This window comes from Panthera pardus, unplaced genomic scaffold, assembly GCF_024362965.1.
Source record: "Panthera pardus isolate Hobbes unplaced genomic scaffold, ASM2436296v1 HiC_scaffold_333, whole genome shotgun sequence".
NCBI classification, from domain to species: Eukaryota; Metazoa; Chordata; class Mammalia; order Carnivora; family Felidae; genus Panthera; species Panthera pardus.
In genome coordinates, this window is record NW_026526914.1 from 6,543 (window position 1) to 143,454 (window position 136,912).

Genomic DNA, 136,912 nt, shown 5'->3' on the forward strand with positions numbered 1-136,912 from the left:
AGGAGCCTTCTGACTTCCATGTCTCTGAACCACACGTGTCTCATTGGCCTGTCGGGATCGTCACGTTGTTCTCTGTTCACAGGAAATGTCTCGCATTGCCTGTGCTCCTCTGTCTCCCTGAGTGAGCCCTGGCGTGTTTGTGTCTTTTCCTGGCTTTGCCTGTGCCGACACCTCTCTGGTGATGCCTCCTTGCCTGGCCTAAGTGGGCACAGCTGTACCCGTGTAACCGCCTTCGTCTCTGCACACCTGTGTGTTGGGTCAGCTGTGGCTCTGGTGGCCTGTCTTGTCTTTGGTGTATGCTTCTGCGCTTGAGTGTGCTTCCCTCTGCATTCAACCCCTTTCTTCCACTGACAGATCCAGTTGCTGTCCTGCTGTCAGGTGGAGGGGCTTCTGCGTGTTCTGTTCTATGTTCCAGGAGCCAGAAATCCTTCCGTGCCTGTAGGACCTTCGTCAGAGGATTGGCCATGCACTCACTGCCAGCCAGTTAATGTCCCCAAATGCAGCTGGCTTGCTGTGAGCATTCCGTCACACCTCTATTTTCTGTCCTTCTGTTTTCAAACCCTTTGCGCCCGAGGGGCTCAAACGTCACTGGCCGGCACATTGCAGATGCAGGCGTAAATTGTGAAAAGCGGACCGGCAACGTTTTCCCACTTACTCTTTTGCCACGTGGCATGTTCCTGGCTGGGAGAGACTTCCCCCTGCCAGTGTGTGTCTCGTTTCCGTGTGCCTCCTGTGTGTTCTGGTCCCTAATTTGTCCATTACGTCCTACCTGGGAGTCTGATCCATGTTTGCAGGAACGAGGCTGACACCTTTGACTGCTGGGTTCTGAGCTCAGCTTAGTCCACCAGGACTAGTGCGTGCCTGAGGGACACAACGGGCAGTGACGGATGTGCCCGTATCCTTCACGTGCAAGCGCTCCGTCCAGCCACCTTCACCGGGACATTTCTCAGCGACCCCTCTTTGTGTGTGGTGAGAGCACTTGCCTCTGAGAAATCTGACGAGGCGGTGAAGCATTGCTTACGGCTGCCCTGTGCAAGTTAGATCTCCAGAACTCATGCACATGGCATGACTGCATCTTCACACCCGAGCCCCGACACCTCCTCATCGCACCCTCCCCTGATTAGCACCACTCTACTCTCTGGTGGACTGCATGCCTTTAACTCCTTTAGTCTCCTCAGGAATCCATCAGGCAGGGCTCACCACCACTGTGCTTCTGTCAGGGGCTGGCTTCTTTCAGTGAGCCCAGTGCTTTCTGCACTGATGCTCAATGCACCCGCAGAAGGGTGAGCCACACTAAGCCCGGCGGCAAACCCTTTGGCCCTACGTTTCCCACACGTGTGCCTGGTGGCAGAGGTGCACAAGGAGCCTGCCTGCATGCGTCTCCCAGGTCCTCCACAGGGTACAAAGTACCGCCTCAGGAGGCTGATCCGCATCACATGGGCATAGCTCTGCTTGCACGTGTTAGCCTTTCGTATCATACAGGCAGCCCAGACTTAGAAATCCTGCTACCTGCTTACAACTATCCAGCCCTCGTGCTTCTGCAGACGCTCTGTGTCTGTACAGACATTTGAGTCACGGTCTCGTGACCTTCCAATACAGCTTGATGGTCTGTCCTTAGCTTACAGCCTGGGATGCGGTTCTCACTCATTGTCCTCCCCTCGGGTGCGAGTTTCCTCCATCACTGTGGTGGAAGGTAACCTTTATCACCATACGTTGGCTTGAAATTACTGGGCGGATCACCTGTCTGCGTCCGGGGATCCGAAGGAGACCTTGGCTCTTTTGCTCACGGTCCACCCTTTCTCTGTGATGAGTCGCTTTGGATGAGAAGCTTGCCAGAGGCGAGGGGGCCTCAGAGTTGAGCACATTTCCTGGGCATCTGTGAGAACTTCGTTGGTTCCACTCGGAAAGCATTGACATTCATGGATGTGCAGCCTCTGCTTTTGCTTGAATTTGCCGAGCTTTGGGACGTGATTTCTTCCCGCATGTGCTGTGCCTAAATCTCTGCTGTGTCTTTACGGCAGTCCCGTTTCCTGTCTCCTGCTGGTAAGTACAGGACTTCCAGCAGCCCTGTGGGGAACGGGTCCTTGTTTTCTTCCCTGCGGTGCCCTCTTCCTCACCCCGAATGACCTCACTGCAGCTTCCTTCTAGTTCAGCGATCGTTTCAGACTGCCCTTAAGGTCCAGGTGGGAGCGGTGCCTTTTGTGCTGAGGGCTGACCACTGTAGAGCATTCGTCTCTGTGCAAATTGCACAGGTGAATTTCACCAGGTGAAAGAGAGTGCACACTGCAGTTGCCCTGTCTTCAGAGTCAGCCCACCTGTCTCCGCCTCGGCTGCCCCTGCTCTCCTTCCTCCTACCCTCTCCTTGCCTCCCCCTCCCTTGTCTTCTTCCTGTCCCTCCCTCCCACTTTCCTTCCAGCTCTCTTTGTCTTCGTCTCCCTCCTCTCCATCACTAATGCCTCCCCCTGTCTCCGCCTGTCTTCCTTGTAATAGGTGCCCCTCTGTCTCTTCTTGTCTTGCTCCTCCTCCCTGTCTCTCCCGCCAATCTCCCCGGACTCTCCCTCTCCAGGCTGGTCTTCCCCTCCACTCGTCCTTCCTTCATCTGCTCTGCTAGCACGTGTCTCTCTCTCTCCCTCTATAGCTCTGTCTCTCTGTGTGTCTCTTTTTCACTGTCTCTCTCAGTGGACCTTCTGTGTCTGGGTGCATGCTTCTTCAGAATTCTTGTTGGTGCCTGGGAAATGGGAAGGGAACTCGTCTGCTTTCGTGTGTACTAGTGAAAGCAGGCACGGGGCTTTCTCAGAGACAGACACAGACAAGTCTGCAATTCTCGGTGAAGGGCCCCTACGTGCCCTGCGTGGTTGGAGTCGTCCTCCTTTTAGTGGAAGGTTAGATTTCAGGACCGGAGCAAGCTGCTAAATCCTACTACCCCATCTCCCTGGCGCTCTGTACGGAGATCAGTAGGGCACCAGTGGCAGATGGTGCTCTGGGGGTTGTTCTTTGCTCTGCATTGCAGTGCAGTGAGGTCTACTGAGCTGTGTTCTTGCAAGGACATGGCGGTGGGGTGGGTCTAGGGTGGGTGTCACTGGTTCTGGGTGGGCACCCACCTTACCGCCGCCCTCAGCCTGACGGCCAACGAGGAGATACCGTGGGGACGGCCATGTGGCCCCGGTAGGCGTGACACTAAGGACTTCTCCAGGCTTTGCCCCAGCTTCATGAAGAAGGGGCAAGGCACGGAGCAGGGAGTGGCTCACGGCGTGGACGATCCTGTGCTGAATGCTCTGGTGCCCGTAGTGAGGCCTCTGGGGAAAGGGTGTACAAGCGACCACAGACTGCGCGATACCGGGGACCTCGCAAGTGAAGGCTGGAAGGTGACAGCGCTGAAGAGGACATGCGGCAAACGGGGGCCACGCTGGCACCTTGGCACTCGCTCCAGAGCCTGGACCGGCCATTGGCGCGCGCTTGCTGGCGGCCAGCACCCTGTCTTGCTGTCTTGCAACTGATTGCTCCCCGAACCTGGCCAGCTGGCCTGACCTGCCCTGGAACCACTTCGCCCCCAGGCCGCATGCGCACACTCTTCACTGCCTCTGTCTCGGCCCCTCCTCCACAGCAGCCACAGCCAATGCGGAGTCCTCAAATCCCAGAGCCTGTGCGCCTGCGCTCAACTTTGGCGGGCTGCGGCGGGAGGCTTCAGGGAGCTAATGGTCTTGCGGCCAAGGCTCCCCCCACCTGCTGCCGTTTCCTGTCCTTGTCCTGAGGCTGCCCTAGCTACACTGGGGCCGGGGCCGAGCGTCATGGCCAGCGTGTCGCGGTCCGGACAAAGCGGAGATTCCCGCCGACCCTGGGCCCTGATCGTCCCGGATGCGAAAGGTGGAGAGTCCCGGCCCCGCGGGAATGCAGGGGCGCTGGAGGGCGTGGGCTGGCCGCAGTCCCCAGGTTCAGGGGCGGCAAGCGCCCATCCTGTGCAGGAAACCCAGGCCGGGTGTGAGATACAGGTGGCAAGCCCAGCGGAGGAATTGGTGCTGATATTGGATGACGGAATGGTGGCGGCTGAGGTGGTGATCGGGGAGGAGGAAGAGGACGGCGAGGCGACCAAGGATGAGGTGGCTGGAGAGGAGAATTCTGAGGAAGCCAAGCCAGAAGCAGAGGACATGCACGAGGAGGAGGAGGAGGTGGAAGTTGAGAGACAGCAGCAGGAGGAGTTTCAGGAGCAAGAGGAGAAGCGCGAGGCAGATGCAGAGGCGGAGGAGGGGCCCCAGCTCTCACAGCCGCTGCAGCAGCAAGAGCCAGCGCTGCGTCCTGCCTCAGCCCAGGACCCGCTGGCAGCACTGGAGCGTCTTCAGCTGGAGATCAGCGCTGGGAATGCCCAGGATTCCAGGGCCTTATGGCGGCTGAAGCGCAGGATTCTTCGGAGGCAGATTTCTTACCTGGATCACAGAAGGGCCATCATCAAGCACATCCCTGGCTTCTGGGCCCAGGCGGTATCCTTCCTTGTGCTGGTGGGTGATGGCGGGGGCTGTTGTGCAGGAGGGCTGGGCACTGAGAGCAGGGTGCCTCAGGGCGATGGCCCCCAGAGAGGAGAGCTGGGGAATGGTCCCTGGCCCTGGGTTGGTGTGGTCTGGGATCCAGTGTAAGGCCTTGGACAGGGGCGGTTGTTGGGGATGGGGGGACTTGGTGACTGGGTCTGTTTCCTCTAGGTCTCCGCCAACGTTGGCCTGCAGGCTGGTCTCAAATATTACTTGCAGACACGAGCCATGTGTCCCCATGCTACCAGAGCTAGGGTAGCACAAAGCAGCCTTCACTCAGAGCAGATAAGGCAAGGAAACATTTCGCTGCAAAATGGGAGAGTTACGCAGGCCGCACACCCACCTTCACATTCACAGGCTGTGCACGTTTCCTAGCAGTTCCTTCAAAAGAGAGCATTTCAGACACACACTCATGACCTTTAGTGGAACCACGCCACGCCCCTTTGCCAGACAGTAGGACGACTGAGACCCACTCCGAATGGGGTACAAGCTGCCTCCCCAGACCCTGACACATGACACACACACACACACACACACACACACACACACACACACACACACAGAGGATTCTCTCCTGGTATCTCCACCCCTGCTTCCCTCTCTGTCCTCAGGCTCCGGCTCGGTCCCACCCATGTCTTTCTCTCCGGACTGGCTGTGTCACTGTGTCTAATCCTTTTCCCTCCTCGGCCCTCCTCGGCCGTGCTTCTCGATCTCTTTCTCCCTCCCACACCCTCTGCTTGCAGCGTAAGTGTGCAGTCGGGTTCCTGTAAGCCATGTTATTCCATCTGGACTCAGGAGGCTGGTGACAACATAGGTCTTCACGGGAATATGCCAAGAAACCCAGCCGTGAGGAGGGGTCAGAGCACATGCCGACATCACAAGCTATGATGGGCTGCTGGCAGCCCACACAGGTCAGATATAGGAAGGAACTGTGAGGCGTGCAGGCAGTGGAGTCTCTCCCTGCTGTGTGCAGACAGCGTGGGAGGTACAGGAAGCCAACGGACTGCCCAGTGTCGATGGGGTCTGATGCATCTGCAGAGGCTGAGGAGTGTGGGGACTAGTGTTTCCTGGTCTTTCTGCACATGCCGTGATCTAGTCCCTTGCTCTTAGCCTGGGAGGGTTGGAGGGGGGCTGTGTCTGTTTCCACAGCATCTGAAGGCACAGCTCCTTGACACAGCACAGATTCTGAATCACCCCCGGTTGTCGGCCATGATCGGTGCCCAGGACAAAGACGTGCTCAGCTACGTGGTCGACTTGGAGGTGAGACCGGGGAGGCTGTGGCTGGGGGCCGTCCCGTCGGGTGTGGGATTTGGGCAGGAGAAGGTGAGGCAAAGGTGCTCACCCTCACAGCCAGGCAAGTAGCTCAGGACCCCGAGGGAGGACACTTGCCCCCTCCTGTCCCATTGCTCACGGCAGGTGGAAGAAGTGGGCCATCCCAAGTACCGCTGCAGAGTGATGTTTTTCTTTGGGGCCAACCCGTACTTCCGGAACCCAGTGATCATTAAGGAGTTTCAGCTGAGCTTTGCTGGTAGGGTGTGGGTCCCATGATGGTGCGGGGCAGGGGGATGAGGAGCATGAATCAGGGGCAGGAGGGAGGGAGAGGGGGAGGGGCAGGTGGGTGGGGAGGAGGCCATCAGCTTGCTCCTCAAATCCTCTCTTCCTGCAGGCTACAGGGTATCGCGTTCCACTCCAGTCCAGTGGTTCTGGGATTATGAACGTGGAGCTCCCAGTCGCAGGCATGACCCCACCAGCCTTAACTTGTTCAACTGGCTGTGTGAGCACAGCTGCCCAGGGGCCAACAGGATTGCCGAGGTGGGGCCCCTGAGGCCTTCGTCAGCAGTGGGGATGTGGGTGGCCCCCGGCCAGAGAGGAGAGTGGGCTATGCCCAATGTGGCGCCGGCCTGTGTCCTCTTCCAGATCATCATCGAGGACCTGTGGCCCAATCCCCTGCAGTACTACCTGAGGGAGGAAGGGACCAGCAGACAGTGATCTGACGTGCTCACGTGTCGGTGAGGACCCCAGTATGCGGTGTGTTGACCTGCGTGTTGTATGGGCAAGGGAACGTGGGCCACACATTGGCTTGGAAATGGAAGGTCCGCCAAGACAGGGACACAGGTAGCATGGGGAGAGGGTGGGAGGATGACAGGGGACCTGCAGAGACTCAGCTGCAAACACACAGAGGGTCGAAGCCTGCAAACCAAATGCAGTTGTGCTGTGGGCTGGGGCTTTGGAGAGCAACTGGGGAGGAGCAGTGCTTCACCACAAATGCTCCCCGTGGATGTCCGCCCTGTCCCGGGCTTCCCCCTGCTCCTTCAGTCTGGATTTGCCTGCCAGTCTTTGGGTCAGGAGCTGCCGTGTCCCCAGGCGCCACTGTGGTGAGAATCTCGCACTTCCTTCCATGTGCCCCACCACGCCATGTCCTCCCGCAACCCGACAGCCATTCTTAGAACTGGTCCAAGGCCATTGGGGGCTGGAAATGAATCCCTGGGTGAGAAAGCAAGGGGGATCGCAAAAGGGCGAGGCACAAGAGTGACACCATCTGGGATGTATCTGCAAATATCCCGTATCATTCTTGGTGTCTGTTGCGTGGGGGTGCGTGTGTGCGCGTGTACGCAAATGTGTCTGCGTGTGCCCACATGTGTCAGGGGCTCTGCATCTGTGTGGGCGTGAATGGCGCAGAGCTTCTATCTTTGCCCATGCAGAAACAATGGAGGACGCCACCAGTGCTGGAAGAGATGGGTGGATGAGTCTCCTGTCTTCTACGTGCCCCGGAGAGAATTGAGGAAGAGATAACGTGTGGCAGCCTTGAAGAGGTTCCACGATGTTTATGTGGACACATACAGGAAGCTAAAAACCCTTCTGTTTTTGTGTATGTGTTTGTGTGTGTTTATGGGGGACGCAAGGAGGCTCGACGAGAACGGGACCTGAGTGTGACTGTCCTAGCCGCTGCCCGGGTGATTCTGTGTGTGCAGGAGAGGTGCAGTACTGGGGTGGGGCCGGTGTTGCCATGTGCACAGAGGCCTGCCTTCTTGGGCAGGAAGAGCCTGGAAGGAGGAGGAGGAAGAGACAGACCTGTTATTTGGAGATTTATTGTATAGGCCAGAGCCGAAAGGCAGGGAAGGGGATTGCACAGTGGGACCAAATTGGTCCATTGGGTCGTGGTACAGTGTGGCCAGGACTCGGGGGGTTTTCATCCAGGACCCTTGCTCCCAGAGGGGTGTTGTGTCCTTGGTGAGATAGAATCCAGTCAGCAAAGCCTCCAGTCAGGATCAGAGCTAAGACCACATGTCCCCGGACAACTCAGGAGCAGGCAGCCTTCTCATAGTCGATGGCAGTATACCTTGCTGCTGCCTCCCACACCCGGGGCTCCTTTGACCCCGAGCCCTGTCCTCAGACAGTGGCTCAGGATGGGAGATGTGTGAGGGGGAGGGGCAGGTGTGGGTTGTGGGCAGCAGCGAGGCTTATGAGTGGGAATTCATGGAGAGAGTACGCACGAGGGCAGAGATCCAGCGTGAGTTCGTGCGAGTGTGTGTGGGCGTCTGTGGCAAACTGGGCCTGAGATCCGTGGTGGTGCCGGCAGTGTGAGCGTGCATATGTTCGTGCGATTGCGTAGCCGTGTGTCTCTGTGTGTGCAGGAGTGGGTGGTTAGGCCACTGGAGAGACAAGGAGAGACACAGCGGTCTGTGTGAATGAGGTGCTTATGTGGGACGGTCAGGTGCCAGAATACAAGAGTGCAGTCCCTTCCCTCCTGAGTCCTGATGGTAATCGCTGGGATGGGTGCAATCGTTGCTGTGCCAGGGGGCTCAAGTCAGGATGCAAAAGGGAGATTGGTGCAAGGTCAAGAGGGGGGCCGAGGGGAGGACAGCCTGTGTCCAGTGGCCAGTGGACCACTTGTGAGTAAGTGTGCTTGTGTGTGTGTTAGTGTGTGTCTAGGTGGGAGTGAGTGTGTGTGTGTGTGTGTGTGTGTGTGTGTGTGTGTGTGTGTGAGTGGCTCTGGTGGGCCGACAGTAGCAAATACGTAGGGGCTACATGGTGTGCCCAGGCTTTGTGCACAGGGTAGCTAGGGAACCCAACCTGTCAGGCTACGTGGTGTGCAGAGGGCGTAGGTATTTCCCTGGAGGGAGCCGTCTAGCAAAAATCTCTGCTCTTGGCAGACGAGCCATGTTTTGTCGCCAGTCAGCTCTTCCTTGGGGCTCTCCTCTCTGCTTCCTGTGCACCAGGCCCAGGGAAAGGGAGGAGCTGGGACCCTAGACCTCAGGTGACTTGAGTCCCCCAGGGGTGCCATAGCAGGGTGGTGTGCGTGATCCATGTGTGGATGGGCAGGTGAGCAGCCTGCCAGCTGCTCTCTGAGGGGACAGTTCCTTGCCAGCAACAGCTCTCCCCGCAGCACAAGATCACCACTGTCGCTGCAGCTGGGCTGGGGACATGTCAAGGTGTGTCCCAGAACTGTGTTCCCCTTGCATGTAAGTGGTGCCAGAATGCGCCTCTCAGTCCCTGTGCGGGTGACCCTGATTAGCCTCAGGCTTTGTCGACTCCTGGCCTCATGTAAATGGGGAACTGGGTTCCTTTCTCAGTGTCTCAGCGGTTGCATGTCGACAGAGGATGCTGTGGACATTGTGGTCAGGATTCTGACCGGGCTCCCCCCGCCCTGCCCCAAACCACAGTGGGCAGCACATGGCCCACTGTGTGTGCGCTTTGGGGAGGCTAAAGCCGTACAGCCCCTCCAGTATTCTTCTCAGGTGGTGGACGGTCAAAGGGGCCTAGGGAGGAACACTGGTCCCAGTCTGCTGCCGGCTGTGCCCACAGGTGTGTGTGCCCAGCTCCTTGACGCTGAAGCTGCAAGGCTTCCGCACTGCCCCCAAAGCCCCATCCCTAGAATTTGCGTGTGGGCCAGATGGAAGTGAAGTCCCAGTGACCCTGCGGGATCACAGCGGGTGGTCTCGTCTGTGCCTGGCCACCCACCTACCTGCCTTCCCCGCAGCCCGTGGCCCCCATACAGGGCTTTCGGTAAACACACGGCCACCGTCCAGCATGAGAGGAAAGGCTTGACGGTGTCCCAGTACCGCTGGTCATGTGTTGGCTGCTGCCAGCTGACAGCATGGAGACCCCATGGCCCAGTGGAGGATGTCCGACCTGTCCTACAAGGAACTGGGGACGACTGTACGGATGCATCAGGTCCCATGCAGTAACCTAGGCCTGACCTTATCCGCCTAGGGGGTGATCGAAGCGCCTTGGGGTCCCAGGCCTGGCATACGTGTCGGTGAGCTTCCTCCTGGATGGCGCTGCCGACACAAGGCTGGCTGGTCAGGGGTCGCGTGGGAGGCCCGTTGGGTCCCGGCCTCTAGGTCCGATACTGCTGTAGGTGTTGTTGAAAAGACAGAGCACGATATGACCATCCCTTGGGTGTCGCTGCACCGGGGATCCCGTCGCTGCTCCCAGGTTCCCACTACCGAGTCTCCCCGGGAGGCCTGGGAGGTTGCCAGGCTCCTTTTGCAGGGACACAAAGGCCTGTGAGAGCCCATCCGCAGGGTCCGGTGCTCATTGCGGATGACTTGGGGGCAGTGCGAGATCTATTGCTCCCGTCCTTAGAGGAGATTGTGGTAGTCTTAAGGGACAAAGATGTGCCTGGAGAATAGAAGGATGTCCAGAGGAAGCATTGGAGGAGGAAGAGGACGAGGAGGAGTAGGAGGATGAGGAGGAGTTGGAGGAAGAGGATTGGGAGGAGTTAGAGCTGGAAGAGAAGGGTGAATGATTGGGTGCAGGAGAGGGAACAAGTGGAGGAGGAGGATGTCCAGGATGAGGAGGAGCACGAGCCAAAGGAGCAGGAGCAGCTGGGGGAGGATGTTGAGGAGGACGAGAGCAGAGGGAAGAGGGTGGGGAGAAAAGATAGAGCCAGGGTTCCAGAGCATGAGTAGAAGTGTAGGAGCAGAAGGAGGAAGAGCCCGAGGAGGAAGAGGTGGAGGGAGAGGAGGAGCAGGAGGAGTTGGAGGAAGAGGATTGGGTGGGGTTAGAAGAAGAGGAGGAGGAGAAGGAGCAGTGAATGACTGGGTGCAGGAGAAGGACAAATGGAAGAGGATGATGTCCAGCACCAGGAAGAGGAGGATTACGGGCCAGAGGAGCAGGAGCAGCTGGAGGACGGAGTCGACTAGGACGAGAGCAGAGGGAAGAAGAGGTGAAAGGTCAGAGGTAGGGCAGGAAGGGCAGTAGCAGGAGAGGACCTGGAGAAGGAGGAAGAGTCCTAGGAGGAAGAGTTGGAGGAGGAGGAAGAGGTGAAGGACGAGGAGGATCAGATGGAGGAAGAGGACTGGGAGGAGTTACAGGAGGAGGAAGACGAGTGAATGATCGGGTGCAGGCGAGGGAAGAAGTGGAGGAGGAGGAAGTCCAGGACGAGCAAGAGGAGGAGCACGAGTCGAAGAGCAGTAGTAGCTGGGGAGGAAATTGAGGAGGACGTGAGCAGAGGGAAGAAGAGGAGGAGGAGGAAAGGTAGAGCCAGGGCTGGAAGAGCAGTAGCTGCAGAGGGGGAGCAGAAGGATGAAGAGGCCCGAGGCTAAGACTTCCAATACTGTGTTGAATAACAGTGGAGGCGGTGGACATTCCTGTCTCGTTCGTGACTTGAGCTGAGAGCTTTTGCTCCTTGAGATGATATTCACGTTGGGTCGTTCATACATGGCTTTATGATCTCGATGTGTGCTCCTTCTATCCCTACTTTCTTGAGGGGTTTTACCAGGAAAGGATGCTGTATTTTGTCCATCACTCTGTCTGCATCGATTGAGAGGATCCTGTGGTTCTCGTCCTTTCTTTTATTGATGTGAGGAATCACGTTAATTGTTTTGCAGATGTTGAACCAGCCCTGCGTCCCAGGTACAAATCCCACTGGGTCGTGGTGAATAACATTTTCATGTATTGTTGGATCCGAGTGTCTAATACCTTGTTGAGGAGTTTTGCATCCATGTGCATCAGGGAAATTGGCCTATAGTTCTCCTTTTCAGTGGGGTCTCTTTCCGGTTTTGGAATCAAGGTAACGCTGGCTTCATAGAAAGAGTTTGGAAGTTTTCCTTCCATTTCTATTGTGAGAACAGCTTCAAGAGAATAAGTGTTAACTCTTCCTTAAATGTTTGCTGGCACTCCCCTGGAAAGCCATCTGGCCCTGCAGTCTTCTTCCTCCGGCAGGTTTTTGATTACTAATTTGATTTCTTTACTGGCGATGGGTCTGTTCAAATTTTCCTTTTCTTCCTCTTTCAGCTTTGGTAGTGTATACATTTCTAGGAATTTGTCCATTTCTTCCAGATTGCCCATTGTATTGGCAAATAATGGCTCCTAATATTCTCTTCTTATTGTTTGCCTTTCTGCTGTGTTGGTTGTGATGTCTCCTCTTTCATTCTTGCGTTTCTTTATTTGGGCCCTTTCCTTTTTCCTTTTCATCAAACTGATGACTGGCTTATCAATTTTGGTAATTCCTTCAAAGAAGCAGCTTCTGGGCTCATTGATCTGTTCTCCTATTTTGGTTTGTTTCTTTGTTTGTTTGTTTGAGGTTGTTTTTGTTTTTGTTTTGTTTGATTTTTGGTTTCAATAGCATTAATTTCCGTTAATCATTGTTATTTTCTGTCTCCTGAATGTTTTGGGTTTCGTATGGTGTTCTTTTTACAGCCTCTTAAGGCGTAAGGTGAGGTTGTGTCTCTGAGATCTTTCTTTCTTCTTTAGCAAGACCTGACTTGCTAGATAGGTCCTCTTATAACCGACCCTGGTGCGTCCCAGAGGTTTTGGGTTGTGGTGTTATCACTGACTTCCATATACATTTTCATTGACTTCCGTATACTTTTTATATTCTCTTTCAACCCTTGCTTAGCCCGTTCAATCTTTAGTAGGATGTTCTTCAGTCTCCCAGTATTTGTTACCTTTCCAAATTGTTTCTTGTAGTTGATTTCGAGTCTCTTAGTGTTGTGGTCTGAAAATATGCACGGTGTGACCTCGATCTCTTTGAACTTCCTTAGGGATGACTGTTTTCCCCAGCATATGATCTATAGAGGAGAATATTCCGTGAGCACCGGAGAAGAATGTATATTCTGCTGCTTTATTATGAAATGTTCTGAACATATCTGTGAAGCCCATCTTGTCCAGTGTGTCATTCAAAGCCCCCGTTTGCTTGTTGATTTTTCGTTTACATGATCTGTCTATTGCAGTGAGTGAGTGCATAGAAGTCTCCTCCTATGATGGCATTACTAAGAATGAGGTTCCTTATGTTTGCGTTTAATTGGTTTGTATATTTGGTTGCTCTCAAATACGCCACATAAATGTATCCATTTGCTAGGTCTTCTTGGTGGATAGACCCCTGAATTATGACATCATGCCCTTGTGTACCACTTGACACAGTCTTAAATTAAAGTCTAGATTGTCTGATAGAAGTATGGCTACTTTGGCTTTGTTTTGTTGACGGGTAGCATGACAGATGATTCTCCATCCCCTTCTTTTCACTCTGAAGTTGTTTTCACATCTAAAGTGGGTCTCTGGTAAACAGCATATCGATGGAACTTGTTTTCTCATCCATTCTGTTCCCCTATGTTTTTTGATTGGAGCATTCAGTCCACTGACGTTTAAAGTAGTACTGAAAGACACGATTTTATGGCCATTATCTTGTTTGAAGAGTTGGAGGAAAACATATCTATATATCTTTATATCTGTATCTACGTCTCCATCTCCATCTATATGTATATGTGTATGTGTATGTATATGTGTATGTGTATGTGTATGTATGTATATGTATATGTATTGTATTAACTGTATCTATATATCTATATCTATATCGATATGTATATGTCTATATACATCTATATATATAATTCTATATCTATTTGTATATATAAATATAATTATAAAGATAGATAGATAGATAGATAGTTAGATAGATAGATAGATAGATATCAATTTCCCTCTGAGTGTCCCCCCTTAAAATTGCATGCAGGTGTGATTTAGCGGTCACAAACTCCTTTAAATTTTGTGTATCTGGGAACCTTTTTCCTCTGTTTCTATTTTGAATGATGGCCTTGCTGCATAAAGAATTCTTCACTGTGGATGTTTCTAATTCAGCACTTTGAACGTATCCTACCACTCCTTTCAGGCCTGCCAAGTTTCTCTGGATAGGTCTGCTGCAAACCTGATCTGTCTTCTCTTGTAGTTTAGGGACTTGTTTCCCTTGCTGCCTTGATGATTCTCTTTGCCTGAGTACTTTGTGAGTTTGAATATGATATGCCTTGCTGAGGGTCAGTTTTTGTTGAATCTGATGGGGTCCTCGGTGCTTCCTGGATTTTGATGGTGTGTCTTTCCCCAGGTTAGCAAAATTTCCCACTATGATTTGCTCACATAACCTTTCTACCCCTTTTTCTCTCTCTTCCTCTTCGGGACCCCTATGATTCTGATGTTGGTTTTCGTTCTGCATGAGTCACTGATTTCTCCAATTCTTCAATCGTGCTCTTTTCCTTAATCTCCCTCGATTTTGCTGCTTCCATAGTCTCCATAAGTTGGTCCTCTGAATCGCTGATTCTCTGTTCTGTCTCATCCATCCTTGACACCGCTGCATCCATCCGTCATTGCAGCTCAGTTATATCATTTTTAATTTCATTCTGGCCAGTTTTTACTGCATTTTTTCTCTGCACAAAGGGACTCTAATCTACATTGGACTGCAGCTAGTATTCTCATAATCGTGCTTCTAAATGCTGCTTCAGACATCTTGCTTGTGTCTGTGTTGGTTGAATCCCTGGCTCTCGTTTCTTCAGGCTCTTTCTTTCTGGGTGAATTCCTTCCCTTTGTCATTTTGAATGGAGAAAAGGAACTCATGAGGTAGAAAATTCAATGAAATATTCAAATTATAAAATGTTAAAAGTAAAAACTTAAAAACACACATGTGAATAATGGAATGAATGATGCTAGATTCTAGGCATGTTTCACCTGGGTGTTGAAAGTGGTTTTGACACAGGAGAGAAAAAAACGTGGGAGTGGAGAAAAATTTAGAAAATACTAATAAAAAATATTAAAAAGGGAAATGTTGTGAGAATTTGAAAAACCAATACACTGAAGTAGACTAAAAGGAGAAGATGGGAGTAAAATAGAATCTGTGAATATAGACACAAAAGGAAAGAATCATGTAGAAGAGTATTAAAGAAAGTTAGTAAAATTTCCACCTGCCCAGTCTCCTTCGCCTCTCCGCGCACAAAAGCACCTCCCTTCCCATGCCTCCTCGCTCTCCAAGTTCACTTCTGCATGCCACGTACCTGCTGAATTCGGTGGTTCAGGATATGCAGATTGCTGTGCTAATCCTCCAGTCAGTTTCCTGGGTGGGTAGGATGGTTTAGCGTTGGTCTGGCTGTATCTCATGCACGCGAGACACTTAAGAAGCTTCCATGCTGTCTGCCATCCGGGCTCCTCCCCAAAGAGGTGAGATCTGTAGCACCAGTTCTCCGATATGAGACATCCCACAGGAAAGTTGTGGTCGGTGACAAAGCGGAAAAGGGCATGTACCAAACAGGGAGGTCACCCTGGAGGGGGAGGCAGAGAACCTGCTCCAGACCTGGGAGGGGAGGCAGGGGCTCAAATGCTGGAGCCACGCCCACTGCCCTCCAGCTGATTGTTCCTGAACAGCAGCCAACTGTCTGGGTCTGGCCTGGAGCGCCTTCACCCCAAGGACCCATGGTCAAAAAGTTCACTGCCTCTGCCTCTGCCTCTCCCCCACCTCCACCGCAGCCACAGCCACAGCCACAGCCACAGCCACAGCCACAGCCACTTCAGTGTCCGAAGGGCCACGGGGCCGTGGGCGTGCTTCCCAAATGCTGGTGGGCTCCAGAAGGAGGCAGCAGGCATTTAAAAACCTTGGGCCTTGACACTCCACCTGCTGGGCCTAGTCTGGAGCCTCATGCCTCAAGTTCCCACTCCTTCTGCTCTATGGCCCTAGCCTGAGGATGGGCTAGGGCCCCAAAGCAAGGGAGTCCTGTTCCGGAAAACGCTGAGATTGCTGACAATACCGGGCCTCCATTCTGCTGGAAGAGGGCGTTCGAGAGTCCAGGAATCGTGGCAACACCCCTGTCTCAGTCCCAGACAATTTCACTCATTCATACGCACTCACACGCACACGCACGGGCACGGGCACACACACACACACTCCCCCTCTGTGGCTGTCTCTAGTGGCGACTTACTCTCCTTCTTCGGCCTCCTTCCATGTCCCTCTGGCCTCTGTCTGTCTCTGAGTCCCTGTGATCATTTTCTTGAGGGAACGCTTCCTCCCTCCCGCACCTCCATCTCTCTTTCTCTGTCTCTGTGCTGTCCTTGCACAGTATCAGTGCATCTGGGTTTCCGTGAGCTGTGCGTGTCCATATGGACGGAGTAGGCTGCTGATGGCACAGGGCTGCAGGGGAACACACAAAGGAACGCACAAGTACCAGGGGTCAGAGCACATCCAGACCTCCTAAGCCGTGACTGCCTCCAGGCAGCCCACACAAGCTGGGTATACATGTGAACTGAGAAAGGTCAGTCCCTTGGCCCTTGCCCTGTAGGTTGCAGCCAGCTGGGAGGTACTGAAACCCAAGGGACTGCCCAGTGTTGAGAGGGTCTGAAGAAAGGGCAGGAGCCGAGGAGCCAGGGAACCTAGTCGTAGCTGGTGTTTCTCCACATGCCATGTTCCGGTGCCATTGGTACTGGAAGGTTGGTATCAGTTGTGGCTCTCTTTCCTTGGCATCTCAATGCAAGCTTCCGTGACCCAATGGAGGTCCTGAATCTGCCCTAGTTGTCAGCCAGGTTGGGCCCCAGGACAAATGCACGTGCTGTGTGAAGGGGGAAAGCAAGTGTGAGTCGTGAGGAGGAGCTAGCCTCGTGAGTGGGATGTGGCAGAGGGCATGAGTGAGTGCACAGGTCCACTAGAGTGTGTCTGTGAATGTATTGTGGCTGGCGCCTGTGAGTACTTTTGCCTGAGACCTAGCGTTTGTGCTGGCAGCGTGCACGTGTCTGTGTCCACGTGCCGCGTGGCCGTGCATCTTTGTGCCTGAGTGAGTGTGTGTAGGCCGTTGGCAAGCGAAGGAAAGAGACTGGGGGCTTTCCTGACTTGGTGAGTAAGGGGGGGCTCCCGTGCCAAAGTGCAGCGAGTGCAATCCCTTCGCGCCTGGGATCGACACGGAGCTAGCTGATCACCTTTCATGACGGGAGGAAAGCCCGGACTTTGCCTGGGTCCGCTCGTCCTGTGTTGCCTTGGCCAGGGGCAAGTTGGGGTTGGGCCACCCATGGCGCAGTGGAGGAGGACCAAAGTTCCCTGCAAGGAAGTGGGCGTTAGTGGAGGGAGGCAGCAGAGAGCATGAGTAAGCCTGGCCCTGCTCCTGGAGCGGCCTAGGGGATCATCGCAAGGCCTTGTGGTCCCAGCCAGGGTATGTGTCTCGGTGAACATCCTCCTGGATGACCCTGCAGAGACAGGCCTGGCTGGTCTAGAGTCCCTTGCGAAGTTGGGGCCCGGCCCCGGGACCCCAATACTGTGGTAGGTGTTGTTCAAACTGAAAGGCATTGCCTGCTTGTCCCAGACAGTCCCTGCACCTGGGACCCAGATTTGTTCCCACGTTCCTGCCACGGGGTCTCCCGGCGATGCGTGGGAGTTTGACAGGCCCCATTTCTCTGGAGGGAGTGAGTTGCATAGGTCAGGTGCACCAGGGTCTGGGCCTGCTTTCCTGTCTTGCCCACCCGCTACGTCCTCTGCTGAGGGCAGCTTGAGGGCTCACCACTGGACCTGTTCCTCTCCCTTTCTGGGTAAGAGTTTGCCTCTCTGTCGGTCACACTGGCCACCCCCTCTCAGCCCCCTACCACCTGTTCAGCCTCCCCCCATCCACCTGCGTTTCTATGCATTGCTGTCACCTGAAGCGGTGGTGTGCTGCCTCATATATCACAGCCACCCTGGAGCATTTCTGTACCCCGTTCGTATCCTGACATAGCCCAGCGAGTCTGGAGGAACCTCTTCTGTGTCACGGAAGCAACATGTTGGCCAGAGGGCCCGGCACACGAATTTGGAAATCCTAGAATCCCCCGCCTGCCTGGCAGCCTCCTGGTCCCATAAAGAGGTAGGGGAACACTGCATTCCACCAAAGGGAAAAGGCAATGCATGAGTGTGGTGCCTGGCCAGGCAATGCATCTCGAGCCTCCAATCCTGCAGTGGCTCTGTGTGGTGTGTGTGTGTGTAGCTTATGCTGTCTGACATAGACCGGCAGGGAGTCCACATCACCACTGCCCTGACAGGGAGGGAGACCACATCATCGCCCTCACTGCACACCGTCTGCAGCTTATTGCTTCCCCAAAGTGGTCATGTGGCTTCATGTAGACCCTGGGGCGTGTCCCTCACTTGGGTCCCAACACTGCATCCCCCAACCCCCCGATACCTCTCGGAGACCCTTGAAATCACGCTGCCTGTGGCACAGGGGGACAGTGTTTTGAGCCAGCGCCCACGCTCATGGCAGCCTGCCGCCTAAGTGAGTGGTAAAGGAAATGGGACCAGGATGAACAGACATACGGCCAACGAAGGCCTGGGGAGGGTCCCTGTGAGAAGATGGCCAAGCATTGTGGGAGGAAGGGGACCGCTGTCTGTGGGACAGACACAAGCTCCAGGAATCCCAGGGCCCACGGTCACGGGTCTTTCCTGTGCACTGCCACACACGGGAGCAATGGGCAGCCCATCATGAGAGGGGGGTGTGTGCTTGCCAGTGTGTCACTTTCCAGGCAACGGGGACAAACGGCAAGAGCGGCGCGCATGATACGCAGCCTCCCCTAGTGTGGCGTCCTCTCCACGTCACACACCTCTGGTCACCGACCTTCCCTAGCCGGTGCACTGCTAGACTGCTGTCATGACATACATGTCTTCTGGGAGCAAGGATGGACGTAGAGAGTATGCAAAGGAGGCTGAGCAGATGGAAAACCGGGGTGCACAGACAGCAGGCGCACAGCTGACATGCGTCTCCCGGACAGCCAAGGTGATCCGCTGAGTGGATTTGTCGGACTAGGGGCACAATGAACAAAGGTGGCGGTGTAAATGGGCAAAGCGGGGAGGTCCCCCTTTACCCGTGTGTGTAGATAGCCGCGTGCCCAGCGCAGCGTGGAATGCAAAGGTCGCTTTCGCATGGCCAGAAGCCAAACAGGGCACCCAGAGCGCACAGAGGGCCGGCTGCAAGCCCCCCGGAGGAGTTGCACTGCACGGGGCCCAGAGCCTTCCTGCCTATGCAACAGACGCGCCCCAGTTTCCGGGTGACCTAGGGGCGGGACCGCCGAAGCCACGCACGCCACCGTCCCTATGATTGGTCCTGAAGGCAGTGAAGCGGCCTGGGCGTGGCTTGGAGCTCCCTCAGCCTCAAAGCCGCAGGCGCACACCTCTCACCACAAAGGCCTCCGAGGCAGCATCGGCATAGCGATAGCCACCGCCGAGGCATCCTGGGTACAGCACCATGCGCATGCGCATGCGCATGCGCCCCCTCGACCTTTGGGCTCTGGGAGGAAGGGGGAGCGAGTTGCCAGCCATTGCCCTCAGGGCTCCACTCACTGGGTCTGGGGAGGGGGGCCGTGCTTTCACCTCCCGCTTCGTCGTCGGTAGGAGCCACAGTTGGTGTCTCGGGCCGGGGCCGCATGTTGCGCGACTCGTGTTTCCGAAACACTGGGGATGCCCGGAGCCCCCATGCCGCCTTCGACCGGGAACGGGGCGGTCGAGAGACGAGGGCCCGTGGGGACACTGGGTCTCCGGCAGGGCCGGAGGTGCCGCAGGCCGAAGGCTCGCAGGCCACAAGCGAACAGCCTGTGCAGGAAGGCCAGGCCCGACCCGAGAGGCAGGTGGGCGGCCCCAGCGAGATATCGGTGCCGCTGGTGCATGACATAGTGGCGGTGGAGGCGCTGTGGGGCCTGGCGGAGGAGGAGGTTGAGGTGGCGGCCGCGGAAGAGGACGCGCCTGGGGCAGAGGGGCATGAGCAGAGGAAGAAGGGGGAGGAGGACGAGGAGCAGGAGCCGGGGAAGGAGAAGGTCCAAGTTCACGAGGAGGAGGACCTGAAGGGCGAGGGGGAGCAGCAGGACCAGAAGAGCAGAAGGAGGAGGAGGAGGAGGAGGAAGAGGGGGAGAGGCAGCAGGAGTAAAAGATTAGAAGGAGGAGGAGCAGCAGAAGCCCAAGCAGAAGGAGGAAGAGCGGAAGGAGGAGGAGTTGGCGGAAATGAAAGGGGAGGAGCAGGAGCAGCAGGGTATACAAGCGGGCGCGGCGGCGGCCACGGCGCCGGCCGCGGCGGTGGCGGTGGAGGCATTGGCGGCGGCAGTGGCAGGGGAAGGGGACCAGGAGGAGGAGCAGGAGGAGGAAGGGAAGGCGTGCGAGCCATTAAAGGGAGAGCAGAATTGCAAACCGAGGAGGAAGAGGAGCAGGAGAAGGAAGCGCTGGAGGAGCAGCAGCAGGGCGAGGAGGAGGTGGAGGGCAAGGAGGACAAGGAGGAGCGGGTGGAGGAGGAACAGAAGCCGAGTGAGCAGGAAGGCCGATGGGTGGAAGAAGCCCAGGAGCTGCAGGTGAAGCAGGCTAAGAAGGAGCAGGTAGAGTCAGGCCTCCGTCCTTGCCCTTCCCCACTGGAGGCTCTGGAGGCTCTGGAGGCCCTTCAGATAGAGCTACAGCCGGTGAATAAACAAGCCAGCCGGGAGCACGCTCGACTCAAACTCAGGATGTGGCAGAGGCGGCAGCGACATCTGCAGCAGAGAGGTGCCCTTATCCAGGGCATCCGTGGTTTCTGGGCCAAGGCTGTATCCTTCCTGCTGCTGGTGGAGGGTCCACAGGGGGCTGGGCTTGCGCAAGAGGAAGGAAAGGGAGGTGCCATTTAGAGGAACCCAGGACAGGGACTGGAGCTAAGCCACGCTCCAGTGGCCGGGAACGTGCAAACGTGATCCCATCCGGTGGTCCTGGCTCTGCAATGAGTGTGGGAGGAGGGCAGTGCCGGGGTGGGGGAGGCATGTGTGCTTTACGTCGCACCTGGCACGGAAACAGCGCTGGGAGAGTGGGGAGTGGCGGTGGAGGTCCAGGCCAGGTCGGGGAAATGACCGAGGGCTTCTTCCCACACAAAGCCGCGTGGGGGCACGTTTCTGGGTCCCGCTAAGCATCTTGCTGCGGGGAAGGCGATGTGAATGCCCACTGGTCGGCGCGAGACCGGATGTGTGCTGTCTGGCTGTGTGGAAGTAAGCGTCCTCAGTGTCCTCACGAGCACACAAAGCTAGGCGTGGTTGCGGGCGTCTGGGCATGCACAGCCTCCTGTGCGTGTCTAGCAGAGCCCTGCGCGATCCTGAGACCCCGTGGGCCTGGACGCAGCCTGTGGGGAGGGCTTGAGACCCTGGGGGAGGACGCCAGTCCCGGGGGGAGGACGCCTGGATGCTGTCCACACTGGTTCTCTGGTTCGAGCTCTCTCACGCCCAGCACCTGAAGGCTCTTTGACCTGCGGCAGTTTGTGAACCACCCTCAGATGTCAGCCCTGATTAGTAAGCCCGATGAAAGCATGCTTCGCCACATGACCAATTTGAAGGTCGGCCTGGGAGTGGGAGGTGGTGTGGGTGGCTGGCTGTGTGGGGAGGGGAGGTGGTGGGGAGAAGTGATGTGTTCCTTCCTCAGGGGAGGGCGGGTCTCCTGGAACAAGATTTCACATTTCTGCCCCACTGTACCACGGCAGGTGGAGGAACACAAGTTTCCCAGGGAATGCCGGAAGATCCTGCTGTTTTTTGGCAAGAACTCCTACTTCCAGAATGAAGTCGTTACGAAGGAGTATGTCCTAGGCCTTGATGGTAAGTGTCCACTGACTGCATGGGCGGCAGTGGGTGCAGGGTTGAATGTGATTAGTTCTCTGGCGCCTTCTCACATACTCGTCTTCCTGCAGGGTATAGGGCGTCTCATTCCAGTCCCATCCAGTGGTACCCAAGGTACAGACAGGAGGCCTACAGACGCAGGCATGACAACAGCAGCCTCAACTTCTTCAACTGGTTCTCTGACCACAGCTTTGCCGGCTCTAGCAGGATTGCTGAGGTGGGGCCCTGTAACAAGGAAGGGAGGTGATTTTCATGGGTTCCCCCACTGCGTGGGATAGCTACCTGAGGCCTGGCCTGTCTCCCCTACCAGATAATCATAGAGGATCTTTGGCCCAACCCCCTGCCGTATTTCAAGATGAAGGAGGCCCCAGGAGAGAGAACTGAGAGGGAAAGAGGTGAGCAGCCAAGGGTGTGGGCACGGAAATGTGTGTCATGGGGTCCAGGGCACAATTCTCTTCTGCATGGAGGCACCGAGACTCACAGCGGCACAGGAGGTGACCCCAGGTCAAAAGGGCATCAGCCTGAGACAGGGAGTCTTAAGAAGTAACGTGTCAAAGAGGCTTTGCCCCTTTGGGGAGCCTGAAGGTGGGAAGGGGGCTAGACAAAAAGAATGAGCAAAGCGGGACAACCAAAGCTGGCTCATCACATAGCACGGTGACAACTGTCATTCCCGGACCATGAACCCCACCCTCAGGCCTCCTACCACCATCCCACATGTTGTCTGGCTTCTGGATCCCCTTGTCAGCTTTGGCACAGCTTATCACACCCTCCCATCCTACTTTCCGTTTGGAAACATTCAAGCAACCTTACTCAGGGCCAAGATAAGACTCTCACCTGTCCTGTGTGTGTGTGTGTGTGTGTGTGTGCGTGTGTGTGTGTGTGTGTGTGTGTGTGTGTATGTGTGTGTGTCTGTCTGTCTGTCTGTCTGTGTGTACCCATATATCCCAGGGATATGCACGATCTTGAGAAGAGTATGAAGGAGCGTCGCACTTCATCGACCCCAGTGGAAACCCTTCCGATGCTCACCGATGGTCCACAAGATTCTCCTGGCCATGAAATAAGGACAAGGGTGGTGGTGACACGTGGCGCAGGGCGGGGGTCCAATACATTTGAAGAAATATAGAATGGGAGATAAACAGCATGAAGTGTTTGTGTGTGTCTTCCTCTCAGGTTCGCTCTGGGGCGTGTCCATGTATACATGCGGCTGTCCAGAGGTGTAAGTGTTCTGTGCCTGCACATTGGAGTTCCAAGGAAGGGCGGGACGTAGGACATTGTCCGTAGGGATGGGTCACACATTGGGATTGCATGTGAGGTCAGTAAGATTGAAGCAATGGGGACTTGAGTGAGGGAGGCCAGGGCACAAACCTGAGAGAAAGGCCAGTGCCCAGGTTCATAGCTTTCCTGTGAAAATGAGGAAATTCAAGGAAACGGAGAGGCCAGCACAGGCCAGGGATGTCCAATATTCAGGGATTGGGCATGTCCATGATGGTGCCCCCAGAATCCTGCATGGGGACACCCTCAGTGATGTTGACTGAACCGCCACACAGGGAGGAATTCCCAGGGTTGATTACCCTCTGGTTTTCAGACGTCTACCAATGCAGACTGTCTTGTGGACAAGGTCAGGATCTCAGGACCAGCCACACATATTTGAGGGATTGTGAGCAGGTTGTAAGATTGGCGTCCAGGGGAAGGAACTGAGGGACCAGAGGCAGAGTGGGTGGGTAAGACCGATGAAGTTCTGCTTCAGGCAGAGTTGACAGGGACAACATACACACTGCAGAGAAAACAGCCCACTACAGTCTCACGCAACTCCAAAATCACAGCGAACTTTTCTGGTTCCACTTCCTGAAGCTGAGCCTCCCAAACACCGCTTCACTTATTCCCACACACACACACACACACACACACACACACACACACACACACACAAGACTCCTGAAGGAGTCCTAGTGCTGATGCCCTTGTGTGAACTTTGCTGTTTCTGAAAAGACCTCTGGTTACGAATGGGTGGCCCAGATTGCAAGCCAACAGAGGGGAGGGTCGCGGGGAGGTGGGGCTCTTCAAGGGCACGAACACGCCAACCTCTCCCGTGTGCCCTCTGCCCTCTCATCATCAGCCGTGATGAGTCGGGTGATGCTCTTCCTCTGTGTCCACAGGCTTAAGCCGTGTGTCCAACACGCCATGTGAGACTTGTGAGAAGACTCCCAAGTGCAATCACCAGCAGGCGCTCAGGGAGGTCGCCTCGTCCCAGGCAGCCTGTGTTCCTTTGCCTGAGTGCCAGGACAAAGGCTGCCTCAGCCACATAGGGAACGATGGACTTGTGAGGCCTTAGCATTCTGTGCAGAGGTCCCCGGCAGGCCTGGAGCTTAGAAAGGACTGGGACGAGCCTCACCTGCGAAGACGTGAGTGCTGGGATACTCCTTACACAGCAGATGGCTGCTTGCCAGAGATGTCTGTGCTAAACAAAAGCTCCACCGTGCGAGCAGTGCAGTAGACAGAGTTCAGCCTTGTCCATCGCAGGCTCTTCTGTATCCCCATGTAACACGGCCCCCAGCACAGCGTGCCTGACACTGACCTCCCGACACTAATATTCCTGTCTCCCAAGCTGCCCAAGCTCCCCAGGATCCCCACTGCACAGCTCTGCAGTACAAGAGCCTTCTCTGCAGTGGCTCTATTCCAGAGAAGGCGTGGGCAGTCCCAATGCATGGAGGCCTCTTGCCCCTATCATATGCAGACAACACGGTCAGCGGGGTGTCAGCACGCTGTGGAGTTGAGGATCTGTGCGACCAAGCCTTACCTCTTCCAGGGCAGAGGCTGTCGCACTCTCTAGAAGGGAAGGCAGGCCTTTCTCTCGCTGCTGTCTGCACACTGGCTGGACAGGCACGTCTTCTCAGCTGCTTGATGGGTAAATGTCAGGGTACCCTGGAAAAGCTCCCAGTGCTGACCCGAGTCTTTGGGTGTGAACATCCAAAGAAAGTATGGCCAGTGATTGTGCAGTGGGAATACGGCCTCAGTGGTCATGAGGCTGGGCCCTTTGGGGCATCTTCCTGCACAAGCAGGCCGTTACTTGATAGGTCTTGCCGAGCAGGAACACTTTAGGGGACAGGTGAACACAGGGTCCCCCACATGTTAATATCTCCAGCCAATACCTCCTTAGGGGCCAGGGTGACGTTTCCGCCCGGCCTGTCCCAAAGACAAGGTACGGACAAGGTGTGGGTGTGGAATGCACTCACGGCACCCAGAGCCAAACCCTCGAGTGTGGACACTTGAGGTCCGTGGGCAGAGGCCTCGGTGCTCTGTGTCCGAGGGATTACAGCCCTCATGCTGCACACCCGGCATCCCCGGGTGTCCTCCCGTATCCGCAGCTCTCCCCGGGGAGCCCTAGGGTCCAGGAGCTGCTAAACCCCCTGCACAACTGTATCTGCTGCCCAGCGGCCTCTTCCACCCCAACATCAGCGTGTGTGGGCTCCAGAGTGCTGTCCCTCGAGAGAGGACACCCTCAGCAATTCAGGAGCCTTCTGACTTCCATGTCTCTGGACCACACGTGTCTCATTGGCCTGTCGGGATCGTCACGTTGTTCTCTGTTCACAGGAAATGTCTCGCATTGCCTGTGCTCCTCTGTCTCCCTGAGTGAGCCCTGGCGTGTTTGTGTCTTTTCCTGGCTTTGCCTGTGCCGACACCTCTCTGGTGATGCCTCCTTGCCTGGCCTAAGTGGGCACAGCTGTACCCGTGTAACCGCCTTCGTCTCTGCACACCTGTGTGTTGGGTCAGCTGTGGCTCTGGTGGCCTGTCTTGTCTTTGGTGTATGCTTCTGCGCTTGAGTGTGCTTCCCTCTGCATTCAACCCCTTTCTTCCACTGACAGATCCAGTTGCTGTCCTGCTGTCAGGTGGAGGGGCTTCTGCGTGTTCTGTTCTATGTTCCAGGAGCCAGAAATCCTTCCGTGCCTGTAGGACCTTCGTCAGAGGATTGGCCATGCACTCACTGCCAGCCAGTTAATGTCCCCAAATGCAGCTGGCTTGCTGTGAGCATTCCGTCACACCTCTATTTTCTGTCCTTCTGTTTTCAAACCCTTTGCGCCCGAGGGGCTCAAACGTCACTGGCCGGCACATTGCAGATGCAGGCGTAAATTGTGAAAAGCGGACCGGCAACGTTTTCCCACTTACTCTTTTGCCACGTGGCATGTTCCTGGCTGGGAGAGACTTCCCCCTGCCAGTGTGTGTCTCGTTTCCGTGTGCCTCCTGTGTGTTCTGGTCCCTAATTTGTCCATTACGTCCTACCTGGGAGTCTGATCCATGTTTGCAGGAACGAGGCTGACACCTTTGACTGCTGGGTTCTGAGCTCAGCTTAGTCCACCAGGACTAGTGCGTGCCTGAGGGACACAACGGGCAGTGACGGATGTGCCCGTATCCTTCACGTGCAAGCGCTCCGTCCAGCCACCTTCACCGGGACATTTCTCAGCGACCCCTCTTTGTGTGTGGTGTGAGCACTTGCCTCTGAGAAATCTGACGAGGCGGTGAAGCATTGCTTACGGCTGCCCTGTGCAAGTTAAATCTCCAGAACTCATGCACATGGCATGACTGCATCTTCACACCCGAGCCCCGACACCTCCTCATCGCACCCTCCCCTGATTAGCACCACTCTACTCTCTGGTGGACTGCATGCCTTTAACTCCTTTAGTCTCCTCAGGAATCCATCAGGCAGGGCTCACCACCACTGTGCTTCTGTCAGGGGCTGGCTTCTTTCAGTGAGCCCAGTGCTTTCTGCACTGATGCTCAATGCACCCGCAGAAGGGTGAGCCACACTAAGCCCGGCGGCAAACCCTTTGGCCCTACGTTTCCCACACGTGTGCCTGGTGGCAGAGGTGCACAAGGAGCCTGCCTGCATGCGTCTCCCAGGTCCTCCACAGGGTACAAAGTACCGCCTCAGGAGGCTGATCCGCATCACATGGGCATAGCTCTGCTTGCACGTGTTAGCCTTTCGTATCATACAGGCAGCCCAGACTTAGAAATCCTGCTACCTGCTTACAACTATCCAGCCCTCGTGCTTCTGCAGACGCTCTGTGTCTGTACAGACATTTGAGTCACGGTCTCGTGACCTTCCAATACAGCTTGATGGTCTGTCCTTAGCTTACAGCCTGGGATGCGGTTCTCACTCATTGTCCTCCCCTCGGGTGCGAGTTTCCTCCATCACTGTGGTGGAAGGTAACCTTTATCACCATACGTTGGCTTGAAATTACTGGGCGGATCACCTGTCTGCGTCCGGGGATCCGAAGGAGACCTTGGCTCTTTTGCTCACGGTCCACCCTTTCTCTGTAATGAGTCGCTTTGGATGAGAAGCTTGCCAGAGGCGAGGGGGCCTCAGAGTTGAGCACATTTCCTGGGCATCTGTGAGAACTTCGTTGGTTCCACTCGGAAAGCATTGACATTCATGGATGTGCAGCCTCTGCTTTTGCTTGAATTTGCCGAGCTTTGGGACGTGATTTCTTCCCGCATGTGCTGTGCCTAAATCTCTGCTGTGTCTTTCCGGCAGTCCCGTTTGCTGTCTCCTGCTGGTAAGTACAGGACTTCCAGCAGCCCTGTGGGGAACGGGTCCTTGTTTTCTTCCCTGCGGTGCCCTCTTCCTCACCCCGAATGACCTCACTGCAGCTTCCTTCTAGTTCAGCGATCGTTTCAGACTGCCCTTAAGGTCCAGGTGGGAGCGGTGCCTTTTGTGCTGAGGGCTGACCACTGTAGAGCATTCGTCTCTGTGCAAATTGCACAGGTGAATTTCACCAGGTGAAAGAGAGTGCACACTGCAGTTGCCCTGTCTTCAGAGTCAGCCCACCTGTCTCCGCCTCGGCTGCCCCTGCTCTCCTTCCTCCTACCCTCTCCTTGCCTCCCCCTCCCTTGTCTTCTTCCTGTCCCTCCCTCCCACTTTCCTTCCAGCTCTCTTTGTCTTCGTCTCCCTCCTCTCCATCACTAATGCCTCCCCCTGTCTCCGCCTGTCTTCCTTGTAATAGGTGCCCCTCTGTCTCTTCTTGTCTTGCTCCTCCTCCCTGTCTCTCCCGCCAATCTCCCCGGACTCTCCCTCTCCAGGCTGGTCTTCCCCTCCACTCGTCCTTCCTTCATCTGCTCTGCTAGCACGTGTCTCTCTCTCTCCCTCTATAGCTCTGTCTCTCTGTGTGTCTCTTTTTCACTGTCTCTCTCAGTGGACCTTCTGTGTCTGGGTGCATGCTTCTTCAGAATTCTTGTTGGTGCCTGGGAAATGGGAAGGGAACTCGTCTGCTTTCGTGTGTACTAGTGAAAGCAGGCACGGGGCTTTCTCAGAGACAGACACAGACAAGTCTGCAATTCTCGGTGAAGGGCCCCTACGTGCCCTGCGTGGTTGGAGTCGTCCTCCTTTTAGTGGAAGGTTAGATTTCAGGACCGGAGCAAGCTGCTAAATCCTACTACCCCATCTCCCTGGCGCTCTGTACGGAGATCAGTAGGGCACCAGTGGCAGATGGTGCTCTGGGGGTTGTTCTTTGCTCTGCATTGCAGTGCAGTGAGGTCTACTGAGCTGTGTTCTTGCAAGGACATGGCGGTGGGGTGGGTCTAGGGTGGGTGTCACTGGTTCTGGGTGGGCACCCACCTTACCGCCGCCCTCAGCCTGACGGCCAACGAGGAGATACCGTGGGGACGGCCATGTGGCCCCGGTAGGCGTGACACTAAGGACTTCTCCAGGCTTTGCCCCAGCTTCATGAAGAAGGGGCAAGGCACGGAGCAGGGAGTGGCTCACGGCGTGGACGATCCTGTGCTGAATGCTCTGGTGCCCGTAGTGAGGCCTCTGGGGAAAGGGTGTACAAGCGACCACAGACTGCGCGATACCGGGGACCTCGCAAGTGAAGGCTGGAAGGTGACAGCGCTGAAGAGGACATGCGGCAAACGGGGGCCACGCTGGCACCTTGGCACTCGCTCCAGAGCCTGGACCGGCCATTGGCGCGCGCTTGCTGGCGGCCAGCACCCTGTCTTGCTGTCTTGCAACTGATTGCTCCCCGAACCTGGCCAGCTGGCCTGACCTGCCCTGGAACCACTTCGCCCCCAGGCCGCATGCGCACACTCTTCACTGCCTCTGTCTCGGCCCCTCCTCCACAGCAGCCACAGCCAATGCGGAGTCCTCAAATCCCAGAGCCTGTGCGCCTGCGCTCAACTTTGGCGGGCTGCGGCGGGAGGCTTCAGGGAGCTAATGGTCTTGCGGCCAAGGCTCCCCCCACCTGCTGCCGTTTCCTGTCCTTGTCCTGAGGCTGCCCTAGCTACACTGGGGCCGGGGCCGAGCGTCATGGCCAGCGTGTCGCGGTCCGGACAAAGCGGAGATTCCCGCCGACCCTGGGCCCTGATCGTCCCGGATGCGAAAGGTGGAGAGTCCCGGCCCCGCGGGAATGCAGGGGCGCTGGAGGGCGTGGGCTGGCCGCAGTCCCCAGGTTCAGGGGCGGCAAGCGCCCATCCTGTGCAGGAAACCCAGGCCGGGTGTGAGATACAGGTGGCAAGCCCAGCGGAGGAATTGGTGCTGATATTGGATGACGGAATGGTGGCGGCTGAGGTGGTGATCGGGGAGGAGGAAGAGGACGGCGAGGCGACCAAGGATGAGGTGGCTGGAGAGGAGAATTCTGAGGAAGCCAAGCCAGAAGCAGAGGACATGCACGAGGAGGAGGAGGAGGTGGAAGTTGAGAGACAGCAGCAGGAGGAGTTTCAGGAGCAAGAGGAGAAGCGCGAGGCAGATGCAGAGGCGGAGGAGGGGCCCCAGCTCTCACAGCCGCTGCAGCAGCAAGAGCCAGCGCTGCGTCCTGCCTCAGCCCAGGACCCGCTGGCAGCACTGGAGCGTCTTCAGCTGGAGATCAGCGCTGGGAATGCCCAGGATTCCAGGGCCTTATGGCGGCTGAAGCGCAGGATTCTTCGGAGGCAGATTTCTTACCTGGATCACAGAAGGGCCATCATCAAGCACATCCCTGGCTTCTGGGCCCAGGCGGTATCCTTCCTTGTGCTGGTGGGTGATGGCGGGGGCTGTTGTGCAGGAGGGCTGGGCACTGAGAGCAGGGTGCCTCAGGGCGATGGCCCCCAGAGAGGAGAGCTGGGGAATGGTCCCTGGCCCTGGGTTGGTGTGGTCTGGGATCCAGTGTAAGGCCTTGGACAGGGGCGGTTGTTGGGGATGGGGGGACTTGGTGACTGGGTCTGTTTCCTCTAGGTCTCCGCCAACGTTGGCCTGCAGGCTGGTCTCAAATATTACTTGCAGACACGAGCCATGTGTCCCCATGCTACCAGAGCTAGGGTAGCACAAAGCAGCCTTCACTCAGAGCAGATAAGGCAAGGAAACATTTCGCTGCAAAATGGGAGAGTTACGCAGGCCGCACACCCACCTTCACATTCACAGGCTGTGCACGTTTCCTAGCAGTTCCTTCAAAAGAGAGCATTTCAGACACACACTCATGACCTTTAGTGGAACCACGCCACGCCCCTTTGCCAGACAGTAGGACGACTGAGACCCACTCCGAATGGGGTACAAGCTGCCTCCTCAGACCCTGACACACACACACACACACACACACACACACACACACACACACACACAGAGGATTCTCTTCTGGTATCTCCACCCCTGCTTCCCTCTCTGTCCTCAGGCTCCGGCTCGGTCCCACCCATGTCTTTCTCTCCGGACTGGCTGTGTCACTGTGTCTAATCCTTTTCCCTCCTCGGCCCTCCTCGTCCGTGCTTCTCGATCTCTTTCTCCCTCCCACACCCTCTGCTTGCAGCGTAAGTGTGCAGTCGGGTTCCTGTAAGCCATGTTATTCCATCTGGACTCAGGAGGCTGGTGACAACATAGGTCTTCACGGGAATATGCCAAGAAACCCAGCCGTGAGGAGGGGTCAGAGCACATGCCGACATCACAAGCTATGATGGGCTGCTGGCAGCCCACACAGGTCAGATATAGGAAGGAACTGTGAGGCGTGCAGGCAGTGGAGTCTCTCCCTGCTGTGTGCAGACAGCGTGGCAGGTACAGGAAGCCAACGGACTGCCCAGTGTGGATGGGGTCTGATGCATCTGCAGAGGCTGAGGAGTGTGGGGACTAGTGTTTCCTGGTCTTTCTGCACATGCCGTGATCTAGTCCCTTGCTCTTAGCCTGGGAGGGTTGGAGGGGGGCTGTGTCTGTTTCCACAGCATCTGAAGGCACAGCTCCTTGACACAGCACAGATTCTGAATCACCCCCAGTTGTCGGCCATGATCGGTGCCCAGGACAAAGACGTGCTCAGCTACGTGGTCGACTTGGAGGTGAGACCGGGGAGGCTGTGGCTGGGGGCCGTCCCGTCGGGTGTGGGATTTGGGCAGGAGAAGGTGAGGCAAAGGTGCTCACCCTCACAGCCAGGCAAGTAGCTCAGGACCCCGAGGGAGGACACTTGCCCCCTCCTGTCCCATTGCTCACGGCAGGTGGAAGAAGTGGGCCATCCCAAGTACCGCTGCAGAGTGATGTTTTTCTTTGGGGCCAACCCGTACTTCCGGAACCCAGTGATCATTAAGGAGTATCAGCTGAGCTTTGCTGGTAGGGTGTGGGTCCCATGATGGTGCGGGGCAGGGGGATGAGGAGCATGAATCAGGGGCAGGAGGGAGGGGGAGGGGGAGGGGCAGGTGGGTGGGGAGGAGGCCATCAGCTTTCTCCTCAAATCCTCTCTTCCTGCAGGCTACAGGATATCGCGTTCCACTCCAGTCCAGTGGTTCTGGGATTATGAACGTGGAGCTCCCAGTCGCAGGCATGACCCCACCAGCCTTAACTTGTTCAACTGGCTGTGTGAGCACAGCTGCCCAGGGGCGAACAGGATTGCCGAGGTGGGGCCCCTGAGGCCTTCGTCAGCAGTGGGGATGTGGGTGGCCCCCGGTCAGAGAGGAGAGTGGGCTATGCCCAATGTGGCGCCGGCCTGTGTCCTCTTCCAGATCATCATCGAGGACCTGTGGCCCAATCCCCTGCAGTACTACCTGAGGGAGGAAGGGACCAGAAGACAGTGATCTGACGTGCTCACGTGTCGGTGAGGACCCCAGTATGCGGTGTGTTGACCTGCGTGTTGTATGGGCAAGGGAACGTGGGCCACACATTGGCTTGGAAATGGAAGGTCCGCCGACACAGGGACACAGGTAGCATGGGGAGAGGGTGGGAGGATGACAGGGGACCTGCAGAGACTCAGCTGCAAACACACAGAGGGTCGAAGCCTGCAAACCAAATGCAGTTGTGCTGTGGGCTGGGGCTTTGGAGAGCAACTGGGGAGGAGCAGTGCTTCACCACAAATGCTCCCCGTGGATGTCCGCCCTGTCCCGGGCTTCCCCCTGCTCCTTCAGTCTGGATTTGCCTGCCAGTCTTTGGGTCAGGAGCTGCCGTGTCCCCAGGCGCCACTGTGGTGAGAATCTCGCACTTCCTTCCATGTGCCCCACCACGCCATGTCCTCCCGCAACCCGACAGCCATTCTTAGAACTGGTCCAAGGCCATTGGGGGCTGGAAATGAATCCCTGGGTGAGAAAGCAAGGGGGATCGCAAAAGGGCGAGGCACAAGAGTGACACCATCTGGGATGTATCTGCAAATATCCCGTATCATTCTTGGTGTCTGTTGCGTGGGGGTGCGTGTGTGCGCGTGTACGCAAATGTGTCTGCGTGTGCCCACATGCGTCAGGGGCTCTGCATCTGTGTGGGCGTGAATGGCGCAGAGCTTCTATCTTTGCCCATGCAGAAACAAAGGAGGACGCTACCAGTGCTGGAAGAGATGGGTGGATGAGTCTCCTGTCTTCTACGTGCCCCGGAGAGAATTGAGGAAGAGATAACGTGTGGCAGCCTTGAAGAGGTTCCACGATGTTTATGTGGACACATACAGGAAGCTAAAAACCCTTCTGTTTTTGTGTATGTGTTTGTGTGTGTTTATGGGGGACGCAAGGAGGCTCGACGAGAACGGGACCTGAGTGTGACTGTCCTAGCCGCTGCCCGGGTGATTCTGTGTGTGCAGGAGAGGTGCAGTACTGGGGTGGGGCCGGTGTTGCCATGTGCACAGAGGCCTGCCTTCTTGGGCAGGAAGAGCCTGGAAGGAGGAGGAGGAAGAGACAGACCTGTTATTTGGAGATTTATTGTATAGGCCAGAGCCGAAAGGCAGGGAAGGGGATTGCACAGTGGGACCAAATTGGTCCATTGGGTCGTGGTACAGTGTGGCCAGGACTCGGGGGGGTTTCATCCAGGACCCTTGCTCCCAGAGGGGTGTTGTGTCCTTGGTGAGATAGAATCCAGTCAGCAAAGCCTCCAGTCAGGATCAGAGCTAAGACCACATGTCCCCGGACAACTCAGGAGCAGGCAGCCTTCTCATAGTCGATGGCAGTATACCTTGCTGCTGCCTCCCACACCCGGGGCTCCTTTGACCCCGAGCCCTGTCCTCAGACAGTGGCTCAGGATGGGAGATGTGTGAGGGGGAGGGGCAGGTGTGGGTTGTGGGCAGCAGCGAGGCTTATGAGTGGGAATTCATGGAGAGAGTACGCACGAGGGCAGAGATCCAGCGTGAGTTCGTGCGAGTGTGTGTGGGCGTCTGTGGCAAACTGGGCCTGAGATCCGTGGTGGTGCCGGCAGTGTGAGCGTGCATATGTTCGTGCGATTGCGTAGCCGTGTGTCTCTGTGTGTGCAGGAGTGGGTGGTTAGGCCACTGGAGAGACAAGGAGAGACACAGCGGTCTGTGTGAATGAGGTGCTTATGTGGGACGGTCAGGTGCCAGAATACAAGAGTGCAGTCCCTTCCCTCCTGAGTCCTGATGGTAATCGCTGGGATGGGTGCAATCGTTGCTGTGCCAGGGGGCTCAAGTCAGGATGCAAAAGGGAGATTGGTGCAAGGTCAAGAGGGGGGCCGAGGGGAGGACAGCCTGTGTCCAGTGGCCAGTGGACCACTAGTGAGTAAGTGTGCTTGTGTGTGTGTTAGTGTGTGTCTATGTGGGAGTGAGTGTGTGTGTGTGTGTGTGTGTGTGTGTGTGTGTGTGTGTGAGTGGCTCTGGTGGGCCGACAGTAGCAAATACGTAGGGGCTACATGGTGTGCCCAGGCTTTGTGCACAGGGTAGCTAGGGAACCCAACCTGTCAGGCTACGTGGTGTGCAGAGGGCGTAGGTATTTCCCTGGAGGGAGCCGTCTAGCAAAAATCTCTGCTCTTGGCAGACGAGCCATGTTTTGTCGCCAGTCAGCTCTTCCTTGGGGCTCTCCTCTCTGCTTCCTGTGCACCAGGCCCAGGGAAAGGGAGGAGCTGGGACCCTAGACCTCAGGTGACTTGAGTCCCCCAGGGGTGCCATAGCAGGGTGGTGTGCGTGATCCATGTGTGGATGGGCAGGTGAGCAGCCTGCCAGCTCCTCTCTGAGGGGACAGTTCCTTGCCAGCAACACCTCTCCCCGCAGCACAAGATCACCACTGTCGCTGCAGCTGGGCTGGGGACATGTCAAGGTGTGTCCCAGAACTGTGTTCCCCTTGCATGTAAGTGGTGCCAGAATGCGCCTCTCAGTCCCTGTGCGGGTGACCCTGATTAGCCTCAGGCTTTGTCGACTCCTGGCCTCATGTAAATGGGGAACTGGGTTCCTTTCTCAGTGTCTCAGCGGTTGCATGTCGACAGAGGATGCTGTGGACATTGTGGTCAGGATTCTGACCGGGCTCCCCCCGCCCTGCCCCAAACCACAGTGGGCAGCACATGGCCCACTGTGTGTGCGCTTTGGGGAGGCTAAAGCCGTACAGCCCCTCCAGTATTCTTCTCAGGTGGTGGACGGTCAAAGGGGCCTAGGGAGGAACACTGGTCCCAGTCTGCTGCCGGCTGTGCCCACAGGTGTGTGTGCCCAGCTCCTTGACGCTGAAGCTGCAAGGCTTCCGCACTGCCCCCAAAGCCCCATCCCTAGAATTTGCGTGTGGGCCAGATGGAAGTGAAGTCCCAGTGACCCTGCGGGATCACAGCGGGTGGTCTCGTCTGTGCCTGGCCACCCACCTACCTGCCTTCCCCGCAGCCCGTGGCCCCCATACAGGGCTTTCGGTAAACACACGGCCACCGTCCAGCATGAGAGGAAAGGCTTGACGGTGTCCCAGTACCGCTGGTCATGTGTTGGCTGCTGCCAGCTGACAGCATGGAGACCCCATGGCCCAGTGGAGGATGTCCGACCTGTCCTACAAGGAACTGGGGACGACTGTACGGATGCATCAGGTCCCATGCAGTAACCTAGGCCTGACCTTATCCGCCTAGGGGGTGATCGAAGCGCCTTGGGGTCCCAGGCCTGGCATACGTGTCGGTGAGCTTCCTCCTGGATGGCGCTGCCGACACAAGGCTGGCTGGTCAGGGGTCGCGTGGGAGGCCCGTTGGGTCCCGGCCTCTAGGTCCGATACTGCTGTAGGTGTTGTTGAAAAGACAGAGCACGATATGACCATCCCTTGGGTGTCGCTGCACCGGGGATCCCGTCGCTGCTCCCAGGTTCCCACTACCGAGTCTCCCCGGGAGGCCTGGGAGGTTGCCAGGCTCCTTTTGCAGGGACACAAAGGCCTGTGAGAGCCCATCCGCAGGGTCCGGTGCTCATTGCGGATGACTTGGGGGCAGTGCGAGATCTATTGCTCCCGTCCTTAGAGGAGATTGTGGTAGTCTTAAGGGACAAAGATGTGCCTGGAGAATAGAAGGATGTCCAGAGGAAGCATTGGAGGAGGAAGAGGACGAGGAGGAGTAGGAGGATGAGGAGGAGTTGGAGGAAGAGGATTGGGAGGAGTTAGAGCTGGAAGAGAAGGGTGAATGATTGGGTGCAGGAGAGGGAACAAGTGGAGGAGGAGGATGTCCAGGATGAGGAGGAGCACGAGCCAAAGGAGCAGGAGCAGCTGGGGGAGGATGTTGAGGAGGACGAGAGCAGAGGGAAGAGGGTGGGGAGAAAAGATAGAGCCAGGGTTCCAGAGCATGAGTAGAAGTGTAGGAGCAGAAGGAGGAAGAGCCCGAGGAGGAAGAGGTGGAGGGAGAGGAGGAGCAGGAGGAGTTGGAGGAAGAGGATTGGGTGGGGTTAGAAGAAGAGGAGGAGGAGAAGGAGCAGTGAATGACTGGGTGCAGGAGAAGGACAAATGGAAGAGGATGATGTCCAGCACCAGGAAGAGGAGGATTACGGGCCAGAGGAGCAGGAGCAGCTGGAGGACGGAGTCGACTAGGACGAGAGCAGAGGGAAGAAGAGGTGAAAGGTCAGAGGTAGGGCAGGAAGGGCAGTAGCAGGAGAGGACCTGGAGAAGGAGGAAGAGTCCTAGGAGGAAGAGTTGGAGGAGGAGGAGGAAGAGGTGAAGGACGAGGAGGATCAGATGGAGGAAGAGGACTGGGAGGAGTTACAGGAGGAGGAAGACGAGTGAATGATCGGGTGCAGGCGAGGGAAGAAGTGGAGGAGGAGGAAGTCCAGGACGAGCAAGAGGAGGAGCACGAGTCGAAGAGCAGTAGTAGCTGGGGAGGAAATTGAGGAGGACGTGAGCAGAGGGAAGAAGAGGAGGAGGAGGAAAGGTAGAGCCAGGGCTGGAAGAGCAGTAGCTGCAGAGGGGGAGCAGAAGGATGAAGAGGCCCGAGGCTAAGACTTCCAATACTGTGTTGAATAACAGTGGAGGCGGTGGACATTCCTGTCTCGTTCGTGACTTGAGCTGAGAGCTTTTGCTCCTTGAGATGATATTCACGTTGGGTCGTTCATACATGGCTTTATGATCTCGATGTGTGCTCCTTCTATCCCTACTTTCTTGAGGGGTTTTACCAGGAAAGGATGCTGTATTTTGTCCATCACTCTGTCTGCATCGATTGAGAGGATCCTGTGGTTCTCGTCCTTTCTTTTATTGATGTGAGGAATCACGTTAATTGTTTTGCAGATGTTGAACCAGCCCTGCGTCCCAGGTACAAATCCCACTGGGTCGTGGTGAATAACATTTTCATGTATTGTTGGATCCGAGTGTCTAATACCTTGTTGAGGAGTTTTGCATCCATGTGCATCAGGGAAATTGGCCTATAGTTCTCCTTTTCAGTGGGGTCTCTTTCCGGTTTTGGAATCAAGGTAACGCTGGCTTCATAGAAAGAGTTTGGAAGTTTTCCTTCCATTTCTATTGTGAGAACAGCTTCAAGAGAATAAGTGTTAACTCTTCCTTAAATGTTTGCTGGCACTCCCCTGGAAAGCCATCTGGCCCTGCAGTCTTCTTCCTCCGGCAGGTTTTTGATTACTAATTTGATTTCTTTACTGGCGATGGGTCTGTTCAAATTTTCCTTTTCTTCCTCTTTCAGCTTTGGTAGTGTATACATTTCTAGGAATTTGTCCATTTCTTCCAGATTGCCCATTGTATTGGCAAATAATGGCTCCTAATATTCTCTTCTTATTGTTTGCCTTTCTGCTGTGTTGGTTGTGATGTCTCCTCTTTCATTCTTGCGTTTCTTTATTTGGGCCCTTTCCTTTTTCCTTTTCATCAAACTGATGACTGGCTTATCAATTTTGGTAATTCCTTCAAAGAAGCAGCTTCTGGGCTCATTGATCTGTTCTCCTATTTTGGTTTGTTTCTTTGTTTGTTTGTTTGAGGTTGTTTTTGTTTTTGTTTTGTTTGATTTTTGGTTTCAATAGCATTAATTTCCGTTAATCATTGTTATTTTCTGTCTCCTGAATGTTTTGGGTTTCGTATGGTGTTCTTTTTACAGCCTCTTAAGGCGTAAGGTGAGGTTGTGTCTCTGAGATCTTTCTTTCTTCTTTAGCAAGACCTGACTTGCTAGATAGGTCCTCTTATAACCGACCCTGGTGCGTCCCAGAGGTTTTGGGTTGTGGTGTTATCACTGACTTCCATATACATTTTCATTGACTTCCGTATACTTTTTATATTCTCTTTCAACCCTTGCTTAGCCCGTTCAATCTTTAGTAGGATGTTCTTCAGTCTCCCAGTATTTGTTACCTTTCCAAATTGTTTCTTGTAGTTGATTTCGAGTCTCTTAGTGTTGTGGTCTGAAAATATGCACGGTGTGACCTCGATCTCTTTGAACTTCCTTAGGGATGACTGTTTTCCCCAGCATATGATCTATAGAGGAGAATATTCCGTGAGCACCGGAGAAGAATGTATATTCTGCTGCTTTATTATGAAATGTTCTGAACATATCTGTGAAGCCCATCTTGTCCAGTGTGTCATTCAAAGCCCCCGTTTGCTTGTTGATTTTTCGTTTACATGATCTGTCTATTGCAGTGAGTGAGTGCATAGAAGTCTCCTCCTATGATGGCATTACTAAGAATGAGGTTCCTTATGTTTGCGTTTAATTGGTTTGTATATTTGGTTGCTCTCAAATACGCCACATAAATGTATCCATTTGCTAGGTCTTCTTGGTGGATAGACCCCTGAATTATGACATCATGGCCTTGTGTACCACTTGACACAGTCTTAAATTAAAGTCTAGATTGTCTGATAGAAGTATGGCTACTTTGGCTTTGTTTTGTTGACGGGTAGCATGACAGATGATTCTCCATCCCCTTCTTTTCACTCTGAAGTTGTTTTCACATCTAAAGTGGGTCTCTGGTAAACAGCATATCGATGGAACTTGTTTTCTCATCCATTCTGTTCCCCTATGTTTTTTGATTGGAGCATTCAGTCCACTGACGTTTAAAGTAGTACTGAAAGACACGATTTTATGGCCATTATCTTGTTTGAAGAGTTGGAGGAAAACATATCTATATATCTTTATATCTGTATCTACGTCTCCATCTCCATCTATATGTATATGTGTATGTGTATGTATATGTGTATGTGTATGTGTATGTATGTATATGTATATGTATTGTATTAACTGTATCTATATATCTATATCTATATCGATATGTATATGTCTATATACATCTATATATATAATTCTATATCTATTTGTATATATAAATATAATTATAAAGATAGATAGATAGATAGATAGATAGTTAGATAGATAGATAGATAGATAGATATCAATTTCCCTCTGAGTGTCCCCCCTTAAAATTGCATGCAGGTGTGATTTAGCGGTCACAAACTCCTTTAAATTTTGTGTATCTGGGAACCTTTTTCCTCTGTTTCTATTTTGAATGATGGCCTTGCTGCATAAAGAATTCTTCACTGTGGATGTTTCTAATTCAGCACTTTGAACGTATCCTACCACTCCTTTCAGGCCTGCCAAGTTTCTCTGGATAGGTCTGCTGCAAACCTGATCTGTCTTCTCTTGTAGTTTAGGGACTTGTTTCCCTTGCTGCCTTGATGATTCTCTTTGCCTGAGTACTTTGTGAGTTTGAATATGATATGCCTTGCTGAGGGTCAGTTTTTGTTGAATCTGATGGGGTCCTCGGTGCTTCCTGGATTTTGATGGTGTGTCTTTCCCCAGGTTAGCAAAATTTCCCACTATGATTTGCTCACATAACCTTTCTACCCCTTTTTCTCTCTCTTCCTCTTCGGGACCCCTATGATTCTGATGTTGTTTTTCGTTCTGCATGAGTCACTGATTTCTCCAATTCTTCAATCGTGCTCTTTTCCTTAATCTCCCTCGATTTTGCTGCTTCCATAGTCTCCATAAGTTGGTCCTCTGAATCGCTGATTCTCTGTTCTGTCTCATCCATCCTTGACACCGCTGCATCCATCCGTCATTGCAGCTCAGTTATATCATTTTTAATTTCATTCTGGCCAGTTTTTACTGCATTTTTTCTCTGCACAAAGGGACTCTAATCTACATTGGACTGCAGCTAGTATTCTCATAATCGTGCTTCTAAATGCTGCTTCAGACATCTTGCTTGTGTCTGTGTTGGTTGAATCCCTGGCTCTCGTTTCTTCAGGCTCTTTCTTTCTGGGTGAATTCCTTCCCTTTGTCATTTTGAATGGAGAAAAGGAACTCATGAGGTAGAAAATTCAATGAAATATTCAAATTATAAAATGTTAAAAGTAAAAACTTAAAAACACACATGTGAATAATGGAATGAATGATGCTAGATTCTAGGCATGTTTCACCTGGGTGTTGAAAGTGGTTTTGACACAGGAGAGAAAAAAACGTGGGAGTGGAGAAAAATTTAGAAAATACTAATAAAAAATATTAAAAAGGGAAATGTTGTGAGAATTTGAAAAACCAATACACTGAAGTAGACTAAAAGGAGAAGATGGGAGTAAAATAGAATCTGTGAATATAGACACAAAAGGAAAGAATCATGTAGAAGAGTATTAAAGAAAGTTAGTAAAATTTCCACCTGCCCAGTCTCCTTCGCCTCTCCGCGCACAAAAGCACCTCCCTTCCCATGCCTCCTCGCTCTCCAAGTTCACTTCTGCATGCCACGTACCTGCTGAATTCGGTGGTTCAGGATATGCAGATTGCTGTGCTAATCCTCCAGTCAGTTTCCTGGGTGGGTAGGATGGTTTAGTGTTGGTCTGGCTGTATCTCATGCACGCGAGACACTTAAGAAGCTTCCATGCTGTCTGCCATCCGGGCTCCTCCCCAAAGAGGTGAGATCTGTAGCACCAGTTCTCCGATATGAGACATCCCACAGGAAAGTTGTGGTCGGTGACAAAGCGGAAAAGGGCATGTACCAAACAGGGAGGTCACCCTGGAGGGGGAGGCAGAGAACCTGCTCCAGACCTGGGAGGGGAGGCAGGGGCTCAAATGCTGGAGCCACGCCCACTGCCCTCCAGCTGATTGTTCCTGAACAGCAGCCAACTGTCTGGGTCTGGCCTGGAGCGCCTTCACCCCAAGGACCCATGGTCAAAAAGTTCACTGCCTCTGCCTCTGCCTCTCCCCCACCTCCACCGCAGCCACAGCCACAGCCACAGCCACAGCCACAGCCACTTCAGTGTCCGAAGGGCCACGGGGCCGTGGGCGTGCTTCCCAAATGCTGGTGGGCTCCAGAAGGAGGCAGCAGGCATTTAAAAACCTTGGGCCTTGACACTCCACCTGCTGGGCCTAGTCTGGAGCCTCATGCCTCAAGTTCCCACTCCTTCTGCTCTATGGCCCTAGCCTGAGGATGGGCTAGGGCCCCAAAGCAAGGGAGTCCTGTTCCGGAAAACGCTGAGATTCCTGACAATACCGGGCCTCCATTCTGCTGGAAGAGGGCGTTCGAGAGTCCAGGAATCGTGGCAACACCCCTGTCTCAGTCCCAGACAATTTCACTCATTCATACGCACTCACACGCACACGCACGGGCACGGGCACACACACACACACTCCCCCTCTGTGGCTGTCTCTAGTGGTGACTTACTCTCCTTCTTCGGCCTCCTTCCATGTCCCTCTGGCCTCTGTCTGTCTCTGAGTCCCTGTGATCATTTTCTTGAGGGAACGCTTCCTCCCTCCCGCACCTCCATCTCTCTTTCTCTGTCTCTGTGCTGTCCTTGCACAGTATCAGTGCATCTGGGTTTCCGTGAGCTGTGCGTGTCCATATGGACGGAGTAGGCTGCTGATGGCACAGGGCTGCAGGGGAACACACAAAGGAACGCACAAGTACCAGGGGTCAGAGCACATCCAGACCTCCTAAGCCGTGACTGCCTCCAGGCAGCCCACACAAGCTGGGTATACATGTGAACTGAGAAAGGTCAGTCCCTTGGCCCTTGCCCTGTAGGTTGCAGCCAGCTGGGAGGTACTGAAACCCAAGGGACTGCCCAGTGTTGAGAGGGTCTGAAGAAAGGGCAGGAGCCGAGGAGCCAGGGAACCTAGTCGTAGCTGGTGTTTCTCCACATGCCATGTTCCGGTGCCATTGGTACTGGAAGGTTGGTATCAGTTGTGGCTCTCTTTCCTTGGCATCTCAATGCAAGCTTCCGTGACCCAATGGAGGTCCTGAATCTGCCCTAGTTTTCAGCCAGGTTGGGCCCCAGGACAAATGCACGTGCTGTGTGAGGGGGGAAAGCAAGTGTGAGTCGTGAGGAGGAGCTAGCCTCGTGAGTGGGATGTGGCAGAGGGCATGAGTGAGTGCACAGGTCCACTAGAGTGTGTCTGTGAATGTATTGTGGCTGGCGCCTGTGAGTACTTTTGCCTGAGACCTAGCGTTTGTGCTGGCAGCGTGCACGTGTCTGTGTCCACGTGCCGCGTGGCCGTGCATCTTTGTGCCTGAGTGAGTGTGTGTAGGCCGTTGGCAAGCGAAGGAAAGAGACTGGGGGCTTTCCTGACTTGGTGAGTAAGGGGGGGCTCCCGTGCCAAAGTGCAGCGAGTGCAATCCCTTCGCGCCTGGGATCGACACGGAGCTAGCTGATCACCTTTCATGACGGGAGGAAAGCCCGGACTTTGCCTGGGTCCGCTCGTCCTGTGTTGCCTTGGCCAGGGGCAAGTTGGGGTTGGGCCACCCATGGCGCAGTGGAGGAGGACCAAAGTTCCCTGCAAGGAAGTGGGCGTTAGTGGAGGGAGGCAGCAGAGAGCATGAGTAAGCCTGGCCCTGCTCCTGGAGCGGCCTTGGGGATCATCGCAAGGCCTTGTGGTCCCAGCCAGGGTATGTGTCTCGGTGAACATCCTCCTGGATGACCCTGCAGAGACAGGCCTGGCTGGTCTAGAGTCCCTTGCGAAGTTGGGGCCCGGCCCCAGGACCCCAATACTGTGGTAGGTGTTGTTCAAACTGAAAGGCATTGCCTGCTTGTCCCAGACAGTCCCTGCACCTGGGACCCAGATTTGTTCCCACGTTCCTGCCACGGGGTCTCCCGGCGATGCGTGGGAGTTTGACAGGCCCCATTTCTCTGGAGGGAGTGAGTTGCATAGGTCAGGTGCACCAGGGTCTGGGCCTGCTTTCCTGTCTTGCCCACCCGCTACGTCCTCTGCTGAGGGCAGCTTGAGGGCTCACCACTGGACCTGTTCCTCTCCCTTTCTGGGTAAGAGTTTGCCTCTCTGTCGGTCACACTGGCCACCCCCTCTCAGCCCCCTACCACCTGTTCAGCCTCCCCCCATCCACCTGCGTTTCTATGCATTGCTGTCACCTGAAGCGGTGGTGTGCTGCCTCATATATCACAGCCACCCTGGAGCATTTCTGTACCCCGTTCGTATCCTGACATAGCCCAGCGAGTCTGGAGGAACCTCTTCTGTGTCACGGAAGCAACATGTTGGCCAGAGGGCCCGGCACACGAATTTGGAAATCCTAGAATCCCCCGCCTGCCTGGCAGCCTCCTGGTCCCATAAAGAGGTAGGGGAACACTGCATTCCACCAAAGGGAAAAGGCAATGCATGAGTGTGGTGCCTGGCCAGGCAATGCATCTCGAGCCTCCAATCCTGCAGTGGCTCTGTGTGGTGTGTGTGTGTGTAGCTTATGCTGTCTGACATAGACCGGCAGGGAGTCCACATCACCACTGCCCTGACAGGGAGGGAGACCACATCATCGCCCTCACTGCACACCGTCTGCAGCTTATTGCTTCCCCAAAGTGGTCATGTGGCTTCATGTAGACCCTGGGGCGTGTCCCTCACTTGGGTCCCAACACTGCATCCCCCAACCCCCCGATACCTCTCGGAGACCCTTGAAATCACGCTGCCTGTGGCACAGGGGGACAGTGTTTTGAGCCAGCGCCCACGCTCATGGCAGCCTGCCGCCTAAGTGAGTGGTAAAGGAAATGGGACCAGGATGAACAGACATACGGCCAACGAAGGCCTGGGGAGGGTCCCTGTGAGAAGATGGCCAAGCATTGTGGGAGGAAGGGGACCGCTGTCTGTGGGACAGACACAAGCTCCAGGAATCCCAGGGCCCACGGTCACGGGTCTTTCCTGTGCACTGCCACACACGGGAGCAATGGGCAGCCCATCATGAGAGGGGGGTGTGTGCTTGCCAGTGTGTCACTTTCCAGGCAACGGGGACAAACGGCAAGAGCGGCGCGCATGATACGCAGCCTCCCCTAGTGTGGCGTCCTCTCCACGTCACACACCTCTGGTCACCGACCTTCCCTAGCCGGTGCACTGCTAGACTGCTGTCATGACATACATGTCTTCTGGGAGCAAGGATGGACGTAGAGAGTATGCAAAGGAGGCTGAGCAGATGGAAAACCGGGGTGCACAGACAGCAGGCGCACAGCTGACATGCGTCTCCCGGACAGCCAAGGTGATCCGCTGAGTGGATTTGTCGGACTAGGGGCACAATGAACAAAGGTGGCGGTGTAAATGGGCAAAGCGGGGAGGTCCCCCTTTACCCGTGTGTGTAGATAGCCGCGTGCCCAGCGCAGCGTGGAATGCAAAGGTCGCTTTCGCATGGCCAGAAGCCAAACAGGGCACCCAGAGCGCACAGAGGGCCGGCTGCAAGCCCCCCGGAGGAGTTGCACTGCACGGGGCCCAGAGCCTTCCTGCCTATGCAACAGACGCGCCCCAGTTTCCGGGTGACCTAGGGGCGGGACCGCCGAAGCCACGCACGCCACCGTCCCTATGATTGGTCCTGAAGGCAGTGAAGCGGCCTGGGCGTGGCTTGGAGCTCCCTCAGCCTCAAAGCCGCAGGCGCACACCTCTCACCACAAAGGCCTCCGAGGCAGCATCGGCATAGCGATAGCCACCGCCGAGGCATCCTGGGTACAGCACCATGCGCATGCGCATGCGCATGCGCATGCGCCCCCTCGACCTTTGGGCTCTGGGAGGAAGGGGGAGCGAGTTGCCAGCCATTGCCCTCAGGGCTCCACTCACTGGGTCTGGGGAGGGGGGCCGTGCTTTCACCTCCCGCTTCGTCGTCGGTAGGAGCCACAGTTGGTGTCTCGGGCCGGGGCCGCATGTTGCACGACTCGTGTTTCCGAAACACTGGGGATGCCCGGAGCCCCCATGCCGCCTTCGACCGGGAACGGGGCGGTCGAGAGACGAGGGCCCGTGGGGACACTGGGTCTCCGGCAGGGCCGGAGGTGCCGCAGGCCGAAGGCTCGCAGGCCACAAGCGAACAGCCTGTGCAGGAAGGCCAGGCCCGACCCGAGAGGCAGGTGGGCGGCCCCAGCGAGATATCGGTGCCGCTGGTGCATGACATAGTGGCGGTGGAGGCGCTGTGGGGCCTGGCGGAGGAGGAGGTTGAGGTGGCGGCCGCGGAAGAGGACGCGCCTGGGGAAGAGGGGCATGAGCAGAGGAAGAAGGGGGAGGAGGACGAGGAGCAGGAGCCGGGGAAGGAGAAGGTCCAAGTTCACGAGGAGGAGGACCTGAAGGGCGAGGGGGAGCAGCAGGACCAGAAGAGCAGAAGGAGGAGGAGGAGGAGGAGGAAGAGGGGGAGAGGCAGCAGGAGTAAAAGATTAGAAGGAGGAGGAGCAGCAGAAGCCCAAGCAGAAGGAGGAAGAGCGGAAGGAGGAGGAGTTGGCGGAAATGAAAGGGGAGGAGCAGGAGCAGCAGGGTATACAAGCGGGCGCGGCGGCGGCCACGGCGCCGGCCGCGGCGGTGGCGGTGGAGGCATTGGCGGCGGCAGTGGCAGGGGAAGGGGACCAGGAGGAGGAGCAGGAGGAGGAAGGGAAGGCGTGCGAGCCATTAAAGGGAGAGCAGAATTGCAAACCGAGGAGGAAGAGGAGCAGGAGAAGGAAGCGCTGGAGGAGCAGCAGCAGGGCGAGGAGGAGGTGGAGGGCAAGGAGGACAAGGAGGAGCGGGTGGAGGAGGAACAGAAGCCGAGTGAGCAGGAAGGCCGATGGGTGGAAGAAGCCCAGGAGCTGCAGGTGAAGCAGGCTAAGAAGGAGCAGGTAGAGTCAGGCCTCCGTCCTTGCCCTTCCCCACTGGAGGCTCTGGAGGCTCTGGAGGCCCTTCAGATAGAGCTACAGCCGGTGAATAAACAAGCCAGCCGGGAGCACGCTCGACTCAAACTCAGGATGTGGCAGAGGCGGCAGCGACATCTGCAGCAGAGAGGTGCCCTTATCCAGGGCATCCGTGGTTTCTGGGCCAAGGCTGTATCCTTCCTGCTGCTGGTGGAGGGTCCACAGGGGGCTGGGCTTGCGCAAGAGGAAGGAAAGGGAGGTGCCATTTAGAGGAACCCAGGACAGGGACTGGAGCTAAGCCACGCTCCAGTGGCCGGGAACGTGCAAACGTGATCCCATCCGGTGGTCCTGGCTCTGCAATGAGTGTGGGAGGAGGGCAGTGCCGGGGTGGGGGAGGCATGTGTGCTTTACGTCGCACCTGGCACGGAAACAGCGCTGGGAGAGTGGGGAGTGGCGGTGGAGGTCCAGGCCAGGTCGGGGAAATGACCGAGGGCTTCTTCCCACACAAAGCCGCGTGGGGGCACGTTTCTGGGTCCCGCTAAGCATCTTGCTGCGGGGAAGGCGATGTGAATGCCCACTGGTCGGCGCGAGACCGGATGTGTGCTGTCTGGCTGTGTGGAAGTAAGCGTCCTCAGTGTCCTCACGAGCACACAAAGCTAGGCGTGGTTGTGGGCGTCTGGGCATGCACAGCCTCCTGTGCGTGTCTAGCAGAGCCCTGCGCGATCCTGAGACCCCGTGGGCCTGGACGCAGCCTGTGGGGAGGGCTTGAGACCCTGGGGGAGGACGCCAGTCCCGGGGGGAGGACGCCTGGATGCTGTCCACACTGGTTCTCTGGTTCGAGCTCTCTCACGCCCAGCACCTGAAGGCTCTTTGACCTGCGGCAGTTTGTGAACCACCCTCAGATGTCAGCCCTGATTAGTAAGCCCGATGAAAGCATGCTTCGCCACATGACCAATTTGAAGGTCGGCCTGGGAGTGGGAGGTGGTGTGGGTGGCTGGCTGTGTGGGGAGGGGAGGTGGTGGGGAGAAGTGATGTGTTCCTTCCTCAGGGGAGGGCGGGTCTCCTGGAACAAGATTTCACATTTCTGCCCCACTGTACCACGGCAGGTGGAGGAACACAAGTTTCCCAGGGAATGCCGGAAGATCCTGCTGTTTTTTGGCAAGAACTCCTACTTCCAGAATGAAGTCGTTACGAAGGAGTATGTCCTAGGCCTTGATGGTAAGTGTCCACTGACTGCATGGGCGGCAGTGGGTGCAGGGTTGAATGTGATTAGTTCTCTGGCGCCTTCTCACATACTCGTCTTCCTGCAGGGTATAGGGCGTCTCATTCCAGTCCCATCCAGTGGTACCCAAGGTACAGACAGGAGGCCTACAGACGCAGGCATGACAACAGCAGCCTCAACTTCTTCAACTGGTTCTCTGACCACAGCTTTGCCGGCTCTAGCAGGATTGCTGAGGTGGGGCCCTGTAACAAGGAAGGGAGGTGATTTTCATGGGTTCCCCCACTGCGTGGGATAGCTACCTGAGGCCTGGCCTGTCTCCCCTACCAGATAATCATAGAGGATCTTTGGCCCAACCCCCTGCCGTATTTCAAGATGAAGGAGGCCCCAGGAGAGAGAACTGAGAGGGAAAGAGGTGAGCAGCCAAGGGTGTGGGCACGGAAATGTGTGTCATGGGGTCCAGGGCACAATTCTCTTCTGCATGGAGGCACCGAGACTCACAGCGGCCCAGGAGGTGACCCCAGGTCAAAAGGGCATCAGCCTGAGACAGGGAGTCTTAAGAAGTAACGTGTCAAAGAGGCTTTGCCCCTTTGGGGAGCCTGAAGGTGGGAAGGGGGCTAGACAAAAAGAATGAGCAAAGCGGGACAACCAAAGCTGGCTCATCACATAGCACGGTGACAACTGTCATTCCCGGACCATGAACCCCACCCTCAGGCCTCCTACCACCATCCCACATGTTGTCTGGCTTCTGGATCCCCTTGTCAGCTTTGGCACAGCTTATCACACCCTCCCATCCTACTTTCCGTTTGGAAACATTCAAGCAACCTTACTCAGGGCCAAGATAAGACTCTCACCTGTCCTGTGTGTGTGTGTGTGTGTGCGTGTGCGTGTGTGTGTGTGTGTGTGTGTGTGTGTGTGTGTCTGTCTGTCTGTCTGTCTGTGTGTACCCATATATCCCAGGGATATGCACGATCTTGAGAAGAGTATGAAGGAGCGTCGCACTTCATCGACCCCAGTGGAAACCCTTCCGATGCTCACCGATGGTCCACAAGATTCTCCTGGCCATGAAATAAGGACAAGGGTGGTGGTGACACGTGGCGCAGGGCAGGGGTCCAATACATTTGAAGAAATATAGAATGGGAGATAAACAGCATGAAGTGTTTGTGTGTGTCTTCCTCTCAGGTTCGCTCTGGGGCGTGTCCATGTATACATGCGGCTGTCCAGAGGTGTAAGTGTTCTGTGCCTGCACATTGGAGTTCCAAGGAAGGGCGGGACGTAGGACATTGTCCGTAGGGATGGGTCACACATTGGGATTGCATGTGAGGTCAGTAAGATTGAAGCAATGGGGACTTGAGTGAGGGAGGCCAGGGCACAAACCTGAGAGAAAGGCCAGTGCCCAGGTTCATAGCTTTCCTGTGAAAATGAGGAAATTCAAGGAAACGGAGAGGCCAGCACAGGCCAGGGATGTCCAATATTCAGGGATTGGGCATGTCCATGATGGTGCCCCCAGAATCCCGCATGGGGACACCCTCAGTCATGTTGACTGAACCGCCACACAGGGAGGAATTCCCAGGGTTGATTACCCTCTGGTTTTCAGACGTCTACCAATGCAGACTGTCTTGTGGACAAGGTCAGGATCTCAGGACCAGCCACACATATTTGAGGGATTGTGAGCAGGTTGTAAGATTGGCGTCCAGGGGAAGGAACCGAGGGACCAGAGGCAGAGTGGGTGGGTAAGACCGATGAAGTTCTGCTTCAGGCAGAGTTGACAGGGACAACATACACACTGCAGAGAAAACAGCCCACTACAGTCTCACGCAACTCCAAAATCACAGCGAACTTTTCTGGTTCCACTTCCTGAAGCTGAGCCTCCCAAACACCGCTTCACTTATTCTCACACACACACACACACACACACACACACACACACACACACACACAAGACTCCTGAAGGAGTCCTAGTGCTGATGCCCTTGTGTGAACTTTGCTGTTTCTGAAAAGACCTCTGGTTACGAATGGGTGGCCCGGATTGCAAGCCAACAGAGGGGAGGGTCGCGGGGAGGTGGGGCTCTTCAAGGGCACGAACACGCCAACCTCTCCCGTGTGCCCTCTGCCCTCTCATCATCAGCCGTGATGAGTCGGGTGATGCTCTTCCTCTGTGTCCACAGGCTTAAGCCGTGTGTCCAACACGCCATGTGAGACTTGTGAGAAGACTCCCAAGTGCAAACACCAGCAGGCGCTCAGGGAGGTCGCCTCGTCCCAGGCAGCCTGTGTTCCTTTGCCTGAGTGCCAGGACAAAGGCTGCCTCAGCCACATAGGGAACGATGGACTTGTGAGGCCTTAGCATTCTGTGCAGAGGTCCCCGGCAGGCCTGGAGCTTAGAAAGGACTGGGACGAGCCTCACCTGCGAAGACGTGAGTGCTGGGATACTCCTTACACAGCAGATGGCTGCTTGCCAGAGATGTCTGTGCTAGGGATGGGGCAAAAGCTCCACCGTGCGAGCAGTGCAGTCGACAGAGTTCAGCCTTGTCCATCGCAGGCTCTTCTGTATCCCCATGTAACACGGCCCCCAGCACAGCGTGCCTGACACTGACCTCCCGACACTAATATTCCTGTCTCCCAAGCTGCCCAAGCTCCCCAGGATCCCCACTGCACAGCTCTGCAGTACAAGAGCCTTCTCTGCAGTGGCTCTATTCCAGAGAAGGCGTGGGCAGTCCCAATGCATGGAGGCCTCTTGCCCCTATCATATGCAGACAACACGGTCAGCGGGGTGTCAGCACGCTGTGGAGTTGAGGATCTGTGCGACCAAGCCTTACCTCTTCCAGGGCAGAGGCTGTCGCACTCTCTAGAAGGGAAGGCAGGCCTTTCTCTCGCTGCTGTCTGCACACTGGCTGGAGAGGCACGTCTTCTCAGCTGCTTGATGGGTAAATGTCAGGGTACCCTGGAAAAGCTCCCAGTGCTGACCCGAGTCTTTGGGTGTGAACATCCAAAGAAAGTATGGCCAGTATTGTGCAGTGGGAATACGGCCTCAGTGGTCATGAGGCTGGGCCCTTTGGGGCATCTTCCTGCACAAGCAGGCCGTTACTTGATAGGTCTTGCCGAGCAGGAACACTTTACGGGACAGGTGAACACAGGGTCCCCCACATGTTAATATCTCCAGCCAATACCTCCTTAGGGGCCAGGGTGACGTTTCCGCCCGGCCTGTCCCAAAGACAAGGTACGGACAAGGTGTGGGTGTGGAATGCACTCACGGCACCCAGAGCCAAACCCTCGAGTGTGGACACTTGAGGTCCGTGGGCAGAGGCCTCGGTGCTCTGTGTCTGAGGGATTACAGCCCTCATGCTGCACACCCGGCATCCCCGGGTGTCCTCCCGTATCCGCAGCTCTCCCCGGGGAGCCCTAGGGTCCAGGAGCTGCTAAAGCCCCTGCACAACTGTATCTGCTGCCCAGCGGCCTCTTCCACCCCAACATCAGCGTGTGTGGGCTCCAGAGTGCTGTCCCTCGAGAGAGGACACCCTCAGCAATTCAGGAGCCTTCTGACTTCCATGTCTCTGAACCACACGTGTCTCATTGGCCTGTCGGGATCGTCACGTTGTTCTCTGTTCACAGGAAATGTCTCGCATTGCCTGTGCTCCTCTGTCTCCCTGAGTGAGCCCTGGCGTGTTTGTGTCTTTTCCTGGCTTTGCCTGTGCCGACACCTCTCTGGTGATGCCTCCTTGCCTGGCCTAAGTGGGCACAGCTGTACCCGTGTAACCGCCTTCGTCTCTGCACACCTGTGTGTTGGGTCAGCTGTGGCTCTGGTGGCCTGTCTTGTCTTTGGTGTATGCTTCTGCGCTTGAGTGTGCTTCCCTCTGCATTCAACCCCTTTCTTCCACTGACAGATCCAGTTGCTGTCCTGCTGTCAGGTGGAGGGGCTTCTGCGTGTTCTGTTCTATGTTCCAGGAGCCAGAAATCCTTCCGTGCCTGTAGGACCTTCGTCAGAGGATTGGCCATGCACTCACTGCCAGCCAGTTAATGTCCCCAAATGCAGCTGGCTTGCTGTGAGCATTCCGTCACACCTCTATTTTCTGTCCTTCTGTTTTCAAACCCTTTGCGCCCGAGGGGCTCAAACGTCACTGGCCTGCACATTGCAGATGCAGGCGTAAATTGTGAAAAGCGGACCGGCAACGTTTTCCCACTTACTCTTTTGCCACGTGGCATGTTCCTGGCTGGGAGAGACTTCCCCCTGCCAGTGTGTGTCTCGTTTCCCTGTGCCTCCTGTGTGTTCTGGTCCCTAATTTGTCCATTACGTCCTACCTGGGAGTCTGATCCATGTTTGCAGGAACGAGGCTGACACCTTTGACTGCTGGGTTCTGAGCTCAGCTTAGTCCACCAGGACTAGTGCGTGCCTGAGGGACACAACGGGCAGTGACGGATGTGCCCGTATCCTTCACGTGCAAGCGCTCCGTCCAGCCACCTTCACCGGGACATTTCTCAGCGACCCCTCTTTGTGTGTGGTGAGAGCACTTGCCTCTGAGAAATCTGACGAGGCGGTGAAGCATTGCTTACGGCTGCCCTGTGCAAGTTAGATCTCCAGAACTCATGCACATGGCATGACTGCATCTTCACACCCGAGCCCCGACACCTCCTCATCGCACCCTCCCCTGATTAGCACCACTCTACTCTCTGGTGGACTGCATGCCTTTAACTCCTTTAGTCTCCTCAGGAATCCATCAGGCAGGGCTCACCACCACTGTGCTTCTGTCAGGGGCTGGCTTCTTTCAGTGAGCCCAGTGCTTTCTGCACTGATGCTCAATGCACCCGCAGAAGGGTGAGCCACACTAAGCCCGGCGGCAAACCCTTTGGCCCTACGTTTCCCACACGTGTGCCTGGTGGCAGAGGTGCACAAGGAGCCCGCCTGCATGCGTCTCCCAGGTCCTCCACAGGGTACAAAGTACCGCCTCAGGAGGCTGATCCGCATCAGATGGGCATAGCTCTGCTTGCACGTGTTAGCCTTTCGTATCATACAGGCAGCCCAGACTTAGAAATCCTGCTACCTGCTTACAACTATCCAGCCCTCGTGCTTCTGCAGACGCTCTGTGTCTGTACAGACATTTGAGTCACGGTCTCGTGACCTTCCAATACAGCTTGATGGTCTGTCCTTAGCTTACAGCCTGGGATGCGGTTCTCACTCATTGTCCTCCCCTCGGGTGCGAGTTTCCTCCATCACTGTGGTGGAAGGTAACCTTTATCACCATACGTTGGCTTGAAATTACTGGGCGGATCACCTGTCTGCGTCCGGGGATCCGAAGGAGACCTTGGCTCTTTTGCACACGGTCCACACTTTCTCTGTAATGAGTCGCTTTGGATGAGAAGCTTGCCAGAGGCGAGGGGGCCTCAGAGTTGAGCACATTTCCTGGGCATCTGTGAGAACTTCGTTGGTTCCACTCGGAAAGCATTGACATTCATGGATGTGCAGCCTCTGCTTTTGCTTGAATTTGCCGAGCTTTGGGACGTGATTTCTTCCCGCATGTGCTGTGCCTAAATCTCTGCTGTGTCTTTCCGGCAGTCCCGTTTGCTGTCTCCTGCTGGTAAGTACAGGACTTCCAGCAGCCCTGTGGGGAACGGGTCCTTGTTTTCTTCCCTGCGGTGCCCTCTTCCTCACCCCGAATGACCTCACTGCAGCTTCCTCCTAGTTCAGCGATCGTTTCAGACTGCCCTTAAGGTCCAGGTGGGAGCGGTGCCTTTTGTGCTGAGGGCTGACCACTGTAGAGCATTCGTCTCTGTGCAAATTGCACAGGTGAATTTCACCAGGTGAAAAGAGAGTGCACACTGCAGTTGCCCTGTCTTCAGAGTCAGCCCACCTGTCTCCGCCTCGGCTGCCCCTGCTCTCCTTCCTCCTACCCTCTCCTTGCCTCCCCCTCCCTTGTCTTCTTCCTGTCCCTCCCTCCCACTTTCCTTCCAGCTCTCTTTGTCTTCGTCTCCCTCCTCTCCATCACTAATGCCTCCCCCTGTCTCCGCCTGTCTTCCTTGTAATAGGTGCCCCTCTGTCTCTTCTTGTCTTGCTCCTCCTCCCTGTCTCTCCCGCCAATCTCCCCGGACTCTCCCTCTCCAGGCTGGTCTTCCCCTCCACTCGTCCTTCCTTCATCTGCTCTGCTAGCACGTGTCTCTCTCTCTCCCTCTATAGCTCTGTCTCTCTGTGTGTCTCTTTTTCACTGTCTCTCTCAGTGGACCTTCTGTGTCTGGGTGCATGCTTCTTCAGAATTCTTGTTGGTGCCTGGGAAATGGGAAGGGAACTCGTCTGCTTTCGTGTGTACTAGTGAAAGCAGGCACGGGGCTTTCTCAGAGACAGACACAGACAAGTCTGCAATTCTCGGTGAAGGGCCCCTACGTGCCCTGCGTGGTTGGAGTCGTCCTCCTTTTAGTGGAAGGTTAGATTTCAGGACCGGAGCAAGCTGCTAAATCCTACTACCCCATCTCCCTGGCGCTCTGTACGGAGATCAGTAGGGCACCAGTGGCAGATGGTGCTCTGGGGGTTGTTCTTTGCTCTGCATTGCAGTGCAGTGAGGTCTACTGAGCTGTGTTCTTGCAAGGACATGGCGGTGGGGTGGGTCTAGGGTGGGTGTCACTGGTTCTGGGTGGGCACCCACCTTACCGCCGCCCTCAGCCTGACGGCCAACGAGGAGATACCGTGGGGACGGCCATGTGGCCCCGGTAGGCGTGACACTAAGGACTTCTCCAGGCTTTGCCCCAGCTTCATGAAGAAGGGGCAAGGCACGGAGCAGGGAGTGGCTCACGGCGTGGACGATCCTGTGCTGAATGCTCTGGTGCCCGTAGTGAGGCCTCTGGGGAAAGGGTGTACAAGCGACCACAGACTGCGCGATACCGGGGACCTCGCAAGTGAAGGCTGGAAGGTGACAGCGCTGAAGAGGACATGCGGCAAACGGGGGCCACGCTGGCACCTTGGCACTCGCTCCAGAGCCTGGACCGGCCATTGGCGCGCGCTTGCTGGCGGCCAGCACCCTGTCTTGCTGTCTTGCAACTGATTGCTCCCCGAACCTGGCCAGCTGGCCTGACCTGCCCTGGAACCACTTCGCCCCCAGGCCGCATGCGCACACTCTTCACTGCCTCTGTCTCGGCCCCTCCTCCACAGCAGCCACAGCCAATGCGGAGTCCTCAAATCCCAGAGCCTGTGCGCCTGCGCTCAACTTTGGCGGGCTGCGGCGGGAGGCTTCAGGGAGCTAATGGTCTTGCGGCCAAGGCTCCCCCCACCTGCTGCCGTTTCCTGTCCTTGTCCTGAGGCTGCCCTAGCTACACTGGGGCCGGGGCCGAGCGTCATGGCCAGCGTGTCGCGGTCCGGACAAAGCGGAGATTCCCGCCGACCCTGGGCCCTGATCGTCCCGGATGCGAAAGGTGGAGAGTCCCGGCCCCGCGGGAATGCAGGGGCGCTGGAGGGCGTGGGCTGGCCGCAGTCCCCAGGTTCAGGGGCGGCAAGCGCCCATCCTGTGCAGGAAACCCAGGCCGGGTGTGAGATACAGGTGGCAAGCCCAGCGGAGGAATTGGTGCTGATATTGGATGACGGAATGGTGGCGGCTGAGGTGGTGATCGGGGAGGAGGAAGAGGACGGCGAGGCGACCAAGGATGAGGTGGCTGGAGAGGAGAATTCTGAGGAAGCCAAGCCAGAAGCAGAGGACATGCACGAGGAGGAGGAGGAGGTGGAAGTTGAGAGACAGCAGCAGGAGGAGTTTCAGGAGCAAGAGGAGAAGCGCGAGGCAGATGCAGAGGCGGAGGAGGGGCCCCAGCTCTCACAGCCGCTGCAGCAGCAAGAGCCAGCGCTGCGTCCTGCCTCAGCCCAGGACCCGCTGGCAGCACTGGAGCGTCTTCAGCTGGAGATCAGCGCTGGGAATGCCCAGGATTCCAGGGCCTTATGGCGGCTGAAGCGCAGGATTCTTCGGAGGCAGATTTCTTACCTGGATCACAGAAGGGCCATCATCAAGCACATCCCTGGCTTCTGGGCCCAGGCGGTATCCTTCCTTGTGCTGGTGGGTGATGGCGGGGGCTGTTGTGCAGGAGGGCTGGGCACTGAGAGCAGGGTGCCTCAGGGCGATGGCCCCCAGAGAGGAGAGCTGGGGAATGGTCCCTGGCCCTGGGTTGGTGTGGTCTGGGATCCAGTGTAAGGCCTTGGACAGGGGCGGTTGTTGGGGATGGGGGGACTTGGTGACTGGGTCTGTTTCCTCTAGGTCTCCGCCAACGTTGGCCTGCAGGCTGGTCTCAAATATTACTTGCAGACACGAGCCATGTGTCCCCATGCTACCAGAGCTAGGGTAGCACAAAGCAGCCTTCACTCAGAGCAGATAAGGCAAGGAAACATTTCGCTGCAAAATGGGAGAGTTACGCAGGCCGCACACCCACCTTCACATTCACAGGCTGTGCACGTTTCCTAGCAGTTCCTTCAAAAGAGAGCATTTCAGACACACACTCATGACCTTTAGTGGAACCACGCCACGCCCCTTTGCCAGACAGTAGGACGACTGAGACCCACTCCGAATGGGGTACAAGCTGCCTCCCCAGACCCTGACACATGACACACACACACACACACACACACACACACACACACACACAGAGGATTCTCTCCTGGTATCTCCACCCCTGCTTCCCTCTCTGTCCTCAGGCTCCGGCTCGGTCCCACCCATGTCTTTCTCTCCGGACTGGCTGTGTCACTGTGTCTAATCCTTTTCCCTCCTCGGCCCTCCTCGGCCGTGCTTCTCGATCTCTTTCTCCCTCCCACACCCTCTGCTTGCAGCGTAAGTGTGCAGTCGGGTTCCTGTAAGCCATGTTATTCCATCTGGACTCAGGAGGCTGGTGACAACATAGGTCTTCACGGGAATATGCCAAGAAACCCAGCCGTGAGGAGGGGTCAGAGCACATGCCGACATCACAAGCTATGATGGGCTGCTGGCAGCCCACACAGGTCAGATATAGGAAGGAACTGTGAGGCGTGCAGGCAGTGGAGTCTCTCCCTGCTGTGTGCAGACAGCGTGGGAGGTACAGGAAGCCAACGGACTGCCCAGTGTCGATGGGGTCTGATGCATCTGCAGAGGCTGAGGAGTGTGGGGACTAGTGTTTCCTGGTCTTTCTGCACATGCCGTGATCTAGTCCCTTGCTCTTAGCCTGGGAGGGTTGGAGGGGGGCTGTGTCTGTTTCCACAGCATCTGAAGGCACAGCTCCTTGACACAGCACAGATTCTGAATCACCCCCAGTTGTCGGCCATGATCGGTGCCCAGGACAAAGACGTGCTCAGCTACGTGGTCGACTTGGAGGTGAGACCGGGGAGGCTGTGGCTGGGGGCTGTCCCGTCGGGTGTGGGATTTGGGCAGGAGAAGGTGAGGCAAAGGTGCTCACCCTCACAGCCAGGCAAGTAGCTCAGGACCCCGAGGGAGGACACTTGCCCCCTCCTGTCCCATTGCTCACGGCAGGTGGAAGAAGTGGGCCATCCCAAGTACCGCTGCAGAGTGATGTTTTTCTTTGGGGCCAACCCGTACTTCCGGAACCCAGAGATCATTAAGGAGTATCAGCTGAGCTTTGCTGGTAGGGTGTGGGTCCCATGATGGTGCGGGGCAGGGGGATGAGGAGCATGAATCAGGGGCAGGAGGGAGGGGGAGGGGGAGGGGCAGGTGGGTGGGGAGGAGGCCATCAGCTTGCTCCTCAAATCCTCTCTTCCTGCAGGCTACAGGACATCGCGTTCCACTCCAGTCCAGTGGTTCTGGGATTATGAACGTGGAGCTCCCAGTCGCAGGCATGACCCCACCAGCCTTAACTTGTTCAACTGGCTGTGTGAGCACAGCTGCCCAGGGGCCAACAGGATTGCCGAGGTGGGGCCCCTGAGGCCTTCGTCAGCAGTGGGGATGTGGGTGGCCCCCGGCCAGAGAGGAGAGTGGGCTATGCCCAATGTGGCGCCGGCCTGTGTCCTCTTCCAGATCATCATCGAGGACCTGTGGCCCAATCCCCTGCAGTACTACCTGAGGGAGGAAGGGACCAGAAGACAGTGATCTGACGTGCTCACGTGTCGGTGAGGACCCCAGTATGCGGTGTGTTGACCTGCGTGTTGTATGGGCAAGGGAACGTGGGCCACACATTGGCTTGGAAATGGAAGGTCCGCCGACACAGGGACACAGGTAGCATGGGGAGAGGGTGGGAGGATGACAGGGGACCTGCAGAGACTCAGCTGCAAACACACAGAGGGTCGAAGCCTGCAAACCAAATGCAGTTGTGCTGTGGGCTGGGGCTTTGGAGAGCAACTGGGGAGGAGCAGTGCTTCACCACAAATGCTCCCCGTGGATGTCCGCCCTGTCCCGGGCTTCCCCCTGCTCCTTCAGTCTGGATTTGCCTGCCAGTCTTTGGGTCAGGAGCTGCCGTGTCCCCAGGCGCCACTGTGGTGAGAATCTCGCACTTCCTTCCATGTGCCCCACCACGCCATGTCCTCCCGCAACCCGACAGCCATTCTTAGAACTGGTCCAAGGCCATTGGGGGCTGGAAATGAATCCCTGGGTGAGAAAGCAAGGGGGATCGCAAAAGGGCGAGGCACAAGAGTGACACCATCTGGGATGTATCTGCAAATATCCCGTATCATTCTTGGTGTCTGTTGCGTGGGGGTGCGTGTGTGCGCGTGTACGCAAATGTGTCTGCGTGTGCCCACATGCGTCAGGGGCTCTGCATCTGTGTGGGCGTGAATGGCGCAGAGCTTCTATCTTTGCCCATGCAGAAACAATGGAGGACGCCACCAGTGCTGGAAGAGATGGGTGGATGAGTCTCCTGTCTTCTACGTGCCCCGGAGAGAATTGAGGAAGAGATAACGTGTGGCAGCCTTGAAGAGGTTCCACGATGTTTATGTGGACACATACAGGAAGCTAAAAACCCTTCTGTTTTTGTGTATGTGTTTGTGTGTGTTTATGGGGGACGCAAGGAGGCTCGACGAGAACGGGACCTGAGTGTGACTGTCCTAGCCGCTGCCCGGGTGATTCTGTGTGTGCAGGAGAGGTGCAGTACTGGGGTGGGGCCGGTGTTGCCATGTGCACAGAGGCCTGCCTTCTTGGGCAGGAAGAGCCTGGAAGGAGGAGGAGGAAGAGACAGACCTGTTATTTGGAGATTTATTGTATAGGCCAGAGCCGAAAGGCAGGGAAGGGGATTGCACAGTGGGACCAAATTGGTCCATTGGGTCGTGGTACAGTGTGGCCAGGACTCGGGGGGGTTTCATCCAGGACCCTTGCTCCCAGAGGGGTGTTGTGTCCTTGGTGAGATAGAATCCAGTCAGCAAAGCCTCCAGTCAGGATCAGAGCTAAGACCACATGTCCCCGGACAACTCAGGAGCAGGCAGCCTTCTCATAGTCGATGGCAGTATACCTTGCTGCTGCCTCCCACACCCGGGGCTCCTTTGACCCCGAGCCCTGTCCTCAGACAGTGGCTCAGGATGGGAGATGTGTGAGGGGGAGGGGCAGGTGTGGGTTGTGGGCAGCAGCGAGGCTTATGAGTGGGAATGCATGGAGAGAGTACGCACGAGGGCAGAGATCCAGCGTGAGTTCGTGCGAGTGTGTGTGGGCGTCTGTGGCAAACTGGGCCTGAGATCCGTGGTGGTGCCGGCAGTGTGAGCGTGCATATGTTCGTGCGATTGCGTAGCCGTGTGTCTCTGTGTGTGCAGGAGTGGGTGGTTAGGCCACTGGAGAGACAAGGAGAGACACAGCGGTCTGTGTGAATGAGGTGCTTATGTGGGACGGTCAGGTGCCAGAATACAAGAGTGCAGTCCCTTCCCTCCTGAGTCCTGATGGTAATCGCTGGGATGGGTGCAATCGTTGCTGTGCCAGGGGGCTCAAGTCAGGATGCAAAAGGGAGATTGGTGCAAGGTCAAGAGGGGGGCCGAGGGGAGGACAGCCTGTGTCCAGTGGCCAGTGGACCACTTGTGAGTAAGTGTGCTTGTGTGTGTGTTAGTGTGTGTCTAGGTGGGAGTGAGTGTGTGTGTGTGTGTGTGTGTGTGTGTGTGTGTGTGTGTGTGTGTGAGTGGCTCTGGTGGGCCGACAGTAGCAAATACGTAGGGGCTACATGGTGTGCCCAGGCTTTGTGCACAGGGTAGCTAGGGAACCCAACCTGTCAGGCTACGTGGTGTGCAGAGGGCGTAGGTATTTCCCTGGAGGGAGCCGTCTAGCAAAAATCTCTGCTCTTGGCAGACGAGCCATGTTTTGTCGCCAGTCAGCTCTTCCTTGGGGCTCTCCTCTCTGCTTCCTGTGCACCAGGCCCAGGGAAAGGGAGGAGCTGGGACCCTAGACCTCAGGTGACTTGAGTCCCCCAGGGGTGCCATAGCAGGGTGGTGTGCGTGATCCATGTGTGGATGGGCAGGTGAGCAGCCTGCCAGCTGCTCTCTGAGGGGACAGTTCCTTGCCAGCAACACCTCTCCCCGCAGCACAAGATCACCACTGTCGCTGCAGCTGGGCTGGGGACATGTCAAGGTGTGTCCCAGAACTGTGTTCCCCTTGCATGTAAGTGGTGCCAGAATGCGCCTCTCAGTCCCTGTGCGGGTGACCCTGATTAGCCTCAGGCTTTGTCGACTCCTGGCCTCATGTAAATGGGGAACTGGGTTCCTTTCTCAGTGTCTCAGCGGTTGCATGTCGACAGAGGATGCTGTGGACATTGTGGTCAGGATTCTGACCGGGCTCCCCCCGCCCTGCCCCAAACCACAGTGGGCAGCACATGGCCCACTGTGTGTGCGCTTTGGGGAGGCTAAAGCCGTACAGCCCCTCCAGTATTCTTCTCAGGTGGTGGACGGTCAAAGGGGCCTAGGGAGGAACACTGGTCCCAGTCTGCTGCCGGCTGTGCCCACAGGTGTGTGTGCCCAGCTCCTTGACGCTGAAGCTGCAAGGCTTCCGCACTGCCCCCAAAGCCCCATCCCTAGAATTTGCGTGTGGGCCAGATGGAAGTGAAGTCCCAGTGACCCTGCGGGATCACAGCGGGTGGTCTCGTCTGTGCCTGGCCACCCACCTACCTGCCTTCCCCGCAGCCCGTGGCCCCCATACAGGGCTTTCGGTAAACACACGGCCACCGTCCAGCATGAGAGGAAAGGCTTGACGGTGTCCCAGTACCGCTGGTCATGTGTTGGCTGCTGCCAGCTGACAGCATGGAGACCCCATGGCCCAGTGGAGGATGTCCGACCTGTCCTACAAGGAACTGGGGACGACTGTACGGATGCATCAGGTCCCATGCAGTAACCTAGGCCTGACCTTATCCGCCTAGGGGGTGATCGAAGCGCCTTGGGGTCCCAGGCCTGGCATACGTGTCGGTGAGCTTCCTCCTGGATGGCGCTGCCGACACAAGGCTGGCTGGTCAGGGGTCGCGTGGGAGGCCCGTTGGGTCCCGGCCTCTAGGTCCGATACTGCTGTAGGTGTTGTTGAAAAGACAGAGCACGATATGACCATCCCTTGGGTGTCGCTGCACCGGGGATCCCGTCGCTGCTCCCAGGTTCCCACTACCGAGTCTCCCCGGGAGGCCTGGGAGGTTGCCAGGCTCCTTTTGCAGGGACACAAAGGCCTGTGAGAGCCCATCCGCAGGGTCCGGTGCTCATTGCGGATGACTTGGGGGCAGTGCGAGATCTATTGCTCCCGTCCTTAGAGGAGATTGTGGTAGTCTTAAGGGACAAAGATGTGCCTGGAGAATAGAAGGATGTCCAGAGGAAGCATTGGAGGAGGAAGAGGACGAGGAGGAGTAGGAGGATGAGGAGGAGTTGGAGGAAGAGGATTGGGAGGAGTTAGAGCTGGAAGAGAAGGGTGAATGATTGGGTGCAGGAGAGGGAACAAGTGGAGGAGGAGGATGTCCAGGATGAGGAGGAGCACGAGCCAAAGGAGCAGGAGCAGCTGGGGGAGGATGTTGAGGAGGACGAGAGCAGAGGGAAGAGGGTGGGGAGAAAAGATAGAGCCAGGGTTCCAGAGCATGAGTAGAAGTGTAGGAGCAGAAGGAGGAAGAGCCCGAGGAGGAAGAGGTGGAGGGAGAGGAGGAGCAGGAGGAGTTGGAGGAAGAGGATTGGGTGGGGTTAGAAGAAGAGGAGGAGGAGAAGGAGCAGTGAATGACTGGGTGCAGGAGAAGGACAAATGGAAGAGGATGATGTCCAGCACCAGGAAGAGGAGGATTACGGGCCAGAGGAGCAGGAGCAGCTGGAGGACGGAGTCGACTAGGACGAGAGCAGAGGGAAGAAGAGGTGAAAGGTCAGAGGTAGGGCAGGAAGGGCAGTAGCAGGAGAGGACCTGGAGAAGGAGGAAGAGTCCTAGGAGGAAGAGTTGGAGGAGGAGGAGGAAGAGGTGAAGGACGAGGAGGATCAGATGGAGGAAGAGGACTGGGAGGAGTTACAGGAGGAGGAAGACGAGTGAATGATCGGGTGCAGGCGAGGGAAGAAGTGGAGGAGGAGGAAGTCCAGGACGAGCAAGAGGAGGAGCACGAGTCGAAGAGCAGTAGTAGCTGGGGAGGAAATTGAGGAGGACGTGAGCAGAGGGAAGAAGAGGAGGAGGAGGAAAGGTAGAGCCAGGGCTGGAAGAGCAGTAGCTGCAGAGGGGGAGCAGAAGGATGAAGAGGCCCGAGGCTAAGACTTCCAATACTGTGTTGAATAACAGTGGAGGCGGTGGACATTCCTGTCTCGTTCGTGACTTGAGCTGAGAGCTTTTGCTCCTTGAGATGATATTCACGTTGGGTCGTTCATACATGGCTTTATGATCTCGATGTGTGCTCCTTCTATCCCTACTTTCTTGAGGGGTTTTACCAGGAAAGGATGCTGTATTTTGTCCATCACTCTGTCTGCATCGATTGAGAGGATCCTGTGGTTCTCGTCCTTTCTTTTATTGATGTGAGGAATCACGTTAATTGTTTTGCAGATGTTGAACCAGCCCTGCGTCCCAGGTACAAATCCCACTGGGTCGTGGTGAATAACATTTTCATGTATTGTTGGATCCGAGTGTCTAATACCTTGTTGAGGAGTTTTGCATCCATGTGCATCAGGGAAATTGGCCTATAGTTCTCCTTTTCAGTGGGGTCTCTTTCCGGTTTTGGAATCAAGGTAACGCTGGCTTCATAGAAAGAGTTTGGAAGTTTTCCTTCCATTTCTATTGTGAGAACAGCTTCAAGAGAATAAGTGTTAACTCTTCCTTAAATGTTTGCTGGCACTCCCCTGGAAAGCCATCTGGCCCTGCAGTCTTCTTCCTCCGGCAGGTTTTTGATTACTAATTTGATTTCTTTACTGGCGATGGGTCTGTTCAAATTTTCCTTTTCTTCCTCTTTCAGCTTTGGTAGTGTATACATTTCTAGGAATTTGTCCATTTCTTCCAGATTGCCCATTGTATTGGCAAATAATGGCTCCTAATATTCTCTTCTTATTGTTTGCCTTTCTGCTGTGTTGGTTGTGATGTCTCCTCTTTCATTCTTGCGTTTCTTTATTTGGGCCCTTTCCTTTTTCCTTTTCATCAAACTGATGACTGGCTTATCAATTTTGGTAATTCCTTCAAAGAAGCAGCTTCTGGGCTCATTGATCTGTTCTCCTATTTTGGTTTGTTTCTTTGTTTGTTTGTTTGAGGTTGTTTTTGTTTTTGTTTTGTTTGATTTTTGGTTTCAATAGCATTAATTTCCGTTAATCATTGTTATTTTCTGTCTCCTGAATGTTTTGGGTTTCGTATGGTGTTCTTTTTACAGCCTCTTAAGGCGTAAGGTGAGGTTGTGTCTCTGAGATCTTTCTTTCTTCTTTAGCAAGACCTGACTTGCTAGATAGGTCCTCTTATAACCGACCCTGGTGCGTCCCAGAGGTTTTGGGTTGTGGTGTTATCACTGACTTCCATATACATTTTCATTGACTTCCGTATACTTTTTATATTCTCTTTCAACCCTTGCTTAGCCCGTTCAATCTTTAGTAGGATGTTCTTCAGTCTCCCAGTATTTGTTACCTTTCCAAATTGTTTCTTGTAGTTGATTTCGAGTCTCTTAGTGTTGTGGTCTGAAAATATGCACGGTGTGACCTCGATCTCTTTGAACTTCCTTAGGGATGACTGTTTTCCCCAGCATATGATCTATAGAGGAGAATATTCCGTGAGCACCGGAGAAGAATGTATATTCTGCTGCTTTATTATGAAATGTTCTGAACATATCTGTGAAGCCCATCTTGTCCAGTGTGTCATTCAAAGCCCCCGTTTGCTTGTTGATTTTTCGTTTACATGATCTGTCTATTGCAGTGAGTGAGTGCATAGAAGTCTCCTCCTATGATGGCATTACTAAGAATGAGGTTCCTTATGTTTGCGTTTAATTGGTTTGTATATTTGGTTGCTCTCAAATACGCCACATAAATGTATCCATTTGCTAGGTCTTCTTGGTGGATAGACCCCTGAATTATGACATCATGCCCTTGTGTACCACTTGAGACAGTCTTAAATTAAAGTCTAGATTGTCTGATAGAAGTATGGCTACTTTGGCTTTGTTTTGTTGACGGGTAGCATGACAGATGATTCTCCATCCCCTTCTTTTCACTCTGAAGTTGTTTTCACATCTAAAGTGGGTCTCTGGTAAACAGCATATCGATGGAACTTGTTTTCTCATCCATTCTGTTCCCCTATGTTTTTTGATTGGAGCATTCAGTCCACTGACGTTTAAAGTAGTACTGAAAGACACGATTTTATGGCCATTATCTTGTTTGAAGAGTTGGAGGAAAACATATCTATATATCTTTATATCTGTATCTACGTCTCCATCTCCATCTATATGTATATGTGTATGTGTATGTATATGTGTATGTGTATGTGTATGTATGTATATGTATATGTATTGTATTAACTGTATCTATATATCTATATCTATATCGATATGTATATGTCTATATACATCTATATATATAATTCTATATCTATTTGTATATATAAATATAATTATAAAGATAGATAGATAGTTAGATAGATAGATAGATAGATAGATAGATAGATAGATAGATAGATATCAATTTCCCTCTGAGTGTCCCCCCTTAAAATTGCATGCAGGTGTGATTTAGCGGTCACAAACTCCTTTAAATTTTGTGTATCTGGGAACCTTTTTCCTCTGTTTCTATTTTGAATGATGGCCTTGCTGCATAAAGAATTCTTCACTGTGGATGTTTCTAATTCAGCACTTTGAACGTATCCTACCACTCCTTTCAGGCCTGCCAAGTTTCTCTGGATAGGTCTGCTGCAAACCTGATCTGTCTTCTCTTGTAGTTTAGGGACTTGTTTCCCTTGCTGCCTTGATGATTCTCTTTGCCTGAGTACTTTGTGAGTTTGAATATGATATGCCTTGCTGAGGGTCAGTTTTTGTTGAATCTGATGGGGTCCTCGGTGCTTCCTGGATTTTGATGGTGTGTCTTTCCCCAGGTTAGCAAAATTTCCCACTATGATTTGCTCACATAACCTTTCTACCCCTTTTTCTCTCTCTTCCTCTTCGGGACCCCTATGATTCTGATGTTGTTTTTCGTTCTGCATGAGTCACTGATTTCTCCAATTCTTCAATCGTGCTCTTTTCCTTAATCTCCCTCGATTTTGCTGCTTCCATAGTCTCCATAAGTTGGTCCTCTGAATCGCTGATTCTCTGTTCTGTCTCATCCATCCTTGACACCGCTGCATCCATCCGTCATTGCAGCTCAGTTATATCATTTTTAATTTCATTCTGGCCAGTTTTTACTGCATTTTTTCTCTGCACAAAGGGACTCTAATCTACATTGGACTGCAGCTAGTATTCTCATAATCGTGCTTCTAAATGCTGCTTCAGACATCTTGCTTGTGTCTGTGTTGGTTGAATCCCTGGCTCTCGTTTCTTCAGGCTCTTTCTTTCTGGGTGAATTCCTTCCCTTTGTCATTTTGAATGGAGAAAAGGAACTCATGAGGTAGAAAATTCAATGAAATATTCAAATTATAAAATGTTAAAAGTAAAAACTTAAAAACACACATGTGAATAATGGAATGAATGATGCTAGATTCTAGGCATGTTTCACCTGGGTGTTGAAAGTGGTTTTGACACAGGAGAGAAAAAAACGTGGGAGTGGAGAAAAATTTAGAAAATACTAATAAAAAATATTAAAAAGGGAAATGTTGTGAGAATTTGAAAAACCAATACACTGAAGTAGACTAAAAGGAGAAGATGGGAGTAAAATAGAATCTGTGAATATAGACACAAAAGGAAAGAATCATGTAGAAGAGTATTAAAGAAAGTTAGTAAAATTTCCACCTGCCCAGTCTCCTTCGCCTCTCCGCGCACAAAAGCACCTCCCTTCCCATGCCTCCTCGCTCTCCAAGTTCACTTCTGCATGCCACGTACCTGCTGAATTCGGTGGTTCAGGATATGCAGATTGCTGTGCTAATCCTCCAGTCAGTTTCCTGGGTGGGTAGGATGGTTTAGTGTTGGTCTGGCTGTATCTCATGCACGCGAGACACTTAAGAAGCTTCCATGCTGTCTGCCATCCGGGCTCCTCCCCAAAGAGGTGAGATCTGTAGCACCAGTTCTCCGATATGAGACATCCCACAGGAAAGTTGTGGTCGGTGACAAAGCGGAAAAGGGCATGTACCAAACAGGGAGGTCACCCTGGAGGGGGAGGCAGAGAACCTGCTCCAGACCTGGGAGGGGAGGCAGGGGCTCAAATGCTGGAGCCACGCCCACTGCCCTCCAGCTGATTGTTCCTGAACAGCAGCCAACTGTCTGGGTCTGGCCTGGAGCGCCTTCACCCCAAGGACCCATGGTCAAAAAGTTCACTGCCTCTGCCTCTGCCTCTCCCCCACCTCCACCGCAGCCACAGCCACAGCCACAGCCACAGCCACAGCCACTTCAGTGTCCGAAGGGCCACGGGGCCGTGGGCGTGCTTCCCAAATGCTGGTGGGCTCCAGAAGGAGGCAGCAGGCATTTAAAAACCTTGGGCCTTGACACTCCACCTGCTGGGCCTAGTCTGGAGCCTCATGCCTCAAGTTCCCACTCCTTCTGCTCTATGGCCCTAGCCTGAGGATGGGCTAGGGCCCCAAAGCAAGGGAGTCCTGTTCCGGAAAACGCTGAGATTCCTGACAATACCGGGCCTCCATTCTGCTGGAAGAGGGCGTTCGAGAGTCCAGGAATCGTGGCAACACCCCTGTCTCAGTCCCAGACAATTTCACTCATTCATACGCACTCACACGCACACGCACGGGCACGGGCACACACACACACACTCCCCCTCTGTGGCTGTCTCTAGTGGCGACTTACTCTCCTTCTTCGGCCTCCTTCCATGTCCCTCTGGCCTCTGTCTGTCTCTGAGTCCCTGTGATCATTTTCTTGAGGGAACGCTTCCTCCCTCCCGCACCTCCATCTCTCTTTCTCTGTCTCTGTGCTGTCCTTGCACAGTATCAGTGCATCTGGGTTTCCGTGAGCTGTGCGTGTCCATATGGACGGAGTAGGCTGCTGATGGCACAGGGCTGCAGGGGAACACACAAAGGAACGCACAAGTACCAGGGGTCAGAGCACATCCAGACCTCCTAAGCCGTGACTGCCTCCAGGCAGCCCACACAAGCTGGGTATACATGTGAACTGAGAAAGGTCAGTCCCTTGGCCCTTGCCCTGTAGGTTGCAGCCAGCTGGGAGGTACTGAAACCCAAGGGACTGCCCAGTGTTGAGAGGGTCTGAAGAAAGGGCAGGAGCCGAGGAGGCAGGGAACCTAGTCGTAGCTGGTGTTTCTCCACATGCCATGTTCCGGTGCCATTGGTACTGGAAGGTTGGTATCAGTTGTGGCTCTCTTTCCTTGGCATCTCAATGCAAGCTTCCGTGACCCAATGGAGGTCCTGAATCTGCCCTAGTTTTCAGCCAGGTTGGGCCCCAGGACAAATGCACGTGCTGTGTGAGGGGGGAAAGCAAGTGTGAGTCGTGAGGAGGAGCTAGCCTCGTGAGTGGGATGTGGCAGAGGGCATGAGTGAGTGCACAGGTCCACTAGAGTGTGTCTGTGAATGTATTGTGGCTGGCGCCTGTGAGTACTTTTGCCTGAGACCTAGCGTTTGTGCTGGCAGCGTGCACGTGTCTGTGTCCACGTGCCGCGTGGCCGTGCATCTTTGTGCCTGAGTGAGTGTGTGTAGGCCGTTGGCAAGCGAAGGAAAGAGACTGGGGGCTTTCCTGACTTGGTGAGTAAGGGGGGGCTCCCGTGCCAAAGTGCAGCGAGTGCAATCCCTTCGCGCCTGGGATCGACACGGAGCTAGCTGATCACCTTTCATGACGGGAGGAAAGCCCGGACTTTGCCTGGGTCCGCTCGTCCTGTGTTGCCTTGGCCAGGGGCAAGTTGGGGTTGGGCCACCCATGGCGCAGTGGAGGAGGACCAAAGTTCCCTGCAAGGAAGTGGGCGTTAGTGGAGGGAGGCAGCAGAGAGCATGAGTAAGCCTGGCCCTGCTCCTGGAGCGGCCTAGGGGATCATCGCAAGGCCTTGTGGTCCCAGCCAGGGTATGTGTCTCGATGAACATCCTCCTGGATGACCCTGCAGAGACAGGCCTGGCTGGTCTAGAGTCCCTTGCGAAGTTGGGGCCCGGCCCCGGGACCCCAATACTGTGGTAGGTGTTGTTCAAACTGAAAGGCATTGCCTGCTTGTCCCAGACAGTCCCTGCACCTGGGACCCAGATTTGTTCCCACGTTCCTGCCACGGGGTCTCCCGGCGATGCGTGGGAGTTTGACAGGCCCCATTTCTCTGGAGGGAGTGAGTTGCATAGGTCAGGTGCACCAGGGTCTGGGCCTGCTTTCCTGTCTTGCCCACCCGCTACGTCCTCTGCTGAGGGCAGCTTGAGGGCTCACCACTGGACCTGTTCCTCTCCCTTTCTGGGTAAGAGTTTGCCTCTCTGTCAGTCACACTGGCCACCCCCTCTCAGCCCCCTACCACCTGTTCAGCCTCCCCCCATCCACCTGCGTTTCTATGCATTGCTGTCACCTGAAGCGGTGGTGTGCTGCCTCATATATCACAGCCACCCTGGAGCATTTCTGTACCCCGTTCGTATCCTGACATAGCCCAGCGAGTCTGGAGGAACCTCTTCTGTGTCACGGAAGCAACATGTTGGCCAGAGGGCCCGGCACACGAATTTGGAAATCCTAGAATCCCCCGCCTGCCTGGCAGCCTCCTGGTCCCATAAAGAGGTAGGGGAACACTGCATTCCACCAAAGGGAAAAGGCAATGCATGAGTGTGGTGCCTGGCCAGGCAATGCATCTCGAGCCTCCAATCCTGCAGTGGCTCTGTGTGGTGTGTGTGTGTGTAGCTTATGCTGTCTGACATAGACCGGCAGGGAGTCCACATCACCACTGCCCTGACAGGGAGGGAGACCACATCATCGCCCTCACTGCACACCGTCTGCAGCTTATTGCTTCCCCAAAGTGGTCATGTGGCTTCATGTAGACCCTGGGGCGTGTCCCTCACTTGGGTCCCAACACTGCATCCCCCAACCCCCCGATACCTCTCGGAGACCCTTGAAATCACGCTGCCTGTGGCACAGGGGGACAGTGTTTTGAGCCAGCGCCCACGCTCATGGCAGCCTGCCGCCTAAGTGAGTGGTAAAGGAAATGGGACCAGGATGAACAGACATACGGCCAACGAAGGCCTGGGGAGGGTCCCTGTGAGAAGATGGCCAAGCATTGTGGGAGGAAGGGGACCGCTGTCTGTGGGACAGACACAAGCTCCAGGAATCCCAGGGCCCACGGTCACGGGTCTTTCCTGTGCACTGCCACACACGGGAGCAATGGGCAGCCCATCATGAGAGGGGGGTGTGTGCTTGCCAGTGTGTCACTTTCCAGGCAACGGGGACAAACGGCAAGAGCGGCGCGCATGATACGCAGCCTCCCCTAGTGTGGCGTCCTCTCCACGTCACACACCTCTGGTCACCGACCTTCCCTAGCCGGTGCACTGCTAGACTGCTGTCATGACATACATGTCTTCTGGGAGCAAGGATGGACGTAGAGAGTATGCAAAGGAGGCTGAGCAGATGGAAAACCGGGGTGCACAGACAGCAGGCGCACAGCTGACATGCGTCTCCCGGACAGCCAAGGTGATCCGCTGAGTGGATTTGTCGGACTAGGGGCACAATGAACAAAGGTGGCGGTGTAAATGGGCAAAGCGGGGAGGTCCGCCTTTACCCGTGTGTGTAGATAGCCGCGTGCCCAGCGCAGCGTGGAATGCAAAGGTCGCTTTCGCATGGCCAGAAGCCAAACAGGGCACCCAGAGCGCACAGAGGGCCGGCTGCAAGCCCCCCGGAGGAGTTGCACTGCACGGGGCCCAGAGCCTTCCTGCCTATGCAACAGACGCGCCCCAGTTTCCGGGTGACCTAGGGGCGGGACCGCCGAAGCCACGCACGCCACCGTCCCTATGATTGGTCCTGAAGGCAGTGAAGCGGCCTGGGCGTGGCTTGGAGCTCCCTCAGCCTCAAAGCCGCAGGCGCACACCTCTCACCACAAAGGCCTCCGAGGCAGCATCGGCATAGCGATAGCCACCGCCGAGGCATCCTGGGTACAGCACCATGCGCATGCGCATGCGCCCCCTCGACCTTTGGGCTCTGGGAGGAAGGGGGAGCGAGTTGCCAGCCATTGCCCTCAGGGCTCCACTCACTGGGTCTGGGGAGGGGGGCCGTGCTTTCACCTCCCGCTTCGTCGTCGGTAGGAGCCACAGTTGGTGTCTCGGGCCGGGGCCGCATGTTGCGCGACTCGTGTTTCCGAAACACTGGGGATGCCCGGAGCCCCCATGCCGCCTTCGACCGGGAACGGGGCGGTCGAGAGACGAGGGCCCGTGGGGACACTGGGTCTCCGGCAGGGCCGGAGGTGCCGCAGGCCGAAGGCTCGCAGGCCACAAGCGAACAGCCTGTGCAGGAAGGCCAGGCCCGACCCGAGAGGCAGGTGGGCGGCCCCAGCGAGATATCGGTGCCGCTGGTGCATGACATAGTGGCGGTGGAGGCGCTGTGGGGCCTGGCGGAGGAGGAGGTTGAGGTGGCGGCCGCGGAAGAGGACGCGCCTGGGGAAGAGGGGCATGAGCAGAGGAAGAAGGGGGAGGAGGACGAGGAGCAGAAGCCGGGGAAGGAGAAGGTCCAAGTTCACGAGGAGGAGGACCTGAAGGGCGAGGGGGAGCAGCAGGACCAGAAGAGCAGAAGGAGGAGGAGGAGGAGGAGGAAGAGGGGGAGAGGCAGCAGGAGTAAAAGATTAGAAGGAGGAGGAGCAGCAGAAGCCCAAGCAGAAGGAGGAAGAGCGGAAGGAGGAGGAGTTGGCGGAAATGAAAGGGGAGGAGCAGGAGCAGCAGGGTATAGAAGCGGGCGCGGCGGCGGCCACGGCGCCGGCCGCGGCGGTGGCGGTGGAGGCATTGGCGGCGGCAGTGGCAGGGGAAGGGGACCAGGAGGAGGAGCAGGAGGAGGAAGGGAAGGCGTGCGAGCCATTAAAGGGAGAGCAGAATTGCAAACCGAGGAGGAAGAGGAGCAGGAGAAGGAAGCGCTGGAGGAGCAGCAGCAGGGCGAGGAGGAGGTGGAGGGCAAGGAGGACAAGGAGGAGCGGGTGGAGGAGGAACAGAAGCCGAGTGAGCAGGAAGGCCGATGGGTGGAAGAAGCCCAGGAGCTGCAGGTGAAGCAGGCTAAGAAGGAGCAGGTAGAGTCAGGCCTCCGTCCTTGCCCTTCCCCACTGGAGGCTCTGGAGGCTCTGGAGGCCCTTCAGATAGAGCTACAGCCGGTGAATAAACAAGCCAGCCGGGAGCACGCTCGACTCAAACTCAGGATGTGGCAGAGGCGGCAGCGACATCTGCAGCAGAGAGGTGCCCTTATCCAGGGCATCCGTGGTTTCTGGGCCAAGGCTGTATCCTTCCTGCTGCTGGTGGAGGGTCCACAGGGGGCTGGGCTTGCGCAAGAGGAAGGAAAGGGAGGTGCCATTTAGAGGAACCCAGGACAGGGACTGGAGCTAAGCCACGCTCCAGTGGCCGGGAACGTGCAAACGTGATCCCATCCGGTGGTCCTGGCTCTGCAATGAGTGTGGGAGGAGGGCAGTGCCGGGGTGGGGGAGGCATGTGTGCTTTACGTCGCACCTGGCACGGAAACAGCGCTGGGAGAGTGGGGAGTGGCGGTGGAGGTCCAGGCCAGGTCGGGGAAATGACCGAGGGCTTCTTCCCACACAAAGCCGCGTGGGGGCACGTTTCTGGGTCCCGCTAAGCATCTTGCTGCGGGGAAGGCGATGTGAATGCCCACTGGTCGGCGCGAGACCGGATGTGTGCTGTCTGGCTGTGTGGAAGTAAGCGTCCTCAGTGTCCTCACGAGCACACAAAGCTAGGCGTGGTTGCGGGCGTCTGGGCATGCACAGCCTCCTGTGCGTGTCTAGCAGAGCCCTGCGCGATCCTGAGACCCCGTGGGCCTGGACGCAGCCTGTGGGGAGGGCTTGAGACCCTGGGGGAGGACGCCAGTCCCGGGGGGAGGACGCCTGGATGCTGTCCACACTGGTTCTCTGGTTCGAGCTCTCTCACGCCCAGCACCTGAAGGCTCTTTGACCTGCGGCAGTTTGTGAACCACCCTCAGATGTCAGCCCTGATTAGTAAGCCCGATGAAAGCATGCTTCGCCACATGACCAATTTGAAGGTCGGCCTGGGAGTGGGAGGTGGTGTGGGTGGCTGGCTGTGTGGGGAGGGGAGGTGGTGGGGAGAAGTGATGTGTTCCTTCCTCAGGGGAGGGCGGGTCTCCTGGAACAAGATTTCACATTTCTGCCCCACTGTACCACGGCAGGTGGAGGAACACAAGTTTCCCAGGGAATGCCGGAAGATCCTGCTGTTTTTTGGCAAGAACTCCTACTTCCAGAATGAAGTCGTTACGAAGGAGTATGTCCTAGGCCTTGATGGTAAGTGTCCACTGACTGCATGGGCGGCAGTGGGTGCAGGGTTGAATGTGATTAGTTCTCTGGCGCCTTCTCACATACTCGTCTTCCTGCAGGGTATAGGGCGTCTCATTCCAGTCCCATCCAGTGGTACCCAAGGTACAGACAGGAGGCCTACAGACGCAGGCATGACAACAGCAGCCTCAACTTCTTCAACTGGTTCTCTGACCACAGCTTTGCCGGCTCTAGCAGGATTGCTGAGGTGGGGCCCTGTAACAAGGAAGGGAGGTGATTTTCATGGGTTCCCCCACTGCGTGGGATAGCTACCTGAGGCCTGGCCTGTCTCCCCTACCAGATAATCATAGAGGATCTTTGGCCCAACCCCCTGCCGTATTTCAAGATGAAGGAGGCCCCAGGAGAGAGAACTGAGAGGGAAAGAGGTGAGCAGCCAAGGGTGTGGGCATGGAAATGTGTGTCATGGGGTCCAGGGCACAATTCTCTTCTGCATGGAGGCACCGAGACTCACAGCGGCACAGGAGGTGACCCCAGGTCAAAAGGGCATCAGCCTGAGACAGGGAGTCTTAAGAAGTAACGTGTCAAAGAGGCTTTGCCCCTTTGGGGAGCCTGAAGGTGGGAAGGGGGCTAGACAAAAAGAATGAGCAAAGCGGGACAACCAAAGCTGGCTCATCACATAGCACGGTGACAACTGTCATTCCCGGACCATGAACCCCACCCTCAGGCCTCCTACCACCATCCCACATGTTGTCTGGCTTCTGGATCCCCTTGTCAGCTTTGGCACAGCTTATCACACCCTCCCATCCTACTTTCCGTTTGGAAACATTCAAGCAACCTTACTCAGGGCCAAGATAAGACTCTCACCTGTCCTGTGTGTGTGTGTGTGTGTGTGTGTGTGTGTGCGTGTGTGTGTGTGTGTGTGTGTGTGTATGTGTGTGTGTCTGTCTGTCTGTCTGTCTGTGTGTACCCATATATCCCAGGGATATGCACGATCTTGAGAAGAGTATGAAGGAGCGTCGCACTTCATCGACCCCAGTGGAAACCCTTCCGATGCTCACCGATGGTCCACAAGATTCTCCTGGCCATGAAATAAGGACAAGGGTTGTGGTGACACGTGGCGCAGGGCGGGGGTCCAATACATTTGAAGAAATATAGAATGGGAGATAAACAGCATGAAGTGTTTGTGTGTGTCTTCCTCTCAGGTTCGCTCTGGGGCGTGTCCATGTATACATGCGGCTGTCCAGAGGTGTAAGTGTTCTGTGCCTGCACATTGGAGTTCCAAGGAAGGGCGGGACGTAGGACATTGTCCGTAGGGATGGGTCACACATTGGGATTGCATGTGAGGTCAGTAAGATTGAAGCAATGGGGACTTGAGTGAGGGAGGCCAGGGCACAAACCTGAGAGAAAGGCCAGTGCCCAGGTTCATAGCTTTCCTGTGAAAATGAGGAAATTCAAGGAAACGGAGAGGCCAGCACAGGCCAGGGATGTCCAATATTCAGGGATTGGGCATGTCCATGATGGTGCCCCCAGAATCCCGCATGGGGACACCCTCAGTCATGTTGACTGAACCGCCACACAGGGAGGAATTCCCAGGGTTGATTACCCTCTGGTTTTCAGACGTCTACCAATGCAGACTGTCTTGTGGACAAGGTCAGGATCTCAGGACCAGCCACACATATTTGAGGGATTGTGAGCAGGTTGTAAGATTGGCGTCCAGGGGAAGGAACCGAGGGACCAGAGGCAGAGTGGGTGGGTAAGACCGATGAAGTTCTGCTTCAGGCAGAGTTGACAGGGACAACATACACACTGCAGAGAAAACAGCCCACTACAGTCTCACGCAACTCCAAAATCACAGCGAACTTTTCTGGTTCCACTTCCTGAAGCTGAGCCTCCCAAACACCGCTTCACTTATTCTCACACACACACACACACACACACACACACACACACACACACACACACACACAAGACTCCTGAAGGAGTCCTAGTGCTGATGCCCTTGTGTGAACTTTGCTGTTTCTGAAAAGACCTCTGGTTACGAATGGGTGGCCCGGATTGCAAGCCAACAGAGGGGAGGGTCGCGGGGAGGTGGGGCTCTTCAAGGGATGAACACGCCAACCTCTCCCGTGTGCCCTCTGCCCTCTCATCATCAGCCGTGATGAGTCGGGTGATGCTCTTCCTCTGTGTCCACAGGCTTAAGCCGTGTGTCCAACACGCCATGTGAGACTTGTGAGAAGACTCCCAAGTGCAAACACCAGCAGGCGCTCAGGGAGGTCGCCTCGTCCCAGGCAGCCTGTGTTCCTTTGCCTGAGTGCCAGGACAAAGGCTGCCTCAGCCACATAGGGAACGATGGACTTGTGAGGCCTTAGCATTCTGTGCAGAGGTCCCCGGCAGGCCTGGAGCTTAGAAAGGACTGGGACGAGCCTCACCTGCGAAGACGTGAGTGCTGGGATACTCCTTACACAGCAGATGGCTGCTTGCCAGAGATGTCTGTGCTAGGGATGGGGCAAAAGCTCCACCGTGCGAGCAGTGCAGTCGACAGAGTTCAGCCTTGTCCATCGCAGGCTCTTCTGTATCCCCATGTAACACGGCCCCCAGCACAGCGTGCCTGACACTGACCTCCCGACACTAATATTCCTGTCTCCCAAGCTGCCCAAGCTCCCCAGGATCCCCACTGCACAGCTCTGCAGTACAAGAGCCTTCTCTGCAGTGGCTCTATTCCAGAGAAGGCGTGGGCAGTCCCAATGCATGGAGGCCTCTTGCCCCTATCATATGCAGACAACACGGTCAGCGGGGTGTCAGCACGCTGTGGAGTTGAGGATCTGTGCGACCAAGCCTTACCTCTTCCAGGGCAGAGGCTGTCGCACTCTCTAGAAGGGAAGGCAGGCCTTTCTCTCGCTGCTGTCTGCACACTGGCTGGAGAGGCACGTCTTCTCAGCTGCTTGATGGGTAAATGTCAGGGTACCCTGGAAAAGCTCCCAGTGCTGACCCGAGTCTTTGGGTGTGAACATCCAAAGAAAGTATGGCCAGTGATTGTGCAGTGGGAATACGGCCTCAGTGGTCATGAGGCTGGGCCCTTTGGGGCATCTTCCTGCACAAGCAGGCCGTTACTTGATAGGTCTTGCCGAGCAGGAACACTTTAGGGGACAGGTGAACACAGGGTCCCCCACATGTTAATATCTCCAGCCAATACCTCCTTAGGGGCCAGGGTGACGTTTCCGCCCGGCCTGTCCCAAAGACAAGGTACGGACAAGGTGTGGGTGTGGAATGCACTCACGGCACCCAGAGCCAAACCCTCGAGTGTGGACACTTGAGGTCCGTGGGCAGAGGCCTCGGTGCTCTGTGTCCGAGGGATTACAGCCCTCATGCTGCACACCCGGCATCCCCGGGTGTCCTCCCGTATCCGCAGCTCTCCCCGGGGAGCCCTAGGGTCCAGGAGCTGCTAAACCCCCTGCACAACTGTATCTGCTGCCCAGCGGCCTCTTCCACCCCAACATCAGCGTGTGTGGGCTCCAGAGTGCTGTCCCTCGAGAGAGGACACCCTCAGCAATTCAGGAGCCTTCTGACTTCCATGTCTCTGAACCACACGTGTCTCATTGGCCTGTCGGGATCGTCACGTTGTTCTCTGTTCACAGGAAATGTCTCGCATTGCCTGTGCTCCTCTGTCTCCCTGAGTGAGCCCTGGCGTGTTTGTGTCTTTTCCTGGCTTTGCCTGTGCCGACACCTCTCTGGTGATGCCTCCTTGCCTGGCCTAAGTGGGCACAGCTGTACCCGTGTAACCGCCTTCGTCTCTGCACACCTGTGTGTTGGGTCAGCTGTGGCTCTGGTGGCCTGTCTTGTCTTTGGTGTATGCTTCTGCGCTTGAGTGTGCTTCCCTCTGCATTCAACCCCTTTCTTCCACTGACAGATCCAGTTGCTGTCCTGCTGTCAGGTGGAGGGGCTTCTGCGTGTTCTGTTCTATGTTCCAGGAGCCAGAAATCCTTCCGTGCCTGTAGGACCTTCGTCAGAGGATTGGCCATGCACTCACTGCCAGCCAGTTAATGTCCCCAAATGCAGCTGGCTTGCTGTGAGCATTCCGTCACACCTCTATTTTCTGTCCTTCTGTTTTCAAACCCTTTGCGCCCGAGGGGCTCAAACGTCACTGGCCGGCACATTGCAGATGCAGGCGTAAATTGTGAAAAGCGGACCGGCAACGTTTTCCCACTTACTCTTTTGCCACGTGGCATGTTCCTGGCTGGGAGAGACTTCCCCCTGCCAGTGTGTGTCTCGTTTCCGTGTGCCTCCTGTGTGTTCTGGTCCCTAATTTGTCCATTACGTCCTACCTGGGAGTCTGATCCATGTTTGCAGGAACGAGGCTGACACCTTTGACTGCTGGGTTCTGAGCTCAGCTTAGTCCACCAGGACTAGTGCGTGCCTGAGGGACACAACGGGCAGTGACGGATGTGCCCGTATCCTTCACGTGCAAGCGCTCCGTCCAGCCACCTTCACCGGGACATTTCTCAGCGACCCCTCTTTGTGTGTGGTGAGAGCACTTGCCTCTGAGAAATCTGACGAGGCGGTGAAGCATTGCTTACGGCTGCCCTGTGCAAGTTAGATCTCCAGAACTCATGCACATGGCATGACTGCATCTTCACACCCGAGCCCCGACACCTCCTCATCGCACCCTCCCCTGATTAGCACCACTCTACTCTCTGGTGGACTGCATGCCTTTAACTCCTTTAGTCTCCTCAGGAATCCATCAGGCAGGGCTCACCACCACTGTGCTTCTGTCAGGGGCTGGCTTCTTTCAGTGAGCCCAGTGCTTTCTGCACTGATGCTCAATGCACCCGCAGAAGGGTGAGCCACACTAAGCCCGGCGGCAAACCCTTTGGCCCTACGTTTCCCACACGTGTGCCTGGTGGCAGAGGTGCACAAGGAGCCTGCCTGCATGCGTCTCCCAGGTCCTCCACAGGGTACAAAGTACCGCCTCAGGAGGCTGATCCGCATCACATGGGCATAGCTCTGCTTGCACGTGTTAGCCTTTCGTATCATACAGGCAGCCCAGACTTAGAAATCCTGCTACCTGCTTACAACTATCCAGCCCTCGTGCTTCTGCAGACGCTCTGTGTCTGTACAGACATTTGAGTCACGGTCTCGTGACCTTCCAATACAGCTTGATGGTCTGTCCTTAGCTTACAGCCTGGGATGCGGTTCTCACTCATTGTCCTCCCCTCGGGTGCGAGTTTCCTCCATCACTGTGGTGGAAGGTAACCTTTATCACCATACGTTGGCTTGAAATTACTGGGCGGATCACCTGTCTGCGTCCGGGGATCCGAAGGAGACCTTGGCTCTTTTGCTCACGGTCCACCCTTTCTCTGTGATGAGTCGCTTTGGATGAGAAGCTTGCCAGAGGCGAGGGGGCCTCAGAGTTGAGCACATTTCCTGGGCATCTGTGAGAACTTCGTTGGTTCCACTCGGAAAGCATTGACATTCATGGATGTGCAGCCTCTGCTTTTGCTTGAATTTGCCGAGCTTTGGGACGTGATTTCTTCCCGCATGTGCTGTGCCTAAATCTCTGCTGTGTCTTTACGGCAGTCCCGTTTCCTGTCTCCTGCTGGTAAGTACAGGACTTCCAGCAGCCCTGTGGGGAACGGGTCCTTGTTTTCTTCCCTGCGGTGCCCTCTTCCTCACCCCGAATGACCTCACTGCAGCTTCCTTCTAGTTCAGCGATCGTTTCAGACTGCCCTTAAGGTCCAGGTGGGAGCGGTGCCTTTTGTGCTGAGGGCTGACCACTGTAGAGCATTCGTCTCTGTGCAAATTGCACAGGTGAATTTCACCAGGTGAAAGAGAGTGCACACTGCAGTTGCCCTGTCTTCAGAGTCAGCCCACCTGTCTCCGCCTCGGCTGCCCCTGCTCTCCTTCCTCCTACCCTCTCCTTGCCTCCCCCTCCCTTGTCTTCTTCCTGTCCCTCCCTCCCACTTTCCTTCCAGCTCTCTTTGTCTTCGTCTCCCTCCTCTCCATCACTAATGCCTCCCCCTGTCTCCGCCTGTCTTCCTTGTAATAGGTGCCCCTCTGTCTCTTCTTGTCTTGCTCCTCCTCCCTGTCTCTCCCGCCAATCTCCCCGGACTCTCCCTCTCCAGGCTGGTCTTCCCCTCCACTCGTCCTTCCTTCATCTGCTCTGCTAGCACGTGTCTCTCTCTCTCCCTCTATAGCTCTGTCTCTCTGTGTGTCTCTTTTTCACTGTCTCTCTCAGTGGACCTTCTGTGTCTGGGTGCATGCTTCTTCAGAATTCTTGTTGGTGCCTGGGAAATGGGAAGGGAACTCGTCTGCTTTCGTGTGTACTAGTGAAAGCAGGCACGGGGCTTTCTCAGAGACAGACACAGACAAGTCTGCAATTCTCGGTGAAGGGCCCCTACGTGCCCTGCGTGGTTGGAGTCGTCCTCCTTTTAGTGGAAGGTTAGATTTCAGGACCGGAGCAAGCTGCTAAATCCTACTACCCCATCTCCCTGGCGCTCTGTACGGAGATCAGTAGGGCACCAGTGGCAGATGGTGCTCTGGGGGTTGTTCTTTGCTCTGCATTGCAGTGCAGTGAGGTCTACTGAGCTGTGTTCTTGCAAGGACATGGCGGTGGGGTGGGTCTAGGGTGGGTGTCACTGGTTCTGGGTGGGCACCCACCTTACCGCCGCCCTCAGCCTGACGGCCAACGAGGAGATACCGTGGGGACGGCCATGTGGCCCCGGTAGGCGTGACACTAAGGACTTCTCCAGGCTTTGCCCCAGCTTCATGAAGAAGGGGCAAGGCACGGAGCAGGGAGTGGCTCACGGCGTGGACGATCCTGTGCTGAATGCTCTGGTGCCCGTAGTGAGGCCTCTGGGGAAAGGGTGTACAAGCGACCACAGACTGCGCGATACCGGGGACCTCGCAAGTGAAGGCTGGAAGGTGACAGCGCTGAAGAGGACATGCGGCAAACGGGGGCCACGCTGGCACCTTGGCACTCGCTCCAGAGCCTGGACCGGCCATTGGCGCGCGCTTGCTGGCGGCCAGCACCCTGTCTTGCTGTCTTGCAACTGATTGCTCCCCGAACCTGGCCAGCTGGCCTGACCTGCCCTGGAACCACTTCGCCCCCAGGCCGCATGCGCACACTCTTCACTGCCTCTGTCTCGGCCCCTCCTCCACAGCAGCCACAGCCAATGCGGAGTCCTCAAATCCCAGAGCCTGTGCGCCTGCGCTCAACTTTGGCGGGCTGCGGCGGGAGGCTTCAGGGAGCTAATGGTCTTGCGGCCAAGGCTCCCCCCACCTGCTGCCGTTTCCTGTCCTTGTCCTGAGGCTGCCCTAGCTACACTGGGGCCGGGGCCGAGCGTCATGGCCAGCGTGTCGCGGTCCGGACAAAGCGGAGATTCCCGCCGACCCTGGGCCCTGATCGTCCCGGATGCGAAAGGTGGAGAGTCCCGGCCCCGCGGGAATGCAGGGGCGCTGGAGGGCGTGGGCTGGCCGCAGTCCCCAGGTTCAGGGGCGGCAAGCGCCCATCCTGTGCAGGAAACCCAGGCCGGGTGTGAGATACAGGTGGCAAGCCCAGCGGAGGAATTGGTGCTGATATTGGATGACGGAATGGTGGCGGCTGAGGTGGTGATCGGGGAGGAGGAAGAGGACGGCGAGGCGACCAAGGATGAGGTGGCTGGAGAGGAGAATTCTGAGGAAGCCAAGCCAGAAGCAGAGGACATGCACGAGGAGGAGGAGGAGGTGGAAGTTGAGAGACAGCAGCAGGAGGAGTTTCAGGAGCAAGAGGAGAAGCGCGAGGCAGATGCAGAGGCGGAGGAGGGGCCCCAGCTCTCACAGCCGCTGCAGCAGCAAGAGCCAGCGCTGCGTCCTGCCTCAGCCCAGGACCCGCTGGCAGCACTGGAGCGTCTTCAGCTGGAGATCAGCGCTGGGAATGCCCAGGATTCCAGGGCCTTATGGCGGCTGAAGCGCAGGATTCTTCGGAGGCAGATTTCTTACCTGGATCACAGAAGGGCCATCATCAAGCACATCCCTGGCTTCTGGGCCCAGGCGGTATCCTTCCTTGTGCTGGTGGGTGATGGCGGGGGCTGTTGTGCAGGAGGGCTGGGCACTGAGAGCAGGGTGCCTCAGGGCGATGGCCCCCAGAGAGGAGAGCTGGGGAATGGTCCCTGGCCCTGGGTTGGTGTGGTCTGGGATCCAGTGTAAGGCCTTGGACAGGGGCGGTTGTTGGGGATGGGGGGACTTGGTGACTGGGTCTGTTTCCTCTAGGTCTCCGCCAACGTTGGCCTGCAGGCTGGTCTCAAATATTACTTGCAGACACGAGCCATGTGTCCCCATGCTACCAGAGCTAGGGTAGCACAAAGCAGCCTTCACTCAGAGCAGATAAGGCAAGGAAACATTTCGCTGCAAAATGGGAGAGTTACGCAGGCCGCACACCCACCTTCACATTCACAGGCTGTGCACGTTTCCTAGCAGTTCCTTCAAAAGAGAGCATTTCAGACACACACTCATGACCTTTAGTGGAACCACGCCACGCCCCTTTGCCAGACAGTAGGACGACTGAGACCCACTCCGAATGGGGTACAAGCTGCCTCCCCAGACCCTGACACATGACACACACACACACACACACACACACACACACACACACACACACACAGAGGATTCTCTCCTGGTATCTCCACCCCTGCTTCCCTCTCTGTCCTCAGGCTCCGGCTCGGTCCCACCCATGTCTTTCTCTCCGGACTGGCTGTGTCACTGTGTCTAATCCTTTTCCCTCCTCGGCCCTCCTCGGCCGTGCTTCTCGATCTCTTTCTCCCTCCCACACCCTCTGCTTGCAGCGTAAGTGTGCAGTCGGGTTCCTGTAAGCCATGTTATTCCATCTGGACTCAGGAGGCTGGTGACAACATAGGTCTTCACGGGAATATGCCAAGAAACCCAGCCGTGAGGAGGGGTCAGAGCACATGCCGACATCACAAGCTATGATGGGCTGCTGGCAGCCCACACAGGTCAGATATAGGAAGGAACTGTGAGGCGTGCAGGCAGTGGAGTCTCTCCCTGCTGTGTGCAGACAGCGTGGGAGGTACAGGAAGCCAACGGACTGCCCAGTGTCGATGGGGTCTGATGCATCTGCAGAGGCTGAGGAGTGTGGGGACTAGTGTTTCCTGGTCTTTCTGCACATGCCGTGATCTAGTCCCTTGCTCTTAGCCTGGGAGGGTTGGAGGGGGGCTGTGTCTGTTTCCACAGCATCTGAAGGCACAGCTCCTTGACACAGCACAGATTCTGAATCACCCCCGGTTGTCGGCCATGATCGGTGCCCAGGACAAAGACGTGCTCAGCTACGTGGTCGACTTGGAGGTGAGACCGGGGAGGCTGTGGCTGGGGGCCGTCCCGTCGGGTGTGGGATTTGGGCAGGAGAAGGTGAGGCAAAGGTGCTCACCCTCACAGCCAGGCAAGTAGCTCAGGACCCCGAGGGAGGACACTTGCCCCCTCCTGTCCCATTGCTCACGGCAGGTGGAAGAAGTGGGCCATCCCAAGTACCGCTGCAGAGTGATGTTTTTCTTTGGGGCCAACCCGTACTTCCGGAACCCAGTGATCATTAAGGAGTTTCAGCTGAGCTTTGCTGGTAGGGTGTGGGTCCCATGATGGTGCGGGGCAGGGGGATGAGGAGCATGAATCAGGGGCAGGAGGGAGGGAGAGGGGGAGGGGCAGGTGGGTGGGGAGGAGGCCATCAGCTTGCTCCTCAAATCCTCTCTTCCTGCAGGCTACAGGGTATCGCGTTCCACTCCAGTCCAGTGGTTCTGGGATTATGAACGTGGAGCTCCCAGTCGCAGGCATGACCCCACCAGCCTTAACTTGTTCAACTGGCTGTGTGAGCACAGCTGCCCAGGGGCCAACAGGATTGCCGAGGTGGGGCCCCTGAGGCCTTCGTCAGCAGTGGGGATGTGGGTGGCCCCCGGCCAGAGAGGAGAGTGGGCTATGCCCAATGTGGCGCCGGCCTGTGTCCTCTTCCAGATCATCATCGAGGACCTGTGGCCCAATCCCCTGCAGTACTACCTGAGGGAGGAAGGGACCAGCAGACAGTGATCTGACGTGCTCACGTGTCGGTGAGGACCCCAGTATGCGGTGTGTTGACCTGCGTGTTGTATGGGCAAGGGAACGTGGGCCACACATTGGCTTGGAAATGGAAGGTCCGCCAAGACAGGGACACAGGTAGCATGGGGAGAGGGTGGGAGGATGACAGGGGACCTGCAGAGACTCAGCTGCAAACACACAGAGGGTCGAAGCCTGCAAACCAAATGCAGTTGTGCTGTGGGCTGGGGCTTTGGAGAGCAACTGGGGAGGAGCAGTGCTTCACCACAAATGCTCCCCGTGGATGTCCGCCCTGTCCCGGGCTTCCCCCTGCTCCTTCAGTCTGGATTTGCCTGCCAGTCTTTGGGTCAGGAGCTGCCGTGTCCCCAGGCGCCACTGTGGTGAGAATCTCGCACTTCCTTCCATGTGCCCCACCACGCCATGTCCTCCCGCAACCCGACAGCCATTCTTAGAACTGGTCCAAGGCCATTGGGGGCTGGAAATGAATCCCTGGGTGAGAAAGCAAGGGGGATCGCAAAAGGGCGAGGCACAAGAGTGACACCATCTGGGATGTATCTGCAAATATCCCGTATCATTCTTGGTGTCTGTTGCGTGGGGGTGCGTGTGTGCGCGTGTACGCAAATGTGTCTGCGTGTGCCCACATGTGTCAGGGGCTCTGCATCTGTGTGGGCGTGAATGGCGCAGAGCTTCTATCTTTGCCCATGCAGAAACAATGGAGGACGCCACCAGTGCTGGAAGAGATGGGTGGATGAGTCTCCTGTCTTCTACGTGCCCCGGAGAGAATTGAGGAAGAGATAACGTGTGGCAGCCTTGAAGAGGTTCCACGATGTTTATGTGGACACATACAGGAAGCTAAAAACCCTTCTGTTTTTGTGTATGTGTTTGTGTGTGTTTATGGGGGACGCAAGGAGGCTCGACGAGAACGGGACCTGAGTGTGACTGTCCTAGCCGCTGCCCGGGTGATTCTGTGTGTGCAGGAGAGGTGCAGTACTGGGGTGGGGCCGGTGTTGCCATGTGCACAGAGGCCTGCCTTCTTGGGCAGGAAGAGCCTGGAAGGAGGAGGAGGAAGAGACAGACCTGTTATTTGGAGATTTATTGTATAGGCCAGAGCCGAAAGGCAGGGAAGGGGATTGCACAGTGGGACCAAATTGGTCCATTGGGTCGTGGTACAGTGTGGCCAGGACTCGGGGGGTTTTCATCCAGGACCCTTGCTCCCAGAGGGGTGTTGTGTCCTTGGTGAGATAGAATCCAGTCAGCAAAGCCTCCAGTCAGGATCAGAGCTAAGACCACATGTCCCCGGACAACTCAGGAGCAGGCAGCCTTCTCATAGTCGATGGCAGTATACCTTGCTGCTGCCTCCCACACCCGGGGCTCCTTTGACCCCGAGCCCTGTCCTCAGACAGTGGCTCAGGATGGGAGATGTGTGAGGGGGAGGGGCAGGTGTGGGTTGTGGGCAGCAGCGAGGCTTATGAGTGGGAATTCATGGAGAGAGTACGCACGAGGGCAGAGATCCAGCGTGAGTTCGTGCGAGTGTGTGTGGGCGTCTGTGGCAAACTGGGCCTGAGATCCGTGGTGGTGCCGGCAGTGTGAGCGTGCATATGTTCGTGCGATTGCGTAGCCGTGTGTCTCTGTGTGTGCAGGAGTGGGTGGTTAGGCCACTGGAGAGACAAGGAGAGACACAGCGGTCTGTGTGAATGAGGTGCTTATGTGGGACGGTCAGGTGCCAGAATACAAGAGTGCAGTCCCTTCCCTCCTGAGTCCTGATGGTAATCGCTGGGATGGGTGCAATCGTTGCTGTGCCAGGGGGCTCAAGTCAGGATGCAAAAGGGAGATTGGTGCAAGGTCAAGAGGGGGGCCGAGGGGAGGACAGCCTGTGTCCAGTGGCCAGTGGACCACTTGTGAGTAAGTGTGCTTGTGTGTGTGTTAGTGTGTGTCTAGGTGGGAGTGAGTGTGTGTGTGTGTGTGTGTGTGTGTGTGTGTGTGTGTGTGTGTGAGTGGCTCTGGTGGGCCGACAGTAGCAAATACGTAGGGGCTACATGGTGTGCCCAGGCTTTGTGCACAGGGTAGCTAGGGAACCCAACCTGTCAGGCTACGTGGTGTGCAGAGGGCGTAGGTATTTCCCTGGAGGGAGCCGTCTAGCAAAAATCTCTGCTCTTGGCAGACGAGCCATGTTTTGTCGCCAGTCAGCTCTTCCTTGGGGCTCTCCTCTCTGCTTCCTGTGCACCAGGCCCAGGGAAAGGGAGGAGCTGGGACCCTAGACCTCAGGTGACTTGAGTCCCCCAGGGGTGCCATAGCAGGGTGGTGTGCGTGATCCATGTGTGGATGGGCAGGTGAGCAGCCTGCCAGCTGCTCTCTGAGGGGACAGTTCCTTGCCAGCAACAGCTCTCCCCGCAGCACAAGATCACCACTGTCGCTGCAGCTGGGCTGGGGACATGTCAAGGTGTGTCCCAGAACTGTGTTCCCCTTGCATGTAAGTGGTGCCAGAATGCGCCTCTCAGTCCCTGTGCGGGTGACCCTGATTAGCCTCAGGCTTTGTCGACTCCTGGCCTCATGTAAATGGGGAACTGGGTTCCTTTCTCAGTGTCTCAGCGGTTGCATGTCGACAGAGGATGCTGTGGACATTGTGGTCAGGATTCTGACCGGGCTCCCCCCGCCCTGCCCCAAACCACAGTGGGCAGCACATGGCCCACTGTGTGTGCGCTTTGGGGAGGCTAAAGCCGTACAGCCCCTCCAGTATTCTTCTCAGGTGGTGGACGGTCAAAGGGGCCTAGGGAGGAACACTGGTCCCAGTCTGCTGCCGGCTGTGCCCACAGGTGTGTGTGCCCAGCTCCTTGACGCTGAAGCTGCAAGGCTTCCGCACTGCCCCCAAAGCCCCATCCCTAGAATTTGCGTGTGGGCCAGATGGAAGTGAAGTCCCAGTGACCCTGCGGGATCACAGCGGGTGGTCTCGTCTGTGCCTGGCCACCCACCTACCTGCCTTCCCCGCAGCCCGTGGCCCCCATACAGGGCTTTCGGTAAACACACGGCCACCGTCCAGCATGAGAGGAAAGGCTTGACGGTGTCCCAGTACCGCTGGTCATGTGTTGGCTGCTGCCAGCTGACAGCATGGAGACCCCATGGCCCAGTGGAGGATGTCCGACCTGTCCTACAAGGAACTGGGGACGACTGTACGGATGCATCAGGTCCCATGCAGTAACCTAGGCCTGACCTTATCCGCCTAGGGGGTGATCGAAGCGCCTTGGGGTCCCAGGCCTGGCATACGTGTCGGTGAGCTTCCTCCTGGATGGCGCTGCCGACACAAGGCTGGCTGGTCAGGGGTCGCGTGGGAGGCCCGTTGGGTCCCGGCCTCTAGGTCCGATACTGCTGTAGGTGTTGTTGAAAAGACAGAGCACGATATGACCATCCCTTGGGTGTCGCTGCACCGGGGATCCCGTCGCTGCTCCCAGGTTCCCACTACCGAGTCTCCCCGGGAGGCCTGGGAGGTTGCCAGGCTCCTTTTGCAGGGACACAAAGGCCTGTGAGAGCCCATCCGCAGGGTCCGGTGCTCATTGCGGATGACTTGGGGGCAGTGCGAGATCTATTGCTCCCGTCCTTAGAGGAGATTGTGGTAGTCTTAAGGGACAAAGATGTGCCTGGAGAATAGAAGGATGTCCAGAGGAAGCATTGGAGGAGGAAGAGGACGAGGAGGAGTAGGAGGATGAGGAGGAGTTGGAGGAAGAGGATTGGGAGGAGTTAGAGCTGGAAGAGAAGGGTGAATGATTGGGTGCAGGAGAGGGAACAAGTGGAGGAGGAGGATGTCCAGGATGAGGAGGAGCACGAGCCAAAGGAGCAGGAGCAGCTGGGGGAGGATGTTGAGGAGGACGAGAGCAGAGGGAAGAGGGTGGGGAGAAAAGATAGAGCCAGGGTTCCAGAGCATGAGTAGAAGTGTAGGAGCAGAAGGAGGAAGAGCCCGAGGAGGAAGAGGTGGAGGGAGAGGAGGAGCAGGAGGAGTTGGAGGAAGAGGATTGGGTGGGGTTAGAAGAAGAGGAGGAGGAGAAGGAGCAGTGAATGACTGGGTGCAGGAGAAGGACAAATGGAAGAGGATGATGTCCAGCACCAGGAAGAGGAGGATTACGGGCCAGAGGAGCAGGAGCAGCTGGAGGACGGAGTCGACTAGGACGAGAGCAGAGGGAAGAAGAGGTGAAAGGTCAGAGGTAGGGCAGGAAGGGCAGTAGCAGGAGAGGACCTGGAGAAGGAGGAAGAGTCCTAGGAGGAAGAGTTGGAGGAGGAGGAAGAGGTGAAGGACGAGGAGGATCAGATGGAGGAAGAGGACTGGGAGGAGTTACAGGAGGAGGAAGACGAGTGAATGATCGGGTGCAGGCGAGGGAAGAAGTGGAGGAGGAGGAAGTCCAGGACGAGCAAGAGGAGGAGCACGAGTCGAAGAGCAGTAGTAGCTGGGGAGGAAATTGAGGAGGACGTGAGCAGAGGGAAGAAGAGGAGGAGGAGGAAAGGTAGAGCCAGGGCTGGAAGAGCAGTAGCTGCAGAGGGGGAGCAGAAGGATGAAGAGGCCCGAGGCTAAGACTTCCAATACTGTGTTGAATAACAGTGGAGGCGGTGGACATTCCTGTCTCGTTCGTGACTTGAGCTGAGAGCTTTTGCTCCTTGAGATGATATTCACGTTGGGTCGTTCATACATGGCTTTATGATCTCGATGTGTGCTCCTTCTATCCCTACTTTCTTGAGGGGTTTTACCAGGAAAGGATGCTGTATTTTGTCCATCACTCTGTCTGCATCGATTGAGAGGATCCTGTGGTTCTCGTCCTTTCTTTTATTGATGTGAGGAATCACGTTAATTGTTTTGCAGATGTTGAACCAGCCCTGCGTCCCAGGTACAAATCCCACTGGGTCGTGGTGAATAACATTTTCATGTATTGTTGGATCCGAGTGTCTAATACCTTGTTGAGGAGTTTTGCATCCATGTGCATCAGGGAAATTGGCCTATAGTTCTCCTTTTCAGTGGGGTCTCTTTCCGGTTTTGGAATCAAGGTAACGCTGGCTTCATAGAAAGAGTTTGGAAGTTTTCCTTCCATTTCTATTGTGAGAACAGCTTCAAGAGAATAAGTGTTAACTCTTCCTTAAATGTTTGCTGGCACTCCCCTGGAAAGCCATCTGGCCCTGCAGTCTTCTTCCTCCGGCAGGTTTTTGATTACTAATTTGATTTCTTTACTGGCGATGGGTCTGTTCAAATTTTCCTTTTCTTCCTCTTTCAGCTTTGGTAGTGTATACATTTCTAGGAATTTGTCCATTTCTTCCAGATTGCCCATTGTATTGGCAAATAATGGCTCCTAATATTCTCTTCTTATTGTTTGCCTTTCTGCTGTGTTGGTTGTGATGTCTCCTCTTTCATTCTTGCGTTTCTTTATTTGGGCCCTTTCCTTTTTCCTTTTCATCAAACTGATGACTGGCTTATCAATTTTGGTAATTCCTTCAAAGAAGCAGCTTCTGGGCTCATTGATCTGTTCTCCTATTTTGGTTTGTTTCTTTGTTTGTTTGTTTGAGGTTGTTTTTGTTTTTGTTTTGTTTGATTTTTGGTTTCAATAGCATTAATTTCCGTTAATCATTGTTATTTTCTGTCTCCTGAATGTTTTGGGTTTCGTATGGTGTTCTTTTTACAGCCTCTTAAGGCGTAAGGTGAGGTTGTGTCTCTGAGATCTTTCTTTCTTCTTTAGCAAGACCTGACTTGCTAGATAGGTCCTCTTATAACCGACCCTGGTGCGTCCCAGAGGTTTTGGGTTGTGGTGTTATCACTGACTTCCATATACATTTTCATTGACTTCCGTATACTTTTTATATTCTCTTTCAACCCTTGCTTAGCCCGTTCAATCTTTAGTAGGATGTTCTTCAGTCTCCCAGTATTTGTTACCTTTCCAAATTGTTTCTTGTAGTTGATTTCGAGTCTCTTAGTGTTGTGGTCTGAAAATATGCACGGTGTGACCTCGATCTCTTTGAACTTCCTTAGGGATGACTGTTTTCCCCAGCATATGATCTATAGAGGAGAATATTCCGTGAGCACCGGAGAAGAATGTATATTCTGCTGCTTTATTATGAAATGTTCTGAACATATCTGTGAAGCCCATCTTGTCCAGTGTGTCATTCAAAGCCCCCGTTTGCTTGTTGATTTTTCGTTTACATGATCTGTCTATTGCAGTGAGTGAGTGCATAGAAGTCTCCTCCTATGATGGCATTACTAAGAATGAGGTTCCTTATGTTTGCGTTTAATTGGTTTGTATATTTGGTTGCTCTCAAATACGCCACATAAATGTATCCATTTGCTAGGTCTTCTTGGTGGATAGACCCCTGAATTATGACATCATGCCCTTGTGTACCACTTGACACAGTCTTAAATTAAAGTCTAGATTGTCTGATAGAAGTATGGCTACTTTGGCTTTGTTTTGTTGACGGGTAGCATGACAGATGATTCTCCATCCCCTTCTTTTCACTCTGAAGTTGTTTTCACATCTAAAGTGGGTCTCTGGTAAACAGCATATCGATGGAACTTGTTTTCTCATCCATTCTGTTCCCCTATGTTTTTTGATTGGAGCATTCAGTCCACTGACGTTTAAAGTAGTACTGAAAGACACGATTTTATGGCCATTATCTTGTTTGAAGAGTTGGAGGAAAACATATCTATATATCTTTATATCTGTATCTACGTCTCCATCTCCATCTATATGTATATGTGTATGTGTATGTATATGTGTATGTGTATGTGTATGTATGTATATGTATATGTATTGTATTAACTGTATCTATATATCTATATCTATATCGATATGTATATGTCTATATACATCTATATATATAATTCTATATCTATTTGTATATATAAATATAATTATAAAGATAGATAGATAGTTAGATAGATAGATAGATAGATAGTTAGATAGATAGATAGATAGATAGATATCAATTTCCCTCTGAGTGTCCCCCCTTAAAATTGCATGCAGGTGTGATTTAGCGGTCACAAACTCCTTTAAATTTTGTGTATCTGGGAACCTTTTTCCTCTGTTTCTATTTTGAATGATGGCCTTGCTGCATAAAGAATTCTTCACTGTGGATGTTTCTAATTCAGCACTTTGAACGTATCCTACCACTCCTTTCAGGCCTGCCAAGTTTCTCTGGATAGGTCTGCTGCAAACCTGATCTGTCTTCTCTTGTAGTTTAGGGACTTGTTTCCCTTGCTGCCTTGATGATTCTCTTTGCCTGAGTACTTTGTGAGTTTGAATATGATATGCCTTGCTGAGGGTCAGTTTTTGTTGAATCTGATGGGGTCCTCGGTGCTTCCTGGATTTTGATGGTGTGTCTTTCCCCAGGTTAGCAAAATTTCCCACTATGATTTGCTCACATAACCTTTCTACCCCTTTTTCTCTCTCTTCCTCTTCGGGACCCCTATGATTCTGATGTTGTTTTTCGTTCTGCATGAGTCACTGATTTCTCCAATTCTTCAATTGTGCTCTTTTCCTTAATCTCCCTCGATTTTGCTGCTTCCATAGTCTCCATAAGTTGGTCCTCTGAATCGCTGATTCTCTGTTCTGTCTCATCCATCCTTGACACCGCTGCATCCATCCGTCATTGCAGCTCAGTTATATCATTTTTAATTTCATTCTGGCCAGTTTTTACTGCATTTTTTCTCTGCACAAAGGGACTCTAATCTACATTGGACTGCAGCTAGTATTCTCATAATCGTGCTTCTAAATGCTGCTTCAGACATCTTGCTTGTGTCTGTGTTGGTTGAATCCCTGGCTCTCGTTTCTTCAGGCTCTTTCTTTCTGGGTGAATTCCTTCCCTTTGTCATTTTGAATGGAGAAAAGGAACTCATGAGGTAGAAAATTCAATGAAATATTCAAATCATAAAATGTTAAAAGTAAAAACTTAAAAACACACATGTGAATAATGGAATGAATGATGCTAGATTCTAGGCATGTTTCACCTGGGTGTTGAAAGTGGTTTTGACACAGGAGAGAAAAAAACGTGGGAGTGGAGAAAAATTTAGAAAATACTAATAAAAAATATTAAAAAGGGAAATGTTGTGAGAATTTGAAAAACCAATACACTGAAGTAGACTAAAAGGAGAAGATGGGAGTAAAATAGAATCTGTGAATATAGACACAAAAGGAAAGAATCATGTAGAAGAGTATTAAAGAAAGTTAGTAAAATTTCCACCTGCCCAGTCTCCTTCGCCTCTCCGCGCACAAAAGCACCTCCCTTCCCATGCCTCCTCGCTCTGCAAGTTCACTTCTGCATGCCACGTACCTGCTGAATTCGGTGGTTCAGGATATGCAGATTGCTGTGCTAATCCTCCAGTCAGTTTCCTGGGTGGGTAGGATGGTTTAGTGTTGGTCTGGCTGTATCTCATGCACGCGAGACACTTAAGAAGCTTCCATGCTGTCTGCCATCCGGGCTCCTCCCCAAAGAGGTGAGATCTGTAGCACCAGTTCTCCGATATGAGACATCCCACAGGAAAGTTGTGGTCGGTGACAAAGCGGAAAAGGGCATGTACCAAACAGGGAGGTCACCCTGGAGGGGGAGGCAGAGAACCTGCTCCAGACCTGGGAGGGGAGGCAGGGGCTCAAATGCTGGAGCCACGCCCACTGCCCTCCAGCTGATTGTTCCTGAACAGCAGCCAACTGTCTGGGTCTGGCCTGGAGCGCCTTCACCCCAAGGACCCATGGTCAAAAAGTTCACTGCCTCTGCCTCTGCCTCTCCCCCACCTCCACCGCAGCCACAGCCACAGCCACAGCCACAGCCACAGCCACAGCCACTTCAGTGTCCGAAGGGCCACGGGGCCGTGGGCGTGCTTCCCAAATGCTGGTGGGCTCCAGAAGGAGGCAGCAGGCATTTAAAAACCTTGGGCCTTGACACTCCACCTGCTGGGCCTAGTCTGGAGCCTCATGCCTCAAGTTCCCACTCCTTCTGCTCTATGGCCCTAGCCTGAGGATGGGCTAGGGCCCCAAAGCAAGGGAGTCCTGTTCCGGAAAACGCTGAGATTCCTGACAATACCGGGCCTCCATTCTGCTGGAAGAGGGCGTTCGAGAGTCCAGGAATCGTGGCAACACCCCTGTCTCAGTCCCAGACAATTTCACTCATTCATACGCACTCACACGCACACGCACGGGCACGGGCACACACACACACACTCCCCCTCTGTGGCTGTCTCTAGTGGCGACTTACTCTCCTTCTTCGGCCTCCTTCCATGTCCCTCTGGCCTCTGTCTGTCTCTGAGTCCCTGTGATCATTTTCTTGAGGGAACGCTTCCTCCCTCCCGCACCTCCATCTCTCTTTCTCTGTCTCTGTGCTGTCCTTGCACAGTATCAGTGCATCTGGGTTTCCGTGAGCTGTGCGTGTCCATATGGACGGAGTAGGCTGCTGATGGCACAGGGCTGCAGGGGAACACACAAAGGAACGCACAAGTACCAGGGGTCAGAGCACATCCAGACCTCCTAAGCCGTGACTGCCTCCAGGCAGCCCACACAAGCTGGGTATACATGTGAACTGAGAAAGGTCAGTCCCTTGGCCCTTGCCCTGTAGGTTGCAGCCAGCTGGGAGGTACTGAAACCCAAGGGACTGCCCAGTGTTGAGAGGGTCTGAAGAAAGGGCAGGAGCCGAGGAGGCAGGGAACCTAGTCGTAGCTGGTGTTTCTCCACATGCCATGTTCCGGTGCCATTGGTACTGGAAGGTTGGTATCAGTTGTGGCTCTCTTTCCTTGGCATCTCAATGCAAGCTTCCGTGACCCAATGGAGGTCCTGAATCTGCCCTAGTTTTCAGCCAGGTTGGGCCCCAGGACAAATGCACGTGCTGTGTGAGGGGGGAAAGCAAGTGTGAGTCGTGAGGAGGAGCTAGCCTCGTGAGTGGGATGTGGCAGAGGGCATGAGTGAGTGCACAGGTCCACTAGAGTGTGTCTGTGAATGTATTGTGGCTGGCGCCTGTGAGTACTTTTGCCTGAGACCTAGCGTTTGTGCTGGCAGCGTGCACGTGTCTGTGTCCACGTGCCGCGTGGCCGTGCATCTTTGTGCCTGAGTGAGTGTGTGTAGGCCGTTGGCAAGCGAAGGAAAGAGACTGGGGGCTTTCCTGACTTGGTGAGTAAGGGGGGGCTCCCGTGCCAAAGTGCAGCGAGTGCAATCCCTTCGCGCCTGGGATCGACACGGAGCTAGCTGATCACCTTTCATGACGGGAGGAAAGCCCGGACTTTGCCTGGGTCCGCTCGTCCTGTGTTGCCTTGGCCAGGGGCAAGTTGGGGTTGGGCCACCCATGGCGCAGTGGAGGAGGACCAAAGTTCCCTGCAAGGAAGTGGGCGTTAGTGGAGGGAGGCAGCAGAGAGCATGAGTAAGCCTGGCCCTGCTCCTGGAGCGGCCTTGGGGATCATCGCAAGGCCTTGTGGTCCCAGCCAGGGTATGTGTCTCGGTGAACATCCTCCTGGATGACCCTGCAGAGACAGGCCTGGCTGGTCTAGAGTCCCTTGCGAAGTTGGGGCCCGGCCCCGGGACCCCAATACTGTGGTAGGTGTTGTTCAAACTGAAAGGCATTGCCTGCTTGTCCCAGACAGTCCCTGCACCTGGGACCCAGATTTGTTCCCACGTTCCTGCCACGGGGTCTCCCGGCGATGCGTGGGAGTTTGACAGGCCCCATTTCTCTGGAGGGAGTGAGTTGCATAGGTCAGGTGCACCAGGGTCTGGGCCTGCTTTCCTGTCTTGCCCACCCGCTACGTCCTCTGCTGAGGGCAGCTTGAGGGCTCACCACTGGACCTGTTCCTCTCCCTTTCTGGGTAAGAGTTTGCCTCTCTGTCGGTCACACTGGCCACCCCCTCTCAGCCCCCTACCACCTGTTCAGCCTCCCCCCATCCACCTGCGTTTCTATGCATTGCTGTCACCTGAAGCGGTGGTGTGCTGCCTCATATATCACAGCCACCCTGGAGCATTTCTGTACCCCGTTCGTATCCTGACATAGCCCAGCGAGTCTGGAGGAACCTCTTCTGTGTCACGGAAGCAACATGTTGGCCAGAGGGCCCGGCACACGAATTTGGAAATCCTAGAATCCCCCGCCTGCCTGGCAGCCTCCTGGTCCCATAAAGAGGTAGGGGAACACTGCATTCCACCAAAGGGAAAAGGCAATGCATGAGTGTGGTGCCTGGCCAGGCAATGCATCTCGAGCCTCCAATCCTGCAGTGGCTCTGTGTGGTGTGTGTGTGTGTAGCTTATGCTGTCTGACATAGACCGGCAGGGAGTCCACATCACCACTGCCCTGACAGGGAGGGAGACCACATCATCGCCCTCACTGCACACCGTCTGCAGCTTATTGCTTCCCCAAAGTGGTCATGTGGCTTCATGTAGACCCTGGGGCGTGTCCCTCACTTGGGTCCCAACACTGCATCCCCCAACCCCCCGATACCTCTCGGAGACCCTTGAAATCACGCTGCCTGTGGCACAGGGGGACAGTGTTTTGAGCCAGCGCCCACGCTCATGGCAGCCTGCCGCCTAAGTGAGTGGTAAAGGAAATGGGACCAGGATGAACAGACATACGGCCAACGAAGGCCTGGGGAGGGTCCCTGTGAGAAGATGGCCAAGCATTGTGGGAGGAAGGGGACCGCTGTCTGTGGGACAGACACAAGCTCCAGGAATCCCAGGGCCCACGGTCACGGGTCTTTCCTGTGCACTGCCACACACGGGAGCAATGGGCAGCCCATCATGAGAGGGGGGTGTGTGCTTGCCAGTGTGTCACTTTCCAGGCAACGGGGACAAACGGCAAGAGCGGCGCGCATGATACGCAGCCTCCCCTAGTGTGGCGTCCTCTCCACGTCACACACCTCTGGTCACCGACCTTCCCTAGCCGGTGCACTGCTAGACTGCTGTCATGACATACATGTCTTCTGGGAGCAAGGATGGACGTAGAGAGTATGCAAAGGAGGCTGAGCAGATGGAAAACCGGGGTGCACAGACAGCAGGCGCACAGCTGACATGCGTCTCCCGGACAGCCAAGGTGATCCGCTGAGTGGATTTGTCGGACTAGGGGCACAATGAACAAAGGTGGCGGTGTAAATGGGCAAAGCGGGGAGGTCCCCCTTTACCCGTGTGTGTAGATAGCCGCGTGCCCAGCGCAGCGTGGAATGCAAAGGTCGCTTTCGCATGGCCAGAAGCCAAACAGGGCACCCAGAGCGCACAGAGGGCTGGCTGCAAGCCCCCCGGAGGAGTTGCACTGCACGGGGCCCAGAGCCTTCCTGCCTATGCAACAGACGCGCCCCAGTTTCCGGGTGACCTAGGGGCGGGACCGCCGAAGCCACGCACGCCACCGTCCCTATGATTGGTCCTGAAGGCAGTGAAGCGGCCTGGGCGTGGCTTGGAGCTCCCTCAGCCTCAAAGCCGCAGGCGCACACCTCTCACCACAAAGGCCTCCGAGGCAGCATCGGCATAGCGATAGCCACCGCCGAGGCATCCTGGGTACAGCACCATGCGCATGCGCATGCGCATGCGCCCCCTCGACCTTTGGGCTCTGGGAGGAAGGGGGAGCGAGTTGCCAGCCATTGCCCTCAGGGCTCCACTCACTGGGTCTGGGGAGGGGGGCCGTGCTTTCACCTCCCGCTTCGTCGTCGGTAGGAGCCACAGTTGGTGTCTCGGGCCGGGGCCGCATGTTGCGCGACTCGTGTTTCCGAAACACTGGGGATGCCCGGAGCCCCCATGCCGCCTTCGACCGGGAACGGGGCGGTCGAGAGACGAGGGCCCGTGGGGACACTGGGTCTCCGGCAGGGCCGGAGGTGCCGCAGGCCGAAGGCTCGCAGGCCACAAGCGAACAGCCTGTGCAGGAAGGCCAGGCCCGACCCGAGAGGCAGGTGGGCGGCCCCAGCGAGATATCGGTGCCGCTGGTGCATGACATAGTGGCGGTGGAGGCGCTGTGGGGCCTGGCGGAGGAGGAGGTTGAGGTGGCGGCCGCGGAAGAGGACGCGCCTGGGGCAGAGGGGCATGAGCAGAGGAAGAAGGGGGAGGAGGACGAGGAGCAGGAGCCGGGGAAGGAGAAGGTCCAAGTTCACGAGGAGGAGGACCTGAAGGGCGAGGGGGAGCAGCAGGACCAGAAGAGCAGAAGGAGGAGGAGGAGGAGGAGGAAGAGGGGGAGAGGCAGCAGGAGTAAAAGATTAGAAGGAGGAGGAGCAGCAGAAGCACAAGCAGAAGGAGGAAGAGCGGAAGGAGGAGGAGTTGGCGGAAATGAAAGGGGAGGAGCAGGAGCAGCAGGGTATAGAAGCGGGCGCGGCGGCGGCCACGGCGCCGGCCGCGGCGGTGGCGGTGGAGGCATTGGCGGCGGCAGTGGCAGGGGAAGGGGACCAGGAGGAGGAGCAGGAGGAGGAAGGGAAGGCGTGCGAGCCATTAAAGGGAGAGCAGAATTGCAAACCGAGGAGGAAGAGGAGCAGGAGAAGGAAGCGCTGGAGGAGCAGCAGCAGGGCGAGGAGGAGGTGGAGGGCAAGGAGGACAAGGAGGAGCGGGTGGAGGAGGAACAGAAGCCGAGTGAGCAGGAAGGCCGATGGGTGGAAGAAGCCCAGGAGCTGCAGGTGAAGCAGGCTAAGAAGGAGCAGGTAGAGTCAGGCCTCCGTCCTTGCCCTTCCCCACTGGAGGCTCTGGAGGCTCTGGAGGCCCTTCAGATAGAGCTACAGCCGGTGAATAAACAAGCCAGCCGGGAGCACGCTCGACTCAAACTCAGGATGTGGCAGAGGCGGCAGCGACATCTGCAGCAGAGAGGTGCCCTTATCCAGGGCATCCGTGGTTTCTGGGCCAAGGCTGTATCCTTCCTGCTGCTGGTGGAGGGTCCACAGGGGGCTGGGCTTGCGCAAGAGGAAGGAAAGGGAGGTGCCATTTAGAGGAACCCAGGACAGGGACTGGAGCTAAGCCACGCTCCAGTGGCCGGGAACGTGCAAACGTGATCCCATCCGGTGGTCCTGGCTCTGCAATGAGTGTGGGAGGAGGGCAGTGCCGGGGTGGGGGAGGCATGTGTGCTTTACGTCGCACCTGGCACGGAAACAGCGCTGGGAGAGTGGGGAGTGGCGGTGGAGGTCCAGGCCAGGTCGGGGAAATGACCGAGGGCTTCTTCCCACACAAAGCCGCGTGGGGGCACGTTTCTGGGTCCCGCTAAGCATCTTGCTGCGGGGAAGGCGATGTGAATGCCCACTGGTCGGCGCGAGACCGGATGTGTGCTGTCTGGCTGTGTGGAAGTAAGCGTCCTCAGTGTCCTCACGAGCACACAAAGCTAGGCGTGGTTGCGGGCGTCTGGGCATGCACAGCCTCCTGTGCGTGTCTAGCAGAGCCCTGCGCGATCCTGAGACCCCGTGGGCCTGGACGCAGCCTGTGGGGAGGGCTTGAGACCCTGGGGGAGGACGCCAGTCCCGGGGGGAGGACGCCTGGATGCTGTCCACACTGGTTCTCTGGTTCGAGCTCTCTCACGCCCAGCACCTGAAGGCTCTTTGACCTGCGGCAGTTTGTGAACCACCCTCAGATGTCAGCCCTGATTAGTAAGCCCGATGAAAGCATGCTTCGCCACATGACCAATTTGAAGGTCGGCCTGGGAGTGGGAGGTGGTGTGGGTGGCTGGCTGTGTGGGGAGGGGAGGTGGTGGGGAGAAGTGATGTGTTCCTTCCTCAGGGGAGGGCGGGTCTCCTGGAACAAGATTTCACATTTCTGCCCCACTGTACCACGGCAGGTGGAGGAACACAAGTTTCCCAGGGAATGCCGGAAGATCCTGCTGTTTTTTGGCAAGAACTCCTACTTCCAGAATGAAGTCGTTACGAAGGAGTATGTCCTAGGCCTTGATGGTAAGTGTCCACTGACTGCATGGGCGGCAGTGGGTGCAGGGTTGAATGTGATTAGTTCTCTGGCGCCTTCTCACATACTCGTCTTCCTGCAGGGTATAGGGCGTCTCATTCCAGTCCCATCCAGTGGTACCCAAGGTACAGACAGGAGGCCTACAGACGCAGGCATGACAACAGCAGCCTCAACTTCTTCAACTGGTTCTCTGACCACAGCTTTGCCGGCTCTAGCAGGATTGCTGAGGTGGGGCCCTGTAACAAGGAAGGGAGGTGATTTTCATGGGTTCCCCCACTGCGTGGGATAGCTACCTGAGGCCTGGCCTGTCTCCCCTACCAGATAATCATAGAGGATCTTTGGCCCAACCCCCTGCCGTATTTCAAGATGAAGGAGGCCCCAGGAGAGAGAACTGAGAGGGAAAGAGGTGAGCAGCCAAGGGTGTGGGCACGGAAATGTGTGTCATGGGGTCCAGGGCACAATTCTCTTCTGCATGGAGGCACCGAGACTCACAGCGGCACAGGAGGTGACCCCAGGTCAAAAGGGCATCAGCCTGAGACAGGGAGTCTTAAGAAGTAACGTGTCAAAGAGGCTTTGCCCCTTTGGGGAGCCTGAAGGTGGGAAGGGGGCTAGACAAAAAGAATGAGCAAAGCGGGACAACCAAAGCTGGCTCATCACATAGCACGGTGACAACTGTCATTCCCGGACCATGAACCCCACCCTCAGGCCTCCTACCACCATCCCACATGTTGTCTGGCTTCTGGATCCCCTTGTCAGCTTTGGCACAGCTTATCACACCCTCCCATCCTACTTTCCGTTTGGAAACATTCAAGCAACCTTACTCAGGGCCAAGATAAGACTCTCACCTGTCCTGTGTGTGTGTGTGTGTGTGTGTGTGCGTGTGTGTGTGTGTGTGTGTGTGTGTGTGTGTGTGTGTGTGTGTGTGTCTGTCTGTCTGTCTGTCTGTGTGTACCCATATATCCCAGGGATATGCACGATCTTGAGAAGAGTATGAAGGAGCGTCGCACTTCATCGACCCCAGTGGAAACCCTTCCGATGCTCACCGATGGTCCACAAGATTCTCCTGGCCATGAAATAAGGACAAGGGTGGTGGTGACACGTGGCGCAGGGCGGGGGTCCAATACATTTGAAGAAATATAGAATGGGAGATAAACAGCATGAAGTGTTTGTGTGTGTCTTCCTCTCAGGTTCGCTCTGGGGCGTGTCCATGTATACATGCGGCTGTCCAGAGGTGTAAGTGTTCTGTGCCTGCACATTGGAGTTCCAAGGAAGGGCGGGACGTAGGACATTGTCCGTAGGGATGGGTCACACATTGGGATTGCATGTGAGGTCAGTAAGATTGAAGCAATGGGGACTTGAGTGAGGGAGGCCAGGGCACAAACCTGAGAGAAAGGCCAGTGCCCAGGTTCATAGCTTTCCTGTGAAAATGAGGAAATTCAAGGAAACGGAGAGGCCAGCACAGGCCAGGGATGTCCAATATTCAGGGATTGGGCATGTCCATGATGGTGCCCCCAGAATCCCGCATGGGGACACCCTCAGTCATGTTGACTGAACCGCCACACAGGGAGGAATTCCCAGGGTTGATTACCCTCTGGTTTTCAGACGTCTACCAATGCAGACTGTCTTGTGGACAAGGTCAGGATCTCAGGACCAGCCACACATATTTGAGGGATTGTGAGCAGGTTGTAAGATTGGCGTCCAGGGGAAGGAACCGAGGGACCAGAGGCAGAGTGGGTGGGTAAGACCGATGAAGTTCTGCTTCAGGCAGAGTTGACAGGGACAACATACACACTGCAGAGAAAACAGCCCACTACAGTCTCACGCAACTCCAAAATCACAGCGAACTTTTCTGGTTCCACTTCCTGAAGCTGAGCCTCCCAAACACCGCTTCACTTATTCTCACACACACACACACACACACACACACACACACACACACACACACAAGACTCCTGAAGGTGTCCTAGTGCTGATGCCCTTGTGTGAACTTTGCTGTTTCTGAAAAGACCTCTGGTTACGAATGGGTGGCCCAGATTGCAAGCCAACAGAGGGGAGGGTCACGGGGAGGTGGGGCTCTTCAAGGGCACGAACACGCCAACCTCTCCCGTGTGCCCTCTGCCCTCTCATCATCAGCCGTGATGAGTCGGGTGATGCTCTTCCTCTGTGTCCACAGGCTTAAGCCGTGTGTCCAACACGCCATGTGAGACTTGTGAGAAGACTCCCAAGTGCAAACACCAGCAGGCGCTCAGGGAGGTCGCCTCGTCCCAGGCAGCCTGTGTTCCTTTGCCTGAGTGCCAGGACAAAGGCTGCCTCAGCCACATAGGGAACGATGGACTTGTGAGGCCTTAGCATTCTGTGCAGAGGTCCCCGGCAGGCCTGGAGCTTAGAAAGGACTGGGACGAGCCTCACCTGCGAAGACGTGAGTGCTGGGATACTCCTTACACAGCAGATGGCTGCTTGCCAGAGATGTCTGTGCTAAACAAAAGCTCCACCGTGCGAGCAGTGCAGTCGACAGAGTTCAGCCTTGTCCATCGCAGGCTCTTCTGTATCCCCATGTAACACGGCCCCCGGCACAGCGTGCCTGACACTGACCTCCCGACACTAATATTCCTGTCTCCCAAGCTGCCCAAGCTCCCCAGGATCCCCACTGCACAGCTCTGCAGTACAAGAGCCTTCTCTGCAGTGGCTCTATTCCAGAGAAGGCGTGGGCAGTCCCAATGCATGGAGGCCTCTTGCCCCTATCATATGCAGACAACACGGTCAGCGGGGTGTCAGCACGCTGTGGAGTTGAGGATCTGTGCAACCAAGCCTTACCTCTTCCAGGGCAGAGGCTGTCGCACTCTCTAGAAGGGAAGGAGGCTTTTCTCTCGCTGCTGTCTGCACACTGGCTGGAGAGGCACGTCTTCTCAGCTGCTTGATGGGTAAATGTCAGGGTACCCTGGAAAAGCTCCCAGTGCTGACCCGAGTCTTTGGGTGTGAACATCCAAAGAAAGTATGGCCAGTGATTGTGCAGTGGGAATACGGCCTCAGTGGTCATGAGGCTGGGCCCTTTGGGGCATCTTCCTGCACAAGCAGGCCGTTACTTGATAGGTCTTGCCGAGCAGGAACACTTTAGGGGACAGGTGAACACAGGGTCCCCCACATGTTAATATCTCCAGCCAATACCTCCTTAGGGGCCAGGGTGACGTTTCCGCCCGGCCTGTCCCAAAGACAAGGTACGGACAAGGTGTGGGTGTGGAATGCACTCACGGCACCCAGAGCCAAACCCTCGAGTGTGGACACTTGAGGTCCGTGGGCAGAGGCCTCGGTGCTCTGTGTCTGAGGGATTACAGCCCTCATGCTGCACACCCGGCATCCCCGGGTGTCCTCCCGTATCCGCAGCTCTCCCCGGGGAGCCCTAGGGTCCAGGAGCTGCTAAACCCCCTGCACAACTGTATCTGCTGCCCAGCGGCCTCTTCCACCCCAACATCAGCGTGTGTGGGCTCCAGAGTGCTGTCCCTCGAGAGAGGACACCCTCAGCAATTCAGGAGCCTTCTGACTTCCATGTCTCTGAACCACACGTGTCTCATTGGCCTGTCGGGATCGTCACGTTGTTCTCTTTTCACAGGAAATGTCTCGCATTGCCTGTGCTCCTCTGTCTCCCTGAGTGAGCCCTGGCGTGTTTGTGTCTTTTCCTGGCTTTGCCTGTGCCGACACCTCTCTGGTGATGCCTCCTTGCCTGGCCTAAGTGGGCACAGCTGTACCCGTGTAACCGCCTTCGTCTCTGCACACCTGTGTGTTGGGTCAGCTGTGGCTCTGGTGGCCTGTCTTGTCTTTGGTGTATGCTTCTGCGCTTGAGTGTGCTTCCCTCTGCATTCAACCCCTTTCTTCCACTGACAGATCCAGTTGCTGTCCTGCTGTCAGGTGGAGGGGCTTCTGCGTGTTCTGTTCTATGTTCCAGGAGCCAGAAATCCTTCCGTGCCTGTAGGACCTTCGTCAGAGGATTGGCCATGCACTCACTGCCAGCCAGTTAATGTCCCCAAATGCAGCTGGCTTGCTGTGAGCATTCCGTCACACCTCTATTTTCTGTCCTTCTGTTTTCAAACCCTTTGCGCCCGAGGGGCTCAAACGTCACTGGCCTGCACATTGCAGATGCAGGCGTAAATTGTGAAAAGCGGACCGGCAACGTTTTCCCACTTACTCTTTTGCCACGTGGCATGTTCCTGGCTGGGAGAGACTTCCCCCTGCCAGTGTGTGTCTCGTTTCCGTGTGCCTCCTGTGTGTTCTGGTCCCTAATTTGTCCATTACGTCCTACCTGGGAGTCTGATCCATGTTTGCAGGAACGAGGCTGACACCTTTGACTGCTGGGTTCTGAGCTCAGCTTAGTCCACCAGGACTAGTGCGTGCCTGAGGGACACAACGGGCAGTGATGGATGTGCCCGTATCCTTCACGTGCAAGCGCTCCGTCCAGCCACCTTCACCGGGACATTTCTCAGCGACCCCTCTTTGTGTGTGGTGAGAGCACTTGCCTCTGAGAAATCTGATGAGGCGGTGAAGCATTGCTTACGGCTGCCCTGTGCAAGTTAGATCTCCAGAACTCATGCACATGGCATGACTGCATCTTCACACCCGAGCCCCGACACCTCCTCATCGCACCCTCCCCTGATTAGCACCACTCTACTCTCTGGTGGACTGCATGCCTTTAACTCCTTTAGTCTCCTCAGGAATCCATCAGGCAGGGCTCACCACCACTGTGCTTCTGTCAGGGGCTGGCTTCTTTCAGTGAGCCCAGTGCTTTCTGCACTGATGCTCAATGCACCCGCAGAAGGGTGAGCCACACTAAGCCCGGCGGCAAACCCTTTGGCCCTACGTTTCCCACACGTGTGCCTGGTGGCAGAGGTGCACAAGGAGCCCGCCTGCATGCGTCTCCCAGGTCCTCCACAGGGTACAAAGTACCGCCTCAGGAGGCTGATCCGCATCACATGGGCATAGCTCTGCTTGCACGTGTTAGCCTTTCGTATCATACAGGCAGCCCAGACTTAGAAATCCTGCTACCTGCTTACAACTATCCAGCCCTCGTGCTTCTACAGACGCTCTGTGTCTGTACAGACATTTGAGTCACGGTCTCGTGACCTTCCAATACAGCTTGATGGTCTGTCCTTAGCTTACAGCCTGGGATGCGGTTCTCACTCATTGTCCTCCCCTCGGGTGCGAGTTTCCTCCATCACTGTGGTGGAAGGTAACCTTTATCACCATACGTTGGCTTGAAATTACTGGGCGGATCACCTGTCTGCGTCCGGGGATCCGAAGGAGACCTTGGCTCTTTTGCTCACGGTCCACCCTTTCTCTGTGATGAGTCGCTTTGGATGAGAAGCTTGCCAGAGGCGAGGGGGCCTCAGAGTTGAGCACATTTCCTGGGCATCTGTGAGAACTTCATTGGTTCCACTCGGAAAGCATTGACATTCATGGATGTGCAGCCTCTGCTTTTGCTTGAATTTGCCGAGCTTTGGGACGTGATTTCTTCCCGCATGTGCTGTGCCTAAATCTCTGCTGTGTCTTTCCGGCAGTCCCGTTTGCTGTCTCCTGCTGGTAAGTACAGGACTTCCAGCAGCCCTGTGGGGAACGGGTCCTTGTTTTCTTCCCTGCGGTGCCCTCTTCCTCACCCCGAATGACCTCACTGCAGCTTCCTTCTAGTTCAGCGATCGTTTCAGACTGCCCTTAAGGTCCAGGTGGGAGCGGTGCCTTTTGTGCTGAGGGCTGACCACTGTAGAGCATTCGTCTCTGTGCAAATTGCACAGGTGAATTTCACCAGGTGAAAGAGAGTGCACACTGCAGTTGCCCTGTCTTCAGAGTCAGCCCACCTGTCTCCGCCTCGGCTGCCCCTGCTCTCCTTCCTCCTACCCTCTCCTTGCCTCCCCCTCCCTTGTCTTCTTCCTGTCCCTCCCTCCCACTTTCCTTCCAGCTCTCTTTGTCTTCGTCTCCCTCCTCTCCATCACTAATGCCTCCCCCTGTCTCCGCCTGTCTTCCTTGTAATAGGTGCCCCTCTGTCTCTTCTTGTCTTGCTCCTCCTCCCTGTCTCTCCCGCCAATCTCCCCGGACTCTCCCTCTCCAGGCTGGTCTTCCCCTCCACTCGTCCTTCCTTCATCTGCTCTGCTAGCACGTGTCTCTCTCTCTCCCTCTATAGCTCTGTCTCTCTGTGTGTCTCTTTTTCACTGTCTCTCTCAGTGGACCTTCTGTGTCTGGGTGCATGCTTCTTCAGAATTCTTGTTGGTGCCTGGGAAATGGGAAGGGAACTCGTCTGCTTTCGTGTGTACTAGTGAAAGCAGGCACGGGGCTTTCTCAGAGACAGACACAGACAAGTCTGCAATTCTCGGTGAAGGGCCCCTACGTGCCCTGCGCGGTTGGAGTCGTCCTCCTTTTAGTGGAAGGTTAGATTTCAGGACCGGAGCAAGCTGCTAAATCCTACTACCCCATCTCCCTGGCGCTCTGTACGGAGATCAGTAGGGCACCAGTGGCAGATGGTGCTCTGGGGGTTGTTCTTTGCTCTGCATTGCAGTGCAGTGAGGTCTACTGAGCTGTGTTCTTGCAAGGACATGGCGGTGGGGTGGGTCTAGGGTGGGTGTCACTGGTTCTGGGTGGGCACCCACCTTACCGCCGCCCTCAGCCTGACGGCCAACGAGGAGATACCGTGGGGACGGCCATGTGGCCCCGGTAGGCGTGACACTAAGGACTTCTCCAGGCTTTGCCCCAGCTTCATGAAGAAGGGGCAAGGCACGGAGCAGGGAGTGGCTCACGGCGTGGACGATCCTGTGCTGAATGCTCTGGTGCCCGTAGTGAGGCCTCTGGGGAAAGGGTGTACAAGCACCACAGACTGCGCGATACCGGGGACCTCGCAAGTGAAGGCTGGAAGGTGACAGCGCTGAAGAGGACATGCGGCAAACGGGGGCCACGCTGGCACCTTGGCACTCGCTCCAGAGCCTGGACCGGCCATTGGCGCGCGCTTGCTGGCGGCCAGCACCCTGTCTTGCTGTCTTGCAACTGATTGCTCCCCGAACCTGGCCAGCTGGCCTGACCTGCCCTGGAACCACTTCGCCCCCAGGCCGCATGCGCACACTCTTCACTGCCTCTGTCTCGGCCCCTCCTCCACAGCAGCCACAGCCAATGCGGAGTCCTCAAATCCCAGAGCCTGTGCGCCTGCGCTCAACTTTGGCGGGCTGCGGCGGGAGGCTTCAGGGAGCTAATGGTCTTGCGGCCAAGGCTCCCCCCACCTGCTGCCGTTTCCTGTCCTTGTCCTGAGGCTGCCCTAGCTACACTGGGGCCGGGGCCGAGCGTCATGGCCAGCGTGTCGCGGTCCGGACAAAGCGGAGATTCCCGCCGACCCTGGGCCCTGATCGTCCCGGATGCGAAAGGTGGAGAGTCCCGGCCCCGCGGGAATGCAGGGGCGCTGGAGGGCGTGGGCTGGCCGCAGTCCCCAGGTTCAGGGGCGGCAAGCGCCCATCCTGTGCAGGAAACCCAGGCCGGGTGTGAGATACAGGTGGCAAGCCCAGCGGAGGAATTGGTGCTGATATTGGATGACGGAATGGTGGCGGCTGAGGTGGTGATCGGGGAGGAGGAAGAGGACGGCGAGGCGACCAAGGATGAGGTGGCTGGAGAGGAGAATTCTGAGGAAGCCAAGCCAGAAGCAGAGGACATGCACGAGGAGGAGGAGGAGGTGGAAGTTGAGAGACAGCAGCAGGAGGAGTTTCAGGAGCAAGAGGAGAAGCGCGAGGCAGATGCAGAGGCGGAGGAGGGGCCCCAGCTCTCACAGCCGCTGCAGCAGCAAGAGCCAGCGCTGCGTCCTGCCTCAGCCCAGGACCCGCTGGCAGCACTGGAGCGTCTTCAGCTGGAGATCAGCGCTGGGAATGCCCAGGATTCCAGGGCCTTATGGCGGCTGAAGCGCAGGATTCTTCGGAGGCAGATTTCTTACCTGGATCACAGAAGGGCCATCATCAAGCACATCCCTGGCTTCTGGGCCCAGGCGGTATCCTTCCTTGTGCTGGTGGGTGATGGCGGGGGCTGTTGTGCAGGAGGGCTGGGCACTGAGAGCAGGGTGCCTCAGGGCGATGGCCCCCAGAGAGGAGAGCTGGGGAATGGTCCCTGGCCCTGGGTTGGTGTGGTCTGGGATCCAGTGTAAGGCCTTGGACAGGGGCGGTTGTTGGGGATGGGGGGACTTGGTGACTGGGTCTGTTTCCTCAGGTCTCCGCCAACGTTGGCCTGCAGGCTGGTCTCAAATATTACTTGCAGACACGAGCCATGTGTCCCCATGCTACCAGAGCTAGGGTAGCACAAAGCAGCCTTCACTCAGAGCAGATAAGGCAAGGAAACATTTCGCTGCAAAATGGGAGAGTTACGCAGGCCGCACACCCACCTTCACATTCACAGGCTGTGCACGTTTCCTAGCAGTTCCTTCAAAAGAGAGCATTTCAGACACACACTCATGACCTTTAGTGGAACCACGCCACGCCCCTTTGCCAGACAGTAGGACGACTGAGACCCACTCCGAATGGGGTACAAGCTGCCTCCCCAGACCCTGACACATGACACACACACACACACACACACACACACACACACACACAGAGGATTCTCTCCTGGTATCTCCACCCCTGCTTCCCTCTCTGTCCTCAGGCTCCGGCTCGGTCCCACCCATGTCTTTCTCTCCGGACTGGCTGTGTCACTGTGTCTAATCCTTTTCCCTCCTCGGCCCTCCTCGTCCGTGCTTCTCGATCTCTTTCTCCCTCCCACACCCTCTGCTTGCAGCGTAAGTGTGCAGTCGGGTTCCTGTAAGCCATGTTATTCCATCTGGACTCAGGAGGCTGGTGACAACATAGGTCTTCACGGGAATATGCCAAGAAACCCAGCCGTGAGGAGGGGTCAGAGCACATGCCGACATCACAAGCTATGATGGGCTGCTGGCAGCCCACACAGGTCAGATATAGGAAGGAACTGTGAGGCGTGCAGGCAGTGGAGTCTCTCCCTGCTGTGTGCAGACAGCGTGGCAGGTACAGGAAGCCAACGGACTGCCCAGTGTGGATGGGGTCTGATGCATCTGCAGAGGCTGAGGAGTGTGGGGACTAGTGTTTCCTGGTCTTTCTGCACATGCCGTGATCTAGTCCCTTGCTCTTAGCCTGGGAGGGTTGGAGGGGGGCTGTGTCTGTTTCCACAGCATCTGAAGGCACAGCTCCTTGACACAGCACAGATTCTGAATCACCCCCAGTTGTCGGCCATGATCGGTGCCCAGGACAAAGACGTGCTCAGCTACGTGGTCGACTTGGAGGTGAGACCGGGGAGGCTGTGGCTGGGGGCCATCCCGTCGGGTGTGGGATTTGGGCAGGAGAGGGTGGGGCAAAGGTGCTCACCCTCACAGCCAGGCAAGTAGCTCAGGACCCCGAGGGAGGACACTTGCCCCCTCCTGTCCCATTGCTCACGGCAGGTGGAAGAAGTGGGCCATCCCAAGTACCACTGCAGAGTGATGTTTTTCTTTGGGGCCAACCCGTACTTCCGGAACCCAGTGATCATTAAGGAGTATCAGCTGAGCTTTGCTGGTAGGGTGTGGGTCCCATGATGGTGCGGGGCAGGGGGATGAGGAGCATGAATCAGGGGCAGGAGGGAGGGGGAGGGGGAGGGGCAGGTGGGTGGGGAGGAGGCCATCAGCTTGCTCCTCAAATCCTCTCTTCCTGCAGGCTACAGGATATCGCGTTCCACTCCAGTCCAGTGGTTCTGGGATTATGAACGTGGAGCTCCCAGTCGCAGGCATGACCCCACCAGCCTTAACTTGTTCAACTGGCTGTGTGAGCACAGCTGCCCAGGGGCGAACAGGATTGCCGAGGTGGGGCCCCTGAGGCCTTCGTCAGCAGTGGGGATGTGGGTGGCCCCCGGCCAGAGAGGAGAGTGGGCTATGCCCAATGTGGCGCCGGCCTGTGTCCTCTTCCAGATCATCATCGAGGACCTGTGGCCCAATCCCCTGCAGTACTACCTGAGGGAGGAAGGGACCAGCAGACAGTGATCTGACGTGCTCACGTGTCGGTGAGAACCCCAGTATGCGGTGTGTTGACCTGCGTGTTGTATGGGCAAGGGAACGTGGGCCACACATTGGCTTGGAAATGGAAGGTCCGCCGACACAGGGACACAGGTAGCATGGGGAGAGGGTGGGAGGATGACAGGGGACCTGCAGAGACTCAGCTGCAAACACACAGAGGGTCGAAGCCTGCAAACCAAATGCAGTTGTGCTGTGGGCTGGGGCTTTGGAGAGCAACTGGGGAGGAGCAGTGCTTCACCACAAATGCTCCCCGTGGATGTCCGCCCTGTCCCGGGCTTCCCCCTGCTCCTTCAGTCTGGATTTGCCTGCCAGTCTTTGGGTCAGGAGCTGCCGTGTCCCCAGGCGCCACTGTGGTGAGAATCTCGCACTTCCTTCCATGTGCCCCACCACGCCATGTCCTCCCGCAACCCGACAGCCATTCTTAGAACTGGTCCAAGGCCATTGGGGGCTGGAAATGAATCCCTGGGTGAGAAAGCAAGGGGGATCGCAAAAGGGCGAGGCACAAGAGTGACACCATCTGGGATGTATCTGCAAATATCCCGTATCATTCTTGGTGTCTGTTGCGTGGGGGTGCGTGTGTGCGCGTGTACGCAAATGTGTCTGCGTGTGCCCACATGCGTCAGGGGCTCTGCATCTGTGTGGGCGTGAATGGCGCAGAGCTTCTATCTTTGCCCATGCAGAAACAATGGAGGACGCCACCAGTGCTGGAAGAGATGGGTGGATGAGTCTCCTGTCTTCTACGTGCCCCGGAGAGAATTGAGGAAGAGATAACGTGTGGCAGCCTTGAAGAGTTTCCACGATGTTTATGTGGACACATACAGGAAGCTAAAAACCCTTCTGTTTTTGTGTATGTGTTTGTGTGTGTTTATGGGGGACGCAAGGAGGCTCGACGAGAACGGGACCTGAGTGTGACTGTCCTAGCCGCTGCCCGGGTGATTCTGTGTGTGCAGGAGAGGTGCAGTACTGGGGTGGGGCCGGTGTTGCCATGTGCACAGAGGCCTGCCTTCTTGGGCAGGAAGAGCCTGGAAGGAGGAGGAGGAAGAGACAGACCTGTTATTTGGAGATTTATTGTATAGGCCAGAGCCGAAAGGCAGGGAAGGGGATTGCACAGTGGGACCAAATTGGTCCATTGGGTCGTGGTACAGTGTGGCCAGGACTCGGGGGGGTTTCATCCAGGACCCTTGCTCCCAGAGGGGTGTTGTGTCCTTGGTGAGATAGAATCCAGTCAGCAAAGCCTCCAGTCAGGATCAGAGCTAAGACCACATGTCCCCGGACAACTCAGGAGCAGGCAGCCTTCTCATAGTCGATGGCAGTATACCTTGCTGCTGCCTCCCACACCCGGGGCTCCTTTGACCCCGAGCCCTGTCCTCAGACAGTGGCTCAGGATGGGAGATGTGTGAGGGGGAGGGGCAGGTGTGGGTTGTGGGCAGCAGCGAGGCTTATGAGTGGGAATTCATGGAGAGAGTACGCACGAGGGCAGAGATCCAGCGTGAGTTCGTGCGAGTGTGTGTGGGCGTCTGTGGCAAACTGGGCCTGAGATCCGTGGTGGTGCCGGCAGTGTGAGCGTGCATATGTTCGTGCGATTGCGTAGCCGTGTGTCTCTGTGTGTGCAGGAGTGGGTGGTTAGGCCACTGGAGAGACAAGGAGAGACACAGCGGTCTGTGTGAATGAGGTGCTTATGTGGGACGGTCAGGTGCCAGAATACAAGAGTGCAGTCCCTTCCCTCCTGAGTCCTGATGGTAATCGCTGGGATGGGTGCAATCGTTGCTGTGCCAGGGGGCTCAAGTCAGGATGCAAAAGGGAGATTGGTGCAAGGTCAAGAGGGGGGCCGAGGGGAGGACAGCCTGTGTCCAGTGGCCAGTGGACCACTTGTGAGTAAGTGTGCTTGTGTGTGTGTTAGTGTGTGTCTATGTGGGAGTGAGTGTGTGTGTGTGTGTGTGTGTGTGTGTGTGTGTGTGTGTGTGTGAGTGGCTCTGGTGGGCCGACAGTAGCAAATACGTAGGGGCTACATGGTGTGCCCAGGCTTTGTGCACAGGGTAGCTAGGGAACCCAACCTGTCAGGCTACGTGGTGTGCAGAGGGCGTAGGTATTTCCCTGGAGGGAGCCGTCTAGCAAAAATCTCTGCTCTTGGCAGACGAGCCATGTTTTGTCGCCAGTCAGCTCTTCCTTGGGGCTCTCCTCTCTGCTTCCTGTGCACCAGGCCCAGGGAAAGGGAGGAGCTGGGACCCTAGACCTCAGGTGACTTGAGTCCCCCAGGGGTGCCATAGCAGGGTGGTGTGCGTGATCCATGTGTGGATGGGCAGGTGAGCAGCCTGCCAGCTGCTCTCTGAGGGGACAGTTCCTTGCCAGCAACACCTCTCCCCGCAGCACAAGATCACCACTGTCGCTGCAGCTGGGCTGGGGACATGTCAAGGTGTGTCCCAGAACTGTGTTCCCCTTGCATGTAAGTGGTGCCAGAATGCGCCTCTCAGTCCCTGTGCGGGTGACCCTGATTAGCCTCAGGCTTTGTCGACTCCTGGCCTCATGTAAATGGGGAACTGGGTTCCTTTCTCAGTGTCTCAGCGGTTGCATGTCGACAGAGGATGCTGTGGACATTGTGGTCAGGATTCTGACCGGGCTCCCCCCGCCCTGCCCCAAACCACAGTGGGCAGCACATGGCCCACTGTGTGTGCGCTTTGGGGAGGCTAAAGCCGTACAGCCCCTCCAGTATTCTTCTCAGGTGGTGGACGGTCAAAGGGGCCTAGGGAGGAACACTGGTCCCAGTCTGCTGCCGGCTGTGCCCACAGGTGTGTGTGCCCAGCTCCTTGACGCTGAAGCTGCAAGGCTTCCGCACTGCCCCCAAAGCCCCATCCCTAGAATTTGCGTGTGGGCCAGATGGAAGTGAAGTCCCAGTGACCCTGCGGGATCACAGCGGGTGGTCTCGTCTGTGCCTGGCCACCCACCTACCTGCCTTCCCCGCAGCCCGTGGCCCCCATACAGGGCTTTCGGTAAACACACGGCCACCGTCCAGCATGAGAGGAAAGGCTTGACGGTGTCCCAGTACCGCTGGTCATGTGTTGGCTGCTGCCAGCTGACAGCATGGAGACCCCATGGCCCAGTGGAGGATGTCCGACCTGTCCTACAAGGAACTGGGGACGACTGTACGGATGCATCAGGTCCCATGCAGTAACCTAGGCCTGACCTTATCCGCCTAGGGGGTGATCGAAGCGCCTTGGGGTCCCAGGCCTGGCATACGTGTCGGTGAGCTTCCTCCTGGATGGCGCTGCCGACACAAGGCTGGCTGGTCAGGGGTCGCGTGGGAGGCCCGTTGGGTCCCGGCCTCTAGGTCCGATACTGCTGTAGGTGTTGTTGAAAAGACAGAGCACGATATGACCATCCCTTGGGTGTCGCTGCACCGGGGATCCCGTCGCTGCTCCCAGGTTCCCACTACCGAGTCTCCCCGGGAGGCCTGGGAGGTTGCCAGGCTCCTTTTGCAGGGACACAAAGGCCTGTGAGAGCCCATCCGCAGGGTCCGGTGCTCATTGCGGATGACTTGGGGGCAGTGCGAGATCTATTGCTCCCGTCCTTAGAGGAGATTGTGGTAGTCTTAAGGGACAAAGATGTGCCTGGAGAATAGAAGGATGTCCAGAGGAAGCATTGGAGGAGGAAGAGGACGAGGAGGAGTAGGAGGATGAGGAGGAGTTGGAGGAAGAGGATTGGGAGGAGTTAGAGCTGGAAGAGAAGGGTGAATGATTGGGTGCAGGAGAGGGAACAAGTGGAGGAGGAGGATGTCCAGGATGAGGAGGAGCACGAGCCAAAGGAGCAGGAGCAGCTGGGGGAGGATGTTGAGGAGGACGAGAGCAGAGGGAAGAGGGTGGGGAGAAAAGATAGAGCCAGGGTTCCAGAGCATGAGTAGAAGTGTAGGAGCAGAAGGAGGAAGAGCCCGAGGAGGAAGAGGTGGAGGGAGAGGAGGAGCAGGAGGAGTTGGAGGAAGAGGATTGGGTGGGGTTAGAAGAAGAGGAGGAGGAGAAGGAGCAGTGAATGACTGGGTGCAGGAGAAGGACAAATGGAAGAGGATGATGTCCAGCACCAGGAAGAGGAGGATTACGGGCCAGAGGAGCAGGAGCAGCTGGAGGACGGAGTCGACTAGGACGAGAGCAGAGGGAAGAAGAGGTGAAAGGTCAGAGGTAGGGCAGGAAGGGCAGTAGCAGGAGAGGACCTGGAGAAGGAGGAAGAGTCCTAGGAGGAAGAGTTGGAGGAGGAGGAGGAAGAGGTGAAGGACGAGGAGGATCAGATGGAGGAAGAGGACTGGGAGGAGTTACAGGAGGAGGAAGACGAGTGAATGATCGGGTGCAGGCGAGGGAAGAAGTGGAGGAGGAGGAAGTCCAGGACGAGCAAGAGGAGGAGCACGAGTCGAAGAGCAGTAGTAGCTGGGGAGGAAATTGAGGAGGACGTGAGCAGAGGGAAGAAGAGGAGGAGGAGGAAAGGTAGAGCCAGGGCTGGAAGAGCAGTAGCTGCAGAGGGGGAGCAGAAGGATGAAGAGGCCCGAGGCTAAGACTTCCAATACTGTGTTGAATAACAGTGGAGGCGGTGGACATTCCTGTCTCGTTCGTGACTTGAGCTGAGAGCTTTTGCTCCTTGAGATGATATTCACGTTGGGTCGTTCATACATGGCTTTATGATCTCGATGTGTGCTCCTTCTATCCCTACTTTCTTGAGGGGTTTTACCAGGAAAGGATGCTGTATTTTGTCCATCACTCTGTCTGCATCGATTGAGAGGATCCTGTGGTTCTCGTCCTTTCTTTTATTGATGTGAGGAATCACGTTAATTGTTTTGCAGATGTTGAACCAGCCCTGCGTCCCAGGTACAAATCCCACTGGGTCGTGGTGAATAACATTTTCATGTATTGTTGGATCCGAGTGTCTAATACCTTGTTGAGGAGTTTTGCATCCATGTGCATCAGGGAAATTGGCCTATAGTTCTCCTTTTCAGTGGGGTCTCTTTCCGGTTTTGGAATCAAGGTAACGCTGGCTTCATAGAAAGAGTTTGGAAGTTTTCCTTCCATTTCTATTGTGAGAACAGCTTCAAGAGAATAAGTGTTAACTCTTCCTTAAATGTTTGCTGGCACTCCCCTGGAAAGCCATCTGGCCCTGCAGTCTTCTTCCTCCGGCAGGTTTTTGATTACTAATTTGATTTCTTTACTGGCGATGGGTCTGTTCAAATTTTCCTTTTCTTCCTCTTTCAGCTTTGGTAGTGTATACATTTCTAGGAATTTGTCCATTTCTTCCAGATTGCCCATTGTATTGGCAAATAATGGCTCCTAATATTCTCTTCTTATTGTTTGCCTTTCTGCTGTGTTGGTTGTGATGTCTCCTCTTTCATTCTTGCGTTTCTTTATTTGGGCCCTTTCCTTTTTCCTTTTCATCAAACTGATGACTGGCTTATCAATTTTGGTAATTCCTTCAAAGAAGCAGCTTCTGGGCTCATTGATCTGTTCTCCTATTTTGGTTTGTTTCTTTGTTTGTTTGTTTGTTTGAGGTTGTTTTTGTTTTTGTTTTGTTTGATTTTTGGTTTCAATAGCATTAATTTCCGTTAATCATTGTTATTTTCTGTCTCCTGAATGTTTTGGGTTTCGTATGGTGTTCTTTTTACAGCCTCTTAAGGTGTAAGGTGAGGTTGTGTCTCTGAGATCTTTCTTTCTTCTTTAGCAAGACCTGACTTGCTAGATAGGTCCTCTTATAACCGACCCTGGTGCGTCCCAGAGGTTTTGGGTTGTGGTGTTATCACTGACTTCCATATACATTTTCATTGACTTCCGTATACTTTTTATATTCTCTTTCAACCCTTGCTTAGCCCATTCAATCTTTAGTAGGATGTTCTTCAGTCTCCCAGTATTTGTTACCTTTCCAAATTGTTTCTTGTAGTTGATTTCGAGTCTCTTAGTGTTGTGGTCTGAAAATATGCACGGTGTGACCTCGATCTCTTTGAACTTCCTTAGGGATGACTGTTTTCCCCAGCATATGATCTATAGAGGAGAATATTCCGTGAGCACCGGAGAAGAATGTATATTCTGCTGCTTTATTATGAAATGTTCTGAACATATCTGTGAAGCCCATCTTGTCCAGTGTGTCATTCAAAGCCCCCGTTTGCTTGTTGATTTTTCGTTTACATGATCTGTCTATTGCAGTGAGTGAGTGCATAGAAGTCTCCTCCTATGATGGCATTACTAAGAATGAGGTTCCTTATGTTTGCGTTTAATTGGTTTGTATATTTGGTTGCTCTCAAATACGCCACATAAATGTATCCATTTGCTAGGTCTTCTTGGTGGATAGACCCCTGAATTATGACATCATGCCCTTGTGTACCACTTGACACAGTCTTAAATTAAAGTCTAGATTGTCTGATAGAAGTATGGCTACTTTGGCTTTGTTTTGTTGACGGGTAGCATGACAGATGATTCTCCATCCCCTTCTTTTCACTCTGAAGTTGTTTTCACATCTAAAGTGGGTCTCTGGTAAACAGCATATCGATGGAACTTGTTTTCTCATCCATTCTGTTCCCCTATGTTTTTTGATTGGAGCATTCAGTCCACTGACGTTTAAAGTAGTACTGAAAGACACGATTTTATGGCCATTATCTTGTTTGAAGAGTTGGAGGAAAACATATCTATATATCTTTATATCTGTATCTACGTCTCCATCTCCATCTATATGTATATGTGTATGTGTATGTATATGTGTATGTGTATGTGTATGTATGTATATGTATATGTATTGTATTAACTGTATCTATATATCTATATCTATATCGATATGTATATGTCTATATACATCTATATATATAATTCTATATCTATTTGTATATATAAATATAATTATAAAGATAGATAGATAGTTAGATAGATAGATAGATAGATAGATAGATAGATAGATAGATAGATAGATATCAATTTCCCTCTGAGTGTCCCCCCTTAAAATTGCATGCAGGTGTGATTTAGCGGTCACAAACTCCTTTAAATTTTGTGTATCTGGGAACCTTTTTCCTCTGTTTCTATTTTGAATGCCGGCCTTGCTGCATAAAGAATTCTTCACTGTGGATGTTTCTAATTCAGCACTTTGAACGTATCCTACCACTCCTTTCAGGCCTGCCAAGTTTCTCTGGATAGGTCTGCTGCAAACCTGATCTGTCTTCTCTTGTAGTTTAGGGACTTGTTTCCCTTGCTGCCTTGATGATTCTCTTTGCCTGAGTACTTTGTGAGTTTGAATATGATATGCCTTGCTGAGGGTCAGTTTTTGTTGAATCTGATGGGGTCCTCGGTGCTTCCTGGATTTTGATGGTGTGTCTTTCCCCAGGTTAGCAAAATTTCCCACTATGATTTGCTCACATAACCTTTCTACCCCTTTTTCTCTCTCTTCCTCTTCGGGACCCCTATGATTCTGATGTTGTTTTTCGTTCTGCATGAGTCACTGATTTCTCCAATTCTTCAATCGTGCTCTTTTCCTTAATCTCCCTCGATTTTGCTGCTTCCATAGTCTCCATAAGTTGGTCCTCTGAATCGCTGATTCTCTGTTCTGTCTCATCCATCCTTGACACCGCTGCATCCATCCGTCATTGCAGCTCAGTTATATCATTTTTAATTTCATTCTGGCCAGTTTTTACTGCATTTTTTCTCTGCACAAAGGGACTCTAATCTACATTGGACTGCAGCTAGTATTCTCATAATCGTGCTTCTAAATGCTGCTTCAGACATCTTGCTTGTGTCTGTGTTGGTTGAATCCCTGGCTCTCGTTTCTTCAGGCTCTTTCTTTCTGGGTGAATTCCTTCCCTTTGTCATTTTGAATGGAGAAAAGGAACTCATGAGGTAGAAAATTCAATGAAATATTCAAATTATAAAATGTTAAAAGTAAAAACTTAAAAACACACATGTGAATAATGGAATGAATGATGCTAGATTCTAGGCATGTTTCACCTGGGTGTTGAAAGTGGTTTTGACACAGGAGAGAAAAAAACGTGGGAGTGGAGAAAAATTTAGAAAATACTAATAAAAAATATTAAAAAGGGAAATGTTGTGAGAATTTGAAAAACCAATACACTGAAGTAGACTAAAAGGAGAAGATGGGAGTAAAATAGAATCTGTGAATATAGACACAAAAGGAAAGAATAATGTAGAAGAGTATTAAAGAAAGTTAGTAAAATTTCCACCTGCCCAGTCTCCTTCGCCTCTCCGCGCACAAAAGCACCTCCCTTCCCATGCCTCCTCGCTCTCCAAGTTCACTTCTGCATGCCACGTACCTGCTGAATTCGGTGGTTCAGGATATGCAGATTGCTGTGCTAATCCTCCAGTCAGTTTCCTGGGTGGGTAGGATGGTTTAGCGTTGGTCTGGCTGTATCTCATGCACGCGAGACACTTAAGAAGCTTCCATGCTGTCTGCCATCCGGGCTCCTCCCCAAAGAGGTGAGATCTGTAGCACCAGTTCTCCGATATGAGACATCCCACAGGAAAGTTGTGGTCGGTGACAAAGCGGAAAAGGGCATGTACCAAACAGGGAGGTCACCCTGGAGGGGGAGGCAGAGAACCTGCTCCAGACCTGGGAGGGGAGGCAGGGGCTCAAATGCTGGAGCCACGCCCACTGCCCTCCAGCTGATTGTTCCTGAACAGCAGCCAACTGTCTGGGTCTGGCCTGGAGCGCCTTCACCCCAAGGACCCATGGTCAAAAAGTTCACTGCCTCTGCCTCTGCCTCTCCCCCACCTCCACCGCAGCCACAGCCACAGCCACAGCCACAGCCACAGCCACAGCCACTTCAGTGTCCGAAGGGCCACGGGGCCGTGGGCGTGCTTCCCAAATGCTGGTGGGCTCCAGAAGGAGGCAGCAGGCATTTAAAAACCTTGGGCCTTGACACTCCACCTGCTGGGCCTAGTCTGGAGCCTCATGCCTCAAGTTCCCACTCCTTCTGCTCTATGGCCCTAGCCTGAGGATGGGCTAGGGCCCCAAAGCAAGGGAGTCCTGTTCCGGAAAACGCTGAGATTCCTGACAATACCGGGCCTCCATTCTGCTGGAAGAGGGCGTTCGAGAGTCCAGGAATCGTGGCAACACCCCTGTCTCAGTCCCAGAAAATTTCACTCATTCATACGCACTCACACGCACACGCACGGGCACGGGCACACACACACACACTCCCCCTCTGTGGCTGTCTCTAGTGGCGACTTACTCTCCTTCTTCGGCCTCCTTCCATGTCCCTCTGGCCTCTGTCTGTCTCTGAGTCCCTGTGATCATTTTCTTGAGGGAACGCTTCCTCCCTCCCGCACCTCTATCTCTCTTTCTCTGTCTCTGTGCTGTCCTTGCACAGTATCAGTGCATCTGCGTTTCCGTGAGCTGTGCGTGTCCATATGGACGGAGTAGGCTGCTGATGGCACAGGGCTGCAGGGGAACACACAAAGGAACGCACAAGTACCAGGGGTCAGAGCACATCCAGACCTCCTAAGCCGTGACTGCCTCCAGGCAGCCCACACAAGCTGGGTATACATGTGAACTGAGAAAGGTCAGTCCCTTGGCCCTTGCCCTGTAGGTTGCAGCCAGCTGGGAGGTACTGAAACCCAAGGGACTGCCCAGTGTTGAGAGGGTCTGAAGAAAGGGCAGGAGCCGAGGAGGCAGGGAACCTAGTCGTAGCTGGTGTTTCTCCACATGCCATGTTCCGGTGCCATTGGTACTGGAAGGTTGGTATCAGTTGTGGCTCTCTTTCCTTGGCATCTCAATGCAAGCTTCCGTGACCCAATGGAGGTCCTGAATCTGCCCTAGTTTTCAGCCAGGTTGGGCCCCAGGACAAATGCACGTGCTGTGTGAGGGGGGAAAGCAAGTGTGAGTCGTGAGGAGGAGCTAGCCTCGTGAGTGGGATGTGGCAGAGGGCATGAGTGAGTGCACAGGTCCACTAGAGTGTGTCTGTGAATGTATTGTGGCTGGCGCCTGTGAGTACTTTTGCCTGAGACCTAGCGTTTGTGCTGGCAGCGTGCACGTGTCTGTGTCCACGTGCCGCGTGGCCGTGCATCTTTGTGCCTGAGTGAGTGTGTGTAGGCCGTTGGCAAGCGAAGGAAAGAGACTGGGGGCTTTCCTGACTTGGTGAGTAAGGGGGGGCTCCCGTGCCAAAGTGCAGCGAGTGCAATCCCTTCGCGCCTGGGATCGACACGGAGCTAGCTGATCACCTTTCATGACGGGAGGAAAGCCCGGACTTTGCCTGGGTCCGCTCGTCCTGTGTTGCCTTGGCCAGGGGCAAGTTGGGGTTGGGCCACCCATGGCGCAGTGGAGGAGGACCAAAGTTCCCTGCAAGGAAGTGGGCGTTAGTGGAGGGAGGCAGCAGAGAGCATGAGTAAGCCTGGCCCTGCTCCTGGAGCGGCCTAGGGGATCATCGCAAGGCCTTGTGGTCCCAGCCAGGGTATGTGTCTCGGTGAACATCCTCCTGGATGACCCTGCAGAGACAGGCCTGGCTGGTCTAGAGTCCCTTGCGAAGTTGGGGCCCGGCCCCAGGACCCCAATACTGTGGTAGGTGTTGTTCAAACTGAAAGGCATTGCCTGCTTGTCCCAGACAGTCCCTGCACCTGGGACCCAGATTTGTTCCCACGTTCCTGCCACGGGGTCTCCCGGCAATGCGTGGGAGTTTGACAGGCCCCATTTCTCTGGAGGGAGTGAGTTGCATAGGTCAGGTGCACCAGGGTCTGGGCCTGCTTTCCTGTCTTGCCCACCCGCTACGTCCTCTGCTGAGGGCAGCTTGAGGGCTCACCACTGGACCTGTTCCTCTCCCTTTCTGGGTAAGAGTTTGCCTCTCTGTCGGTCACACTGGCCACCCCCTCTCAGCCCCCTACCACCTGTTCAGCCTCCCCCCATCCACCTGCGTTTCTATGCATTGCTGTCACCTGAAGCGGTGGTGTGCTGCCTCATATATCACAGCCACCCTGGAGCATTTCTGTACCCCGTTCGTATCCTGACATAGCCCAGCGAGTCTGGAGGAACCTCTTCTGTGTCACGGAAGCAACATGTTGGCCAGAGGGCCCGGCACACGAATTTGGAAATCCTAGAATCCCCCGCCTGCCTGGCAGCCTCCTGGTCCCATAAAGAGGTAGGGGAACACTGCATTCCACCAAAGGGAAAAGGCAATGCATGAGTGTGGTGCCTGGCCAGGCAATGCATCTCGAGCCTCCAATCCTGCAGTGGCTCTGTGTGGTGTGTGTGTGTGTAGCTTATGCTGTCTGACATAGACCGGCAGGGAGTCCACATCACCACTGCCCTGACAGGGAGGGAGACCACATCATCGCCCTCACTGCACACCGTCTGCAGCTTATTGCTTCCCCAAAGTGGTCATGTGGCTTCATGTAGACCCTGGGGCGTGTCCCTCACTTGGGTCCCAACACTGCATCCCCCAACCCCCCGATACCTCTCGGAGACCCTTGAAATCACGCTGCCTGTGGCACAGGGGGACAGTGTTTTGAGCCAGCGCCCACGCTCATGGCAGCCTGCCGCCTAAGTGAGTGGTAAAGGAAATGGGACCAGGATGAACAGACATACGGCCAACGAAGGCCTGGGGAGGGTCCCTGTGAGAAGATGGCCAAGCATTGTGGGAGGAAGGGGACCGCTGTCTGTGGGACAGACACAAGCTCCAGGAATCCCAGGGCCCACGGTCACGGGTCTTTCCTGTGCACTGCCACACACGGGAGCAATGGGCAGCCCATCATGAGAGGGGGGTGTGTGCTTGCCAGTGTGTCACTTTCCAGGCAACGGGGACAAACGGCAAGAGCGGCGCGCATGATACGCAGCCTCCCCTAGTGTGGCGTCCTCTCCACGTCACACACCTCTGGTCACCGACCTTCCCTAGCCGGTGCACTGCTAGACTGCTGTCATGACATACATGTCTTCTGGGAGCAAGGATGGACGTAGAGAGTATGCAAAGGAGGCTGAGCAGATGGAAAACCGGGGTGCACAGACAGCAGGCGCACAGCTGACATGCGTCTCCCGGACAGCCAAGGTGATCCGCTGAGTGGATTTGTCGGACTAGGGGCACAATGAACAAAGGTGGCGGTGTAAATGGGCAAAGCGGGGAGGTCCCCCTTTACCCGTGTGTGTAGATAGCCGCGTGCCCAGCGCAGCGTGGAATGCAAAGGTCGCTTTCGCATGGCCAGAAGCCAAACAGGGCACCCAGAGCGCACAGAGGGCCGGCTGCAAGCCCCCCGGAGGAGTTGCACTGCACGGGGCCCAGAGCCTTCCTGCCTATGCAACAGACGCGCCCCAGTTTCCGGGTGACCTAGGGGCGGGACCGCCGAAGCCACGCACGCCACCGTCCCTATGATTGGTCCTGAAGGCAGTGAAGCGGCCTGGGCGTGGCTTGGAGCTCCCTCAGCCTCAAAGCCGCAGGCGCACACCTCTCACCACAAAGGCCTCCGAGGCAGCATCGGCATAGCGATAGCCACCGCCGAGGCATCCTGGGTACAGCACCATGCGCATGCGCATGCGCCCCCTCGACCTTTGGGCTCTGGGAGGAAGGGGGAGCGAGTTGCCAGCCATTGCCCTCAGGGCTCCACTCACTGGGTCTGGGGAGGGGGGCCGTGCTTTCACTTCCCGCTTCGTCGTCGGTAGGAGCCACAGTTGGTGTCTCGGGCCGGGGCCGCATGTTGCGCGACTCGTGTTTCCGAAACACTGGGGATGCCCGGAGCCCCCATGCCGCCTTCGACCGGGAACGGGGCGGTCGAGAGACGAGGGCCCGTGGGGACACTGGGTCTCCGGCAGGGCCGGAGGTGCCGCAGGCCGAAGGCTCGCAGGCCACAAGCGAACAGCCTGTGCAGGAAGGCCAGGCCCGACCCGAGAGGCAGGTGGGCGGCCCCAGCGAGATATCGGTGCCGCTGGTGCATGACATAGTGGCGGTGGAGGCGCTGTGGGGCCTGGCGGAGGAGGAGGTTGAGGTGGCGGCCGCGGAAGAGGACGCGCCTGGGGCAGAGGGGCATGAGCAGAGGAAGAAGGGGGAGGAGGACGAGGAGCAGGAGCCGGGGAAGGAGAAGGTCCAAGTTCACGAGGAGGAGGACCTGAAGGGCGAGGGGGAGCAGCAGGACCAGAAGAGCAGAAGGAGGAGGAGGAGGAGGAGGAAGAGGGGGAGAGGCAGCAGGAGTAAAAGATTAGAAGGAGGAGGAGCAGCAGAAGCCCAAGCAGAAGGAGGAAGAGCGGAAGGAGGAGGAGTTGGCGGAAATGAAAGGGGAGGAGCAGGAGCAGCAGGGTATAGAAGCGGGCGCGGCGGCGGCCACGGCGCCGGCCGCGGCGGTGGCGGTGGAGGCATTGGCGGCGGCAGTGGCAGGGGAAGGGGACCAGGAGGAGGAGCAGGAGGAGGAAGGGAAGGCGTGCGAGCCATTAAAGGGAGAGCAGAATTGCAAACCGAGGAGGAAGAGGAGCAGGAGAAGGAAGCGCTGGAGGAGCAGCAGCAGGGCGAGGAGGAGGTGGAGGGCAAGGAGGACAAGGAGGAGCGGGTGGAGGAGGAACAGAAGCCGAGTGAGCAGGAAGGCCGATGGGTGGAAGAAGCCCAGGAGCTGCAGGTGAAGCAGGCTAAGAAGGAGCAGGTAGAGTCAGGCCTCCGTCCTTGCCCTTCCCCACTGGAGGCTCTGGAGGCTCTGGAGGCCCTTCAGATAGAGCTACAGCCGGTGAATAAACAAGCCAGCCGGGAGCACGCTCGACTCAAACTCAGGATGTGGCAGAGGCGGCAGCGACATCTGCAGCAGAGAGGTGCCCTTATCCAGGGCATCCGTGGTTTCTGGGCCAAGGCTGTATCCTTCCTGCTGCTGGTGGAGGGTCCACAGGGGGCTGGGCTTGCGCAAGAGGAAGGAAAGGGAGGTGCCATTTAGAGGAACCCAGGACAGGGACTGGAGCTAAGCCACGCTCCAGTGGCCGGGAACGTGCAAACGTGATCCCATCCGGTGGTCCTGGCTCTGCAATGAGTGTGGGAGGAGGGCAGTGCCGGGGTGGGGGAGGCATGTGTGCTTTACGTCGCACCTGGCACGGAAACAGCGCTGGGAGAGTGGGGAGTGGCGGTGGAGGTCCAGGCCAGGTCGGGGAAATGACCGAGGGCTTCTTCCCACACAAAGCCGCGTGGGGGCACGTTTCTGGGTCCCGCTAAGCATCTTGCTGCGGGGAAGGCGATGTGAATGCCCACTGGTCGGCGCGAGACCGGATGTGTGCTGTCTGGCTGTGTGGAAGTAAGCGTCCTCAGTGTCCTCACGAGCACACAAAGCTAGGCGTGGTTGCGGGCGTCTGGGCATGCACAGCCTCCTGTGCGTGTCTAGCAGAGCCCTGCGCGATCCTGAGACCCCGTGGGCCTGGACGCAGCCTGTGGGGAGGGCTTGAGACCCTGGGGGAGGACGCCAGTCCCGGGGGGAGGACGCCTGGATGCTGTCCACACTGGTTCTCTGGCTCGAGCTCTCTCACGCCCAGCACCTGAAGGCTCTTTGACCTGCGGCAGTTTGTGAACCACCCTCAGATGTCAGCCCTGATTAGTAAGCCCGATGAAAGCATGCTTCGCCACATGACCAATTTGAAGGTCGGCCTGGGAGTGGGAGGTGGTGTGGGTGGCTGGCTGTGTGGGGAGGGGAGGTGGTGGGGAGAAGTGATGTGTTCCTTCCTCAGGGGAGGGCGGGTCTCCTGGAACAAGATTTCACATTTCTGCCCCACTGTACCACGGCAGGTGGAGGAACACAAGTTTCCCAGGGAATGCCGGAAGATCCTGCTGTTTTTTGGCAAGAACTCCTACTTCCAGAATGAAGTCGTTACGAAGGAGTATGTCCTAGGCCTTGATGGTAAGTGTCCACTGACTGCATGGGCGGCAGTGGGTGCAGGGTTGAATGTGATTAGTTCTCTGGCGCCTTCTCACATACTCGTCTTCCTGCAGGGTATAGGGCGTCTCATTCCAGTCCCATCCAGTGGTACCCAAGGTACAGACAGGAGGCCTACAGACGCAGGCATGACAACAGCAGCCTCAACTTCTTCAACTGGTTCTCTGACCACAGCTTTGCCGGCTCTAGCAGGATTGCTGAGGTGGGGCCCTGTAACAAGGAAGGGAGGTGATTTTCATGGGTTCCCCCACTGCGTGGGATAGCTACCTGAGGCCTGGCCTGTCTCCCCTACCAGATAATCATAGAGGATCTTTGGCCCAACCCCCTGCCGTATTTCAAGATGAAGGAGGCCCCAGGAGAGAGAACTGAGAGGGAAAGAGGTGAGCAGCCAAGGGTGTGGGCACGGAAATGTGTGTCATGGGGTCCAGGGCACAATTCTCTTCTGCATGGAGGCACCGAGACTCACAGCGGCACAGGAGGTGACCCCAGGTCAAAAGGGCATCAGCCTGAGACAGGGAGTCTTAAGAAGTAACGTGTCAAAGAGGCTTTGCCCCTTTGGGGAGCCTGAAGGTGGGAAGGGGGCTAGAGAAAAAGAATGAGCAAAGCGGGACAACCAAAGCTGGCTCATCACATAGCACGGTGACAACTGTCATTCCCGGACCATGAACCCCACCCTCAGGCCTCCTACCACCATCCCACATGTTGTCTGGCTTCTGGATCCCCTTGTCAGCTTTGGCACAGCTTATCACACCCTCCCATCCTACTTTCCGTTTGGAAACATTCAAGCAACCTTACTCAGGGCCAAGATAAGACTCTCACCTGTCCTGTGTGTGTGTGTGTGTGTGTGTGTGTGTGTGTGCGTGTGTGTGTGTGTGTGTGTGTGTGTGTGTGTGTGTGTGTGTCTGTCTGTCTGTGTGTACCCATATATCCCAGGGATATGCACGATCTTGAGAAGAGTATGAAGGAGCGTCGCACTTCATCGACCCCAGTGGAAACCCTTCCGATGCTCACCGATGGTCCACAAGATTCTCCTGGCCATGAAATAAGGACAAGGGTGGTGGTGACACGTGGCGCAGGGCGGGGGTCCAATACATTTGAAGAAATATAGAATGGGAGATAAACAGCATGAAGTGTTTGTGTGTGTCTTCCTCTCAGGTTCGCTCTGGGGCGTGTCCATGTATACATGCAGCTGTCCAGAGGTGTAAGTGTTCTGTGCCTGCACATTGGAGTTCCAAGGAAGGGCGGGACGTAGGACATTGTCCGTAGGGATGGGTCACACATTGGGATTGCATGTGAGGTCAGTAAGATTGAAGCAATGGGGACTTGAGTGAGGGAGGCCAGGGCACAAACCTGAGAGAAAGGCCAGTGCCCAGGTTCATAGCTTTCCTGTGAAAATGAGGAAATTCAAGGAAACGGAGAGGCCAGCACAGGCCAGGGATGTCCAATATTCAGGGATTGGGCATGTCCATGATGGTGCCCCCAGAATCCTGCATGGGGACACCCTCAGTCATGTTGACTGAACCGCCACACAGGGAGGAATTCCCAGGGTTGATTACCCTCTGGTTTTCAGACGTCTACCAATGCAGACTGTCTTGTGGACAAGGTCAGGATCTCAGGACCAGCCACACATATTTGAGGGATTGTGAGCAGGTTGTAAGATTGGCGTCCAGGGGAAGGAACCGAGGGACCAGAGGCAGAGTGGGTGGGTAAGACCGATGAAGTTCTGCTTCAGGCAGAGTTGACAGGGACAACATACACACTGCAGAGAAAACAGCCCACTACAGTCTCACGCAACTCCAAAATCACAGCGAACTTTTCTGGTTCCACTTCCTGAAGCTGAGCCTCCCAAACACCGCTTCACTTATTCTCACACACACACACACACACACACACACACACACACACACAAGACTCCTGAAGGAGTCCTAGTGCTGATGCCCTTGTGTGAACTTTGCTGTTTCTGAAAAGACCTCTGGTTACGAATGGGTGGCCCGGATTGCAAGCCAACAGAGGGGAGGGTCGCGGGGAGGTGGGGCTCTTCAAGGGCACGAACACGCCAACCTCTCCCGTGTGCCCTCTGCCCTCTCATCATCAGCCGTGATGAGTCGGGTGATGCTCTTCCTCTGTGTCCACAGGCTTAAGCCGTGTGTCCAACACGCCATGTGAGACTTGTGAGAAGACTCCCAAGTGCAAACACCAGCAGGCGCTCAGGGAGGTCGCCTCGTCCCAGGCAGCCTGTGTTCCTTTGCCTGAGTGCCAGGACAAAGGCTGCCTCAGCCACATAGGGAACGATGGACTTGTGAGGCCTTAGCATTCTGTGCAGAGGTCCCCGGCAGGCCTGGAGCTTAGAAAGGACTGGGACGAGCCTCACCTGCGAAGACGTGAGTGCTGGGATACTCCTTACACAGCAGATGGCTGCTTGCCAGAGATGTCTGTGCTAAACAAAAGCTCCACCGTGCGAGCAGTGCAGTCGACAGAGTTCAGCCTTGTCCATCGCAGGCTCTTCTGTATCCCCATGTAACACGGCCCCCAGCACAGCGTGCCTGACACTGACCTCCCGACACTAATATTCCTGTCTCCCAAGCTGCCCAAGCTCCCCAGGATCCCCACTGCACAGCTCTGCAGTACAAGAGCCTTCTCTGCAGTGGGTCTATTCCAGAGAAGGCGTGGGCAGTCCCAATGCATGGAGGCCTCTTGCCCCTATCATATGCAGACAACACGGTCAGCGGGGTGTCAGCACGCTGTGGAGTTGAGGATCTGTGCGACCAAGCCTTACCTCTTCCAGGGCAGAGGCTGTCGCACTCTCTAGAAGGGAAGGAGGCCTTTCTCTCGCTGCTGTCTGCACACTGGCTGGAGAGGCACGTCTTCTCAGCTGCTTGATGGGTAAATGTCAGGGTACCCTGGAAAAGCTCCCAGTGCTGACCCGAGTCTTTGGGTGTGAACATCCAAAGAAAGTATGGCCAGTGATTGTGCAGTGGGAATACGGCCTCAGTGGTCATGAGGCTGGGCCCTTTGGGGCATCTTCCTGCACAAGCAGGCCGTTACTTGATAGGTCTTGCCGAGCAGGAACACTTTAGGGGACAGGTGAACACAGGGTCCCCCACATGTTAATATCTCCAGCCAATACCTCCTTAGGGGCCAGGGTGACGTTTCCGCCCGGCCTGTCCCAAAGACAAGGTACGGACAAGGTGTGGGTGTGGAATGCACTCACGGCACCCAGAGCCAAACCCTCGAGTGTGGACACTTGAGGTCCGTGGGCAGAGGCCTCGGTGCTCTGTGTCCGAGGGATTACAGCCCTCATGCTGCACACCCGGCATCCCCGGGTGTCCTCCCGTATCCACAGCTCTCCCCGGGGAGCCCTAGGGTCCAGGAGCTGCTAAACCCCCTGCACAACTGTATCTGCTGCCCAGCGGCCTCTTCCACCCCAACATCAGCGTGTGTGGGCTCCAGAGTGCTGTCCCTCGAGAGAGGACACCCTCAGCAATTAAGGAGCCTTCTGACTTCCATGTCTCTGAACCACACGTGTCTCATTGGCCTGTCGGGATCATCACGTTGTTCTCTGTTCACAGGAAATGTCTCGCATTGCCTGTGCTCCTCTGTCTCCCTGAGTGAGCCCTGGCGTGTTTGTGTCTTTTCCTGGCTTTGCCTGTGCCGACACCTCTCTGGTGATGCCTCCTTGCCTGGCCTAAGTGGGCACAGCTGTACCCGTGTAACCGCCTTCGTCTCTGCACACCTGTGTGTTGGGTCAGCTGTGGCTCTGGTGGCCTGTCTTGTCTTTGGTGTATGCTTCTGCGCTTGAGTGTGCTTCCCTCTGCATTCAACCCCTTTCTTCCACTGACAGATCCAGTTGCTGTCCTGCTGTCAGGTGGAGGGGCTTCTGCGTGTTCTGTTCTATGTTCCAGGAGCCAGAAATCCTTCCGTGCCTGTAGGACCTTCGTCAGAGGATTGGGCATGCACTCACTGCCAGCCAGTTAATGTCCCCAAATGCAGCTGGCTTGCTGTGAGCATTCCGTCACACCTCTATTTTCTGTCCTTCTGTTTTCAAACCCTTTGCGCCCGAGGGGCTCAAACGTCACTGGCCTGCACATTGCAGATGCAGGCGTAAATTGTGAAAAGCGGACCGGCAACGTTTTCCCACTTACTCTTTTGCCACGTGGCATGTTCCTGGCTGGGAGAGACTTCCCCCTGCCAGTGTGTGTCTCGTTTCCCTGTGCCTCCTGTGTGTTCTGGTCCCTAATTTGTCCATTACGTCCTACCTGGGAGTCTGATCCATGTTTGCAGGAACGAGGCTGACACCTTTGACTGCTGGGTTCTGAGCTCAGCTTAGTCCACCAGGACTAGTGCGTGCCTGAGGGACACAACGGGCAGTGACGGATGTGCCCGTATCCTTCACGTGCAAGCGCTCCGTCCAGCCACCTTCACCGGGACATTTCTCAGCGACCCCTCTTTGTGTGTGGTGAGAGCACTTGCCTCTGAGAAATCTGACGAGGCGGTGAAGCATTGCTTACGGCTGCCCTGTGCAAGTTAGATCTCCAGAACTCATGCACATGGCATGACTGCATCTTCACACCCGAGCCCCGACACCTCCTCATCGCACCCTCCCCTGATTAGCACCACTCTACTCTCTGGTGGACTGCATGCCTTTAACTCCTTTAGTCTCCTCAGGAATCCATCAGGCAGGGCTCACCACCACTGTGCTTCTGTCAGGGGCTGGCTTCTTTCAGTGAGCCCAGTGCTTTCTGCACTGATGCTCAATGCACCCGCAGAAGGGTGAGCCACACTAAGCCCGGCGGCAAACCCTTTGGCCCTACGTTTCCCACACGTGTGCCTGGTGGCAGAGGTGCACAAGGAGCCCGCCTGCATGCGTCTCCCAGGTCCTCCACAGGGTACAAAGTACCGCCTCAGGAGGCTGATCCGCATCACATGGGCATAGCTCTGCTTGCACGTGTTAGCCTTTCGTATCATACAGGCAGCCCAGACTTAGAAATCCTGCTACCTGCTTACAACTATCCAGCCCTCGTGCTTCTGCAGACCCTCTGTGTCTGTACAGACATTTGAGTCACGGTCTCGTGACCTTCCAATACAGCTTGATGGTCTGTCCTTAGCTTACAGCCTGGGATGCGGTTCTCACTCATTGTCCTCCCCTCGGGTGCGAGTTTCCTCCATCACTGTGGTGGAAGGTAACCTTTATCACCATACGTTGGCTTGAAATTACTGGGCGGATCACCTGTCTGCGTCCGGGGATCCGAAGGAGACCTTGGCTCTTTTGCTCACGGTCCACACTTTCTCTGTGATGAGTCGCTTTGGATGAGAAGCTTGCCAGAGGCGAGGGGGCCTCAGAGTTGAGCACATTTCCTGGGCATCTGTGAGAACTTCGTTGGTTCCACTCGGAAAGCATTGACATTCATGGATGTGCAGCCTCTGCTTTTGCTTGAATTTGCCGAGCTTTGGGACGTGATTTCTTCCCGCATGTGCTGTGCCTAAATCTCTGCTGTGTCTTTCCGGCAGTCCCGTTTGCTGTCTCCTGCTGGTAAGTACAGGACTTCCAGCAGCCCTGTGGGGAACGGGTCCTTGTTTTCTTCCCTGCGGTGCCCTCTTCCTCACCCCGAATGACCTCACTGCAGCTTCCTTCTAGTTCAGCGATCGTTTCAGACTGCCCTTAAGGTCCAGGTGGGAGCGGTGCCTTTTGTGCTGAGGGCTGACCACTGTAGAGCATTCGTCTCTGTGCAAATTGCACAGGTGAATTTCACCAGGTGAAAGAGAGTGCACACTGCAGTTGCCCTGTCTTCAGAGTCAGCCCACCTGTCTCCGCCTCGGCTGCCCCTGCTCTCCTTCCTCCTACCCTCTCCTTGCCTCCCCCTCCCTTGTCTTCTTCCTGTCCCTCCCTCCCACTTTCCTTCCAGCTCTCTTTGTCTTCGTCTCCCTCCTCTCCATCACTAATGCCTCCCCCTGTCTCCGCCTGTCTTCCTTGTAATAGGTGCCCCTCTGTCTCTTCTTGTCTTGCTCCTCCTCCCTGTCTCTCCCGCCAATCTCCCCGGACTCTCCCTCTCCAGGCCGGTCTTCCCCTCCACTCGTCCTTCCTTCATCTGCTCTGCTAGCACGTGTCTCTCTCTCTCCCTCTATAGCTCTGTCTCTCTGTGTGTCTCTTTTTCACTGTCTCTCTCAGTGGACCTTCTGTGTCTGGGTGCATGCTTCTTCAGAATTCTTGTTGGTGCCTGGGAAATGGGAAGGGAACTCGTCTGCTTTCGTGTGTCCTAGTGAAAGCAGGCACAGGGCTTTCTCAGAGACAGACACAGACAAGTCTGCAATTCTCGGTGAAGGGCCCCTACGTGCCCTGCGTGGTTGGAGTCGTCCTCCTTTTAGTGGAAGGTTAGATTTCAGGACCGGAGCAAGCTGCTAAATCCTACTACCCCATCTCCCTGGCGCTCTGTACGGAGATCAGTAGGGCACCAGTGGCAGATGGTGCTCTGGGGGTTGTTCTTTGATCTGCATTGCAGTGCAGTGAGTCTACTGAGCTGTGTTCTTGCAAGGACATGGCGGTGGGGTGGGTCTAGGGTGGGTGTCACTGGTTCTGGGTGGGCACCCACCTTACCGCCGCCCTCAGCCTGACGGCCAAGGAGGAGATACCGTGCGGACGGCCATGTGGCCCCGGTAGGCGTGACACTAAGGACTTCTCCAGGCTTTGCCCCAGCTTCATGAAGAAGGGGCAAGGCACGGAGCAGGGAGTGGCTCACGGCGTGGACGATCCTGTGCTGAATGCTCTGGTGCCCGTAGTGAGGCCTCTGGGGAAAGGGTGTACAAGCGACCACAGACCGCGATACCGGGGACCTCGCAAGTGAAGGCTGGAAGGTGACAGCGCTGAAGAGGACATGCGGCAAACGGGGGCCACGCTGGCACCTTGGCACTCGCTCCAGAGCCTGGACCGGCCATTGGCGCGCGCTTGCTGGCGGCCAGCACCCTGTCTTGCTGTCTTGCAACTGATTGCTCCCCGAACCTGGCCAGCTGGCCTGACCTGCCCTGGAACCACTTCGCCCCCAGGCCGCATGCGCACACTCTTCACTGCCTCTGTCTCGGCCCCTCCTCCACAGCAGCCACAGCCAATGCGGAGTCCTCAAATCCCAGAGCCTGTGCGCCTGCGCTCAACTTTGGCGGGCTGCGGCGGGAGGCTTCAGGGAGCTAATGGTCTTGCGGCCAAGGCTCCCCCCACCTGCTGCCGTTTCCTGTCCTTGTCCTGAGGCTGCCCTAGCTACACTGGGGCCGGGGCCGAGCGTCATGGCCAGCGTGTCGCGGTCCGGACAAAGCGGAGATTCCCGCCGACCCTGGGCCCTGATCGTCCCGGATGCGAAAGGTGGAGAGTCCCGGCCCCGCGGGAATGCAGGGGCGCTGGAGGGCGTGGGCTGGCCGCAGTCCCCAGGTTCAGGGGCGGCAAGCGCCCATCCTGTGCAGGAAACCCAGGCCGGGTGTGAGATACAGGTGGCAAGCCCAGCGGAGGAATTGGTGCTGATATTGGATGACGGAATGGTGGCGGCTGAGGTGGTGATCGGGGAGGAGGAAGAGGACGGCGAGGCGACCAAGGATGAGGTGGCTGGAGAGGAGAATTCTGAGGAAGCCAAGCCAGAAGCAGAGGACATGCACGAGGAGGAGGAGGAGGTGGAAGTTGAGAGACAGCAGCAGGAGGAGTTTCAGGAGCAAGAGGAGAAGCGCGAGGCAGATGCAGAGGCGGAGGAGGGGCCCCAGCTCTCACAGCCGCTGCAGCAGCAAGAGCCAGCGCTGCGTCCTGCCTCAGCCCAGGACCCGCTGGCAGCACTGGAGCGTCTTCAGCTGGAGATCAGCGCTGGGAATGCCCAGGATTCCAGGGCCTTATGGCGGCTGAAGCGCAGGATTCTTCGGAGGCAGATTTCTTACCTGGATCACAGAAGGGCCATCATCAAGCACATCCCTGGCTTCTGGGCCCAGGCGGTATCCTTCCTTGTGCTGGTGGGTGATGGCGGGGGCTGTTGTGCAGGAGGGCTGGGCACTGAGAGCAGGGTGCCTCAGGGCGATGGCCCCCAGAGAGGAGAGCTGGGGAATGGTCCCTGGCCCTGGGTTGGTGTGGTCTGGGATCCAGTGTAAGGCCTTGGACAGGGGCGGTTGTTGGGGATGGGGGGACTTGGTGACTGGGTCTGTTTCCTCTAGGTCTCCGCCAACGTTGGCCTGCAGGCTGGTCTCAAATATTACTTGCAGACACGAGCCATGTGTCCCCATGCTACCAGAGCTAGGGTAGCACAAAGCAGCCTTCACTCAGAGCAGATAAGGCAAGGAAACATTTCGCTGCAAAATGGGAGAGTTACGCAGGCCGCACACCCACCTTCACATTCACAGGCTGTGCACGTTTCCTAGCAGTTCCTTCAAAAGAGAGCATTTCAGACACACACTCATGACCTTTAGTGGAACCACGCCACGCCCCTTTGCCAGACAGTAGGACGACTGAGACCCACTCCGAATGGGGTACAAGCTGCCTCCTCAGACCCTGACACACACACACACACACACACACACACACACACACACACACAGAGGATTCTCTCCTGGTATCTCCACCCCTGCTTCCCTCTCTGTCCTCAGGCTCCGGCTCGGTCCCACCCATGTCTTTCTCTCCGGACTGGCTGTGTCACTGTGTCTAATCCTTTTCCCTCCTCGGCCCTCCTCGTCCGTGCTTCTCGATCTCTTTCTCCCTCCCACACCCTCTGCTTGCAGCGTAAGTGTGCAGTCGGGTTCCTGTAAGCCATGTTATTCCATCTGGACTCAGGAGGCTGGTGACAACATAGGTCTTCACGGGAATATGCCAAGAAACCCAGCCGTGAGGAGGGGTCAGAGCACATGCCGACATCACAAGCTATGATGGGCTGCTGGCAGCCCACACAGGTCAGATATAGGAAGGAACTGTGAGGCGTGCAGGCAGTGGAGTCTCTCCCTGCTGTGTGCAGACAGCGTGGCAGGTACAGGAAGCCAACGGACTGCCCAGTGTCGATGGGGTCTGATGCATCTGCAGAGGCTGAGGAGTGTGGGGACTAGTGTTTCCTGGTCTTTCTGCACATGCCGTGATCTAGTCCCTTGCTCTTAGCCTGGGAGGGTTGGAGGGGGGCTGTGTCTGTTTCCACAGCATCTGAAGGCACAGCTCCTTGACACAGCACAGATTCTGAATCACCCCCAGTTGTCGGCCATGATCGGTGCCCAGGACAAAGACGTGCTCAGCTACGTGGTCGACTTGGAGGTGAGACCGGGGAGGCTGTGGCTGGGGGCCGTCCCGTCGGGTGTGGGATTTGGGCAGGAGAAGGTGAGGCAAAGGTGCTCACCCTCACAGCCAGGCAAGTAGCTCAGGACCCCGAGGGAGGACACTTGCCCCCTCCTGTCCCATTGCTCACGGCAGGTGGAAGAAGTGGGCCATCCCAAGTACCGCTGCAGAGTGATGTTTTTCTTTGGGGCCAACCCGTACTTCCGGAACCCAGTGATCATTAAGGAGTTTCAGCTGAGCTTTGCTGGTAGGGTGTGGGTCCCATGATGGTGCGGGGCAGGGGGATGAGGAGCATGAATCAGGGGCAGGAGGGAGGGAGAGGGGGAGGGGCAGGTGGGTGGGGAGGAGGCCATCAGCTTGCTCCTCAAATCCTCTCTTCCTGCAGGCTACAGGATATCGCGTTCCACTCCAGTCCAGTGGTTCTGGGATTATGAACGTGGAGCTCCCAGTCGCAGGCATGACCCCACCAGCCTTAACTTGTTCAACTGGCTGTGTGAGCACAGCCGCCCAGGGGCGAACAGGATTGCCGAGGTGGGGCCCCTGAGGCCTTCGTCAGCAGTGGGGATGTGGGTGGCCCCCGGCCAGAGAGGAGAGTGGGCTATGCCCAATGTGGCGCCGGCCTGTGTCCTCTTCCAGATCATCATCGAGGACCTGTGGCCCAATCCCCTGCAGTACTACCTGAGGGAGGAAGGGACCAGCAGACAGTGATCTGACGTGCTCACGTGTCGGTGAGAACCCCAGTATGCGGTGTGTTGACCTGCGTGTTGTATGGGCAAGGGAACGTGGGCCACACATTGGCTTGGAAATGGAAGGTCCGCCGACACAGGGACACAGGTAGCATGGGGAGAGGGTGGGAGGATGACAGGGGACCTGCAGAGACTCAGCTGCAAACACACAGAGGGTCGAAGCCTGCAAACCAAATGCAGTTGTGCTGTGGGCTGGGGCTTTGGAGAGCAACTGGGGAGGAGCAGTGCTTCACCACAAATGCTCCCCGTGGATGTCCGCCCTGTCCCGGGCTTCCCCCTGCTCCTTCAGTCTGGATTTGCCTGCCAGTCTTTGGGTCAGGAGCTGCCGTGTCCCCAGGCGCCACTGTGGTGAGAATCTCGCACTTCCTTCCATGTGCCCCACCACGCCATGTCCTCCCGCAACCCGACAGCCATTCTTAGAACTGGTCCAAGGCCATTGGGGGCTGGAAATGAATCCCTGGGTGAGAAAGCAAGGGGGATCGCAAAAGGGCGAGGCACAAGAGTGACACCATCTGGGATGTATCTGCAAATATCCCGTATCATTCTTGGTGTCTGTTGCGTGGGGGTGCGTGTGTGCGCGTGTACGCAAATGTGTCTGCGTGTGCCCACATGCGTCAGGGGCTCTGCATCTGTGTGGGCGTGAATGGCGCAGAGCTTCTATCTTTGCCCATGCAGAAACAATGGAGGACGCCACCAGTGCTGGAAGAGATGGGTGGATGAGTCTCCTGTCTTCTACGTGCCCCGGAGAGAATTGAGGAAGAGATAACGTGTGGCAGCCTTGAAGAGTTTCCACGATGTTTATGTGGACACATACAGGAAGCTAAAAACCCTTCTGTTTTTGTGTATGTGTTTGTGTGTGTTTATGGGGGACGCAAGGAGGCTCGACGAGAACGGGACCTGAGTGTGACTGTCCTAGCCGCTGCCCGGGTGATTCTGTGTGTGCAGGAGAGGTGCAGTACTGGGGTGGGGCCGGTGTTGCCATGTGCACAGAGGCCTGCCTTCTTGGGCAGGAAGAGCCTGGAAGGAGGAGGAGGAAGAGACAGACCTGTTATTTGGAGATTTATTGTATAGGCCAGAGCCGAAAGGCAGGGAAGGGGATTGCACAGTGGGACCAAATTGGTCCATTGGGTCGTGGTACAGTGTGGCCAGGACTCGGGGGGGTTTCATCCAGGACCCTTGCTCCCAGAGGGGTGTTGTGTCCTTGGTGAGATAGAATCCAGTCAGCAAAGCCTCCAGTCAGGATCAGAGCTAAGACCACATGTCCCCGGACAACTCAGGAGCAGGCAGCCTTCTCATAGTCGATGGCAGTATACCTTGCTGCTGCCTCCCACACCCGGGGCTCCTTTGACCCCGAGCCCTGTCCTCAGACAGTGGCTCAGGATGGGAGATGTGTGAGGGGGAGGGGCAGGTGTGGGTTGTGGGCAGCAGCGAGGCTTATGAGTGGGAATTCATGGAGAGAGTACGCACGAGGGCAGAGATCCAGCGTGAGTTCGTGCGAGTGTGTGTGGGCGTCTGTGGCAAACTGGGCCTGAGATCCGTGGTGGTGCCGGCAGTGTGAGCGTGCATATGTTCGTGCGATTGCGTAGCCGTGTGTCTCTGTGTGTGCAGGAGTGGGTGGTTAGGCCACTGGAGAGACAAGGAGAGACACAGCGGTCTGTGTGAATGAGGTGCTTATGTGGGACGGTCAGGTGCCAGAATACAAGAGTGCAGTCCCTTCCCTCCTGAGTCCTGATGGTAATCGCTGGGATGGGTGCAATCGTTGCTGTGCCAGGGGGCTCAAGTCAGGATGCAAAAGGGAGATTGGTGCAAGGTCAAGAGGGGGGCCGAGGGGAGGACAGCCTGTGTCCAGTGGCCAGTGGACCACTTGTGAGTAAGTGTGCTTGTGTGTGTGTTAGTGTGTGTCTATGTGGGAGTGAGTGTGTGTGTGTGTGTGTGTGTGTGTGTGTGTGTGAGTGGCTCTGGTGGGCCGACAGTAGCAAATACGTAGGGGCTACATGGTGTGCCCAGGCTTTGTGCACAGGGTAGCTAGGGAACCCAACCTGTCAGGCTACGTGGTGTGCAGAGGGCGTAGGTATTTCCCTGGAGGGAGCCGTCTAGCAAAAATCTCTGCTCTTGGCAGACGAGCCATGTTTTGTCGCCAGTCAGCTCTTCCTTGGGGCTCTCCTCTCTGCTTCCTGTGCACCAGGCCCAGGGAAAGGGAGGAGCTGGGACCCTAGACCTCAGGTGACTTGAGTCCCCCAGGGGTGCCATAGCAGGGTGGTGTGCGTGATCCATGTGTGGATGGGCAGGTGAGCAGCCTGCCAGCTGCTCTCTGAGGGGACAGTTCCTTGCCAGCAACACCTCTCCCCGCAGCACAAGATCACCACTGTCGCTGCAGCTGGGCTGGGGACATGTCAAGGTGTGTCCCAGAACTGTGTTCCCCTTGCATGTAAGTGGTGCCAGAATGCGCCTCTCAGTCCCTGTGCGGGTGACCCTGATTAGCCTCAGGCTTTGTCGACTCCTGGCCTCATGTAAATGGGGAACTGGGTTCCTTTCTCAGTGTCTCAGCGGTTGCATGTCGACAGAGGATGCTGTGGACATTGTGGTCAGGATTCTGACCGGGCTCCCCCCGCCCTGCCCCAAACCACAGTGGGCAGCACATGGCCCACTGTGTGTGCGCTTTGGGGAGGCTAAAGCCGTACAGCCCCTCCAGTATTCTTCTCAGGTGGTGGACGGTCAAAGGGGCCTAGGGAGGAACACTGGTCCCAGTCTGCTGCCGGCTGTGCCCACAGGTGTGTGTGCCCAGCTCCTTGACGCTGAAGCTGCAAGGCTTCCGCACTGCCCCCAAAGCCCCATCCCTAGAATTTGCGTGTGGGCCAGATGGAAGTGAAGTCCCAGTGACCCTGCGGGATCACAGCGGGTGGTCTCGTCTGTGCCTGGCCACCCACCTACCTGCCTTCCCCGCAGCCCGTGGCCCCCATACAGGGCTTTCGGTAAACACACGGCCACCGTCCAGCATGAGAGGAAAGGCTTGACGGTGTCCCAGTACCGCTGGTCATGTGTTGGCTGCTGCCAGCTGACAGCATGGAGACCCCATGGCCCAGTGGAGGATGTCCGACCTGTCCTACAAGGAACTGGGGACGACTGTACGGATGCATCAGGTCCCATGCAGTAACCTAGGCCTGACCTTATCCGCCTAGGGGGTGATCGAAGCGCCTTGGGGTCCCAGGCCTGGCATACGTGTCGGTGAGCTTCCTCCTGGATGGCGCTGCCGACACAAGGCTGGCTGGTCAGGGGTCGCGTGGGAGGCCCGTTGGGTCCCGGCCTCTAGGTCCGATACTGCTGTAGGTGTTGTTGAAAAGACAGAGCACGATATGACCATCCCTTGGGTGTCGCTGCACCGGGGATCCCGTCGCTGCTCCCAGGTTCCCACTACCGAGTCTCCCCGGGAGGCCTGGGAGGTTGCCAGGCTCCTTTTGCAGGGACACAAAGGCCTGTGAGAGCCCATCCGCAGGGTCCGGTGCTCATTGCGGATGACTTGGGGGCAGTGCGAGATCTATTGCTCCCGTCCTTAGAGGAGATTGTGGTAGTCTTAAGGGACAAAGATGTGCCTGGAGAATAGAAGGATGTCCAGAGGAAGCATTGGAGGAGGAAGAGGACGAGGAGGAGTAGGAGGATGAGGAGGAGTTGGAGGAAGAGGATTGGGAGGAGTTAGAGCTGGAAGAGAAGGGTGAATGATTGGGTGCAGGAGAGGGAACAAGTGGAGGAGGAGGATGTCCAGGATGAGGAGGAGCACGAGCCAAAGGAGCAGGAGCAGCTGGGGGAGGATGTTGAGGAGGACGAGAGCAGAGGGAAGAGGGTGGGGAGAAAAGATAGAGCCAGGGTTCCAGAGCATGAGTAGAAGTGTAGGAGCAGAAGGAGGAAGAGCCCGAGGAGGAAGAGGTGGAGGGAGAGGAGGAGCAGGAGGAGTTGGAGGAAGAGGATTGGGTGGGGTTAGAAGAAGAGGAGGAGGAGAAGGAGCAGTGAATGACTGGGTGCAGGAGAAGGACAAATGGAAGAGGATGATGTCCAGCACCAGGAAGAGGAGGATTACGGGCCAGAGGAGCAGGAGCAGCTGGAGGACGGAGTCGACTAGGACGAGAGCAGAGGGAAGAAGAGGTGAAAGGTCAGAGGTAGGGCAGGAAGGGCAGTAGCAGGAGAGGACCTGGAGAAGGAGGAAGAGTCCTAGGAGGAAGAGTTGGAGGAGGAGGAGGAAGAGGTGAAGGACGAGGAGGATCAGATGGAGGAAGAGGACTGGGAGGAGTTACAGGAGGAGGAAGACGAGTGAATGATCGGGTGCAGGCGAGGGAAGAAGTGGAGGAGGAGGAAGTCCAGGACGAGCAAGAGGAGGAGCACGAGTCGAAGAGCAGTAGTAGCTGGGGAGGAAATTGAGGAGGACGTGAGCAGAGGGAAGAAGAGGAGGAGGAGGAAAGGTAGAGCCAGGGCTGGAAGAGCAGTAGCTGCAGAGGGGGAGCAGAAGGATGAAGAGGCCCGAGGCTAAGACTTCCAATACTGTGTTGAATAACAGTGGAGGCGGTGGACATTCCTGTCTCGTTCGTGACTTGAGCTGAGAGCTTTTGCTCCTTGAGATGATATTCACGTTGGGTCGTTCATACATGGCTTTATGATCTCGATGTGTGCTCCTTCTATCCCTACTTTCTTGAGGGGTTTTACCAGGAAAGGATGCTGTATTTTGTCCATCACTCTGTCTGCATCGATTGAGAGGATCCTGTGGTTCTCGTCCTTTCTTTTATTGATGTGAGGAATCACGTTAATTGTTTTGCAGATGTTGAACCAGCCCTGCGTCCCAGGTACAAATCCCACTGGGTCGTGGTGAATAACATTTTCATGTATTGTTGGATCCGAGTGTCTAATACCTTGTTGAGGAGTTTTGCATCCATGTGCATCAGGGAAATTGGCCTATAGTTCTCCTTTTCAGTGGGGTCTCTTTCCGGTTTTGGAATCAAGGTAACGCTGGCTTCATAGAAAGAGTTTGGAAGTTTTCCTTCCATTTCTATTGTGAGAACAGCTTCAAGAGAATAAGTGTTAACTCTTCCTTAAATGTTTGCTGGCACTCCCCTGGAAAGCCATCTGGCCCTGCAGTCTTCTTCCTCCGGCAGGTTTTTGATTACTAATTTGATTTCTTTACTGGCGATGGGTCTGTTCAAATTTTCCTTTTCTTCCTCTTTCAGCTTTGGTAGTGTATACATTTCTAGGAATTTGTCCATTTCTTCCAGATTGCCCATTGTATTGGCAAATAATGGCTCCTAATATTCTCTTCTTATTGTTTGCCTTTCTGCTGTGTTGGTTGTGATGTCTCCTCTTTCATTCTTGCGTTTCTTTATTTGGGCCCTTTCCTTTTTCCTTTTCATCAAACTGATGACTGGCTTATCAATTTTGGTAATTCCTTCAAAGAAGCAGCTTCTGGGCTCATTGATCTGTTCTCCTATTTTGGTTTGTTTCTTTGTTTGTTTGTTTGAGGTTGTTTTTGTTTTTGTTTTGTTTGATTTTTGGTTTCAATAGCATTAATTTCCGTTAATCATTGTTATTTTCTGTCTCCTGAATGTTTTGGGTTTCGTATGGTGTTCTTTTTACAGCCTCTTAAGGCGTAAGGTGAGGTTGTGTCTCTGAGATCTTTCTTTCTTCTTTAGCAAGACCTGACTTGCTAGATAGGTCCTCTTATAACCGACCCTGGTGCGTCCCAGAGGTTTTGGGTTGTGGTGTTATCACTGACTTCCATATACATTTTCATTGACTTCCGTATACTTTTTATATTCTCTTTCAACCCTTGCTTAGCCCATTCAATCTTTAGTAGGATGTTCTTCAGTCTCCCAGTATTTGTTACCTTTCCAAATTGTTTCTTGTAGTTGATTTCGAGTCTCTTAGTGTTGTGGTCTGAAAATATGCACGGTGTGACCTCGATCTCTTTGAACTTCCTTAGGGATGACTGTTTTCCCCAGCATATGATCTATAGAGGAGAATATTCCGTGAGCACCGGAGAAGAATGTATATTCTGCTGCTTTATTATGAAATGTTCTGAACATATCTGTGAAGCCCATCTTGTCCAGTGTGT

At 55.5% G+C, this 136,912-nt stretch overlaps 11 protein-coding genes across 11 annotated transcripts; all 11 read left to right on the plus strand.

The window, feature by feature from the left end:
• Window positions 1-3,788: 3,788 nt before the first annotated feature.
• On the plus strand, window positions 3,789-6,509 carry LOC128774595 (testis-specific Y-encoded protein 1-like). Its single transcript, XM_053893661.1, has 5 exons — window positions 3,789-4,475; window positions 5,703-5,780; window positions 5,937-6,048; window positions 6,187-6,332; window positions 6,438-6,509. Exons 1-5 carry the CDS (start codon window positions 3,789-3,791, stop codon window positions 6,507-6,509), a joined length of 1,095 nt encoding a protein of 364 aa, XP_053749636.1.
• A 12,642-nt stretch (window positions 6,510-19,151) lies between these two features.
• Window positions 19,152-21,699, plus strand: LOC128774526 (testis-specific Y-encoded protein 3-like; the record flags this gene model as incomplete). The annotated part of the gene is made up of 6 exons (XM_053893592.1): window positions 19,152-19,334; window positions 20,133-20,291; window positions 20,984-21,061; window positions 21,206-21,317; window positions 21,410-21,555; window positions 21,649-21,699. Coding segments are annotated over exons 1-6 (729 nt in total), but the record flags the coding sequence as incomplete, so codon positions are not given.
• A 6,936-nt stretch (window positions 21,700-28,635) lies between these two features.
• On the plus strand, window positions 28,636-31,349 carry LOC128774575 (testis-specific Y-encoded protein 1-like). Its single transcript, XM_053893641.1, has 5 exons — window positions 28,636-29,322; window positions 30,543-30,620; window positions 30,777-30,888; window positions 31,027-31,172; window positions 31,278-31,349. Exons 1-5 carry the CDS (start codon window positions 28,636-28,638, stop codon window positions 31,347-31,349), a joined length of 1,095 nt encoding a protein of 364 aa, XP_053749616.1.
• Window positions 31,350-44,000: 12,651 nt separating this feature from the next.
• On the plus strand, window positions 44,001-46,548 carry LOC128774527 (testis-specific Y-encoded protein 3-like; the record flags this gene model as incomplete). Its single annotated transcript, XM_053893593.1, has 6 exons — window positions 44,001-44,183; window positions 44,982-45,140; window positions 45,833-45,910; window positions 46,055-46,166; window positions 46,259-46,404; window positions 46,498-46,548. Coding segments are annotated over exons 1-6 (729 nt in total), but the record flags the coding sequence as incomplete, so codon positions are not given.
• Window positions 46,549-53,483: 6,935 nt separating this feature from the next.
• Window positions 53,484-56,198, plus strand: LOC128774524 (testis-specific Y-encoded protein 1-like). Its single transcript, XM_053893590.1, has 5 exons — window positions 53,484-54,170; window positions 55,392-55,469; window positions 55,626-55,737; window positions 55,876-56,021; window positions 56,127-56,198. The coding sequence occupies exons 1-5, from the start codon at window positions 53,484-53,486 to the stop codon at window positions 56,196-56,198; spliced, it is 1,095 nt and encodes a 364-aa protein (XP_053749565.1).
• A 12,653-nt stretch (window positions 56,199-68,851) lies between these two features.
• LOC128774528 (testis-specific Y-encoded protein 3-like) lies at window positions 68,852-71,399 on the plus strand (the record flags this gene model as incomplete). The annotated part of the gene is made up of 6 exons (XM_053893594.1): window positions 68,852-69,034; window positions 69,833-69,991; window positions 70,684-70,761; window positions 70,906-71,017; window positions 71,110-71,255; window positions 71,349-71,399. Coding segments are annotated over exons 1-6 (729 nt in total), but the record flags the coding sequence as incomplete, so codon positions are not given.
• A 6,950-nt stretch (window positions 71,400-78,349) lies between these two features.
• Window positions 78,350-81,070, plus strand: LOC128774593 (testis-specific Y-encoded protein 1-like). Its single transcript, XM_053893660.1, has 5 exons — window positions 78,350-79,036; window positions 80,264-80,341; window positions 80,498-80,609; window positions 80,748-80,893; window positions 80,999-81,070. Exons 1-5 carry the CDS (start codon window positions 78,350-78,352, stop codon window positions 81,068-81,070), a joined length of 1,095 nt encoding a protein of 364 aa, XP_053749635.1.
• A 12,664-nt stretch (window positions 81,071-93,734) lies between these two features.
• Window positions 93,735-96,282, plus strand: LOC128774529 (testis-specific Y-encoded protein 3-like; the record flags this gene model as incomplete). The annotated part of the gene is made up of 6 exons (XM_053893595.1): window positions 93,735-93,917; window positions 94,716-94,874; window positions 95,567-95,644; window positions 95,789-95,900; window positions 95,993-96,138; window positions 96,232-96,282. Coding segments are annotated over exons 1-6 (729 nt in total), but the record flags the coding sequence as incomplete, so codon positions are not given.
• Window positions 96,283-103,876: 7,594 nt separating this feature from the next.
• On the plus strand, window positions 103,877-105,934 carry LOC128774530 (testis-specific Y-encoded protein 1-like; the record flags this gene model as incomplete). The annotated part of the gene is made up of 5 exons (XM_053893596.1): window positions 103,877-103,909; window positions 105,128-105,205; window positions 105,362-105,473; window positions 105,612-105,757; window positions 105,863-105,934. Coding segments are annotated over 5 exons (441 nt in total), but the record flags the coding sequence as incomplete, so codon positions are not given.
• Window positions 105,935-118,599: 12,665 nt separating this feature from the next.
• Window positions 118,600-121,147, plus strand: LOC128774531 (testis-specific Y-encoded protein 3-like; the record flags this gene model as incomplete). Its single annotated transcript, XM_053893597.1, has 6 exons — window positions 118,600-118,782; window positions 119,581-119,739; window positions 120,432-120,509; window positions 120,654-120,765; window positions 120,858-121,003; window positions 121,097-121,147. Coding segments are annotated over exons 1-6 (729 nt in total), but the record flags the coding sequence as incomplete, so codon positions are not given.
• Window positions 121,148-128,727: 7,580 nt separating this feature from the next.
• LOC128774532 (testis-specific Y-encoded protein 1-like) lies at window positions 128,728-130,783 on the plus strand (the record flags this gene model as incomplete). The annotated part of the gene is made up of 5 exons (XM_053893598.1): window positions 128,728-128,760; window positions 129,977-130,054; window positions 130,211-130,322; window positions 130,461-130,606; window positions 130,712-130,783. Coding segments are annotated over 5 exons (441 nt in total), but the record flags the coding sequence as incomplete, so codon positions are not given.
• Between the last annotated feature and the right edge of the window lie 6,129 nt (window positions 130,784-136,912).

Bases quoted from the DNA above. Each gene is read 5' to 3' on its own strand.
- LOC128774595 (XM_053893661.1), top strand. From the start codon at position 3,789: ATGGCCAGCGTGTCGCGGTCCGGACAAAGCGGAGATTCCCGCCGACCC. The intron at 6,049-6,186 runs GTAGGGTGTGGG...CTCTTCCTGCAG, and splicing joins GTTTCAGCTGAGCTTTGCTG to GCTACAGGGTATCGCGTTCC. The intron at 6,333-6,437 runs GTGGGGCCCCTG...GTCCTCTTCCAG, and splicing joins GGGCCAACAGGATTGCCGAG to ATCATCATCGAGGACCTGTG.
- LOC128774575 (XM_053893641.1), top strand. From the start codon at position 28,636: ATGGCCAGCGTGTCGCGGTCCGGACAAAGCGGAGATTCCCGCCGACCC. The intron at 30,621-30,776 runs GTGAGACCGGGG...TGCTCACGGCAG, and splicing joins GCTACGTGGTCGACTTGGAG to GTGGAAGAAGTGGGCCATCC. The intron at 31,173-31,277 runs GTGGGGCCCCTG...GTCCTCTTCCAG, and splicing joins GGGCGAACAGGATTGCCGAG to ATCATCATCGAGGACCTGTG.
- LOC128774524 (XM_053893590.1), top strand. From the start codon at position 53,484: ATGGCCAGCGTGTCGCGGTCCGGACAAAGCGGAGATTCCCGCCGACCC. The intron at 54,171-55,391 runs GTATCCTTCCTT...GACACAGCACAG, and splicing joins CTGGCTTCTGGGCCCAGGCG to ATTCTGAATCACCCCCAGTT. The intron at 55,738-55,875 runs GTAGGGTGTGGG...CTCTTCCTGCAG, and splicing joins GTATCAGCTGAGCTTTGCTG to GCTACAGGACATCGCGTTCC.
- LOC128774593 (XM_053893660.1), top strand. From the start codon at position 78,350: ATGGCCAGCGTGTCGCGGTCCGGACAAAGCGGAGATTCCCGCCGACCC. The intron at 79,037-80,263 runs GTATCCTTCCTT...GACACAGCACAG, and splicing joins CTGGCTTCTGGGCCCAGGCG to ATTCTGAATCACCCCCGGTT. The intron at 80,894-80,998 runs GTGGGGCCCCTG...GTCCTCTTCCAG, and splicing joins GGGCCAACAGGATTGCCGAG to ATCATCATCGAGGACCTGTG.